Source organism: Haliotis rubra, unplaced genomic scaffold (assembly GCF_003918875.1).
Source record: "Haliotis rubra isolate DU_JTF1 unplaced genomic scaffold, ASM391887v1 Scf825, whole genome shotgun sequence".
Lineage (NCBI taxonomy): Eukaryota > Metazoa > Mollusca > Gastropoda > Lepetellida > Haliotidae > Haliotis > Haliotis rubra.
Genome location: NW_025767552.1, coordinates 213,187 through 357,365, shown reverse-complemented (window position 1 = coordinate 357,365; position 144,179 = coordinate 213,187). Strand labels below are relative to the sequence as shown.

Genomic DNA, 144,179 nt, shown 5'->3' with positions numbered 1-144,179 from the left:
ATATGAACGGAAGATGTGTCTGTTGTGTGGTAAGGAAGGAAAGAAAAATGATGAGGAAAATTTCCTGGATTGCGTCAGCAGTGGCTGCGAAGCCGTGTACTGCATCAACTGCTTCGACGACCTCCAGAACATGTGCACGGCATGCATGAACCCCGTGGACTACGGCGACCTCAGTGACGTCAGCGAGGAGATGGATTCAAGTGAGGATGAGGAAGAAATTGAAAGAAAGAAGAAGGATGCACTTGAAAGGAAAGAAAGACAAGCACAAAGGAGGGAAGAAAGACGCGCTAGTCGAATGTTATTAAGTTTCAAAGAAACACTGAAGGTATCGTCCACTGTGGATATCAGCGAGTCAACGGACAGCTCCAGCTCCAGTTCAGATGGCAGCTACACTTCTAGTTCTGACGATGAGGACTACCATTACCAATACCAGAAAACAGGATCAGACCTCGAAGAATCTGACTCTGACCAATCAAAACCGTCGACAAGGGGGAGATCACTCAAAGCATGACTATGTCACTACCGATATTTTTCGGTCTGGCGAATATTCAGACTCGGAGACAGATGCTTCACTGTCTGATCCCCTGTTTTCTTCAGACGAGGACGAGTATGGTCGTCGCTGAATATACACTAGTAGTAGTTTTCTAAACTGACTGACTGAGTTTAGTTTTACGCCGCTTTTAGCAATATTCCAGCAATATCACGGCGGGGGACACTAGAAATGGGCTTAACACATTGTGCCCATGTGGGGAATCGAACCCGGGTCTTCGGCGTGACGAGCCAACGCTTTAACCACTAGGCTACCCCACCGCCCCGGTTTTATAAACCGTTGAGCATGAATATTAATGTTGGAAAAGGTAAAACATTAGCAGTACGCCTAGCAAGAACTGAAGATTTTTGTTCTTCAAAAAATGGTTATGCATTTATAAACCTCATATGATTCTTCACTATGGGCTCATCATATATCGTGGCCATTATTGTGATAAGTTCATATTCGAACTTAATTCAATAGTATGTGACTCAAGTGACTATCATATCATACAAAACATTTGCGCAGTTGTGACACTCAAATTATTTAACCTATTACAAAACTGTTGTCAACAATGAGATGATAAAAGAGACAACAAAATCATGTAATGTTCCCCGACTGGACCTAAATTACCCGGTCTACTGAATCTCAAGTTTATTAATCACAGCCATGTGGTTCTTAATCGGAATCTTCTGTGATAAACCAATCATTTGTGTACAGTTGTCAATAATAGCTTGTGTATAGATTATGGCAATTTACAAATGAAATGTTATACGTTGTTTACTGTATCAATTTATTATCGTTTTGGAAGTGACGGACGTCGCTAGGACAATCGCATAATTGTCAATCGATTGCACGGATATTTCTAGTGTCATCATCATTGAAGCAGAGGAAGTGACTGAAGTTCTGTATTTAAAAGTTTAATGGGGGCGGTGGGGTAGCCTAGTGGTTAAAGCGTTCGCTCGTCACGCCGAAGACCCGGGTTCGATTCACCAGATGGGTACAATATGTGAAGCCCGTTTCTGATGTCACCCGTATAGCTGGAATATTGCTAAAAGCGGCGTAAAACTATTCTCACTGATTCACTCACGCATTGCAGACATGACATGAATTTATTTCTGTAAGTAGGCCATCGGCCCATGTACAATCATAGTGAGTGAATGAGAGAGTTGGGTTTTACGCCGCTTTTAGCAATATTCCAGCAATATCACGGCGGGGGACACCAGAAATGGGCTTCACATATTCACCCATGTGGGGAATCGAACCCGGGTCTTCGGCGTGACGAGCGAACGCTTTAACCATTAGGCTACCCCACCGCCCATGTACAATCATAGGATACAAAATATCATTTTAGACAAGGCAATATACAAGGTTACACATTATTTACACACATTTGATCTGATCACGAGGGCATTCTTAATAAACTGCACAGTTTTTAGAAGAATACTGGTATCATTACATTGCATTAATTTTTTAAACTTAATGTTAGTTGGACATTGATCAAAATTTGGTAGATATACACTACGTAACATAACATATGCATCACAGACAAAAAGAAAATGTAATTCATCCTCTGATATATTATTGTTACACATGTTACATATTGTTGAGGCATAACTATCATCTTTTCGTCTTACATTACAAAGAAGGGGTAGGTGATGAAGTCTAAGTAAGCATAAATATCGTCTATAGTCTTTAAAATGTACATTTGAAACATAAAACTCTACATCTAATAAAGATTTAATGGTCTTGTAGTAAGCTTAATGCGATGATTCATTAATTCTACTCAATATGCTTTGCCCCTTTACATCAATAAGCCTCTGTTTGAACATCGATATAAAATGATTAATATTGCCAACATCATGACTAAACCACACAAATCCAAACCCGTTGATGTTTAACAAACTTTTTACATATCATACCAAAGTATATCTACCAGCTGAGTCGAGATTTTTCATCAAAATATAACATTGTTTAGGATACCTGTCTTCAGACATATGAAGTAATATACACCAGTAACGTACACATTTAACATAATAATCAACACTTATACAATATCTACCACAATCTTCTTATATAGCATTGCTAGAAACATGTTTACCTACGCCAAGAACATATTTACAGAAATTTGTATGAAATTTGTTAATTAACTGTCGTTCTTGATAACCCCACACGTCTACACCATAAAGTAAAATTGGCTTCACTTTGGTATCAAAGAGCTTAAAAATAATATTAACTGGAATATTTGGATACATGTAGATTAACTTCTTAATAGAAAATAATGCCTTGTTTGCTTTGGTCGATAGTGTCTCTGTACATTTAGTCCATGACAGACGTGTAGAGAAAAGTATTCCAAGATAGTTGTGGTATGTAGAAGTTTTGTGCTCCTTGAAGAAACCATTTTTCATAGTGATGTAATCTACCTCCGTTTCGAAAAACCAATATTTCTGTTTTATCCATGTTAACTTGTAATCCCCACGTTGTACAGTAGTCGTTTAGAATGTCAACGTTTCTTTGCAGTCCAATAACAGAGTCATCGAAAATACATAAATCGTCAGCATAAAGCAAAAGTAATATTTCTAAAAATTCAGATCTAACAAATATTCCTCAAATTTCCGCGTTTTCTAGCATTACCTGTTACTCTGATATAAACATCGTGAACAAAAAGGGGCTCAAGACACACCCTTGTCTAACTCCGCTAAGACAGTCAAAGTATTCAGAGATTGAGGAGTTTGTTATTCGGACAGCAGACATTATTTTGGAGTACATATTCTTTAGCACATTAAAACTTCGGCCATGAATATCATTCTTTAATAGTGTATACCAGAGAAGTTTTCTATTTATAGAATCAAAGGCAGTACAGAATGGGGATATAATACCCTGATAATCCAGGATGAATTATCAATTAATCCACTTCCATTTAAAATGCGTAACGTTTGTCGCATTGGAATAAATGAAATGAACTAAACGTTTTCTTATTGTATGTTCTTTTTTGCTCAAATACATTTTGCAATAACGTTTGGAATTTATAGCATGCGATATACTCCATACGACCGTTAGAATTATCAGTTGAAGCAGTAGTAAAATATACATTCTCGTTGGACTTAGTATCTTCGGAGAAGCTGTGTGTATGTGTTGGTGGGTGACTTATTATTATCTTCCTATGTCGTCCTTCGTGTTGACTTATTGCTGACTGTGACTCAAACAGTATTCCGCCTGGAAGCAGAAGATGTACGGATGAACAACATCTTTGTTACATTTGGAAGCGACGTTTCGGTGTATGCTCTAACACCGTTATCAAGTAAATCATGTACAGTGAGTGGGTATGGTTTTATGCCGCTTTTAGCAATATTCCAGCAATATCACGGCGGGGGACACCAGAAATGGGTTTCACATACTGTACCCATGTGGGGAATCGAACCCGGGTCTTCGGCGTGACAAACCAACGCATTAACCACTGGGCTACCCCACCGCCCAAATCATATACAGTCGGACTGAGAGGCATTCACAGCTATAAAAAATCATGCATATTTATAAAGCGCTAGAAGGTTAACAGTCATATGACTTATCGGGTACCCATTCACTACTTTGTGAACTAAGACAACTTTGAACAAACTCACTTGCCTAAGGCGAGACCACACGTCTGCTTAGTTGTGGGGCACTACAGAAGTCCTCGAAACTCTCAGGAGTCAAGATGCCGAACACGGTCACCCGACCAAGGACTCTCTGTGACGAGCATTGCTTAACTTCATCAGATTGGTGACCTGAGTTCTATGCACAGGACCACACACCACTACTTAGTTATTTATTCATATTGACCTCATACTGACCTCTTGGTCACGAAAGCCTAACAATATATGTACCTCTACAATAACGGTTAACACTCTGGAAAGTTACTGCCAAGCAGTAACATGTCCTGGAGTTACACTTCGTGATAACTGGAACTCGAGTATCTATATAAAATATATTCTGCCCCGGGAACTATGTTGAAAAACACTGTAAGAAGTACATTAGGAAAGCAAAAACACTGTTATCCCAAAGCATGTACCAAACACGTGCTCAGAAGAAAGAGTGAAAAACAGCAGAGTCGACACGAACTTCCCCAAGCTCCTTTTTAGTCGCGTAAATAGATCAATTTCTGTCAAATTCACAACATTGAAATGTCATGCAAAAATACAAACACGTTTTTTTGCTCCAGAATCACCGACTGAAAATTACTCAAAAAGACAACTTGTAAAAACATGTTTGGCAATTTAATTATATTCAGCATTCAGGTTTGGGGAATATCCTTTACCAAAATTAGTCACAAAAAGGTCTGAGTGAGCACGTCTCCGAACTAAGGGACCAAACACCCATCCCTGGCCACAAATATATTCAATTGGCTACCATTTAATCTATACAAGTACAACTTTTCAGTCAGCGGATCATATAAAACTGGGATTAATGCTTGTGGTTTGTTGGCAATAGAAGATGAATATAATTTTGCACTCTTCCGTCCATTTTACAGGAAAAGCTGATATTCGCTCATCTTTCTCTCTCTCTATCTCTCTCCCTCCCTCCCCCCTCTCTCTGTACCTTTCTCACACACACCCTCTCACTCTCACCTCTCCCTCACACACTCTCACATTCTCTCACACACACACTCTGTCTCTGTCTCTGTCTCTCGCTCTCTCTCTCTCTCTCTCTCTCTCTCTCTCTCTCTCTCTCTCTCTCTCTCTCTCTCTCTCTCTCTCTCTCTATATATATATATATATATATATATATATATATATATTTCACTCTCTCTCTCTGTGTGTGTGTGTGTGTGTGTGTGTGTGTGTGTGTGTGTGCGTGTGCTCAGAGCGTTTGCAGATAGCGAGTACAGTACTGACAGATAATCCACAGCTGTCTATATATACCAACCGCGGACTCGAGAAGTCAGGCTGTTCATTGTTACGTCACAATGTAGAACATTGTACACACGTTGTCCATGGAGTTTCGGGTCACGCTGACATGACATTATGACCTTGTCTCTCCTTCACTGCAGCTGTCATGATAACGTGAAGAATCTGTGACAAGTGTACTCATGTGGACGGATCGTGCAAGTCAGTGCGTGAAACTGTCACGTACAATCATGGAATTGAATTAACCTTGAGAAATTCCATGACCGAATTTGGAAACATATTCTCCTAATCATATTTATAGATTTTACCTTAAATGTAAAAAATAAAATAAAATGGTTGTGGCACAAATGTTTAAACATGGAGAAGGTGCACTCTATAGTTCCTGTGTGTAAAGTCACACCTAGTGAGTGAAGTTAGCAGTACAAATGTTTCACAGAAATTCGGGCTCGAAATTAAAATAACCGATTTTGTTCCTCCTGCCTCTTGGTTAAGCTAGTGTATTGGCCTGAGATGAATGCATAATTTGACATGGATCATCCTCGATAATCTCCAGGGTATACGTTACGATACGTCTCCACTATGCCATGGATACATCTAGCCCCTCGGCCCCATGATTTTCTTACCTCCCTTGGCTGGCCCCGCATTCTCACAATAGCCAATCAGCTAAGCCGCCGTTACAACCGAGCTTGCCAGTGTCAACAAAGATAGTGGTCGCAATGCCACTCAGATTTGGGGAGCAAGCATACAGGCAAATTGACAGGTCTGAAACCTTAAAAAATATATGCAAGAACTCTTGCTACCTCTTTCAGAGTACCTCTGCAACATTTATGCATCTACGGCTCGGCCCCATGAGTTTATTACCTCCCTTGGCTGGCTTTTTATCCAATCAGGTGTCTGGGCTGGGAAGTTGAGCGTACCAATCACAACCCACTTTCGCTTCTTTTATGTAACCTACCAAACTTGGCAACATAATTGTAACGGCGGCTTAGCTGATTGGCTACTGTGAGAATGCGGAGCCAGCCAAGGGAGGTAAATAAAATCATGGGGCCGAGCCATAGATGCATCCAGGGTATAGTGGAGATTTACTGTAACGTATACCCTGGAGATTATCGAGGATGGGCAGGAATATGTGCATTGAACGTTTTTAAACCGGGCGGGGCGGCGGGGTACCTTAATGATTAAAGCGTTCACTCGTCACGCTGAAGACCCGGGTTCCACTCCCCACATGGGTACAATGTGTGAAGCCCATTTCTGGTGTCCCCCGCCGTGATATTGCTGGTATATTGCTAAAAGCGGCGTAAAACCATACTCACTCACTGACTTAAACTTGGCCCCTAACGAACTCGTTTTAACCTCGTGACATTAACCTTTACCCATTAATATTTCCCTGTTAATTCCCTGTGCTTTTAGCAAAGACAATACAGTACTGCTAAAAGAAATCAACGGGACAACATACACGCTTCTGTTGTGAAATAGGTTGCGTTCATCCTCAAAAGTGTCACAAACGCGCACGTTTTATAAAGGGAAGTAACTCTTATGAGCATGTGAATATTTACGCGACAGGTGGTGGTTGTGGTGGAATTGGGTTTAACGTCGTGCTTGAGAATATTTCGCTCATATGACGACGTGCATGCGTGTGTATGTGCGGCTGCTTGTACTAGCCCAGACTTAAGCTGGTTTTATAGTGCTAGCCCACTGAGATACCATGCCGCAGTGAAGCATGAATACCCCACTCAGACACATTATACTGACTCCGAGCCGACCAGTCCTTGATGTACCCATCAATGCCGAGCGCCAGGCAGGGACCAACAAGTACCATATTTTAACGTCTTTTGATATGACGCGGTCGGGGATCGAACCCGCGACCTTCCGCACTCCGGGCGGACGCTCTAACCACTACACCACGGAGGCGGTCTTACGCGACACGCAATAGATGACTATGTGAGGGGGCTGGCCTCGTACTTACATGTGTGTAGTTTGGTTGTATCGTGTTTTAACCATTGTTAACCGAGCGAATTTACATTCTAAGAAATATTTCCACGATGGAATTTGACACTTAGATAGTCTGAAATGCTGACAAGTCACATTTTTCTTATTCCGTTTGAAGAATTTTAACCAAGTGCCGACTGTTCATCTCCAAACGGAACGCAGAGCCAAGTTCAAAGGATCCGCTGCAATCGCTCTAATCCACTTAATCGAGAGTTTTGTGTAGCCTGGGTATTAAAAAGAGAAGAGGCCCTGTTCGATTCCCCACCTTGGTTGGTTGGTTGTTTAACGCCACACCCAGCAATATTCCAGGTGTATGCTGGCGGTCTGTAAATAATCGAATCTGGACCAGACAAGCATGTGATCAACAGCATGAGCATCGATCTACGCAGTTGGGATGCGATGACATGTAACCAACTGAACCTCTGCTTGTTGGAGGTATTTGACGCCTAGTCTTTCCGTGGCTTATGGCTTCCATGGGTTATGCCGTCTTGGCATCAGCTGTGCCATTTTACGGCCTGCAAACTTTCAGGGGCTTCCATGGATGGAACACAAAACGATTACAGGACATGTTTTATAGAGACCCAATCCCAAATGGCGCCTGCATCAGGAGTAATCAAATATCTTATTTTTCCAGTCAAAGGGTGATATCTTTTGTGTTGACGTTGATGAACATATCCACCGATAATGTCCATCAACTTTGAGATGTATTAACGTACGAGACTACAGGCTAGTTTTATTAACCTTTCTCCTCCTTCACTGTATCATAACTAGTGTCCATTCGGCCGGACACTTATTCATTCCACGTGCAATACCATTCCAGTGAATACATCAGCGAAATGTAACGGTAACCAGCTGAATACTCTTCAGTGAACAGTTCCCTAAAATGTAATAGAAGTCTTGGTGGCATATTGCAGATAGATAGCGGTTGTCCATTAAAGAATCAGGTTTGGGTACAAATGCCCGGAAGAGCCAACCGCCTTCATTAAGACAAACGGCTGCATCTCTCATCGCCGTCACTGCTATTACAACATCAGACGCAATCTTTCAACCGATCATACCTGATGAACTGTAGCTTCCTGCTCGCTCTCCCACTCATGTGAACTTGTGAAGAGTTCAGGGCCAGCTTGCACAAAGTGCTCTTAGCTATCTCTAGTCTATATGAGAGTATGGGTGTTGAAGATCACTGAGCGTTAAGATCGCTTTGTGCAAGCGGGTCATCTTACTTATAAACATCAGGGCCCCGTTGCACAAAGCGATCTTACCGCTGAGACCGTCACAGCTGTTAGAATAAGAGAGTTAAGATCATCAACAGTGCTAAGATCTCTTTGTGAACATGGGTCCTGAATACATCACGTCCGTCATCCTTGGTTCAATTCTATTCTCGTACATCTGATGTTGTTTTTTTAATAATGCAACAAGTCTGGATGTCGACATTTACGAAGTTGACTGAGCGGATTTGGAGTGATATCTCTGACACATCACGCAGTGTCAGCTTTACGGAGGAGGCTTCCTCCTTGGTCTAGTGGATACAACGTCAGCCCGGGGAGTGGAAGGTCGTAGGTTCGATCCCAGGTGGGCGTAGACTGTACAAACAAAAACCCATAGGATGACATAAGTAATAGCACATAAGCCCACCAGGGTTACCCAGCCTGTTTGTGTTTTACTTGTTGATTAACGCCGCACTCAGCAATATTCCGTGTGTATGACGGCATTCATAAATCTAGTGATTGACATCATGAGCATCAATTTGTGCAATAGGGTTACAATGACATACATAAACAAAATCAGCGAACCCGAACGCCGGATCCTAGTCGCATCCTACCACAAGCATCGGAAGAACATTTCTAGCCCAGATCTCCACGGGTACTCGTCCGGAATAATATCTTCATATATTGTTATCCTGGGAAAAACTAAACTCAAAAACCGTATAAGAATTCAGACACACTGGTAATGCTCTTATAAAGCAGATGAACAAAGGTGGTAGCACGTTGTTTGTGTTGAACAGTGAATGCATTCGCCAAAAGACTAATCGGCCAGTTAAGCGAACATAAATATTAAGCACCGATCGATATTAGTTTCATTAACGTGCTCCAGTTTATCATAAACGTGCCTCAGATTCAATAAAATAACCAGCAACAGATGTGCAATATCAGGCTGATTCCGGATCGGTTTCTCCTTAATAATCATAAAGGGCATTTAATGTTGAACAAATGAATTATACTCGCACATATTCCACGGGAGTTAACAGTTTAGCGATTTCCAGATTTGTGTATAACGCCGCTTCATATGGTACCGTAATTCCTCTAATAGATGGTGGTTAGATAGAAGGACGTTTGGGTGGACACGCTGGACCGAATATGCTAGCCTGATACCTACTTTACGGGTAATGTCGCGGAGGTTTATACGCCAGTCAAATGTAACACATGTCCCATCCGGGCTTCGAACCCACACCCTCAGAGTCAGGCACCTAATCGCCAGCAAACAGAGTCAGCACACGGATTCGAATCCCAGATGGGACTCAACCAAACAAAAGTACTAGAATCTGTACTTTACTAAGAAAGTGTAATCCCAAATATAACATATGTTACATTTGACAACAAATCTTACCAGAACATGGCATCGATCAGTTGGAATTCTCTCCCTGATGACCTTAAGCTGTCTCCAACCCTTGAAAACTTTAAACGTCACCTCAAAACCTTTCTCTACAAAAAGTTCTATGGACTTCAATAATGCCTTATTCATTGTTAGCGTTATGAGCATACCTGGTGTGTAGTTTGGCGCTATATAAATGGACACATTATTATTATTATTATTATTTCACTTTCTAAATGGCATTGTGTAATCACGCTTTGGACAAATTCAAATATGAACCATAATCTCGCATTTTGAACTTGCTTATGCATCGACATGATTTTGCATATAACTAAACTCAGACACCAATAATAGGCCGTTTTAACCCGTTAGCCACAAAATAATGAACTGTTTATGTCCATCCATGTAACGCAGCTTCCCAAGCAGCAACGTGAATGAAGATGCTTAACGTCATCGATCTATGCGTAAACGTGTACATCTTCGTAATTTTTTTCATACGTACAACGGTACAGTCAGCTGTTGTAACTAACTGTGTCTGGTGACCCAGCGAAGCTGATAGTCTGTTGGTCATCTCACTCACAACCTACAATACTCGAGATTATGGTTCATTATCAATATGTGTAGGTAATTATGGCACACCTGGTGTGAAGTCCACCGGCTGGTGTCAAGCAGTTGCTGCAGGAAGACAGGTGTTTTTTTCATGCGGATTGTCTGAGTAAAACTCAATACAAAGTACTTAAATTGTAATCGCTTGACACAGGGCGGACATATTGCCACAAAAAAACGGTTACAGAGGCCTCCGTTGGAAGTGGCTAAAGTCTACTGCTTCGGTATCTTCACTTGATCGGATTAAAGAATTCGAGCCGGATAGGATTAATTTCTGATCTCTTTGTGTTTTGCTATGAAATTCTCAGGCCACAGAGGCCCAGTCTTCTGGTCGAATGTATAACTGGGCTGATTTTTGGGATGTTGTACCATAATTACCTGACTGATTGTCCGGAATGTGATGTTCAGCGTGGCTGATTGTATGGAGTGGGATGTTGCTATGTGTACCCTGGCTGATTGTATGGAGTGGGATGTTGCCATGTTCAGTCTGGCTGATTGTATGGAGCGGGGTGTTGCTATGTGCACCCTGGCTGATTGTATGGAGCGGGATGTTGCCATGTGCAACCTGGCTTATTGTGTGGAGCGGGACATTGCTATGTGCAGCCTGGCTGATTGTATGGGGTGGGATGTTGCCATGTGCAACCTGGCTTATTGTGTGAAGCTAGATGTTGCCATGAGCAGCCTGGCTGATTGTATGGAGCAGGGTGTTGCCAAGTGCAGCCTGGCTAATTGTATGGGGTTGGATGTTGCTATGTGCAACCTTTCTGATTGTATGGAGCTGGATGTTGCAATGTGCAGCCTTTCTGTTTGTATGGAGTGGGATGTTGTCATGTGCACCTTGGCTTATTGTATGGAGCGTGGTGTTGCCATGAGCAGTCTGGCTGATTGTATGGAGTGGGAAGTTGCTATGTGCAGCCTGGCTGATTGTACGTAGTGGGATGTTATCAAGTGCAACCTGGCTAATTATATTGGGTTGGATGTGTCTACGTGCAACCTTTCTGATTGTATGGAGTTGGATGTTGCAATGTGCAGCCTTTCTGTTTGTATGGAGTGGGATGTTTTCATGTGCACCTTGGCTTATTGTATGGAGTTGGATGTTGCCATGTGCAGCCTGGCTGATTGTATGGAGCGGGATGTTGCCATGTGCAGCCTGGCTGATTGTATGGAGTGGGATGTTGCCATGTGCAGCCTGGCTGATTGTACGTAGTGGGATGTTGCTATGTGCAACCTTTCTGATTGTATGGTGTGGGCTGTTGCTCTGTGCAGTCTGGCTAATTGTATGGAGTTGGATGTTGCTATGTGCAGTCTGGCTAATTGTATGGGCTATGTTGGCTGATTGTACGTAGTTGTTGCTATGTGCAACCTTTCTGATTGTATGGTGTTGGATGTTGCTGTGCAGCCTGGCTGATTGCTGGAGTGTGCAGTCCTGGCTAATTGTATGGGGTTGGATGTTGCTATGTGCAACCTGGCTGATTGTATGGTGTGGGATGTTGCTATGTGCAGTCTGGCTGATTGTATGGGGTTGGATGTTGCTATGTGCAGCCTGGCTGTTTGTATGGAGCAGGATCTTGCTATGAAGGCTGGCTGATTGTAGAGCGGGATGTTGCTATGTGCAACCTTTCTGATTGTGTGCAGTGGGGTGTTGCTATGTTCAGCCTGGCTGATTGTATAGAGTGGGATGTTGCCATGTGAAACCTGGCTGATTGTACGTTTTGGATGTTGCCATGTGCAACCTGGCAAATTACATTGGGTTTGATGTTTCCATGTGCAACCTTTCTGATTGTATGGAGTTGGATGTTACCATGTGCAGCCTGGCTGATTGTACGTAGTGGGATGTTGCTATGTGCAACCTTTCTGATTTTATGGAGTGGGGTGTTGCTATGTGCAGCCTGGCTGATTGTATGGAGCGGGATGTTGCTATGTGCAACCTTTCTGATTTTATGGAGTGGGGTGTTGCTATGTTCAACCTGGCTGATTGTATGGAGCGGGATGTTGCTATGTGCAACCTTTCTGATTGTGTGCAATGGGATGTTGCTATGTGCAGCCTGGCTGATTGAATGGAGTGGGATGCTGCTATGTTCAGCCTGGCTGATTGTATGGAGTGGGATGTTGCCATTTGCAGCCTGGCTTATTGTATAGAGTGGGATGTTGCCATGTAATTGTTCATGATGCCAGCTGCTGGCTCTTTCCAGTGTAGCCATTATATGAAGTATAGTTGGAAGGTATTGCCATTCTGATTTTTGCAAATATTACACACTAGATATCAGATGACTTTTATTAATATACATGTACATAGCTTTCATAGTCGCGATATGGCTGAAATACATTAAAAGTTAATTCACTCACATACCATATATCCTTAATGTTATGAGCGAAATTGTGGCTTGACAGTAAATTCATACATTACACGTAACGCGTCCTAACGACCAGTGCCTGTAGTGTATTCAGCAAAATATGGCGAAAATATAACTAGATTTTGTGAGATGATGTCTACTGCCAACGATCACACCAAAGCACTTCCATACTTTACATTTTGAGTATCGTTTTCGAAGAACCACAGGAATCCTTCAAGTTAACATGAAAACAAGATAAGCATATGAAAAAAAACTACATTAAAATTGAAAAAGATGCCCAGTGAGAATTGGGAATCAGATTTGATCTGCGGAAAATTCTTATTTAGGGCTACTGTTTAAAACAGAAAAGGACATGTCGGAAGGGAAAAGGATATGATTTAGGGACTGTAAGTAAAAATGCTGACGTGAAAAAAGCAACAAGGACAAGACAGCGTCTACTTGATGGCTGCATTGCATGATCTGTTGGAACATATTACGCTAGGATGACAGACCATGGCATAATCATACCCATTTCGTCGAAAGATAAGCAAATGGGGACCTTTTATTAATCAGATCTTAGTCTCCATCCTATGACGTAGATAATAACATCCCATTCTTTCGTAAATTTGTCAGAGTTCTCTGACATTTTCTCATCACTTCACTTTTGTCAGTAAAATATGGCCTCGTATGAGAATTGCCACCAGCAATGTGTTTAATCTATTATTCTTCGTTGTTCTCCTCCTCCTCTTCGTTTGGTGGAGTTTTCTTTCTTTCTTTGTCTCACTCAGCAATATCCGATCTACATGACGTGGATCGGTAAATATCCAGGTCTGGAAGTAGTTTAAGCACTTAAATTGTCGTCTCATTCCTGGGTTTGGAAAAACTATATGCCCAGCTGTTTCTCAGTGCACGTAATGGTATATGTCAGTGAATTGTGCTGAGTTGAGCTTTGAATAGCTTCATGTGGGAGGGACTTCTGTGACAACTGTAGCGGGCAGTTTGATATTCTAGCATGAAATGGTGATTCTAATTTAACGCCGCATTGCAACTAAATAATAACGAATACGAAAGCCTGAAGTGATGTCTTTTCGCTTTTGATGAATGTGTGAGTAAGTATGATTTTATGCCGCTTTTAGCAATATTCCAGCAATATCACGGCGTGGGACACCAGAAATTGGCTTCACACATTGTGCCCATGCGGGAGTCGACCCTGGGTCTTCAGAGTGACGAGTAGACACTTTAACCATCAGGCTACGTCACCACCCGTCTGGATAAATCGTACCAGAGATTGATCTAGTGAACAAGGATACACGCCGTCTTAGATGACACGCTGTCAACCGTCTTTTATGACACGCTGTCAGCCGTCTTATATGACACGCTGTCAACCGTCTTATATGACACGCTGTCAACCGTCTTATATGACACGCTGTCAACCGTCTTATATGACACGCTGTCAACCAACGATCTGTCTCTATCTTGTTGTGTTTGGGAGTTTAGTTTGGGATTATCAGAAGAGTACAAATTCTAATACTTTGAGGAGTTCAGTCCCGCTCTCGACTAGAACCCACACTCTCACAGGACCAATAGCTTTATCACCTAGTGGCCTACACTTGATTACACAATGCCATTTAGAAAGTGGCCAAAATTAATGTTTTATATGTTATATTTGGGATTACACTTTCTTAGTTAAGCACAGATTCTAGTACTTTTGTTAGGTTGAGTCCCATCCGGGATTCAAACCCACCCCCTCAGAGGCAGGCGGTCGCGGTGGCTGAGCGAGTTACGCGGCTGATTGCGTGTGCTGGCGATTAGGTGCCTGACTCTTAGGGTGTGGGTTCGAATCTCGGATGGGACTCAACCCAACAAATGTACTAGAATCTGTAAGAAAGTGTAATCCCAAATATAACATGTATATGTTATAGTTATGGTGGCTGATTAGGGCCTCCGAATTTTAAGGCGAGAAAGCGATGGCCCTAATCAGCCACCGTATATAGTGGCCTACACATAAGATCTGTCTCTGTTTATTATAAAAACGTCAATGTTATTTTCAATACTTTGCAACACTTTGCATGCAGGCTTGTATGGTCTGATGTATTTAAGTCTTCATTGAACCAATCCGGTTTGAACTGTGCTTTGAGCAGCATGGTTGACGTAGGTGGCGACTAACTGGATCGTGTGGTCAGGCTCGCTAACTTGGTTGACGCATGTCATCGTATACCATTTGTGTAGATCGATGCTCATGAGGTCCATCCCTGGATTGTCTCTTCAAGACTCGATTGTTTACAGACCGCCGTCATATAGCTGAAATATTGCTGAGTGCAGTGTTAAACAATAAACAAACAATTCTTAACATAAATTACACAAATTACCCAACCACGGAACACAGGAAAGAGATGATGGACAAATGGAATGAATCAAAATAACATTTTTTCAATTTCCTAATCGACAGAATCACATTTAACAACAGTTCTTTAAATTTTAAAATTTTACAAAATTACACTTACGTTTATTCCAATTACATTCAGTATACATTCATTATTATATCTGAAATTATTCTCAGTTAAACAGAAACCTTACATTTAAAACTTACGATAAAATCACACAAAATATGAGTAGGTTTTATTATTGAAAATTTTAGCATGTTCCAATGAGAAAGGAATATACAATGTGTTTAGTTTTAAGATTAAATTCAAGCAGAATTTACAGTTAAATCGTAAAATACCCACAATGCAACCTCTTCATTGTCGGGGATATGTTGTGGGTAACACACAAAGATGGATGTGTTTAATTGTACTTTGTGTAAAATGAATGTCAGCAATAGCGATGTATTAAAGAAAGACACAAAACTTATAAACTTATGCATTTTGGTAAACTTCCCTTCTATTCTATGTGGGCGGTGGAGTGGCCCAGTGGTTAAAGCGTTCTCCCGGGTTTGATTCCCACATGGGTACAATGTGAAGTCCATTTCTGGTGTCCCCCGCCGTGGTATTGCTGAAATATTGCTAAAAGCGGCGTAAAACTAAACTCACTCACTCACACACACTATTTTACGTCAAGCACAGAGAGAAATTGCAACAACAGCGTTCTAATAAAAACACGTTCTGTTGTTTTTAGGCTTCTATCTGTTTTGAAAGCAATCCTCGACTTGACATTTACTGCTTTATAAATCATAAAATACACTTTACTTATTACATGGTCGTGAAACCCTGATATTGCACAACACTATGTTTTGTCAGGTAAACAGAGCCACAATGAAATGTATTCAGCTGAACTGTCATACAAAACTAATGTACATGAATCACTTCAGTGTTTACTCAGTAGCACGAATGCGGGTTTGTGAGATTTGTTATGCTTGTTTGGGTATACTTTCGCTCATCCCGGAACATTCTGCCTTCAGTTCAGATCTGGTACATGCAGCCTTCAACTCTCTCCAGATACATACTGCCATCAACACGTCTCGGGCACATGCCACCCTTCGCTCATCCCGGAACATTCTGCCTTCAATTCAGATCTGGTACATGCAGCCTTCAACTCTCTCCAGATACATCCTGTCATCAACACGTCTCGGGCACATACCACCCTTCGCTCATTCCGGGTACATACTGCCATCAACACGTCTCGGGCACATACCACCCTTCGCTCATTCCGGGTACATCCTGTCATCAACACGTCTCGGGCACATACCACCTTTCGCTCATTCCGGGTACTGCCATCAACGTCCTGGCATCAACACGTCTCAACACGGCACATGCTACCCTTCGCTCAATCCGGGTATTCATACTTCCATCAACATATCTCGGGTACATGTCACCCTTAGCTCATATTTCTAGGAGCACGTTGCCTTCAGCTCGTACTGAGAACATGCTGCGTTCAGCTCGTTGTTTTCAGAAATGGTGGCCATCTTCGCTGAGAAATAGTATTTTAATGGGGAAAAATTGCAGCGGTTTCATTCTATACTTAATTGTAACGGGATCATGTTTACACCATTGTAACGGGATCATGTTTACACCTAACCCTGTTCGATCCGAAGCTCAAACACCTGTCTAGCTGCACAAGCCAGGAATTGATACTCTCCGTTAATATTTTTCAAAGTTGATTTGGAAATGTATGCTGCTCTGACCTTTTCAAAATATATGATGCAATGATAAGAAATATTAGAGATATGGGATACCTATTATTGTTAAATTGCAGAATCTGTGCAGCTTGCATTCTGTAAAACAAATGGTTTTGTTTGTTTTTTTAAATCAGTTAATTAGTAGCCTGTTATGTAACTGATATATCAGTTCATGCCTAATATGAAAAGTCACGATCAGTCATAAAACGGCCTTTTATTTGCCTTGGTTTCGTTAGGTCATAGGTCAAGTTAGTCATCAACGTTATTTTGGCTGTAGATAATATCTAGATATAATATAGAATCAACAGAAACCTTCGAGCAGCGGATCCTGGCAAGACTGAATGACGTAGCTCAAGATTAACTCCAGTAGACATCTGATATCACCGTAAGCATAAATGTGTGGATACCCAGTTACAATTTACTTCAACATCCACCTTTCTCGTTGTTTAAGACCACACATTTTCTGGCTGTACACCCACTTACTCGTGTTTATTCATATTTGTTTAGTGGTTTAAGGAGTTCTATCAGGGCATCAGTGTATTTTTGCTGCCATCTCCTGCAACTGCGAATCCGTGCAATGACAAACCTTCCCCTACACAAACACAAAAACTCATTTCTTCTGACGTCCCAAACACCCACGTTATGTTTAGTCAGCAGCAATTGATGAGAATCATCCAGAAATACATACCATTCAATACATCAGTATCCATATCTACCTGGTCCTGCCATTTTTGGGACAACCATTTCCGGTGTTGACAACCATGTGTTCAATAACGGATATCCTTCTGACAGAATATGAGATCTTGACATGCCGCATGTATTGGCTAACTTCACAACTGGTAGTTTGTACGCACTTAAGGGAAAATCGAAATGTATATAAGTCTGTATTACATCCGCTGGCAGGGGGCAATATGTAGTTATACGTTTTGTTTGTACTTCGTCTTTGTCGACATCAATGACATATGACATGGATATATATCACATGTAAACTGCACGGAATTGCCACCAGTGTTCGGGAACAGCGAGCGAGTATTGTGTTGCGTTGTTCTAGACAATATCCTGGTCATACAACGAACCATCAAAACTGGGCTTCACTCACTGCACCAAGGACGGGATTTGAACCCGGACCTTCATCGCGACGAGTCAACGATGAAGCTATCAGGCTGCACTAGAACCCATTTCAATTCTTAAGTTCGCGTATTTTCCGGGGGTCAGATACGCCTGCTTATTTTACTGACTTGTCCCAGCAAAACAATTTGCTCAAGCGTGTTTTGTCGACACAATAAATCAACCAGGCATTTTCACGAAAAACAATGTGAAACCAACAAGCAACGAAATTTGCTTAATTTAATTGTTATGCAGTTAAAGTTACATCACAGAACAAAAATGTCATCAGCAATCCATGCTAGTCGTAAAAGGCCACTAATGGGATCGGGGTGGTCAAGCTCGCTGACCTCACATGCCAAAGTATCCTAACTGCGTAGATAGATGCTCATGATGTTGATCATTGGATTGTCTGGGCGATTATTTACAGACCAACATATAGCTGGAATCAACATAACTACTAAACTTTATTCCAATTAGTACAAAGTAATCAAACAGGCGGTACACAATATTCAGTGACAGGGCCATTACATGGTATTACAATATATAGTATGACCAGAAATTATTGAGAATTTTAGGAATATGTTTAATTGGATTTCTAGTATAAACAACCTTGACCAGCTATCAAGTGCTGCCCATGGTGACTTGACAAAAGACTAACTGTTCACCTGTCTTTGAATCTGGAGTTATGTTCTGCTAATATTCACATTTAATACGTGAGTAATGAGTGAAAAAAAAAAATAAAATTAAAATCTTTAAATTCTCAATAATTTCTGGTTGTACTGTGTAAAAGAGCAATGCTAATGGTAATGATAAACTCCAAGCAGAAACAGTGGCCGCGCCTCTGCAACAGGCCAAGGCTTGATAACCAGGTCGGAAATGACCACATTCTCAGACAGTTGGTCTGAGCGTGTCCTTTCATATGTATGAAACACCTTCCAGAAACTTCATTACTAAGCTGAATAATACGAAGCGGATTATTCCGGCTGCTCTATAAACTTCCAGGTTCCTCTTACCTCGAAGTCTAAATATAGCACTTAGCTCACTGCTGTCCTGGGCTGAATCAATGTCGTACAATGATTTAATCTACCACAACAACAAAAAGTTGATTAGTACACAGTTCCTTTATGTGAGACTTTGACCGTATCGATTAACCTTCCGAGTCGTATTTTTTGTAATATCAGCATATTCTGAATTCAATACCACAAGAACAGTGAGATGACCAGATTAGCCAAAGGCAAATTCTATGTCAGATTTCCTACAAGTAATTAGAAACGATGCGGTTTGAATTATACACATACATGCAGCAGTCTCCAGAATACATCTGTGTTAGACAATATCGCCTGGTTTCCTATGTTCTAGCTCCTAAATCTACTTGATTTGGATCTAAAGACGTCAAATACTTTAAACTGAAACTTACGTCTCACCCACACAATAATCGGGTTTGTGAGAAAGATTAAATCCCTCCTGCGCGCGAAAGACAGAGGCACCAGCAGAAAGGGCGGTGGGGTAGCCTAGTGGTTAAAACGTTGGCTCGTCACGCGGAAGACCCGGGTTCGATTCCCCACATGGGCACAATGTGTGAAGCCCATTTCTGGTGTCCCCCGCCGTGGTGTTGCTGGAATATTACTAAAAGCGGCGTAAAACTAAACTCAGTCAGTCAGTTCAAGCCTCAACCCCAGAGGATGTTTATACCAATTGGGGCGGCACATACCGGTTAAACCCTTAGACCCCTCAACACCAGACTCACACACCAAACGTAAGTCAACATACTCGACCTCAAACACGCCATTTTCGAACTCATCAATAAGAACCAAGACCAAATCATTGTCCTGACAACGACACAAGAATCTGTATCGAAACGTCGCATCACCGGATACAGAAGTTGTTAATCCACAAAGTTTGTCCTTACCCACTGAAGTCCTATCCACCACCAACAGCAACCGGCGTCAAAGGAAACTAGAAGAGGCCATAGACATCGGGAGATCCCAACCAGCAATCAATCATCATTACCTTCTGGATGCAGGCTGCGTATGCCGACTTTTAGAACAAACAGGGTTCGCCACTCATTTGTTCCAGCTAGTATTAGATGCATTAACAACAAATTCTGTGAATGACTTGTCTTTTAATTGTCCAAATTCTATTCAATGTTTGTGTACTAAATTGATGTATTTATATCCTGATTATTTCATGATTATCAATTGCAATGTTATGTATGGCTGCTTTATGAATGAAAAATTGGAGAACGTATGATGCAAAACAAATTTCCCTTGGGACAAAAAAGAATTATCTTATCTTATCTTATCTTATCTTAACCGTGACCAGGGAACATATCTGCCAAGCGCTTGGGACTTGTTAATTTAATCATCACTGCTGCCTTCCTTGCCCTTGTGCATATGACTAATTAGGCCTCGATTCATTCCTGGCTTCCGTTAGTGTATTTCCATTTCCTTATCGAAAGCCACCATTGATATCTGATCATTCATGCTTGGATCTGTATTCCCTGATTTTCCACTGGTCCATCCACCTTACCTACCTAGCGCTAATTAACTGTCTACCCGTGTTATCTTATCACTGTTGCTGTTTCATATGTACATATATACCTACCTGTTTCCTAGTCTTTCAACTAAAAATCACTCAGGATCTACCCGCCTTAGCCAAAATGGTAGAGTTCATATGGATCCATATTTGGCAACGAACATGTTGGCCAAGCAGCTAAAGCGGCACTTAAACTCCCAGAAGTTACATCAAAAACCTATCAAAACAAATCACCTGCCCAAAATTCAAATTTTAAACTAAACAATCTACTAAAAAAAATACCCGAAACAAATACTTAATATGAATTTAGGTGGCATATAATCCCACATAACCAACCAGTACTAACATTTTAAAAAAGAAAAAAAGAATCAAAACAAATATCATCCAAACATCCCGTAGAAATGTTTTTACAGTGTTTCAAGGTTTCAAGGCTTCATGAGAAAAGTGGACCTGCCAATAAGAAACAAGACGAGGAGCTTCACAAGCAAGTTCACACGGTCAGAAGCGAGTGTGTGCACCTTGTGCATTGGTGCAGATCAGACACCTTCGCTTTATTGAGGCTACTAAACGTAAATAAAAGTCAAAGGATCATTCAATATCGGACGAAGCATTTGATGGAGTTCCTGCAGTGTTGATGAAGGATTCGGATGACGAAAACATCCCCCCATTTCATCCCAGATTTGTTCAATAGGTGACAAATCACGGGATCTTGCCGGAGAGGGAAACTCATTAACATTGTTCTGATTGAAATACAATTGTACAACTCGACCAACGTGTGGTCTCTTCGCGTGCTCCACTGGAGACGTCGACGTTCATGTTAAGAATTTACCGTCGGGCTGGCGCCTTACACAAATGTGGTAGATATCGTCAAACTGTTCTCGAAGATGCAGCTCTGTTGCCAGGTATAGTAAGGGCTGTAAGGCTGCAAACTGTGTCGGAGGGCGTTGGTTTGAAGCCGTCGGTTTTGACGTGGAGTCGTTACTGTTGGGCGGTCAGTATAACGGGACGATCTATAAAGTAAGTGTTTCTTTGAAAACGTTGCTATAAGTGCCACATTGTGTTTTGTGGACCTTAAATCGTCGACCAACGTCGAGCTGCGAGTTACCAGAAAGAAGTATACCTATAGCTTTCCATCCACCATTTTCTCCTTGCCGTAACAAGTCGAACTTGTTACAGAACCATGAATGGAGGTGTTCAGCACTAAGCCTTCGTAAGACTGTATTGAATGGAAATAAGAAGCGTATGGCTGTCTGGCCTTTTAAAAGTGAACATTGAAGGCCATTTTTTCTTCGAATATGTCATGCTTCTTACAAAGTTCGTAGTCGAACATTTGCTTGGTTGCGTTTCTACGACAATTTTAAGACACTCATTATCTGGTTCAAATCCAAAAAAATTCATTTACACGATTACCAATGAAAAATATTCCATGTCACAATAACTTTTGTTTCTTAGGATATAACTAAGTAAAAGTAGTCTGTAAGTGCCGGCTTAATACTAGCACAGTTTAAGTTTTACATAAAATACTTCACTTGGAATATTTTCAGTTGAAGACCAAATATATAATTGGAACTAAGGGATATCATTCCTTTCGTCCCTCAGGTTGTATGTGCCTATTTTAATGTCACCATCTGAAAAGGAAATCTTTCTCGTTATCAAATCAATATTATTGTCTTCTGTATTAAATATAACTGTAAATAGAGTCAAAATGTAAATGCAACACTAGAGGATACCGGATCTTTATTACAGCCGAACACATTCCAGTGGACGTGACAAGCAAATCATCTGTCAACATTATATCAGACACTGAATTACTGGAAAAATAGCGAAGAAACCAGACGAAATCCTTCAGCATTCACGTTTCGTGTGTCTTCATCTTGTTCTGTTTAACCATTTCAGGATATTTACGGCAGTCTTCGAAATATGGCAAAACATGTTCTTAACCATCGACATTCTTAATTTTTTAAAAAGACATGATTACAAATTCACATAACATTTTTACAATTTACACAATATATGTTGAAATGTGTGGTTATTTTCATTACTCCCATCCATAAAGATCCGGGTTAGACTTGGTGTTTAGTAACGCTAGAGGCGACCAACGGATCTGGTGGTCCGGCTCGCTGACTTGCTTGACACATGTCACATCCCAATTGTGTAGATCGATGTTCATGATATTGATCACTGGATTGTCTGATACAGACCGCCATCATATAGCTGGAATATTGATGTGAAAGAGATCAGCAAGAGTCTTATCTTGCTTACAATGTGAGGACTGGCTAACCTGGCTTGCCTTTGTCGATGGACGTTTTGTGATCAGTCAAACGATCAAACCACAAGTTTTATGCAGGTTGTGTGACTGGCGCTTTCTACCAGGACATTGGCGGGTCCAGGGGCTGGGGGTAGGGTGTGGTTCAGGGGTTCGTCCCCTCCCCCACCCCACCCTTTTTTTGAAAATGACTAAAGACCACACTGAAGTTAATGTTTTCGGGATAGAATATATTCATTGGCGGATCGGGGGTCGGACCCCCCTGAACACACACACACACACACACACACACACACACACACACACACACACACACACACACACACACACACACACACACACACACACACACACACTTTGAAACTTCCTGGATCCGCCTATGCAGGTCATGTTGATCTTGTTGGTGTCCTTCAAGAGTTATTAAGTCTCTATATAACTGATGAGAATAGCAGTATTGGCCCAATCTGACCAAAACCTTTTAAGAGAGACAATCCGATTAGCCCTCTTCCTGATGTCCAATATAACGAAAGGTTACTTGGTGATACAGATGACGTGTGCACCATCTAGCGAAGGTGAATTGGATGATAATCGAGAACTAACTGCCCGCTATCGATGTGACCAGCATGATTAATACGACCTCGTGCTGAGGCGGTAGATTCCGCTAGTTTATTCCGTGCACTTACGACCGCAGGTTTATGTTAAGTCATAGTGTTAGGCTATATAGCCCTTATCAGGGTCTGACAAAGCTTACATTGCATGGTGTTTGTTTGTATGTCGCTCCAAAATCTCAGCTGTGAAGTCAATAAGATCTGTTTGTTCCCCAGAGAGGAATTCAGATAAAACAAATCTAAAGGAAAAATGATGTCTTTACGTTCTCGAGTGGCTATCGCATTGCAGTGTACAATAATGTACCCAAGGATGCTCCTCAAGTAACCTATCTGAGGTCTCTATTTAGTTTATTGGTATGAGATCACAGTGATTGATTTACTCGAACTGTTAATCGAAAACGTAAAGACCTCTGGCACTTGGTGTTTAAGCGAGATGAATTCCTGATATAAACGTTGATATTTCTCCCGGTTGAACATAGGGTATATGCACTTGTTGCATGAGACTGTTCGAGCAAAGCATTACCACTATGTTGAGTTTGGCATTTCTGTGCACATAAATCCAGCTAATTTTCTAATTTTAGACACGTAAAGAAAATAGGAACTGTTAAGAGAACCTATTACCAGTAAAAACTGTCCAAAATTGTGACATGATAGCAAAAATGATAAGAACTCCCTGTATGTCGAATTAACAGTTACGATTATTGCTTATGCTTCGTTATATACGTCACCCATGCGGAAGATATGGACTGAAACTTGAAACGAGTTTCTTGAAACATACTCTGTTAACCCAAAAACGTTCTGTGCTAGAATTTTATTTTCGGTACCATTACTTTTTTATTTGAAATTGTCGGTGTTAACTCGAAGCAGTTTTGTTGTGATAATATGAAACAGTTCTTAGATAATGCCCTGCATTCGTATTTTCATATTGGTGGCTAAAGATATCAGATGTATCGCGGACTGATGGCTGTCGAGGGTCGTTTGGATATATATAGAAAACGGGAAGGAATATATTCCATGATGGACAAGTGAAGGGCGTGACTCAAACATTGACAGCTGACGAAAACACGACGGATTCCGTGACATACATAACTATATCCGGGCGCTTTTTACAACGTTGGAGCATCATCACATGTTAAACTGAGAAATGCATCATGATTTAGGCTTGAATTACTTAATATGTTTTCAATATATTGAAAATATTATGATTTCACTTCTATGATCTCAGTCCACAGAGACAGGGCTGTTACAGAAAGATCTTCATCTTCATCCCTTAGGCAGTTTCATATACACTACACCAGCGAACTCATCAAGTTCTTTAAAAACGTCAGATATATCTTGGGGCATCAATATCTCATTGCTATTATAGTCAGAAAAGGAAAAAGCAACCTACACTGAGGACGTAAGAAATGTAGGATCTAAATTACACTAGGTGTTAGGGCAACCGTCGATCATGTATTTACTTCCTGACCTCGTCTGGTTTCAGGACACACGGTACATCCTAGGCAAGTGCATCCTTGGCACATCCATGATAGCCTGTCAGTTGTACAGCAGTATATAGTGTTGTCATAGCGACTAACTCAGGACAGCCATCGTCCAAGTATTTCACTGACTTGTCAGCCAACCTGTACCACTGTCACTTTCATTAATTCCTGTATATGACATTTATAGCCGTAATTGGTCATCCTTCTTGGCCGTCTCAGCCATCTCATCAACTGGTCCAAGGAAATGATATTGTTTCTTTACCTGTCCTTTGTTAACTCTCCGTATATGATTTTATATATATATTATACACACACACACATGTGTGTTAGAGTATAATATATTTATATATATATATATATATATATATGTGTGTGTGTGTGTGTGTATATATTATATATATATATATATATGTGTGTGTATATATATATAATATATATATATATATATATATATACATATATATATATATATAATTGTTGTCGTGTGTATATATATACTTATATATTGTGTAGGGACGACCAGTCCGGTATACCGACTGTCTGTGTAGGGACGACCGCCACTTTTAGCAATATTCCAGCACTACCACTGCGAGGCACACCAGAAATGAGCTTCACCCATTGTACCCACGTGGGGAATCGAAACAGGGTCTTCTACGTGACGAGCAAACGCTTTAACCACAAGGTACCCTACCTACCCTCGCCATGAAGAAACAGGTTGAAGGAGGAGGACGTTGATGTCGGAATAGTAATGTATCCCGGGCTGTTTTGTGAGTTATCTGTCTCTTCAAACACAGAAGTCCATCAGTGGGTCCACAACACTTTATTCAATTTGACAAGGACATGGTATTATGGTAATGGCTAGGTGGAATTTTGGGAGGCGATGGTCCGCCAACCTGCCTAGCCGCTGTCCGAGGGTCAAGTCTCCACTAAGGGACCGTTCATAATTTATTGGGGGGGGGGAGGAGAATGATTTTTATGGAGAAGCATGTACAATGTTGATATGACCCCCCCTAACATTTATGAACAAAATGAGTGACCCCCTGCGTGTCATGTGCAAAATCAATTACCCCCCTCCTCTTACCATAATTTCTAAGCATAATTTTATGTACAAATTTGCTGATCCCCTTGTATGTGTGTACAAAATTGCTGACCCCCTAGCTCCCCAGAACAAAATGGGTGTCCCCCTCCTTAAATTCATCATCACACCCCCACCCCCAAGCCATAAATTATGAACGGTCCCTTACACAACTTTGGCCCACGATACATGGCTTACATGAATGTGTAATACCTACATAGCAAAGACCACTGCGTCCTTCATAGGTGCGTGTAAATATGTTGACATGACCACGTGCGATATGTTAGCCATGAGCATTTCATGTGATAGTTTGTTGACAAATGGGTTTCCAGAAATAACTTGGACGTGTTATCTACTTTTAGACGAATAGGCGAACAATATCCATATAATGTATGTCATTTTTTAAAGATTCAGTTAGAACACATCTTCAAGAACCATGCTTGTCCTGTGACTCACAGGGCGGAATGGGCAGACAAGGTTGATGCCTCTTTACATATTCTAGTTGTATAGTCAGTGATCATGATGTCAATCACTGGTTTGTCAAAACTATTTTAGTTACAGACCGCTGTCATAAAGCTGGTATATTGTTTAATTGTTGTTTTGTTAAACATAGCCTACATTATGGAGACATTAACTACACAAACAGTATGATGTATTTTGTCATGTTGGCGTGTAACTGTATATTTATCAGTCTGTACTTTGGCATCAATCCAACTCATCTTCAGAAACTTCAAAAACTGCAGAACTCAGCAGCTTGCATCTCCTGCCTCAAGTACATATCATATCAAACCTTCACTGATGTCTCTACACTGGTTGCCTGTAAAATTCCGGATTGGATTCAAAATTCTATGTATCACTTTCAAAGCTTTACATGGACAAACACCTGAATATCTCTCCAGTATTCTGTGTCAGTACATCCGATCCCAGAATCACCAGCTACTTGTCATGCCTAAGTCCGACTCTCATCCTATGGGAAAAAAACATTCCAACACGCAGCCGCCAGTCTCTGGAACACTTGCCCACTCAGATCAAGAATGCTGAATCTTTGGACACATTTAAATCTTCTCTAAAATCCCACTTTTTCCGTCTTGCCTATTTATTATTAGACTTTCTATTTATTTATTTATTTATTTATTTATTTATTTATTTATTTATTTATTTATTTATTTATTTATTTATTTATTTATTTATTTATTTATTTATTTATTTATTTATTTATTTATTTATTTATTTATTTATTTATTATTTATCACGTTGGATGAGCTGACTGAATGCATAATTTGTTTCAGGAACAGCTGTGTTATTGTTTCAGGACTTAATCTTCCCATACTACTGCCTGCCTGTTATTGTACCACAAACAACACTGTATAGATTGTATCTATTGTTGACATGATGTCTTTTGTTGTTTACAAACTCCTATTTATTTCATTTTGCGGGATGCTGAGGGCATTTTCGGGAGGAGCAAATCGATGTTTCATGGCACACATATCGATCTCCCGAGGAGTGATCATATTGAATGCACACGTTTGTCATTTCGGCGATTGATTCGACTCATTCTTTCCGGAATTTATAGACAAACAGTTCCAATATATCACCTCAGTTGGCAGTTGCTGTATGGATATTGATATGATATATGCCTGTATTAATATGATATATGTCTATATTGATATGATATGTGCCTATATTAACATGATATATGACTAGTTAATGAATTCAGGCATTGAACATGATAACACTAAAGAGTGTAAAGTTTCATTGAAGCATGAGCATATATATCATGACTAGTTGATACAAGACCTACAACACAGATCTCCCACCCCACAGTGTTATTATGACTAATGCCTTTGTTTTGTTTTGGGTTTTTTATTTGTTTTTTATTGTTGTTTTGTTGTTGTTTTGGGGGTGGGGGTGGGGGATTGGTGGTTTAGGGGTTGGGTTTTTTTTGTTATACTTTTCTTTCTTTTCTTTTTTTTTGTCCGGGTTTTGTTTTTTGTTGGGGTTTTTCATGTTTGTTTGGTTTGTTTCTTCGGGGAAGATGAGGATTGAGCAGAGGGTGTGTGGATATTGCTAATTTCTAATTTCCACATTTGTAATGTTTTACACCCCAGTCGTGGTAAAAATACACTCGGTCTAAATACAGACCCTTTACAATAATCAGGTTACGGGTATTAATATATCACCTTAACCTTGATATGTCTCCATGCAGTCTTACACACTCTATGTAACATTTATAGCCAACCACTAGAGCTGTATGAACTAACAGCTCAAGATGGTCTCTTCCAGATATCTAGTTTAACGCCAAGTAATTAGATTGACAGAAGATGTCTGTGGGTGTACATGGACGCGGTATGACGTCGGAGAATAAGATCATTGTTTATGTCAAAAATTAGCTATGGAATAATTTAAGTATACAGAAAGTGCGTTAGGTATTAATGAGCTTATTGATGAGGAAATCTTACGGAAAAGATACGAGATAATATTTTACATGACAAAGGAGACATTGTGCCATGCATTAGAGCATTGCGTTTCTGTGGACTTTACTCAACTAAAACTAATTGTAAAAAATCTAAAACGCGAGAAGAACTTTAATGTGTATACGTAAGAAAATAATGCAATGTAGACTTTATATACGATGGTCCTTGACCTTTACTAAAGTAAAGTCTTCTGCCTGTCTGTTTGTTTGATCACACCAATTGTGGTATGAGGAAAAACAGTGGCCACCCTCAGACTAACGGCCTCTATTGATCTGCCCAGCACGGTTGCAAAGGCCTGGTTCTGAGACGGTAGCGCTATTTATTCAACGCCCGTAGGCTCGAGTTAAGTAATTTCATAAGGCTGTTAACATTTAAAGCCCTTATCTCGTCCGGACAAAGCTTACATTGCATGGTGTTTGTTTGAACGGAGTAGGGGACCTCAGTTGTTAAATTATTAAGATTTATACCACGTCGAGTTGGAATGTCAGATCAAACATTTGTGCCAAAGAAGCCTTCACAGTGTCCCAAGAGGCTGTCGAGATGTAGTGTACCATACAAGGGCTTTCTTTTAAGATATGCATCAAAGGTCGAGACTTAGTTCATGTGTGTAAAACTATCTGAAGTAGCAAATGTTATTGTTAGGAAACACCAACGTGATGAGTGAGTGAGTTTAGTTTTACGCTGCACTCAGCAATATTTCAGCTATATGGCGGCGGTCTGTAAATAATCGAGTCTGGATCAGACAATCCAGTGATCAACAGCATGAGCATCGATCTATGCAACTGGGAACCGATGACATGTGTCAACCAAGTCAGCGAGCCTGACCACCCGATCCCGATAATCGCCTCTTACGAGAAGCATGTGTTACTGAAGATCAATATTCTAAGCCGGATCTTCACGGGTCTCCAACGAATATTTAGTCCAAAGTCTAAATCAGTCTGACATGAAGTGTTATATAATGAAAACGTCATGATTAAAATCACATTTTTCTCCCAAGTTGTTGAATATAGCATATCTGTTGTCTCAGAATGTATGGAGCAATGCCTTAACAACGTATATACATACATTGTGGTAATAGAGTCTGTTTCTTCCAGATCCTACTATGGATTTTTCCTTTCTAACCAGCTGACAATCTGATTTGAGACTCATAATAACTCTTCAAAGAATAAAAAATAGCCACCCCACTGCTTAAATTGATGATCAATATGTTTCAATATGATGTGGTAAACTCCCTCTCTCTACAAGGAACTATCTAGTATCCCTGTGTGTATTTGTTACCAATGCAGAACACCAGGATTAAGGCTGTACGGTGAACAAAATATTCCGTGAGAAAATTGGATTAATTTTTCATTGTCTTCCTTGTTGAGCTACATGCTGTGTGAGTTGGTGTGTGTATTACTCGTGTGCGTTTTGGCTAAAATAATGCCTTGCTTACTTTATCCCCTCATTACGCATGATGTGCTACTGGTCGCGATCGGGAAGGAATTACATCGAGATAAGATCGGAATCAGTTCGCCCTCAGGTCGCGGTCGGAATACCTCTCGTGGTCAGATAGCAGTTCAGAGTTTTTAATTTTTGTGATGTAGTGTAGATTGTGAAGGGTATATTCCCTTCTAGGGAACAGGGTGGGTGTGTGGAGGACGTGATTCAAACATTCTACAGCCGACGGCGCACGCAGGATTCCGTGATTTACATAACTGTATCCGGCCGCTCTTTAAACGTTAGAGCATCATCAACTTTCGATACAGTGAAAGATATTTACCAGAGTCCGAACATGGTTGTCGTTTCACTCATATCACAGCACGACAGAGCCTGTAGAGAGATAGGTGCCATAACACTTCAAACAGGGATCCGACCAACTCCTACGGGCACGATTAGTGACGCTGCACAACCAGCTGGTAAACCTAACGGTCTTTTAGGATGAACTAATCCTTAATGGAATTCATCTTCCCTCAAAGTACTAAATGCTCGATGAATTTTCGGTTTTCAGAATGTACAGATATTATACTATCCCAAAAAAGAAACTCATAGGTCTATTTTCAAGAATTCAATCTGCTAACTTGAAAGACAGATAACACATGTAATTCTGGATCAGTTACAGCCACTGTATAAAAGATCAAATGTCTGTTAAGATCTATAGCTTATAAAAAGTCCAATAAGTGAAGGCGCCCGTCCAGAGTCGGGCGTTGTCTTCTTCTGTGGCCACTATGAGTCCCGTCAATGCTCTGCACCGTCTCGGCATGGAATGGATAAGTCTTTGAATTCGACCTTGTGGAATTATAGTCTATTCCTCTTGCAATGCCTGCGACGTCTGGGGCGCCGGTTGACCTTCACGTACGCATCGGCCGAGGTCCTCCCACAAATGTTCGATGGGGTTGAAAATTTAGATCAATATCACATATGCGTTTCTTTTGGGGAGAGTATATTTGCAGAAACAACAGAACGTGAACAATTTTATTAAGGGATTTAATAATATTAATAATTTAATAATATAGTTATTTTTTCTGCTCAGATACAGATTCAGGGTTCACTCCAGGCATGTCTCTGATATTTATTACTGTACAAGCAGCTTATTAGTCAGTATCTTGTAATTCAATACTGTTTAAACCAAGTACTCCAGCCACATTCCTATATAGGGGCTTGTGATAGTAAACATATGTAATATCCACGTTTTCGATTGCAATTTAGTGCTCTGCATACAAACTATATTGACCCTACAATTGTACATATTGCGAGGAAGATGCTCGAATCCCAAATGCCGAGGCCATGTTCCAATGCTGACCTTGACCTTTCCCTTAACGTGAGATACGTTTCACGTATAAATGTCAGGTGAGGAAACAGCTCCCTAGCATCTACCAGCAACCAGACTACAATCTTGAACGCTCAGCGAATGTGTACCACGTGTTATCCATAGGGACTAACTCTCGTGAAAGGTTATTAGAGAATGAGTGACACTATATGTTGTTGTTTTTTATTGTTTATTCTTTCCAATCTTGTTTGACAGAGAATCAATATGTTAACCCACGTTGTCGCCGTCAGCGCTGTACACACCACGTGTCGTTTACAGGCTTGAATTACGAGACCGTCATGATTGTCATGTCAAGACATATAGTTTTACAGGCACAGCCAGCAGTGTCACTCTACAATGTGTCAGTCTTCATCACATTCTAAATGGAAAAACATGTATTTTGAGCAAAAGTACATATTCTCGCCCATGGGAGAGATTTTTCAATATCGCTCTAAATGAGCCGAACTAAGTCAAAATGAGTTAAATTTTGTGCCATGATACTTATAAACATACTTTTATTCATTTACAACCTCCAAAACATGGCAAAACATGTATTTTGAGCAAATGTAAATAATTATATTTGGCCAAATGTTTTTCGCCCATAGGCGCGATTTTTTAATATCGCTCTAAATGAGCCGAATTAAGTCAAAATGAGTTGAATTTTGTGCCATGATACGTATAAACATACATTCATTCATTTACAACTTCCAAAACATGAATTCTGAGCGAAACTAAACATTCTCGCCCATGGGCCACTGTTCGAGCGAGAGAGTTTAAATTCTGAGTTTTCGAAAAATATGTTTTCATCGTTATCATATATTCATGACATCTGCAAGTTTAGTTTTGTCAAATCCATTGTCAGAACGTGGCCACAGTGCTGAGTTTCTGCACTTTTGGGTGTCCAGAATTAAATTGTGTCGTATCTTTAGCTGCCTGTCGCCGCGAGGGGCGGTGGGGTAGCCTAATGGTTAAAGCGTCGGCTCGTCACGCTGACGATCCGGGTTCGAATCCCCACATATGTGAAGCCCATTTATGGTGTCCCCCGCCGTGATATTGCTGGAATATTGCTAAAAGCGGCGTAAAACCCAACTCACTCACTCACTCACTGTCGCCGCGAATAGCTGCTAAATTGCCGATGCGGCGTTAACCAATATTCACTCATTCTTTAGCTGCCAACCTTAAGGTCAATATCTTTTCTTCAATGAGTATATTTATACTTCAACAACATTCACGAAATTCGCTGACGAAGTGTATACCAGCAGTTATTTTATTTTCGGAATGTCTTGTCGAGTCAGCCCTTCATTACTTTCGCGGAGGCGTTTGTGTCGTATTCCTTATCTTCTTAAATGCATCATATTTCATTCTTTTTTTAACCTGTTGCCTTGAGGCCTAGAATGTGGTAACCTTTACCAATAATTTTATTGTAAGCAAGAACCGTATGTAGTATATGACGCCCTTTGTAATCTGTAAAACTATGGGTTTACATCGACAGTGACATCTCATTGCTGAATGTTTAAATGAACAATATTGTGAACTTAGATGAAAACTGGATATAGGTAGGCCTGACTCAGCTGAAACCTGTTCATCAATTTCCTCGACCCTGGTCCAGGGTCCTCCTCCAGTCTGCCAACAATGAATTGATTAAACTATCATTTCCCATTAACCATCTCTTATCAACACTGTACATTTTGTACCGCCTCACGTTCTAACCGCCTTGTTGACCCGTGAAGATCCGGGTTAGAATTTATCTTCAGTAACCCATGCTTGTCGTAAGAGGGCGACTGGCGGAATCAGGTGGTCAGGCTCGCTGACTTGGTTCATACATGTCATTGTACCCCAATTGCGTAGATCGAGGCTCATGATGTTGATCACTGGATTGTCTGGTCCAGACTCGATTACTTACAGATTGCCGCCATATAGCTGGAATATTGCTGAATGCGGCGTTAAACCACAAACAAACAAACAATCTCTAGCAAGATACTAAGAACGCCTCACATACCCAAGTCCCCCTCCTCCCTTCCCCCACAAATCATCACCGCCCGCAGTCAATGGCCTGTGTTTGAACTCTTTGGCTATAAATGTCAAGAATGCATTCAGATAAAGACCTACATACATATGTATCTACGTCTTTGATTCAGTAAACAGTAGTGGTGGTCCGATTAATTGAAATAATCGAAGATTGGTCGCAGTGGCCAAACGACCAAGCAATCGATCACATTTTCTCATAATCGAACACAAACGATTTTGGAACCGCTGTAATAGAGTTTGAAATACTTGATGATGGAACATATCTAGGACGTTGTCAGGGCCTGAAAACGTGTTTATTTCTAAGAAAACTCACTTCACTTTCTGAAAAGTCATGACTGAATATTTTTTTAAGAATCTGGGAAGTTAATGTTACACAGGGACTGAATCATTTTACACTGGATGTGAAATCTGCAAATGTAATTTGCGCAGTTTCTAAAAACAACAACAGAGAACCAAATGTTTTTTTCTTTATACTTATCTGCAACTACAACCTGAATAAGAAAATCTAAAAAATGACGCTAACCAATTTGTTTTCGATGATTGGTCGTTGGTATTGAACCAATCATCAATTGTGAGATTTCAACCAATTCCCAACACTAGTAAACAGTTATGACCACTATTGACCACTGACATTATCAGTAGATGGAAAAGAGAAACTATAGCCTATTACTTAGATCCTCTGGTCAGACAAATGAAGATGAATCTATCTCGTTGTAAGTGGTTTAATGTCATCTGGAAGCAGAGGACGCTTTTATATCCATTCACCTTTAATGGATGCTTGAATCGACGTTTTACTTCATCAACATAGTTTTTCATGGGACAGACTTACATTTAACTTGTCATATTCTAAAGTATATATTTTCGAAAACATTTACAATGGAGCCGAGATCAATCCTAAATTTCAAATTATGTCAATTTATTCTAGACTTGAGTAGGACTCCTATATCATACATTCTCTATTGTCTGGGAGTCAGAGTGAGTTAGTTTAGTTTTACGCCGCACTCAGCAATATTCCAGTTATATGGCTGCGGTCAGTAAATAATCGAGTCTGGACCAGACAATCCAGTGATCAACAGCATGAGCATCGATCTACACAATTGGGATACAATGACATGTGTCAACCAAGTCAGCGAGCCTGACCACCCGATCCTGCCAGTTGCCTCTTACGACAAGCATGGGTTACTGATTATCAATTCTATATCCTTCACGGGTTCTGGGAAACAGAGATTTGAGGCATCAGTATGTGCTGTGCAGAGTTCGGTCCCCTTGACTTGCCCAAAAAACTGTTGTCAGAATCGCCTTGTATATGTTTTATGGTATGTCAAGCTCGGACCAATGCTTCGTGTTTGACCATTTAAGAAGTGTAAAACCTGAATCACGTCGGGTTATCTTCACACTTTAACGTATCACAGGGTGATATAAGGAAAAATCTCAAAATGGTATACGTACCCCACTTACTAAAAACGTACATATTTTCGAATTGCAAAAAATACAAAACCTATTAAATCATAAAATTAAGAGTATTGTGTTTGAAGGCTATGAAATGTCATAAGAGACGAGATCCTTGTCAACGGACAAATTCTAATTTTTGATATGATTTGTACGAAAACTCATCTCTATAGAGTGACGAAATTATTAAATTGAATATGATAGTTTATCAACAAAGACGAATTATCAGAAAAAACTCTGAGCTGATTCTAAAACACCATAGAAAACAAACAGTTACACGACACATATTTATTTTTTTAAAATGGACCATCACACGTTAAGGTGAAAATACATACTTTAATCATAAATTATCTATGTTTTCAATAAGTTGAGAATGTCGAGACGTCACTTCTGTCATGAAATACCAGTCCACGTAGTCTGTCGTACAGACCCTGAAGCAAATATATCCAAGAAAGCCCACACAAGTCTAGAAAATGTGGCAAGTCTAGATTTCCTCAGCTTCTGAAAATGAAGAAAGTCTCAGGGCTCCTTTTCATTATATTTTATATTTTTTTACTATGAACTTTTTTCAGTAAAATATGTTCATTTCAGAGACTAGTTGTTAGTCTACAGTCCACGGAAAAAGTGCTGATTCAGAAGATGATCAGAGGTATCATAAATATTTTTCTATCGCAGAGATTATTGTACGATATTATCGATGACCCAATTTTCATAGCGATAATCATTAATAGTTTTTCCTATCGAAAATGTTTCGATTATCGATCATTTTAGCGAGCCCTACTTCAAACAGAATCTACAACCGTCTAGTCTGGAGGGTTGACGTGAGATTCCCCAAACAAAATGAGTCACAACGTGAAGGCAGGTGCACCCTTGGCGTATCCCTGAGCCACTGTCTGATGCACGCCAGTAAATAATGGCAAGAACTGGCTCAATGTGTGTCGCTATGAAGAAACCCGTTGATGGAAGAGGACAATTTAATCATGACTTACGTCTTAGTGTATTGCCAACATAGAACAGAGCACTGCGTTGTTCTTTTCAGCGCGGAAAATCTGATTGTTGCACAATGCATTCGCCAAGAAGAAACTCGTTTGTGGAAGAAGACAATTTTGTCATGGCTTGCGTCACAGTACATCGCCAACATGGCGCAGAGTATTGCGTTGCTCTTTCCGAGATGAAGGTCTGTTTGTTTTATGCAGAACCATATTTCTGTTCCATGTCCATACCGAATAAGCATAATGACCTTTGACACAAGAATGTTCAACATATTAGTCAAGTGCTGTTCGTGTGTGTGAGGTATCTTGACATGCGAAGCCATGTCTCTATAGACGTCAGTTTCATTACAGCCCCTAATGCATCGTCAGAGTGGGTGGTGGGGTAGCCTAGTGGTTAAAGCGACGGCTCGTCACACATTAAGACCCCGGTTCGAGTCCCCACATGAGTACAAATAGCCTTGCTCCAAGGCTGTACTGAATGCTGACCCCATGGATGTGTATTAAGTCTGTCCCTCGAAGAGGCAAGCCCATACGCGGACAGTACAGTCTGTTGTTTATTATTTTTAGAAATTATCATTTAAACTATTAATTTTTAGCTTAGAGACTTGTGCGAGTCTAGGGTACAAAGTGTGAAGCCCATTTCTGGTGTCCCCACCGTGAAATTGCTGGAATATTGCTTAAAGCGGCATAAAACTTAACTCACCCGCCAACATTGTCAGAGATTAAAACTAATGCTCGCTCGTGCGTGTCATGTTTATTTAATAGAGCAATAACATGTTTATATTAATTTATGTGTAACAGGCGAATCTGAATATCGCTAGTGTGGCAGAATAGTAACATGTACGTATAACGCTGACTCATGTTAAACAGCGTGCGTATACTGAAAGCAGGGAGTTTTATTAAGTGTCACTTTTTTCAACTCTTGCAGATACATCACTGTGTGTAGAATAGCCTATAGTGATGCTAGTCACAGACCAACAAGCATTGATATTTATTTATTTATTTATTTATTTATTTATTTATTTATTTATTTATTTATTTATTTATTTATTTATTTATTTATTTATTTATTTATTTATTTATTTATTTATTTATTTATTTATTTATTTATTTATATAGCGCCAATATCCAGATCACCTGCTCAAAAGGCGCTTTGTTTTTCCCTCGATCATTGGATGTCAGTCTTAAACAGCACAATGTATTATCAATCTCAACTCCCTGGGGATCATACAACTCGATTGTCTGATATGATGACAGAATTGTCCAATATCAATCGAAATCTGTTATGGTTGGCAGTCAAGGATCGGGTGGTCTGGTTCGATATATGTATGATGCGTGTTATCATACCCCAGTTGCGTAGATCGATGCTCATGATTTCAATCACTGGATTTCGGTTCGGTGACTAACATGATGCATATTATCATATCCCATTTGTGTAAATTGTTGCTCATGATGTCAATCACTCGATTGTCTGATCCAGACTGGATTATTTTCACACCATATAGCAGTGTATGAAATAAGCCAAAAAATACCATCCAGACGAAATGGATTTAACCAGACCAGACACCAAGATATTGTGAATTTACTCAGATATATGGAATATTTAAACTGGCTAGCTGTAAATTAAGACCGTCCGTCAGAAATCTAGCCCGTCTCGGGCGGTCGGACGGGCCTTATTTCATACACTGCATATAGCAGGAACATTGCTACTGTGGTATAATAACATGCAGTATAACCCACGTGTCGTACATTAAATGCGAAAACAACACATTATATGGCATTCTATCCCGTTATATGTACTTTTATTGCGTTAGATAAACTGACTCAAAGCATACTTTGTTTCAGTTACAGTGTGTTATTGTTTAAGCCCCAATCTTCCCGTGGCGCCGTGTTATTGTCCGACAAATGATGCTGAAGTGAGGCACCAGTGTCCGTCCGTCTTCCTACTGTCAAGTTGATGCTAAATCACTCCATTTCCTTTTACACTTAACACTAGGGTCTATTGTTTGTTGATATATTTTGTTATTCAGAAACTAACTGTTATTTTTATTATCTGTGCAAGTACAAATGTGCCTGATGTTGAGGCTCTTTTCGGGAGGAGTAAATCACTGTATGGGCACATTCGCGCACATATCGATCTCCTGATTGGTCGCGTGTGGCCTTTGTGTAGAGAGTGAGCAGTTTGAGAGTGTTTGTCACTTCTGTTGCTGAACTGATAACGACTATTAAATAAATTCATATATTGTAAAATAAATAAACTATAACAGTGGTAGGTATCAGTGATAAAAGACGACAGGGGAGGATACAGCTTTTTGAGAAACGGGGTGCACACTTTTGAGAAAGAGGGGTTCGCACTACATTTTCACCCGTTTTCACGAGAGTTTCAATGGTCATTTAATAAACTTTCAGGACAGGGGATGGGGGTAAAGGGGCGCACCTCTGCACACATACCCTCTGGATCCGCGTATGAGGTATGAGACTTACAACACATGATGTCACATCTGTTTATATTCCATCCCAGAAGAGGCCACAGTCTTGTAGAACTAAAATGGTTACTTACTAGGCAGTGTTGTTGTGAGTGCTGTTTAGAGCTGATACTGTGGTGTGTTGACAGTCATGACATAGAAAAAAGCATTTTAGTTCTATGTGCGAGATATCTAGACCTTTGTTATAGTAAACTTCATGAACATATCGCATACATACTATTGCATCAGAGATCAATTAAAATGGCGAAATCAAAATTTCGTTTGGTGAGCTGGATTGTGTGACATGTTTGGTAGTAGAGCTTCAATTAAGCGTAATACAATTCACATCCTCATTTAGAATTTTTGTTGGCTACATATTACTTTACATTTGCAAATCAGAATTGAAAGGAATTATATTTGGCTTGTTGGCCCCTTTTAAGCAATAAATATAAAAATTCAAAACTCATTGGCCATGTTATTTGGTAAAACTACATATTTTAATATACATGTACATTAAATATACGCTAAGCTTGCATAATTTATGTTTTGTATATTCAGAATACTATGAACGTAATCAACAACATTTCAAGGTAAAACAAGAAAACAAAATTTACATTTTTTGCCTACATGAAGTATGCACGAAGTTATATGATATATATTTCAGATTTATTAACTAACTGCTTTCTTCTCTACAAAATCTCTACTCTCCTAAGTCAGGTGAAGTATCATTATCTGTTGTTTCAGTTCAGTGCACTTTCCGGGTTATCCTATTACCTAAAGAGGGGTGATGAGGAGTTGTTGTTTTAACAATTTGTGGTAGAATTGGGATTTGGAAGTTTTGGGATGTGGCAGTTTTGGGATATAACCACATGCATGTGAGGGGAAGGGTTGGGTGTAATGGAGTGGGGGGGTCCACTGAGGAAGGGGCTGAGGGGATATAGGAAGTTTAAGGGTTATGGTTTCCTTCTAACTTGACTTATTGATTCTAATTTCACTTTGGTTTTGTTAGTGTGGTTTAGTGTAAGAGTATATTAAGTTTTGCATCTGTTGTGCTGCCAGCTGGCATGCCACCATCATTTCATCATAAAAACGTGACAAGCTGGTTATATATCAATTTCGCAGCATCATGCTATTCCTGACGATATCATATTACAGACAACCACAATTGTATGCTTTCATAGTTGGATATGTTTTAATTTATGGCGAGCATTGTCTACATCTACCAGTGACGAAACGGATGGCTGAAATCGTGTTGGGGATTTATGCACTGTAAATCTAGTCTAAAAATATGTATTTATTTATTTTAATTTATTTATTTATGTATTTATTTATTTCAATAAAGAAACGATAATTAAGTAAAGTAACACAAACATTCAACATTTATTTGTTTAAGAAAAACGTTAATTTAAATTTTTACCCCACCTGTATTATTAGCATAAATGTAAAGACTATTTCAGATTTCTGTTGTTGAACTCTGAAAAAATCTTAAGTTGTTGTTTTGGTACCAAATTCTCTCCTGTAAACTGCCCTTTAAAGTGCATGGGAATGTTAAATCAATTGAAATAAAAATTAGGTACACTATAGGTGAGTTGATATATTGACAACATAATACATTTATCACCTTTCTAAAGATATTAAGGCTAAAAAGCATTTTTCTAGCATTTCCGACAGTACTTTAGTTTTAGTTGCTAGTGGCCCATAGCTCGTGTTGTAATAGCATTACATGTTCTGATTCTGCAGGTGTTGAGTAGAATATTTTAGTATTTCAATGGTTAGTTTTTGGATTCGAATTTTGTGATAGCTTACTCATGTTTTACTGTACTTTGTGACAACTGTTTATCATAATTAAGTTCCCTATAAGGCTCAGATAGCGCCGTCGTGACGATAAACTTTACCCCACTCGCTCACGACATATTGATTATTTTTGTCCTTCATCATGTTCCATTCAGTTATCGTATCAGTAGTATCAGAATGGTAACCCTTGCTGAAACAGTTTTGAAATAAACCCTACTTAAATTATTCATTTTGATAAGGACTTGTGAATTATCACCCACTTTAAATAACGGCATATGCGGTATTACGGGGCGCTTGGGTAAAGCGTTCCCTCGTACGCTGAAAATCTGGGTTCGATTCCCCACGTGGGTAAAATGTGTGAAGCCTATTTTTGTGTACCCCGCAGTTATATTGATTGAATATTGAACTCACTCACTCTCTCACTCACTCACCAACAGACGCTCGACACCACACTAAAGCTTGAACGTTAAAAATGCTTGCCTTAAGTGTTATAGTTTTCTGAAGCGTAAATATAAACTGAAATTATTTAGATGTGAAAAAATCCTCTTTCACGGTGGTTGCGCCAAACTGTGTCAATGGCATGCATAATTTTATGCAAATCAGATACTTTGTCCTTTACTAAAGAGTAAACAAAAGTATCGATTTAGTCATGCAATATTGGGATTAATCAAACAAGTCCATTAACCCCAAAAGCATAATTTACGATAATCGATATGGCCAGATATAATCAAAATATCACAAGATGTGCGACATAAAGAAGCGCTACAATTTCGACGATGAATGGAATCTGTCCACATCCCTTCAGTGCGCATGTCGGTCAAAGCGCAACTGGGTCGGTGGCTTCAAGCAGGGAGAGAGTTAGGACGATGTTTACCGGAGACGGCGGATGATATTAACTTTGACAGTAAGTTAAAAACCTTTCTTAAGTCACTTAACATCTACTTTTGTCATTTGTTTTTGCTAGGAACGAGCCGTTTCTGTGTAAATCACTTCGCAAGAAATGACACAGGCAGTTGTGTTGATAGCGTGTTGGTTCATTGTTCACTCAGCTGATCACACGGCTCTGTTTGTAGATAACTTGGAATCTGCGTGAAATATGCCTCTATGATTTACTTTACCCTCCCCCTTTCACGTTTCCATTCGATCATGTTAACAACCCTCTGCTTGTTTGCGTAAGTACGCTCTATCCCGTTGTTGTACAGGCAGCGAAGCATGACCGCGACCGTCCCTGACCTGGGAGATACTCAACAAGCACATCGAGGTTATGGAAGCTGTTTTACGCTTGTTGGCCTATATTCTACCTCAAATAATGCTGTGCATATGACAAACACGTTTTATGACTAAGTGAGGAATGATATATAAGCTCAAATGGCTCAGAAAGACTCACTATAGCTCACACCAGCTGTTTAATCGTATTACGAGTTGGCCTACATTTCTGGGCGACCCAGCTCGCCGTCAGCAGTTGATCAGCTGTTCAAAACCGAATGCGTTTCATCAGCCTTATGCATCGACTGACTCACTGACTGTTGTCAGAAATAAATGTAGCATTGTGTAGATTCAGTCTGTCAATATAACGTACATTGATGCTTGAAATGATCGGACGCTATGGTTTGTGATCGGGTCACGTTCAGCCTCTGAGCCCTAATAAAGCCCTGCATTTCAGTGTACATTGTATAAGGTCCGTGTTTCGCTGTGTATGCGCATATGACATAGCGTTCAGCGTGTCTGGCTTGTCAGTTTCTTGTTCATTTCGTGTACATTTCATGTACACTTCTGCCTCGGACCTCCGACCCACACGTCCGACCTGTCACTATGTTGTCAGTGCCGTTTACATTTCAATCTATCACTTGTGTATCAAGAAGTTTAATTCAAAATCCAAAACATTCAGGAATATCGGTTTTATTTGAACTGGGAAGTTATTTTGTCATGAAAACCGTTGTGTGAAGAAATGGTCGATTCTGCACTTTGCTTCAACCAACGGCAATAATGATTAATGCGATGCCTTTTTAAAATGTTCTCAGTCTAATATCACGACTAAAGCACCACCAACGATCGTTTGTGATGCTATTTCCCCGAGAGCTGCAAGATTGCAGTGATTACAATTAACAGCTGTAATGGAGACCCCATCAAACCCAACCAATCGTTTTACAAAATATGAAAAAGTAATGCACAATTATTGCTGTAAGATGTTATTATATCACGGAAAGCATTATTTAATTTTATGTTATCACTTCCTGGGTGTTGTTAAGCTGTTAGTGCTTTGTGTTGCAGCATGCGTGTAATGCTTCTTATCATGTCAATTGTCACAAGCATCTGTAGAGGATGCACATCTGATATGTTACATAATGTATATATGGCGTGTTTGAAAATGTAGGTGTCTCACGAGTGACCATATAAATTGTTTTCTTTTTATTAAATGGTATCTGGTCACAGATCGATCACGATGAAACAGTGATTCGTTCATTCGGTGGTTCGTTCCACCTACGCGCGCACACACACACACGCACGTACATACAAATTTATTTTTGGCCTTTATCTATAGCAACACCAGATGTGACCTCTTAGTGGCTAGAAGCAAACTACCGCTTAGTCTCTGAATAACAAATCCATTTAAATTGAAAAGAGATTCAGCTTAAGTGATTCTTGAACCTTAGGAAATCTAGACTTGCTTTATTTAGGACTTTAGCACTGCAGAGAGGACAAGGCAGTAGGGAAATTAATGTGGTTCAGGGACTATGAGACAGACTACGACTAGAAGTAACAAAGCATTTTGCTCAGTGTTGCAGCTAGAAGTATGTTTATAATGTAAAATAACTATATATTAAATCTGTTCGTTACTCAACAAACCTGTAGATGTATATTTGGTATCAATTTGTATCGACAGTCCTAAATGAAGCAAGTCTAGATTTCCACCAGGTTCTGAATCTCTGGTCTGCCTTGGGCTCCTTTTCAATTTAAATGGGTTTATTTGTTACAATCAACATTATATATTCAGAGACTAAGCGCTAGTCTACAACACTCAGAGCAAGGAGGGCTATTGATTAATTAGATATAGTAGCAGTAATCTGTCTCAGTTCGCATTGTTTCCACTTCTGTCCAGCCCTTTCTGCAACGTCAAAGCTCTAAATGAAGCAAGTCTAGATTTGCTCAGGTCCAGTGTGTGTTTATAATTTGAATCTTCCTTCTCACTGGGGCTTCTTTTCAATTTAATTTTTTTTCTTTTTTTTTCATTCAATCAAAAGTATATATATTCAGAGACTAAGCGTTAGTCTATAGGAGAAGCAACATCCGCCAGTATACAAACAATACAAGTAGTTTCCTCTTCAGACCTTTTTCACAAGGTAACACAATCGTGATGTCATTTCTTTGTTTAGTGACGACTAAATAATACATTTGCAAGTGCGCATTGTAAGTGGTTTAAAGAATACCGCGTGGATTACCCTCTTTCTGAATATATTAGCTCCAATGATGCTTTTGACATCAAACTGTGATGCATTAATACAAAAGTCGAAGTCCTGAATAGATATATGATATGATGTGATATGTGATATGATGTGATATGTGGTATGATATGATACGATACGATACGATACGATACGATACGATATGATGTTAAAGGCTTCTATTTATATACAAAAACTGTTTATGTCAAGAAAAGCGTGACTAAAATGTTACTCTTAATTTCGTAACATGGGCCTACATTACGGAATAAAGTCTGCCTGTAATCATATTAAAGGCATATGTTTCAATGAATATTCAAGCATATATACGTATACATATAAGCATATGTATTATATATTTATGTTAAATGTCGTAATACATTATGATATCAGTCACTGGATTGTTTGGTCCAGACTCATTTGTTTATATGTCATATACATGTAGCCGAAATATTGCGGAGTATCAGGTCAAACAAGATACAAACAAACCAGCCTAAGGGTGCTTCTCATCTCCTTGTCATAACAGTTGTGGCAAGCTTGTCGCTGAAACCCTGACTGTCGGAGTAAATTTCCAGGATACCGTTATCTATCTGGGGTAGTGCGGTGTGTATCATTGTTACGATGTATTACGTGACGTTCATCACCGGATACGTTTAATAATGGGGCAAGCAATAAATGTTTGTAAAATCCATACAAATACAACTGTCCCTCAAAGATGCAACTGAAAAAGAGCCCTTGTCACGATACTGATTGTTTTTCTTAGTTATTGCACTGATGGATTCAATTATGAATGTCATACGAGCTCTGTCATACCATTGTGGACATGAATAATTCAATAGACATCTGGTGATGTATTTTGTGTAGTTTGTCTAACAGTCCCTTAACCATATTCTTTTATCTTCTGCCCAGCCCTTCCTGCAATGCCAAAGACCTAAATGAAGCAAGTCTAGATTTCTTCAGGTTCAGCGATCTCCTATCTCACTGGGGCTCCTTTTCAGTTCATAAGGAATCGTTGGTTTCTATCAAATTTATATACATTCCGAGACTTAAGCGTTAGTCTATAGTTTGTGTACCGTTTGGTGAAAACAATAGTAATTATGTAGTGACACACTGCGTCATCCACTGTAACCTGAAGGACACGAAAATATTTTAGCAGTAAATACTTCCTCACATGGTATTGTCAGGGATTATTTGTGATCCGCTTCCTTTATATTTACTACCTATTTTGAATTTTACACATTCTCTGATTATTCATGTTTCGTGACTGTTTATATTCTTCGTAAACGAATGCGTGTACACCCCATTAACAAAAATGAAGTTATAATGTCCTTATGCACTGTTCTTATATGTTATCTCAAATGTTGTCCTTATACGCTGTCCTTACACACGGTCGTCATACGCTGTCCTTATACGCTGTCCCTATAGGCTGTCCTTATAGGCTGCCCATATATGTTGTCCTTATACGCTGTCCTTATACGCTGTCCTTATAGGATGCCCATATATGCTGTCCTTATACGCTGTCCTTATAGGCTGTCCTCATATAGGCTGCCCATATATGCTGTCCTTATACGCTGTCCCTATAGGCTGTCCTCATAGGTTGCCCATATATGCTGTCCTTATACGCTGTCCCTATAGGCTGTCCTCATAGGTTGTCCTTATAGGATGCCCATAAATGTTGTCCTTATACGCTGTCCTTATACACTGTCCTCATATAGGCTGCCCATATATGCTGTCCTTATACGCTGTCCTTATAGGATGCCCATATATGCTGTCCTTATACGCTGTCCTTATAGGCTGTCCTCATATAGGCTGCCCATATATGCTGTCCTTATACGCTGTCCCTATAGGCTGTCCTCATAGGTTGCCCATATATGCTGTCCTTATAGGCTGTCCTTATAGTATGCCCATATATGCTGTCCTTATACGCTGTCCTTATAGGATGCCCATATATGCTGTCCTTATACGCTGTCCTTATACACTGTCCTTATAGGATGCCCATATATGCTGTCCTTATACACTGTCCTTATAGGATGCCCATAAATGTTGTCCTTATACGCTGTCCTTATAAACTGTCCTCATATAGGATGCCCATATATGCTGTCCTTATACACTGTCCCTATAGGCTGTCCTCATAGGTTGCCCATATATGCTGTCCTTATACGCTGTCTTTATAGGATGCCCATATATGCTGTCCTTATACGTTGTCCTTATAGGATGCCCATATATGCTGTCCTTATACACTGTCCTCATAGGCTGCCCATATATGCTGTCCTTATACATTGTCCTTATAGGATGCCCATAAATGTTGTCCTTATACACTGTCCTTATACACTGTCCTCATATAGGATGCCCATATATGCTGTCCTTATACGCTGTCCTTATAGGATGCCCATATATGCTGTCCTTATACGCTGTCCTTATAGGCTGTCCTCATAAAGGCTGCCCATATATGCTGTCCTTATACGCTGTCCCTATAGGCTGTCCTCATAGGTTGCCCATATATGCTGTCCTTATAGGCTGTCCTTATAGTATGCCCATATATGCTGTCCTTATACGCTGTCCTTATAGGATGCCCATATATGCTGTCCTTATACACTGTCCCTATAGGCTGTCCTCATAGGTTGCCCATATATGCTGTCCTTATACGCTGTCTTTATAGGATGCCCATATATGCTGTCCTTATACGTTGTCCTTATAGGATGCCCATATATGCTGTCCTTATACACTGTCCTTATAGGATGTCCATATATGCTGTCCTTATACATTGTCCTTATAGGATGCCCATAAATGTTGTCCTTATACACTGTCCTTATACACTGTCCTCATATAGGATGCCCATATATGCTGTCCTTATACGCTGTCCTTATAGGATGCCCATATATGCTGTCCTTATATGCTGTCCTTATAGGCTGTCCTCATAAAGGCTGCCCATATATGCTGTCCTTATACGCTGTCCCTATAGGCTGTCCTCATAGGTTGCCCATATATGCTGTCCTTATAGGCTGTCCTTATAGTATGCCCATATATGCTGTCCTTATACGCTGTCCTTATAGGATGCCCATATATGCTGTCCTTATACGCTGTCCTTATACACTGTCCTTATAGGATGCCCATATATGCTGTCCTTATACACTGTCCTTATAGGATGCCCATAAATGTTGTCCTTATACGCTGTCCTTATACACTGTCCTCATATAGGCTGCCCATATATGCTGTCCTTATACGCTGTCCTTATAGGATGCCCATATATGCTGTCCTTATACGCTGTCCTTATACACTGTCCTTATAGGATGCCCATATATGCTGTCCTTATACACTGTCCTTATAGGATGCCCATATGTGCTGTCCTAATACGCTGTCCTTATACATTGTCCTCATAGGCTGCCCATATATGCTGTCCCCATATGGTGTCCTCATACGATGTGTGTAGCCTATGTGTAAGGATGTTGTGCATATGGTGGGTGTTCAAAGCTGATGTTTATAGATGTGAGTATAGTTTATATGTTTAGATGTGTAGTGGTGTGTGTAGTTGAAGTATGTATCGTATGTCTATAAATGATGTACGTGTGTAGTGGTGTGTGTAGTTGAAGTATGGATCTTGTGTGTATAAATTATGTATGTGTGTAGTTGAAGTATGTATCTTGTGTATAAATGATGAGTGTGTTGCTGAAGTATGTATCGTATGTGTATAAATGGTGTACGTGTGTAGCTGGTGTGTGTAGCTGAAGTATGTATCGTATGTGTATAAATGATGTTCGTGTGTAGCTGGTGTGTGTAGCTGAAGTATGTATCTTGTGTGTATAAATGATGTATGTGTGTAGTTGAAGTATGTATCGTATGTGTATAATGATGTATGTGTGTAGTTGAAGTATGTATCGTATGTGTATAAATGATGTACGTGTGTAGCTGGTGTGTGCAGTTAAAGTATGTATCGTATGTGTATAATGATGTACGTGTGTAGTTGAAGTATGTATCGTATGTGTATAAATGATGTACGTGTGTAGCTGGTGTGTGTAGCTGAAGTATGTATCTTATGTGTATAAATGATGTATGTGTGTAGTTGAAGTATGTATCGTATGTGTATAATGATGTATGTGTGTAGTTGAAGTATGTATCGTATGTGTATAAATGATGTACGTGTGTAGCTGGTGTGTGCAGTTAAAGTATGTATCGTATGTGTATAATGATGTACGTGTGTAGTTGAGTTGAAGTATGTATCGTATCTGTATAAATGATGTACGTGTGTAGCTGGTGTGTGTAGCTGAAGTATGTATCGTATATGTATAAATGATGTATGTGTGTAGTGGTGTGTGTAGTTGAAGTATGCATCGTATGTGTATAAATGATGTATGTGTGTAGTGGTGTGTGTAGTTGAAGTATGTATCGTGTGTGTATAAATGATGTACGTGTGTAGCTGTGTGTGTAGTTAAAGTATGTATCGTGTGTGTATAAATGATGTGCGTGTGTAGTTGAAGTATGTATCGTATGTGTATAAATGATGTACGTGTGTAGTGGTGTGTGTAGTTGAAGTATGTATCGTATGTGTATAAATGATGTACGTGTGTAGCTGGTGTGTGCAGTTAAAGTATGTATCGTATGTGTATAATGATGTACGTGTGTAGTTGAAGTATGTATCGTATCTGTATAAATGATGAGTGTGTATGTTAAGTATAGCTGTGATGTGTAGCTGATAGTGAACTATGCACGACAGAAAGAGCGGTAACCTTCTCCTCAGTGATCACACACCCAAGCACGACTCAATGGTTGATCTTACCAGTGATACGTTATCGTAGGTCACTGACCAGACCAAAGGTTTCCTACTTAGCTCAATAACTAAACTGCTGTTATGCATTTGTATAGTTCGAAGTACGGCAATCAGAGTCGGATCGTTCGTTGAGGAACGCCTGCAATATATGTACAATAGTCCCAGAACGTATGTCTTTCCCTTTACTGTGAATATTGTGTTAACTTTCAACGACGAGTCGAGTGGTGGACATGGATACGTGCAGTAAAGAAAGGAAGTAAGAATTTCAAATTCATATTTTTGTTTAGTTTAGGTTGTTATTGATGTCGGAGAGAGTGAATGTAGGTTACTTCCCTTTGAACAGTATTACACTTTTATTACGGTGTGTCTGTTTAATGTGGGGAGAAAGCCCGTAGTTAGAAAGGTCTTAGACGTTCACCACCTCGGTGAAACCCACCCGGGTAAGGTGCTAACAAACCTTCAAACATAATTGGGATTCGAACCTCAAATCATAGGTTTCTGGCGTTTCCAAGGGACGTAGTCCTGTGAATCTCTGGTCTGCCTAGGGTTCCTTTTCAATATAAATGGGCTTGTTTGTTACTATCAAAATTATATATATTCAGAGACTAAGCCTTAGTCTATCCTGTACAGAGAATTGCGCCTTATGCTTATTATTTCGGTAAGTGTATTTTCAGTTATACCTGCCCTCTATAAATCATGATTTATTATGTGAGACGAGGTGACATAACGTTTAACATCGCCTGGAAAATCATTATAGTTACACAGAGATTTGTATATGTGTGTTATGATATTTTGTTACATCAGCTTATAAAGTTGAAGACTGCTTTGCCATCAACTTCACTTCGTATTGGTCACACAGACATCCTACCATCAGAGAATGCCAGGAATCTTGGTGTCATCCTCGATTCCAACATGTCCATGGATGCACACATCACCTCCATCAGTAGAGCCTGCTACTACAACATCCATAACATCAGCAAAGTCCGCCACTACCTTGATACTGACACCTGTAAACTTTTGATGCACGGTCTTGTCACTTCCAAACTCGACTACTGTAATTCACTATATGCCAACCTCTCTACTAAATCACTCCAGAAACTACAAAGAATTTCCAAATTCTGCTGCCAGATGTATCACCCACACTCATCGTCATGATCATATCACCCCATTACTACAGTCTCTACACTTGCTCCCCATCTATGCAAGAATTACGGCTTCAAAATCCTCATTCTGACTCATGACTACCTCTACAACGATAACTTTCCCGACTATCTCAAACATCTCGTCCCGTGTATGAATGTACCTCAGCGAAGTCTCCGACCCTCCTCTGACTCTCTCCTCACCCAACACAGATCTCCAAACCAACTGTCTGACCGAGCCTTCTTCTTTGCCAGCCCTAAACTTTGGAACTCTCTTCCAAAGGAAATCAGGAACACTTCATCGAAAGAAACTTTTAAATCTCTGCTAAAGACCCATCTATTCACTGCTGCCTTTCTGTCAAGTTATATGAACTATTTCCCTCCCTAATATTGTCACAGCGCCACTGAGCATCTCTATAGTGGATATTTGGCGCTTTATAAATACATTATTATTATTTATTATTATTTATTATTTATTATTATATAACGCGGGCGAGAATCGAACCACGGACCTTCCGTTCTCCGGCACATCCTCTGTCCCCTGGACCTCGAGTCATAAGGCTATGGATAGGCTTAATTGTTAATATATGGTTTCAAGTTTTCAGATCCGAGTTTTCATAGATTGTTATACATGTTAAAGAATTCCAATGTTCTTTCCGAACAGCAAAACTCACAAAATATAGGCTCTAAGGTTGAGGTGGGATAGCGAAATAGTTACAGCGATGGCCCGTCACACCAAAGGTCCGGATTGATTCAACTCAATACTCAACTACAGTAATGAACTGTAAAAAAGGACATTTTAGGCAAATATATTGTTAAAATACATGTGTTACTTTGACTTTTTAATTCACTACACCGATAATAAGACAGGTTAATCCACTGACTGTCAAGGACCCGTGAAGATCCGTGTTTGCAAACCATGCTTGTCGTAAGACACGACAAACGGGTGGTCAGACTTGCTGATTTGCTTGACACTTGTCCTACTATAGCAGTTTATCACTGGATTGTCTGGTCCAGACTCGATTATTCACATACCGCCTTCATATAGCTAGAACATTGCTAGGTGCGACGTTAAACAACAAACAAACTGATTTTCAAAAACAATAAATGGGTTGTAAATTTCATCCCTCATTTATCAAGTTCAGATATATAAGAGGTTTAATAGCGTTTCAGTCTTTATTAGCATATGAACTTTGTCTCCCCTTTCCGTAATCTATCTCAGCCTGGCGATTCCCACAGTGGCTGTGTCAGCGAGATAATTATCTCCACTCTGGAGTTTACCCTCATTGCCGACACACCGACATATGACATAACCACTGACCACAGATTAGAGGTCAGGATCTTGAACTGCGAACAGTAGCTGATTGTGTTATCTCCGTGAGATTTAACATGCTCATTCCGGTGATGATATATCGTTCCCCTGCCCAGATCGAGTATAGAATAAAGTCACTGCTTCTACACTTGATGTGTTGTAAGCGCATCAGCGTCACTCATTATGGTAGACTTGCACAAGTCTCTTATGCAGTGATTATTATTTTAAATAAAAACTTCTAAACCATATAAATCGTCTGAGCAAGTTGACCATATTAAAGATTTGCGTCCTCGCTTGTCTGGGCAAAGTCACTGTAAAGATCCAACTGAAATACAGATGTGGACCTATCGTTTAGTACAGCCTTGGAGCCAGGCTACATCATTAGTTACATGGCCGCCAGATGTCACTTGTGTTATTGTGAAGCCCATATTCAAGGGTGTCCTCCCATTACGCAGACAGCCAGTTCGCAGACACCTTTAAACAACAACATTTACGGTTCAGTGAACAGATTATCTACTACCTGTTACCTACACATTATAATGGAATAGTCCAAATAAAAACACAGGAACAAACTGAAGCTATATTATTTATTTTGAAAGATGGACGAAAAGACAGTAATTTGAATTTTTATTGCTGCAATATGAAAACAGTATATTTTCATAAACATTTCGGTTTAACCTTCTAGTCTAACGGGAGTCGGCATCATCATATTGAAAACATTAGCTTAGCTGTTAGAAATTGCGACACTGTTGTATCATATAAATCAAATAAAGACAAATGTGAACCTAAATATTATTCATATGGAATAAAGAAGTTATATGTTTTGCACACAATATTAAGATATATGACGAGTGCACTTAATTACGATTTATTTAGAATAAATATTTAAAATATGACGCATCATGTGAATGTGGCCATGGGTGTGAGAATGTTTTTCATTACTTCCTTGAATGTCTATTGTATACTACTCAAAGACACAAACTGTTACAATCTTTAGAAAGTATTGTTAAAATTAGAACACTGATTGGTATTAATCGTATCTTACATGGCAATGCAGGTGTATCATTTACTGCAAATCAGAATGTTTTCAAATATGTACATATCTATATCTCTCCAACAAAACGTTTTCTCAGTTAACTTCTGTTGTACATATGCTATTATTGGGAGGGGTCTTTTCTATCAATAAACACAATCAAACCTCTCAGTGACAAAGCTGTTTTATATTCGATAGTAATTGATAGTAAAATCAATTTTGAGAAGAGAAATCATTTATCATTTAATCACAACAAAGTTCTATTTACCCACAATCAAACTTCTCAGTAACGAACCTGTTTCAGGCTCACCCTGCTCTACTCACTGGACAGTGGACTGTTCCATTATACCCATAGGTGTTACCCTAAATAACCTTCTAGTTCAGTGTCTGTCAATTGGGTGTCTGTCAAATGGTTGTCTGTCAATTGGGAGATAACCATATTCAAGTACTCTGTGCGTTCGACAAATATCTCCTTGTGCTGTGTTATGTAAGTCTTGCAGGAACATCTTAGTCCCGCAGTAAAGCGTAGCTGTAATTCTCTCTGGAACATCTTACCCCCGCAGTAAAGCGTAGCTGTAATTCTCTCTGGAACGTCTTACCCCCGCAGTAAAGCGTAGCTGTAATTCTCTCTGGGACATCTTACCCCCGCAGTAAAGCGTAGCTGTAATTCTCTCTGGAACATCTTACCCCCGCAGTAAAGCGTAGCTGTAATTCTCTCTGGAACATCTTACCCCCGCAGTAAAGCGTAGCTGTAATTCTCTCTGGAACATCTTACCCCCGCAGTAAAGCGTAGCTGTAATTCTCTCTGGAACATCTTACCCCCGCAGTAAAGCGTAGCTGTAATTCTCTCTGGAACATCTTACCCCCGCAGTAAAGCGTAGCTGTAATTCTCTCTGGAACATCTTACCCCCGCAGTAAAGCGTAGCTGTAATTCTCTCTGGAACATCTTACCCCCGCAGTAAAGCGTAGCTGTAATTCTCTCTGGAACATCTTACCCCCGCAGTAAAGCGTAGCTGTAATTCTCTCTGGAACATCTTAGTCCCACAGTAAAGCGTGGTTGTAAGTCTCGCTGGAACATTTTAGTCCCGCAGTACAGCACGGTAGTTAGCCTCACAGGAACATCATAGTCCCGCATTAAAGCACCTTAGTAAACTTCGCAGGAATATCTATTCCCGCAGTAAAGCTTGGCTGTAATTCTAGCTGGAACATCTTAGTCCCACAGTAAAGCGCAGTTGTAAGTCTTACAGGAACATCTTAGTCCCGCAGTAAAGCGTGGTTGTAAGTCTCGCTGGAACATTTTAATCCCGCAGTAGAGCACAGTATTAAGTCTCACAGGAACACCTTAGTGCCGCAGGAAAGCACAGTTTTAAGTCTCACAGGAACATCTTAGTCCCGCAGTAAAGCACGGTTGTAAGTCTCGCAGGAACATCTTAGTCCCGCATTAAAGCACGATAGTAAGCCCCGCAGGAACATCATAGTCCCACAGTAAAGCACCTTAGTAACCTTCGCAGGAACATCATAGTCCCGCAGTCAAGCACCTTAGTAAACTTCGCAGGAAACATCATAGTCCCACAGTAAAGCACCTTAGTAACCTTCGCTGGAACATCATAGTCCCACAGTAAAGCACCTTAGTAACCCTCGCTGGAACATCATAGTCCCACAGTAAAGCACCTAAGTAAAATTGGCAGGAACATCATAGTCCCACAGTAAAGCACCTTAGTAAACTTCGCAGGAACATCATAGTCCCGCAGTCAAGCACCTTAGTAAACTTCGCTGGAAAATCATAGTCCCACAGTAAAGCACCTTAGTAACCTTCGCTGGAACATCATAGTCCCACAGTAAAGCACCTTAGTAACCTTCGCAGGAACATCATAGTCCCACAGTCAAGCACCTTATTAAACTTCGCAGGAACATCATAGTCCCACAGTAAAGCACCTTAGTAACCTTCGCTGGAACATCATAGTCCCACAGTAAAGCACCTTAGTAACCCTCGCTGGAACATCATAGTCCCACAGTAAAGCACCTTAGTAAAATTGGCAGGAACATCATAGTCCCACAGTAAAGCACCTTATTAAGCCTCGCAGGAACATCATAGTCCTGCAGTAAAGCACCTTAGTAAACTTCGCAGGAACATCATAGTCCCACAGTAAAGCACCTTAGTAAACTTCGCTGGAACACCATAGTCCTGCAGTAAAGCACCTTAGTAACCTTCGCAGGAACATCATAGACCCGCAGTAAAGCACCTTAGTAAACTTCGCAGGAACATCATAGTCCCACAGTAAAGCACGTTATTAAGCACTGCAGGAACATCATAGTCCCGCAGTAAAGCACCTTAGTAAACTTCGCAGGACCATCATAGTCCCACAGTAAAGCACCTTAGTAAACTTTGCAGGAACATCATAGTCCTTCAGTAAAGCACCTTAGTAACCCTCGCAGGAACATCATAGTCCTGCAGTAAAGCACCTTAGTTAACTTCGCAGGAACATCATAGCCCTGCAGTAAAGCACAGTAGTAAGCCTCGCATCCTGTTAGCAGAACACGATTGCTATTGCAGGATAAGATTGTAGTCGACTTGTTGTTGGTATTTTCTGTTTGCCGAATACATTCATAGACAATTTATTGATGATTACACGTCAAACTTCGCCCAGCTTCTCGTGCTCATGTCTGTTCTACAGCTTCGTCTTTTCCGAAGTTTACGGTAAATGAATGCTGTTTACAAACGAATCCTTAAAACGACCAAAGTCATTAAACGATACGCCGTCTGATATTTTTTTAGGCAACGGAGCATTCTATGTCGACAAAAAATATATGACATTGTTGATTATATAAGGGCGAAATGAACACTTTTTTGTCGCACACGCGCACACGCATGCAAACACACACACAACTCTCTAATGACTGTAAACTTCCGAACCAACACTTGACCACCACGAGGGGAGATACCACACAGTATCCATGTCATGACAAGCTCTACACCAGCTATACTGGACTGGATATTCTGGTCTATGTAGGTCAATCCACTATACCATCATTACAGCTGGTGGATACCTCCGTCTACGTCAGACAGCCTACTTCTACTACAGGCCGTATAACCCAGATGGTATTGTAAGACAATCTCCAAATTCCTTTTCTTGCATAACACCGTTGGCATCGGGAGATGCGTGCCAAGACAAGTTTGTGTTTGCCGTGTGGAATTATCTTCCATGAGATCTTCTATCAAAGAACTTTACTTTGTAATGAACGTTGTGATGTTAACCAACAAGGAACAAAACCACTATACTAGAGACTTGTACTTTTACTCTGAGTGTTAAGATAAGCAGTACCTAAGGGGAAGAGGTAGTCTGTCTCACAGTCCCTGAACCACATTATGTTCCCCACTGCCAAGACCTCTCTGCAGTGCTAAAGCCTAGATTTCCTCAGGCTCAGGAATCTCTGGTCTCCTTTTCAATTTAAATGGGCTTGTTTGTTACTATCAAAATTCTATATATTCAGAGACTAAGCATTAGTCTAGGGAAGAGGGTGCGGTTGAGATGTGTGATGTCGTTCTTGGTACTGGAGTTTGATGAAAACGCAGGAATTATCTGTCGAGTTGTAATCTATTCCCTGTATAAAAGAAGCATATACCACGCCAGTGTTAAATCGATTACGAAGCAAAATGTGGTTTATATCAGAAATAATCTCGACATAACTATCAGTTCGTATCGGAATACATTGCGGCATGATTTGTCCTACGGCGTTTTGTAAACAAATGTACATGTCGTGGTGATGGCGATGAAGCGTTGACAGTTCCATCAATAACTGGAATATGGAACTTCGATTTTTATCTGCAGGATCATGAAGTGGAGTTTGATGTTGGACTTGTGTGAATGCATTCCTTTAAAGGGGGTGTGAACATTACCTATTGCTCTCTCAAACGTAAACACATTTCCCGGTGAAATATGTTTCGCCTCAAAGTTTCCGGGGAAGTACAGATTCTCTCTCTCTCTCTCTCTCTCTCTCTCTCTCTCTCTCTCTCTCTCTCTCTCTCTCTCTCTCTCTCTCTCTCTCTCTCTCTCTCTCTCTCTCTCTCTCTCTCTCTCTCTCTCTCTCTCTCTCTCTCTCTCTCTCTCTATATCCGACACATATATATATATATATATATAGTATATCTGGTGATTCCTGGGTTCTTTATGTCCCCGGATCGGTAGGGTAGCCCAGTGGTTAAAGCGTTCGCTCGTCACGCCAAAGGCCCGGGTTCGCGCACACACACACGCACTCACCTTCTCCTACACACACTCCTTCGCACGAGCACACTGACACTGACACTTGCACACACGCCCACAGACACGTGCATACATTTGGCTAAAAAACGCCTTCATCCTCATTCCACCTCAACCCAAACTCCATACAGTGCAGATCCATATTCACACATTCGTGCTTTGGCAATACTATATATTTATCTCTCTCACCGTTGTTTTGTACAACACACTTGAATGATTTGAAATTGTATTGGTTCTCTACGCCGTGTGTCCCTCCCGGATCTGTTAAATGTCGGAGAAGGAGATCATCAAAGCAGTCACTGGGATTGATTTCCAACGTACATGTCGTTCCTTAAAGCTGTTTCAATTTCTCTGTCACACACACTGCATACAGTTTGTTTCTCTCGACATTCAAATTTCTCTTAAGCTTGAAATTGAATTAATTTGTCAGAACGTTCTTTGTACAGTGACATAACCCATCAATCGAGACTTCAGTGAAACATCGATTCAGCTGAGCTGTACAAGAAACGCAGCTGTCTTAAAGTACGTTGTGTCCGCCAAGAAGTATTACATGAAAGCCAATCTATCTATCGCATGTGGTCCCTATAGGCTAATATGGAGAGCCGTGTCTACCAGCTGCTCACTATCAGCTAACCATCGGTCGTTGACCTATGACGTCACCTTGGTCTGTGGAGCAGATGTGTGAGATAGGTCTGTTGATTGATCCTTCTGAGTACTGTGCAGTACTACTACTGGTGGGTGAATCCAGGGCTTGATTCTGATAAATGTATGGACCTCAAGTAACACAGTGACGTGACCCCTCAACCTCCCCATACCAACAGTGGTGGGACGGTGGGGTAGCCTAGTGGTTTAAGCGTTCGCTCGTCACGCGGGTTCGATTCCCCACATGGGTAAAATATGTGAAGCCCATTTCAGGTCTCCCCCGCCATGATATTGCTGGAATATTGCTAGAAGCGGCGTAAAACTAAACTCACTCACTCACCAACAGTGGTATTCCATTCCTAGCGGGTGTACAGTAGTTTAGATTTAGTTACGTCCCTTCCCTGCCGAAATTCAAAGCTCAACACAGCGCCAAATCGTTGGCTCTGCCAACCACACACAGCAGGACCACATACAGGACTGTTCGAGAACACCTCCGTTCCTTTCTTTAGCTGGTTCAACTTTGGTAATTGGATTCCGTGGCCCAATCAGGATCCGCTGATCGTGAGTTCGAATCCAAGATTCATAAGTTACTGCCCTTAGAATGTCGCCACCAACCCATGTTTGCAGAGTTTGGAGTAAAAAGTGGATTGTCTAAGGCGTCCCAGGTGCCGCAATCCACTCTACAGAATTGCGTTTCTTGGGCATGCCGGAATTCATGGGTTCGAATCCCGTTCCGACCTGATTATGTTTTCATTCTTGTCAGCACGACATCCGTGGTCTTTTGTTTCACAGCCGTTTTAGATCTGCATCACTGAAGGCTTTTCTACCACACTGAGCTGACATAGGCGTCGTCAAGAAGACATTTGTGAAGTTTATGAATGTAATAAATTAAATAATATAGGCCACTGTCTCAGGTTACCCTTCAAAAGTACACAAAAACAAAGTATGATTTAACGAGGACACATATATATATATATGCCAGGGAGGGTTGCAACGACATCAGGTTGACAGATGACCCGTCGCGCCACCATGAATATATTCATATGAACATTATGCTAAACGCCGAGACCCCTACAGAGTGTTGTGAGTGACATTTAGAAGAGTGTTTCTGTATGTGGGTATACATTCTGACTACCGTTGCCTACTGACCCGATGCCAGTGGAACAAAACAACTGACGTTCGTACAAAACACATTACGTACGACGTATCTCTCAGTCTTCTCCCATATCCAGACGTTGTGGTGGCAGTATCAAATTATCAGCGGTTTATCTCTACACGTTGCCCATACCAAAAGCCCAGGATGTTCCCTTGTGATGGTGATGATTTAGGCTGGATTACCAGCTTCCCAAGCTGGTTCGTGCTTAGATGAAACTCCGACAAATCTCACATACTATGAAGACGTTTCGTTGCCAACCCGTACAATCTGTAAGATTGAGCATTTCTCAGATTTTTGAAAGACAGACAAGATCCCTGCTAAAAGGAGTCAGTTTCTATCTTGCGAGTAAGTCCTTTTAAAACCTTGATAAGACCATGGCTATTATTTCTCAAGTGGTACAATTTCAGGAAAAGGGCACGTCCTTCTGGAACCAAGTGCGTTGTTGCAGAAATAATGGTCACCAAAATATAAAAAAAACACCAGCAAATTGCCAGCTGCCAGTTAATCGCGAGCCGGTTTAGGTGATGAAAAGAAATCGTGGCCTGATGAGTTATTTTTATTCATGCTAGGATGTAGAATAACTATCATTTCAACTTTTTCCAGAGAGTAATTTCACCGTTTTGAGACTACTCGACATTTGGAATGTTCTCCTTGGGGTAAGAGACAGGTAAACACTTGAATGAACCCTCGCAACCCAAACGAATGCGCCCTTATTTACGTCAGGAATTCACAGAGTGTGTGAGCGACATTTTAAGCCGTTATCACGAACATTTAGAACATTATTTCCGTTGGAGAGTCGTTTGAGTGCGTGTTTGTGTCTCTCTCTCTGGGGGTGTTTTTAATCGCCGAGCGCATCAATTATCAAGCTGTATAATGACGGTACGAAAATAATCTAGTCTCGACCAGACAAGCTCGTGACTGGTATTACGAGAACATCCACGTCATCGGGATACCATGACGTCATCAGTCAAGGCACTGAGTGTGACCCCTCTATCATAAAGCAGCATGTTTACATATGGCGGTGTGTGGTCCTGTGCTCGGAGCTCACGTCACAAATCAAGCGAAGTTTCTGGAACTTCAGTTCTGCCCCACAATGAAGCACATGTGACACATGGTCTCACCTTAGGCAAGTGATGAGCTTGTTCAAAATTGCATCTGTTCACCCAGCAGAAAATGGGTACCCGGTGACACGTCGCGACTAATAACTTCATGAGCCTAGCAGGCAGCTTGGGTTATCAGGGAAGTTGTATGATCCCCAGGGAGCCGAGATTGATAATAAGATGTGCCGTTGAGATTGACATCCAATGATCGAGGGGGAAAAATACCAGCGCCTTGAGCATGCACTAGTGCGTGGATATGTGCGCTACATAAATATCCAATAATAACAAATAATAATAATGTTAATTATTATTATTATTTTGTGCGCTTTGAGCAGGATATCTAGCCTGGAAAATGCTTATTATGAATATTTTCATTATTCTCATTATTTGTTTTAATTTTTTTTTTATTTTTTTTTTTTCGTACAAAGTCAATGTACAGTGAAAAGTCCACTATTTCCAGACATTTCCTGGAATTTTTATGTTAATTATTCATATTATGTTTACGTAAAAACATCGGGAAAAACATCGGGACCTATTGTTACCTGCAGTCCCCAAGAGTTATCTTTTACGTGGCTTCGTGCAATGTAATATATGCGGAGAAAACATTCGCCAACGACTGTCATATGTTTTTATTGGATATTTATTACATGTTGTTTCTACGGCGCTGTGTACGTCAGTTAGAGGCACAACCACTATCCAGACAATGCTTTGATTAAGGATGTCACACGACCCAAGGTGTCCTGTAAACAGAAGATAAACACCAGCATCCTTTACGTAGTGTTACATTACAGGTTTTCATTATAAGCAAGTTTACACGTCTTCTCTTATTAATAATATCCTGGCGTTGAACCAATACAGTTCACCATGGGGATTAAAACATCGACCAATCTCTGGGTAATCGTTCATAATCCGACATTGCTCTTTTGTTCTGGTGAATCCCGTGGCTTGGTAAACACGAACAGGTCATGTAAGCCGCATCAGACACGCACGTGCGATCCACATGTAATCCACGTGGACAGCCAAGTACGTAGGTCACAAAGGGCGTAATAATTATCTAACACCACTGAGAGAACTTTTCAATTTTGACATATAATTTTTCCGACTTTTCATCATGTTCTATTTTAGAGAACCCAATATGCAGTCCACGTTATAAGCACGTCTGATAATCATGTGTTCCAAATCCTTAAAGGGGGTCTGTCTGGGCAAGTTGCCAAGCCCAGGACGTAAATTGTGGATCATTCAAAGCTAAGTGTTGGTAACTTCCAACTCCAAACGAATTGTATATACTGTTATCCTAAGACTACCCGTCATGGTTTTATCTGGTCTTTTGTGTAGACAGAATTACTGCACATCCATGAAATACCTACTAGTATATCCTTGGAGCGAGGCATGTGTAAATCAAATAAAAACTTACATATTACGGAAACAATACAAACAAAATATTCGAAAATACCTTCAGTCACTAACTCAAGCGTTGTGTATATTATAAACAACAACCATATTCATATTTCGTATCAGTAAATTTTGGGTTGATGCCAAAAGGTTAGTGAGTGTGTTTAGTTCCTCGCCGCACTCAGCAATATTCCAGTTATATGGCGGCGATCTGTAAATAATCGAGTCTGGACCAGAGAACCCAGTGATCAACAGCATGAGCATCGATCTATGCAATTGGGAACCGATGACATGTGTCAACCAAGTCAGCGAGCCTGACCACCCGATCCTGTTAGTCGCCTCTTACGACAAGCACAAAAAGATGATGTGGCCCCTTGTTACTGATAATTGAGGGTAACATATCTTGTTGTTACAAAGTACCGGCTCTTACACCCATGGCTATTACTTCCATCATTTCCATCGTGTTGTTGTTGCTGTTGTCTTGTTGTTGTTCTATTCTTGTCCGCGACCCCAGTCATGCAAGGGTCTCGTGCCCACCAGCCGTCAGTGCGGTGCTATTTATAGACGGTAGCGAGGGGGTCGCTGGTCTCGGATAACAGCCTGCGGATTGTTTGTGTTTGTTTTGCTCAAGACAAACAATTGTGAAATAGACTTGGCAAGTGGACCCCACCTATCAAATGAAGATCAGTCTGAAAGATAATATATATCACTCTAAAAAGTTACGGGCCTCCCGATTCCCTAGGATTAATATAGCTGATCCAAGAAAATTCTTGTTTATTGCATTGGATATCAAGCTTGAGAGAGTACGATCAAAGAATGCGAGGAGTGTGTGTGTGTGTGTGTGTGTGTGTGTGTGTGTGTGTGTGCGTGCGTGCGTGCGTGCGTGCGTGTGTGTGCGTGCGTGCTTGTTGAGCAATGGATAACAAGTAGCACACAAATAACTGAACGATGCTTGATGTAATGCAAGAATTGACAAGCTGACTGAATAATAAGTTAAAATACTCAGACAAGATATAATGCCTTGATCTCTGTTGATCAAAGGTTTGTGTCGACGGATTTCTGTTCTTTCTTGGATTTATGTTTCTGAAGTCCCAGTGTGTTAGAAAGGAATTTGATGGCTGCGGAATGTTTTCCAGTGATCTGGTATGGCCTTATTCTTTTTTTCATTTTTGGCTTTTGAAATTGTATGTTATTTTCCTGAACGGGAGATTTAATCATTGTACGAGTCATCAGAATGACAATTCATCATACTCCTCTGTAGCTTGTCAGAAGGGGTATTACAGCCATTAGCGTGATAGATGGTTGTAAGAGAGGGGTGCCAGTGAAGCTAGTATGGGTGCCCGCTGACAATGTAGGTCAGGATGAATCGGATGGTTGGTAGGTTGTTGTTTAACGCCGCACTCAGCAATATTCCAGCTATATGGCAGCGGTCTGTCAACAATCGAGTGAGTTTGATTGGTTGGGGTGGGGAGAATTTAACTGAATGTTAGTGCTGGGAATTGGAACTCTTCAAGACTGGCATTTAGATCCAGAAATAATGTTATCTTATTTAATAATACAAATATATGTATAAAACAAATCAAGAACGATCCTTAATTGCAGACCCAGAGTTGAGACAAGCTAGACTTGACATGTAGTTCTAGACATGAGTAGGATGTCCATGCAATTTATTCGCTGGGTTCTGGGATACAGACTCGTAGGCTACTTACAGACGGGGGCGGTGGGGTAGCGTAGTGGTTAAAGCGTTCGTTCGTCACGCCGAAGACCCGGGTTCGATTCCCCACATGGGTACAATATGTGAAGCCCATTTCTGGTGTCCCCCGCCGTGATATAGCTGGAATATTGCTAAAAGCGGCGTAAAACTAAACTCACTCACTCACTCACTTACAGACGTGGTGGTAGCTGGATACAGAACACCTGAAGAAAATATCAATGAATTTTGTTTTCTTTTGTAATCACCAACAACTAAAATGTCAATCAAACTTAAGGTTAATCTGTGAGGATATGGACATTTCTTTAATAGTATTACGATGACATCAGATTGTCCTTAACCTTTATTCGGTTATTTTGTGGAGATTTGTTATGTTCGGTAACCTTGAGAAACTTGGGTTTAAAATGGCGTTGTTTCCTCTCTGAAATGAAAATCTCACAGAGCAGGATTTCAGACGGATTAGCCAAGTTGTTGTGAGGGGATCAGATGTGATAAGGATATTGTTTCCAACGTTTTTGGAATATTTAATGATTTTCTACAGGAGCTGATTGTCGAATTTATCGAGTCGGCGCCATGCAATCTCGTTGTTGTAGGATAAGGGCGAGAATTAAGCCCATTGCCACATGGTTTGATAACGGTTTAAGTCTCCTGAGGTAATATTTTCAGAACATGCTTGTTGGCACTTAATGCATAAATCAAATATTATCGTAACTTAGCATCAAGGACTCTTCAGATGAAATTGAAATCCTCAACTGTTGCCAAACTACCCAGTTCCTAGCTGAGGTTTGATGGTTCAGGCGAACACAGAACAGACGGATCTCGTCGTAGTTTTATGGCATTATATGTTTTCATTATTTGTTTCCTGGAATCTCATCAATACTGAAAGCGGGGACGCTAAATTGCCAGGCAAAAGACAGTATACACCCATGATTGGTGGTAGCTGGACATGAAACAAGCGAGAAATGGTTATATGTTATATACGGGCTGTCATGGTGATTTCGACCTTGTGTTTACAGTCTCCCGGCGACTGTTTCCAGCCTTTATATGACGTTTTAATGTTTTGGTCAAATTTGAATTTTAAGTGGGTTCGTTCTTTTGTTCGGAATTTTGATAGGAAATCATAAATATTTCTACATAGCTTCGTGGCACCATGTCGTAAATTCTGCTTTTTAAGCTTAGCAGTTTTTTAACGTTGGTTTTGGTTTCTGTATAGAATCAAGGTCATACTTGTTTAAAGTATGTGTAAGATATATCTTTATCTTACTCTCACTGTGGGATATAATGACGTTTTTTATGCTGGAGCTCATAAAACATCCATAGTTGCGTTTGCATTTCAAAGAGAAATATCGAATATTCGGGGCCGTTGGGAACTCGGGTAAACGATTTTCAGTCCAGACATGTCGTTGTCAGTATGAATGATACAGCACGTGTGGTATATGTGAAATAATTCCAGTGGGGAATTTTCAGTGGATGTCAAAAGGTTCGTTTGTTGTTTAACGCCGCACTCAGCAATATTCCTGCTATGTGGCGGCTGTCTGTAAATAATCAAGTCTGGAACAGACAAACCCGTTATAAACAACATGAGCCTTGATACGCAACTGTTGAAATGGACGTATTAAGCAAAGCCGTCCAAAAGCTTAATATGTGAGTAAGTATTGTTTAAGGCCGCCTCAGCACTTTTTCAGCTATTGCGTAGATCTGAAAACTTAGACCAAAACTATAACAATCAATGGAATTTGTGCCGCTTTGATTATATTTTATATGATTTCTAGGGAATGGTGTTCATAAAGTAATATTACGTCAGTGGTGGTGGTGGAATTGGGTTTAACGTCGTGCTTGAGAATATTTCGCTCATATGACGACGTGCATGCGTGTGTATGTGTATGTGCGGCTGCTTGTACTAGCCCAGACTTAAGCTGGTTTTATAGTGCTAGCCCACTGAGATACCATGCCGCAGTGAAGCATGAATACCCCACTCAGACAAATTATACTGACTCCGAGCCGACCAGTCCTTTTTGTACCCATTAATGCCGAGCGCCAGGCAGGGACCAACAAGTACCATATTTTAACGTCGTTTGGTATGACGCGGTCGGGGATCGACCCGCGACCTTCCGCTCTCCGGGCGGACGCTCTAACCACTACACCACGGAGGCGGTCATTTCGTCAGTAATAGGGTATTGGTTGGTTTGTTGGTTTGCTGTTTAACGCCGCACTCAGCAATATTCCAGCTATATGACGGCTGTCTGTAAATAATCGAGTCTGGACCAGACAATCCAGTGATCAACAGCCTGAGCATCGGTCTACACAATTGGGATACGAAGACATGTATCAACCAAGTCAGCGTGCCTGACCACCCGATCCCTTTAGTCACCTCTTACGACAAGCATGGGTTACTGAAGATCAGTATAGCCCGGATCTTCACAGGTTCGGTAATTAGGGACAAAGGTCAGGAAAGTATTATAACTCGCGTCTGAGGTCAAGGTAACTACGCTGTATGGTCAGGCATGACAGAAACACATAATTAATAGAAATACGTGCTTATGCTTAGGCCAGCGTTCTCCCTGTATAACAATGTAAATCTACCGTCATGCAGCAGCCTGCTCTAACGATCACCAATTTAGTCTCATATACTTTGAAATGAAAGTCGATATTCATTTATAGGACTAGGGGAGCTCCATTGAGACCTGGCCCAGTATCATTCTCATGTTTGTCGTGGGACAGAGGTCAGGTGACTTAGCTGTGACTTGGTCGCAGTCGCACTTGCCTGGCCTACATTCAGAAACATGTCGGCTAAACAAGTTTTAGACAATGTGGGTCGGGGCATAAAACAACATTCGTTCACTAACTATTTTGCTATAGTTTGCATACTTCTTGTGCGGGCTTGTGACAGCTGTTTTTTAATAACTTTTCTTCGATTCATTGAAGACACTGTCAGCAACTGAGGGCACTGATGTCCCAGACGTCTAAGGCGCCGCGATTAGCCGCGCAGAGTTGCGTCCCTTAGGCGGTCTAGGAGTCTATGTTCGTGGGTCCCATACCCGTCCTTGCGTGCTTTGCCATTACGAAACTGTCTTTGGCATGCATCACATCGGGCTTTCTTCACAAGTTAAGCCAACACACCGGGATATAACTTGAATACTATTGAAAGCTGTTTTAAACCCACCGAGTCACCCAATTTCAGCCGCTAAAGTTAAGGCTCATTATGTATGTCGTGTTGAGGGCCTGTATCTACTTCATTCTCGGTAGTTAAAGCGTTACACTGATGCCCCGGATCCGATTTCCACATGAATAAACTGTGTGAAGCCCATTGTCACTGCGGTATGACTGGTACATTGCTCCAAGGGGCGTAAAACCATTATCACAAGGCCACTCACTTATACAAGGACGCTTGGGTCACCCTTAAATAGCGTTGAGCGCTGATACCTTCGTAACTCGCTTCGATAAAATACGACACTGGTGGTACGACGTTTGCCCGGGGATACGGGTCGTGGCGTTTTAATTTTGATACGGATTACCAGTTTCCGTCTGAATGTTCTGTGTTCACAGTATTCACCCTGGTACTGCCGAAACAATGCTGAGAGTCAACTCACTCACTCACTCACTCACTCTACCCGTTAAGATCCGGGTTAGATCTGGTCCCTAGCAACCCATGCTGACGAGATCGGGTGTTCAGGCTCGCTCACCTGGTTGACACATGTCGACGTATCCCAATTGCGTAGATTGATGGCCATCCTGTTGATCACTGGATTGTCTGGTCCAGACTCGGTTATTTACTGACTGCTGCCATATAGCTGGAATATTGCTGAGTGCAAAACAACACTCACTCACTCACTCACCGACTGGCTCTCACAGGTCCAATATCACAGTTTTTGATTAAATGGCTTGGATTAAATTTCCGATCGATTTCAATTTAGATTACATGTCGCTGAGATTTCAGGTTTCTTGCTAAGATAAGCCGCAATAAAAAACAAAGCGCTGTAAGTTAACGTGTAATTCGGTATCTGGTTGACTCTCCAGCTTTTACAAGAATTACACGGTACACGGTAGTCACATAGTCTTCAATTCTGCATGAATCATTCTCACAAAAAGACAACAATATGACAGCGAAAACGTCTTTTTCATTTTCTACCTTATCATACATCCTTTGAATTGAAACGCGGTATGGAAGCCTCCGGGAATTGGCAACTGATGCCCACCTACTCTGCGTCTTGCTGTTGCCTTTCGTCTTTAAAATGGACAGGGAAAAGACTGGGTTTTGTAGAAAACGAGGTGATTAATGTTTTTTGTCGGCTCCCGCTTTTAGGATTAACCGGCTATCATTTCGGCAAGCAGCGAGAACTATTGGCCAAGTCGTATGAAGAAAAATAGTCTCTCGTAAGCCTTGACATTTGCATCCAAGAACGTAAGGTACCTTTGAAGGTTTTTGTGTACAGTCGGACGCTGGCCGACTTGGAGCATGTGCCATCGCTTGTATAACACTTGGTGTAGGCCTAGTTAGAACAGCACTGTAACCAATCACATTATACAGTATTCATGATGGTGGTTTTGACTGTGTTTTTGCCTATAACTAAAGGAAAGTATGCAGTGAAGCATAATACGTCAATACGATTTATAAATAGATGAAAACCCCAGACTATTTGCACGGCCTAAGGTATCCTATCCTGCCTGCAATTCCTGAATCGGAGTCGGCTGTCACGTGATCACGGTTGCGTCCTTGACATAGCGAAGTCTGGACACAAACTGTACAGAGTTACCTCCCTTAGACTAGCAAGGGAGTAAGTGAGTGTTGAGTTTAACACCGCTTTGGAAAGTATTCTAGTTATGTAACGGTGTTAATGTTAATGTCGGAGAGAAGGATTATGTGAAGCAGGTCTTAGACGTTCAAAATTCATCCCTGGTTTGCCTGTTCCCGTGGTTTATCTGAAACACGTCTGCGTTGCTGCTTTCGTAACTACTCGCCTCTTACCGTGACTACGCCATCCGGCTTGCCGGAATGACACGAGTAGTTACGAATGGTGTTGCTGCGGACTGTGACGATATTGACGAGACAAGGACGATAACACGGACAACGATCTACACTGAACGTCATCAGGATCGTTGTCACCAAGTTAAGTTTTAACGGAAACCAGATGCTCATTTGCATCAGTCCACATGACAGCCACGAGTCTCATCAGCCATGGAATTTGAAAGGGGTGACGTCTGCTTGCTTCGGGCGTGAATGGTATATCTGCCATATTGTTGACGACTCTTCAAGGTTATGCTCCCAGATAACATAGTTGAGACATCCCATATATCACAGCCATGTTTGAGGCCTTCTCACTCAGAACGTGTTATGTCCGTATGTATATTTGTTGTAAAAACCCTGACCCTGAAGCTCCAAGGCGCCATCTGACCCGCGGTGAGACGATAAACGTCTATGCCTTTGTGCTATTAGCCTCTCAATCAGACCGTGAAACGAAAACACCCGAAAATCGTTGAAACCATTCAAGCAATTCAGTATGTCAGCCGTTGTTGAACATATTCGCTGGGCTTATTTCTACCATATATGCAGAGACAATTGTACTAAACAAATGTTAAGTATTAAATTCCGGCACTACATGCTGCTCTGCTGTGACGCCATGATGGTTGTTTAGCATCGCACAATGTACCGTCCTTGCGTAGCATTAAAGACTGATCATGGTTCCCGGTTAGATTCCAACTGAGACGTGGTGCAAAATGGGGGTTTTGTTACCTTATTCAAACAAATGGTCAAGTCGTCAAAGGGACAATTCGTTCTTCACAGTTGCGCCCCTTAGGTGTTCCAGAAGCCTGTGATCATATGTTTTTGGTTTATGAGCACCATGCTGTGTTCAGGGGGGGCTGGGGTAGCGCAGTGGTTAAAGTGTTTGCCCACCACGCCGAAGGATCGGGTTCGATCCCCACATGGATACAATGTGTGAAGCCCATGTCTGGTGTCCTCCGCCGTTATATTGCAGGAATTTTGCTAAAAGCTGTGTAAAACCCAACTCACTCACTCATTCACCAAGGCGAAAGGACATCACTTCAGGCTTCCGTACTCGTTATTATTTAGTTGCAATGCTGTTCGGAGCAGCGTTAAATCAGGTTCACCAGTTCATGCTAGAATGTCATAGTGCCCGCAACAGTTGTCACAGAAGAAACAGTAGCTATAGTCCCTCCCACATGAAGCTATTCAAAGCTCAACTCAGCACAACTCACTGACATATACCATTAAGTGCACTGAGAAACAGCTGGGCATATAGTTTTTCCAAACCCTGGTATAAGACGACAAAGCGCTTAAGAATATCAATACTTTAGTCCAACACCTAAACCAACGGACCCGTGAAGATCCGGGTTAGAATTGATCTTCAGTAACCCATGCTTGTCGTAAGAGGCGGCTAACGGGATAGGGTGGTCAGGCTCGCTGACTTGGTTGACACATGTCATCGGTTCCCAGTTAGCAGATCGATGCTCATGCTGTTGATCACTGGATTGTCTGGTCCAGACTCGATTATTTACAGACCGCCGCCATATAGCTGGAATATTGCTCACTCACTCTGAATCACTCACTCTAAGAACTGTTGACATCAATACAACCCGAACAAAGACGCTCCAGTGAGTGAGTGAGTGAGTAATCTTTACGCCGCTTTTAGCAATATTTTAGCATTATCACGGCGGGGGACACCAGAAATGGGCTTCACATATTGTACCCATGTGGGAAATCGAACCCGGATCCTCGGCGCGACGAGCAAACACTTTAACCACTAGGTTACCCTAGAAAGGAAGAAAGAAAATCTCTGGGGCTCCTATTTTATTGTATTATTATGATTTATAAACCAACTTTTCTGTGAAATATGTTCATTTCAGAGACTAGATGTTATTCTACCCGTATGAGGCGTTAAACAACATTAGCTTACTCAGACGAGGCTAAAGTATTCAAGTGTCTATAATCCATTTATCTGATCATTGACCGAAATAATTGAAATTGACACGGCTGTTCCAAAGTTCCCATAAAGTCCAGGAGAATGATACTGGGGTCGCGTATTCACGTTCTCCCGACTCCTAACTGCCTGTCACAGACTCGAGAATGGTAAAGGTTTAAACTAGTACCTTTACCAAAGTATGTGCTTCGTCGCCTGAGGCATTAGTCACGGAGAACACAAATATGCCACGTAATTTGAGAAGCGCCCACGGAAATAGAAGTAGGTTGTAGTAAGCCTTCTACTTAACTGCCATCTTAACCGACAGGAACATTTTGCTTCAGAGCTTGATGTAATTATTGAAGCCCCCTGAATTGATTTATTGAATGACCATTTCCAAGGTCGTCTGTGGTTGACAATATGGCGCCCCTTCTCGTCTTGTCTGCATGCTAAAGAATCCATATTTATTGGAAATAGTCAGTCACGTGGACTATCGTTCATCACAGTTCCACAGTTGGTAATCGTTGGTTGCTGTATCACCCTAGTCTGTCTCACAGTCCCTGAACTACATTATTTTCCCAAATGCCTATCCCTCTCTGCAATGCTAAAGCCCTAAATGAAGCAAGTCTAGATTTCCTCAGGTTCAGAATCCCCCAACTCACTGGGGCTCCTTTTCAATTTAAAAGCGTTAGTCAACCCCCAAACCCCAAGCCCTTAAAACATGACACCTTTTCACAGGCAGACGGTAAGCTGGTTTCTTAGCATGGTGTCATTGTAGTCTAATATATTCCCATGTGGCGGTTTATGGTGGACCAAATTAGGGATACACTACACCTACCCCGTAGTATCGTCAGTGGAATATGTCGTGTGGGAACTTGCCCAGATTAACAAGTTGTCCCCTCAACAGAGAATATTCCGGTCCCTGTTTGGAGTATTCTCTTTCCTCTATTTGATTTTGCAAAGCAAAAAAAAATGGTGTTCGAAGAAATTGTTTCACACATGGCTTGAGCTACTTTCTCTTTAAAGAACATTCGTACACCTATTCCAATTTCAAAACAAGGCTTTCTTTAGCGTGCTACTTTAGCGTCAGGTAGGTTTTCCCCACATAATCCCAAAGTGGTACTTAAGCGGTACCCCTGGTGTTCAGCGCACACAGTAACTCCAACGTATTTTGGTCACGTGTTACTTAAGGCCTTCCAACCTTTGAACATCGGTCGATGTTTACCTTGAAGAGAACGTTTATCGTGTAGTCAGTTGCATACAACGTCTATAAGGAAACATATATCTATACAGTTAATAATAACCTTTACACGCTGTTAAGAAAACATGAAGCCATTGTAATGTAACGTTATCTGCGAATTTGTATAGATGTCGCTTTGTCCTAATCGAGGTGTCAGCCTAAACGCTTGTAATGACTCATTCGGGCTGGAATGCCCCTGACACAGTTAACACTTAGACAATGCTATATATATGTCTTAATGGGATATGGTACTTGCTCCCTGGTATGTCGCCATCTGACGACAGATTTCCCCATTTTAGCTCACCTTTACTATGCCCGGTGGTCCTGAGGCAGCCTCAAACGTTACAGACAATGTCTTGATTTAGCTCGCTGTAACAGCTGGCCATGGCAGTTCATAAAGTGTTTGTAAATAGGTGGAAAAGAATCTTTAAATATGAAATTGTTTGCACGCTTTATTGTTGCAAGGTGGGTTTTTTTCTACAAATATTATTCGGCACGTAGTATTCATTATAAGTATATCTTGTTTTGCATATGTAGCTTCATTGACACATGTCATTGTATCGCAGTTGCGTAGACCGATGCTCATGCTGTTGATCACTGGATTGTCTGGTCCAGTCTCGATTATATACAGACCGCCGCCAAATATCTGGAATATTGCTGAGCATGGCGTTAAATAGCCAACCAACCGAACCAAATCCCGAAACAAACTAAAAGGTTCTAAAATCTCTTCTTTACCGAGAAATTGTAATTCCAAATATAACAAGTTTCATGAAGGATGCTCACCTCCCCTGATGGGTATAGTACGGTATGAAAAAGTCTTATATAGTCCTCAAGGATTTATCTATTGACACTGACCCTGACCTCAACACGCGTGGTATTACTGCCCTTAATATAGGTCAGGATATCTCGACTTGAGTGCTGGTAGTCATATAACGTCAACGCTCCACTGGATCTATAGTTAGTTGTAACGTGCGCTCAACAGTGGAGTGCAACGCTCTTGGCGTAACAGCCAACTAGAGTAGGTATCACATGAGTAAAGTGAATGCAATAGGCTGTTACCTTTCCCCCGCAAACCAATCGTTAGTTAACCCATAATAAGTGAGTATGGTTTTACGCCGCTTTTAGCAATATTCCAGCAATATGACTGCGGGGACACCTGAACTGGGCTTCACACATTGTACCCATGCGGGGAGCCGAACCCGGGCCTTCGGCGTGACGATCGAACGCTTTAGCCACTAGACTAGGGAGTACCGCCCTAAACCATAATGGTTGTAGGCGATCATATTGACGTTTATACAATTCAGTGTGATTTGCTCGTTCAAGACTCGAACACCTGCACATGGTAATCTAACAATGACGTTTATGAATACAATTTAACTCGGGAAAGATTTAAATGTTCTGAAAAGTCAATTTATCAGTAACAGGCGCTTTAATAGCACACAAACAACTCTTTAACATACCGCAAAACATGTATTCGACCGATGTATTTAAGTATGATGTGAATCTGAGTGGGCCATGTTGCCTTGACTTACTGTCAGGATAACGTGACCTCTGCTAGAATGGCGTTGTTGTTTATTTGGTACACTGAATCTGCTGGCTTTTTTACAACGCAATGAAGGAAACATGTCATATCACGCAGCGCAGACAAAATCCGGGTCACGTATCATATGACGATGTCTCTTTTGCGATTCATGATTACCAAGAGGCTAAAATTATAGTTGTGTGTGAGTTTCTTTTATTAATAATACACCTTTTACATTCGGGGGCGGTGGGGTAGCCCAGTGGTTAAAGCGTTTGCTCGTCACGCCGAAGACCCGGGTTCGATTCCTCACATGGGTACAATGTGTGAAACCTATTTCTCGTGTCACCCGCCGTGACATTGCTGGGATATTGCTAAATGCGGCGTAAAACTAAACTCACTCACTCGTTTAGATTCAAGGTTTAGTAGGGTGGGTGGGGGTTGGTATGCGGATGTCGGTGAACGGGGTCGATTGTCCGCAGGATAAACTAACGCTTTGTCTCTGAAAATATATAAATTTGATGGAGCAAAGAACATCATTCTTTCTTAAACGGAGACCCAGTTGGCGTAAGATTCCAAATCTGAAGACCGCCTCCGTGGTGTAGTGGTTAGAGCGTCCGCCCGGAGAGCGGAAGGTCGCGGGTTCGATCCCCGACCGCGTCATACCAAAAGACGTTAAAATATGGTACTTGTTGGTCCCTGCCTGGCGCTCGGCATTAATGGGTACAACAAGGACTGGTCGGCTCGGAGTCAGTATAATGTGTCTGAGTGGGGTATTCATGCTTCACTGCGGCATGGTATCTCAGTGGGCTAGCACTAGATACCAGCTTAAGTCTGGGCTAGTACAAGCAGCCGCATATACACATACACACGCATGCACGTCGTCATATGAGCGAAATATTCTCAAGCACGACGTTAAACCCAATTTCACCTCACCTCACCTCAAAACCCGAACGAAAATCTACAACTTGCTTCACTAAGAGCTTTAGCATTACTGTAAGGACTGGCTGGAACAGAGATATATATGGTTCAGAGACAGACTAGAACTGGCAACGAGTGAAGCCAATTTCTGGTTTTCCTTGCGTGATGTTGTTGAAATATTTCAAGTGGCCTTTTCGACTGATTCATCTATACAGATTATGGAAACTTTTAGTTTTATTGGCGTCATAGCGTGAAAGATTCTTGACGCAACGAAAGTCAGAAATTTGCCTTTGTAAGAGGCAGTGAGCGGCGGTGCGGACTTTCGCTTCTCTTCGAATGTCACATTATAAGTGAGTGAGTTTGGTTTGAGGAATATTCCAGTAATATCACGGCGGGGGATGCCAGAATACCCAACAAACAAGGATTGACTGCTACGGCTAGATTATTTTCTGTGTTTTCCATCTCCGACCCTCCCTGTATGTTCATTCCGACATGAATGTGTAAAATGTTTTCCGATGTCATTTTTCCCGCCGCTGTGGAAATTTATGACCTTGTTCGCAGAAAGAAATACTCCTTGTCTTGCACATTCTTTCAAAACACGGGTCAGCTTGATCTTTCTGTATATATATTTGTTTAAAACTTGTTCCGAAGCAAAGTGACTCAGTCAACATAATGCTTTAATTAAAAGACCAATACAACGTTTTTTCGAACTTGATTTCATAAAAAGAGCTCCGCAATTAGTGAAAAACGTCTTTTATTCTATGTTGCCGTTTGATGTGAGAAACACGTTGTCATGGTTCAGAGCCCAAGCAGCAGAAACTGCTGGTGTATATTCCATGACGTCATTGTGGTATATCAACAAAGACTGGAGTGCTAAGGGTCTGTGACCTTGAGAAACCTGAAGGTCGTACAGCGACCAAGCATCTCATCAGTCAACCCTAGTGATGTGCGGTCGTTAAATAATGTATTAAAAACCTGAGAGTGTAGGCGAGATATTATTTATCTGAATCTGGTAGCCAGTGTGCTAATAATTCATTTACGCAAGAAACCCGTTGGTGTGGTGTCGAACAACTTGTGATGAGTGAGTATAGTTTTACGCCGCTTTTAGCAATATTCCAACAATATCAGACGAGGGACTCCAGAAATCGGCTACACGCATTGTAATCATATTGTGTATCGTATATGTAGTTTGACGTGTAGTTTGTGTCGTGCGAATTAGATGCTTCGGGTTTAAAAATGCCGATGTCACGAGCACCCAGGTTTGTAAAGAAAATCCTCATCATCCCCGAAAGTTGTGTTGTGTGTTTTAGATTGCATACATGAAACGGAATTATATACCATTCCAAAATGTAGGTGATATTCCATTTTACCACCATACCACTAGCCAATGCCAATGCATATGAGAAAAGTAATATATATCCAAACAGATGAAACATTTCCAAAGGAATAGAATAAATTGTCACATTTTACCTTAATTCCTCTTCATCGTCTGTTTCCTCCTTGACTTCATCATCTGCATTTTATCAATCTTGTAAATCCAATATCCCCTACTTTTTTTGGATGGTATCACCGGGTCAAATATAAGACCAGTACACTGATACATTATGATTAACATTCACCGTTTTAGACAAAACAATGTTTAACGCCGCACTCAGCTATGTTCTTATCTGTATGGCGGCGGTCTGTAAATGATTGAGTCGGAACCTGGCAATCCAGTGATTGACATCATGAGCATCGATATACGGAACTGGGATACTATGGCATGAACCAAATCAGCGAGTCAGACAACCCTGTCGCGTTAGACGCCTTTATGAAACAGAATGGTGAGTGTGTTTAGTTTTACGCCGCACTCAGCAATCGGTCAGTAAATAATCGAGTCTGGACCAGACAATCCAGTGATCATCAGCATGAGCATCGATCGACGCAATTGGGAACCGATGACATGTGTCAACCAAGTCAACGAGCCTGACCACCCGATCCCGTTAGTCGCCTCTTTCGAAAGTATGGGTTACTGAAGGTTCATTCTAACCCGGACCTTCACGGGTAGAAACAGAATGGGTTGGTAAAACCAATCTTCACCGATCCAGCGATACACTGGATCTGCTGAGACATATATAAGATAGGAAGACAGAAACAGTTTACATTGACTGACTAGACGGCCATTAGGTTATCGTTGTCAGTTCAGACATGTTTGTCCGCCTGGTCGGGCAGGTTTCAAAGCTCAGTCGCTGTTCGGCCGCCATTATTAAATTAATCCATCATTGTTGAGGCTTGAAGTTGACCGGTGAGTCAGAAAAGGCTGCTTTGGTTTTCACTGGATCTTGTTCAGATGTCGTTTTCAATTCCGTTTTCACTCTGCTCTGTGTCCTCGACAGCGCCGACCCTCATCCCCAATCGGCCGCGACAGTTTCTTTCGGATGGAACAATATCCACGCGTTATTAGCTTCTCACGCAGGGTTGTCCACCCCCACAGATCTGACCTTTATCTCTTCAGTTGTGGTGGCTATTTGTTCTACGTGTTAGGCTAAATAATATATGTAAGACTAACGCTTAGTATCTGAATGTATATAATTTTGATAGAAACATAAAAGTCCTTTGAATTGAAAAGGAGCCCGAGTGAAATTGGAGATCCCTGAACCTGAGAAAACTTAGAGTTGCTTCGTTGGCAGGGCTAGGCGGAAATGAAAATACTGAGGTTCGGTGCTCATGCAGGAAGTTCAAGCATATGCAGTTTTAAAAATGTCAAGATCGTCATCTATGATGAATACATCTACCTTTTCGCAATTCCTCTCGTGTTTCCACATTTCCAAACACAATGTCATGACCGACAATATGTTTATCAGGTGGCTTATCTTAGCATTGTGCCAGTCGGACTCAAACCGGAGTTGACAAGGCTACGAAGCTATGGTTTATCGTATATATTTTAAGGTTTTCTAAAACGTGAACTTGATAATCAGGTGATCAACAAAAATCCGTTGACAACCGAAAAAACTTCCACAATCAATGATTTATTGTAATGTTCCTCTCGGATTTGCATTGATATATTTCACATCGAACGGCACTCAAGAAACCATGAATTTAGAGCGTTTGCATAAACCACCCCTGTTTCTCTTATACCGATTATGGTAACGTTATTCCTTTGGAAGCATCCCTGGAGATTGAGGTTTCTCCTCACACCCAGACTTCCGTAATTGCAGCGTTGGCAATATGTTGGCTTAAAGATCATTTCGATCACAATTATGTAGTTACCTATCAAGTGTCAACTAAAGGAAACGAGTATGGGTTGATAGAAGAGTTGCTGCAGCGCCACATGCATCAAGATAAACCGCTGGTTCTGTGAATACACGCAACTGTCCATTTAGTCATTATGCCGCCAGCCCATCCGGTGTTAAGTGTTAGATATGAGTAAAGAGGATAATATTATACATTGTATATCATATTCCTGACTTGATAAACGCTCCCATCTTGTGTAATACCCAAGGAAGAAATATCTCTACAAATCAGGATGTAGATAAATCACGATGCCAAGATGTTTAAGGTCTTCATATTTGACTTGATTTTGGCGTTCGGCCGGATGTGACTATTTATTGTCCCCTTCAGTATGATTAAACGGTCGTGTTAACTGCAAGGGAGTCGGTGGGGTAGCCTAGTGGTTAAAACGCTGGCTCGTCACGCCGAAGACCCGGGTTCGATTCCCCACATGGGCACACAGTGTGAAGCCCATTTCTGGTGTCCCCCGCCGTGATATTGCTGGAATATTGCTAAAAGCGGCGTAAAACTAAACTCACTCAGTCAGTCAGTCAGTTAACTGCAAGTGAAGCCACGATACATTAACACAAAATATCGATCATGCATTTCGCTGTTATATTCTGTGATTTTACTGTTCCAATGAAGGACATCATGACACCACTTTGTTGGTTTAATATAAGAGATGATATGAGGCGATCTACTGATAGAATCTGAACTTCAAAGTTTTTGTGTGAGTTAAAAGTCGATTTTAAAGAACTTTAACATTTCTTTCAATGTAAAGTAAAGGTATGCCAATTTGTCTTTGAAAGATAATTAAATAAATTCCAATATTTACTTTTCAAATGAACCTTTCCTTATCTGCTGTTCATATCAAGAGATCTAGACTTGGTTTGGTTTGATCTAAATTTGATAAGGCTTTAAATAAAAAATTGTTCAAATAAATACATTCAACAGTCATGACAAAGGCTAGACTGTTTTCTGTAATCAACAACGTTTTTATGCCTTTTATCGCTGTCCATCCTTCAACTTGTCCTTGCGTCCTTTAGGAGTGAGTGAGTATTGTTTTACGCCGCTCCACCACACTGGGGACACCGGAAATGGGCTTCACACATTTTACCTATGCGGGGGAATCGAACCCGGGTTTTCAGCGTGACGAGCGAACGCTTTAACCACTGGGCTACTCCATTGTTACCGTAATTTGAGATGAAGGTGTGATTAACATTGCGTAGGGCAGTACTTCAATTACATCACGTCGGGGCTGTTGATGTGGGAGGAAGACCCAAAGTGATGCCGGTCTCAGACCTTTACCTCGTTAATAAAACCCTGTGATCGAGTGTGACAAAGCTGGAAGAACACTGGCGGGATTCGAACCTACCATCTCACTGTGTGGTCCGCCGCCTTGGGGAAGCAACTGTGCTCAGCAAGTCAAAGTCACCATTGCGCCCACCCACTTCCTAATATTAGGGCAAAAAATATACAGAGGTTGATTCAGCATAGATAATGTATAGAATCTCAGAATTCGGAATTCTCGGGATTCTCGGAAAAGAATCAAGATGTCCGAGCTGGCAGAGCTCGGGTTTTCGATTACTGAAATATCGTTATCAGTCGTTTCATAATTTCTGAAGTTATCTGAATTTCCTATTTTGGTTAAACCTTCCGAGTTTATTGACAAAATAAACAAACACATAAACCTGCTTTATATATTATGGCCGATCCACAACATCGATAGGTCAGTGTTTGTCAATCATGAAGACTTTAGTGCGCCGTATGTTTATTAAGGCGCTTATCATTTGAATGAGGCCAATCTGCACCATCACGCACTCCGCATGGTGCTTGTGCCGGAAACAGGTGACATCCTGCCTAATCAGCTATTTTCTCGGTCACATGGAAGTATTCTTTATTGCCATGGAAACCAGTGGTAGGAGGTTGCTATCTGGATAATATGCGGTCAAGGTAATTTATATGGTGCAAAACCGTTCACTGGCTACGCATCTGTACATTTCGTATGTATGTTCCTGTACGTGAATTTTTAAACCGATTTCTCTGTTGGGGCCACTATCGCCCTGTAGGCTCAGATTTGCGTCCCTTTGTCATTTCAGGATCTGCTGCGTGGTTTTTAGCTTGACATTCGTCACGATTATACTTCTTACAAATTCAGTACAAATACGTTGGGAAGGCACTTCATGCAGTCCTGACATGTAACATTTCCAAAACACATTTTGTATCGTTTGAGGTTATTTTTCTTCCTCCTGGAGAGGCGATGGTGTAGCCTAGTGGTTAAAGCGTCCGCCCGTCACGCTGAAGACCCGGGTTCGATTCCCCACATGGATTCTTTATTTGGAGCCCATTTCAGGTGTCCCCCGCCGTGATATTGCTGGAATATTGCTAAAAGGGGCGTAAGACCACATTCACTCACTCACTCACTCTTCCTGCTAGTACAAACCGGCATTTAGGTACATAGATGCATTGGCTGTATCGATCCAAGTGTCTTATGTTTCTCTTGCTGAGATATATCTAAGCAGGTTTGATCAACGTGGTAAAACTTTAAAATGTGCATCACCCATCGCTTTCCTCCCTGAAGGTGTGATGTAGCTACAGCAACTGTCGTTAAACAGAATTGCTTGAAGAGCTGTGGCTTGGAACAACGTACATGTCTCAGTCAAAGAGGAACTATTCTCAATAGAATATTTCAGACTTCCCTCCAAGCCAAGAAGGTATTTCTGTGCCTGCTTGATCTGAGCCTGCTTGAACTGACCCGTTGATGCACACTCTAGTTGGACAGGGGGCGGTGGGATAGCCTAATGGTTAAAGCGTTGGCTCGTCACGCCGAAGACCCGGGTTCGAATCCCCACATGGGCACAATGTGTGAAGCCCATTTCTGGTGTCCCCCGCCGTGATGTTGCTGGAATATTGCTAAAAGCGACGTAAAACCAAACTCAGTCAGTCAGTCTAGTTGGACAGCCAGTATATCCGAACACGTCTCTGTTGAGGAGGACCATATTGACGCAATGAGAACAATAAGTGGGTCCCTCCATACCAACCGATCATAGTCCAAAGACAGTTGTTTTAGTTATAGAGTTGTTTTTCTTGAGGGATAAACTGTTTTAACCCACTTAAAACACTATTACTAAAACGTAATAGCCGCATTCGTCCACTGAGCCAGTATCTACTATTTACACAGGTGTTGCTGGCTCGGTGATACGATCTATATACTGCATGAGTAATCAGGTATGTATTAAAACTTTACACAATGGCGACTGCTTTTTTGTGGTCTTGTGCATTGTGCCCAGGTCACAAGCAGTCGAAGTTATACAACGTCGGTAGTGGAGTCTTTGCATGGCTGACCACGTTTGGCAGCCTAACTGGAACTTCTGTCCTGCCCCACAACGAAGCACTCGTGACACATGTGGTCTCGCCTTAGGCAAGTGTGTTTGTTCAAAATTGCCTCTGTTCATGGGTACCCGGTGGGATAGGTCTTATGACCCATTAACCTTCTTGCGCCTCACAGGCAGCTTGGGTTATCTTGGGTAATAATGTAATAATGTCCATGTTGACTCAGCATGAAGACCTGGGTTCGACTACCCAAATGGGATATTCCTAAAACGGGCATAATGGCATACTGACGCACTATATGTTGCATCTACATTAATAAGCCTTCTGGATGATGAATAGTGGTTGATAGCATCAACACCTATCCAACCACACAGGTCAAACTGGACAACCATCCATCCACTTTTCTGGTGACCTATTTAGATCCGTAGTTTCTGCCCTTTATGGATGGGTATTAATTAATAATACTTGACCATGGCATTGTTATATCATGAACCACGGTATGTACTAAAAGTTAGTTAGTGGAATTGATCTGAATAAGGATTTGGGGTAATACAAAACTTTGGATTGATATAACTAAAGCGAAATACGTTACTGTTTATAAAGCAATAAACTGCCTGCATGTAGAGAAACTGTAAAAAGGACAATAAAATGGCATATATGTGTCAACCCCTATCATCTTTAACAGCTGAAGTGAACATCTGATATATGTATCTAACACTTGTCCATATACTATTGTACATTCCCTAATAGATCTCTATATGATATGCATACCTGACACGTAAGTACGTCAGAGTAACATATACTCTGTATGTTGGATAACAGAATTCCATTTTTTATATTAACAAATATGATCTGTTTCTTAAAATGCTGGAGGTAAATTATATGTCTTCGGGATTTACGAGGTATATAATAAAACCATGCCGGGCGTTCTGGAAAACAATGTCGTGCAGTCATAATCTGTCTACTTGACGGGGCGGTTGGGTAGCCTAGTGGTTAAAGCGTTGGCTCGTCACAACCCCGGTTCGATTCCCAACATGGATACAATGTGTGAAGCCCATTTCTGGTGTCCCCCGCGACTATATTGCTGGAATATTGATAAAACCATACTCACTCAACCACTCACTCACTCTACTTGACTGACAGCAAACATTCACATATAATTTTATATAATTCCTTTGTCTACGCCATTAACGAACGACATGTCACGGGAGTGTGATGGATTGTCGCCTCTAATGGTCCTGGAAGTGATTTCTGAATCCAACTGAAAGGACCGCCGTCTCCGCTGTAGGTGTGTATCGTGTAATGTAGCCAATCAACACCCACGCATCATTATACCAGTGACATCGTATCCAAAAACAAGCACGTTATATCCTTTCCTTGTCTAAAACGGTTTGTAACGAATGTCGGTGCTTCAAACGCCAGGAAGCTGTTTTTCAGACGAAGAACTTCTCCCAGACTAAAGATCACGGAATGTGAACACTGAACCTTTTCTTCCAACAGTTATCATCATGGATCACACATTAATATCTGCATGGTTTCTCTTTGCAAATAAAGAAGAATTGTCACTGAACCAGAGAGCGTCGTATATTATAAACTGCAGCAGTCCAGAGGGTTGGCCGAAGCGTCTGGCGCGAAATCACTATAATGTCACATCATAAAAAATAAATATCAATTATAATAACCGGAGGAACGCATGGTGAAAATGATATCCCCGATTGGTTACTCTCTCGCAAAAAACACACTTTATTTTGAAGCCAAATTTTTATTATTTTAAATACGAATTCGGCGTCCTCTCAAGAAGACATGCCGTGATGTGTCGTGTGTCATGACCAAAGTATTGGTACGTGGTCAAGGTGACCTTCTTTTGTCCATTTCATGTACGACTTGAATGTAGGTTTTGTTTTCTTCAGGTCTTGTAGTGTGACATGATGACTACATAATTCTGACTCTCCGATCTTGGCCACGCTAAAGACCTAGAGCTACGATAACACATACCTTCAATCATCAGAAAGCTCATTTGGTGACGAGGCCCTTAACTAACCCTAAGCCCTTAAGGTATATCGGGGTTCATGTCGATGAAGTTACATAGTGATATTCCCACGTAGTCCTTGAACCTAGTGCCTAATGACCAGTACTGACCTGACCCGCCCACGTGTTCCTTATAGTAAGCATTCAGCTGCTACCTGTGTCGTACATGTTCTTTTGTGAAGTTCACGTATATGTACTTTTGTTACTCAAGGAAAATCGATAGACGAAGCTACGAGTATGTCCCCCAAGCTGAAATGACTGTTGAGGAATGCTTTCAAGTTTGTATTTCATTTTTAATCATCAATTAATGATTAACTTTTTTGTTGGAAAGTATTTCACGAGTCTGGGATTTGGTCTTTGTGTAGATATATATTATTTTACACTTAATTTAACTGAAGCGCCGTGTAAAAGGAAAGTGTACATCCATGGATGAAAATGAAAAAAACGTGAAATTTTCCTAGCTGAAGCATATGATCCAGCATAAGAGAGTTTTGAACCGAAAGTGTTTAGTGTTTCAGCGATTGCTACTAACGTCATGATAATGGCTGCCATTATGTTGGACCCGTGGAGATCCGGGTTAGAATTGTTCTTCAGCAACCCATGCTTGTCGTAAGAGGCGACTGGCGGGATTGGATGGTCAGGCTCGCTGACTTGGTTGACACGTGTCATTGTATCCCAATTGCATTTGTCGATACTCATGATGTCAATCACCAGAATATCTGGTCCAAACTTGATTATTTACAGACCGCTGTCATATAGCTGGAATATTGCTGAGTTCGGCGTCAAACAATAAACAAACAAGTATGTTTGTTGCCATGATATAATGTTTAAGAGGACACGTTCTTCTGCTGTGCAGGGGCGGTGGGGTAACCTAATGGTTAAAGCGTCGGCTCGTCACGCTGACGACCCGGGTTCGAATCCCCACATGGGCACAATGTGTGAAGCCCATTTATGGTGTCCCCCGCCGTGATATTAATGGAATATTGCTAAAAGCGGCGTAAAACCCAACTCACTCACTCACGCACTCACTCTTCTGCTGTGCAGTCAGTATTAAATACCACTGTATTGTACATGCATATCGATGATAAGGTCGTGATGGAAATGGACGATTCTGTACTGAAAAGACGTTGTGTCAAATCCCAGAGGGCATTGGCTACTGCCAAGAGACCATTCGTAGAAACCTGATAAAAATATGTCTGGAAGTGCGGCATGTAATCGTCAACAGAAATATCTGCTTATATATCACATCTTCACTGTGACATATCCTTGTCTTGTGAACATGTCGTTCTCATGGGTATTTACATAACAGAATCACATTGAGGATCCAATCCAAGGCCTTCATGTTGCTATTTACGTCAATTAATGCTCATTTTAGGGAAATAAATACCAACGCCAAATAATGCTGAAGACAGCATTAGATTATCTGAACTCCATTAACTACTTCAGGGATACAAATCAATGAAAACTGTGAACATGGTTGATGTTGACAAGTTTCTTTCGCGCTGTATATTGACACGCGTTGGGGATTCAAAATGTTGTCCGAAGCCGTAAAAGACATGTAAGAAGATTGCTTTCGAGAATATGTCAAGTTGTCGGACGCTACTACAAGTCTTCCCTCATCGGGTTTCGTAAAACTAGAAACAGAATATCCACGTAGTTAAACAAAGAGTCTGGGAATGTCTGACTTGCTCGGCGATTGTCATCGATCGGACGACAGCATGCAACAAGCGGCATGACTTCTAGCTCGCTCTTCTCGACATGTACTGGTAAAACTTTAGCCACAGAAAAGTTCCGGATCTGGGGTCTCTAAACTGCCACAGTTTGCTCTGCTGGGTCCTTTGAATTACTTTTAAGGAGAAATATATATGCGTTGTGTCTGCTTCGTTTCTGGGGAATACAGTCGACAGTATTGGAATTGGCATTCTGACTTTTACTGAGTTTCACTCGGACTTTTGTTGTTGTTGTTGTTGTTGTTGTTGTTGTTGTTTTTGTTTTGTTTTGTTTGTTTTTTGGGGAGATGGGTTGAAAAGAGATTCGTACATAAACATTTAAACTGTCAATGAACTTACATTTGAATTAAATGGTGTGCGGTGTCTGTGACAACGGTGAACATGATGGCTTGCATTTGTGGAAGTAGGAAATGTTTGTTGAATCCGTCAAATTTCAACCACAATTGTTACAGTGACAATGTCCTGTAATTTAACAAAGTTAATATTAAACACAAGTTTTCACAATGGTGACTGCTATTGAAATATCTCTCTAACACGAACCTCGCCAGGGAGATTGTTGTCCCCTTCAACAAGACCAATGACATCCGATCCAATTCAATATTTGATCAATATGTATTCTTAAAATACAAGAGGATAAATAATCGATTTCTTCCAGTCGTGTGTCAATAGATTGTGAGGATGCTGGTTGTCATGCCTTCTTGAAGATTTCCTATTGGTCCTCTGTGATGATCACATCAGTAGTTTCAAGGCTGACTGTCACCTTTGACCAGTTTTCATTGGCTTGGAAGGAACTGTTCTGTAATCCAGCCGTGCATATCATTAGTGATGTTGAATATATAAGAAGAAGGGTAGCCCACCTTTTACTCAGACTCCTCTGCAGGATGAGTTACAGGCATAATGGCGCGATGTTTGCCATGCTGTTCCATCGGCCTTGTCAGATAGGTTCAAGCAGCTGCTGCCGTGAGTATATATTTCAAACAGGATTATTTTCGATTCATCTGCGATAAGGTTTAGGATGAATCTGGTGTCCCTTTCATAGAAGCAAATACATCACGCTGACACGTGTCGTGATGGTATAGTTGAACACATGTTACTGATGACATTTTTTATTGTAAGTGGCCATGTTGTTTTTAAAAAAAGGTCAAGGTCATGGCGGTTTATGTGGTTAAACACCAGGTTGTCTTTTATCGCCGAACCCGGCAATTTTCCACCTTAATTTTAACGGTCTGTAAATAATCGAGTCAAGAACAAATGATCCAGTGATTGACATCATGAGCATCGAGCTAAACAATTTGGCTAGGATGACTTACATTAATGAAATCAGCGTACCTGACCACCTGATCCCCTTAGTAGCCAATAGACCAGTGATTGCCATCATGAGCATCGAGCTAAACAATTTGGCTAGGATGACTTACATTAATGAAATCAGCGTGCCTGACCACCTTAGTCGCCACTTGGCTGAATCCTAGCCTGGGTACAGCGTTTCAGTGATATCCTACTGTCAGCTTAATATGGGAGGTCAATCCGACCCAAGTTCATAATGATGGCGATTCTCGGAATACAACATAATCCAGGGATTAGCCTAGCTACTCGATCACCGTTGTCGAAGCTGCTATTGTTAGTAGTGTAGTAGTTGTCGCAGTCGTCAAGGTTTTCAAAAATGACTTTATTCTGTAAAGCGGCCACCTGCCTGCAGTGACAACAGCTGCTTCATATATCGGACTGACTGCAACGACAAGCTAACAATGTCTCCTATTAACATAGATTGGCTTACTTAGGTAGTGTTACTTGCGCATTTTAGCAACTTGAACTATTTACCAAATGGTAGTAGTAGTAGTAGTAGTAGTAGTAGTAGTTGTTGTTGTTGTTGTTGTTGTTGTTGTTGTTGTTGTTGTTGTTGTTGTTGTTGTTGTTGTTGTTGTTGTTGTTGTTGTTGTTGTTGTTGTTGTTGTTGTTGTTGTCGTCGTCGTCGTCGTCGTCGTCGTCGTTGCTACTGCTGCTGTTGCTGTTGTAGTAGTGGCCACTGTTGTCTGACTCATAACATCTGCACAGTAGCAGTGCATACCACACAGTATATTCTCATCGTTTTGTCTATTATAAATGGTGCCATTATGTCTTTGTTTCGAAAAAATGTGTACGTCACGACCGCCGCTGTGTTTCTAGCATCAACATTTATGGACTGTGAAAAGAACTCGACAGTATATTGTTTTAAAAAGAAACTTGGAATAAATTAGCTTTAGTAGTGTAGTCACGTGCACATGCGACATACTGCTGAGAAGCTATAACAAGGTACATGTATAGTCCGTTTAGCTCAAAATCGGACCGATGAATTGCAATCTAACTCGAAAACTGCTAAACATATAGTACTCAATGAAACATTAATCATAATCATATCATCAGACCAACTCTGTGATTTGTTTTCGGGATTTATGTCCTAAAAATAAAAAAAATAAAAAAGGTTGTTTAACAAACTATCAATAAAATCTTGACACAGTTCACTATTTGTTACGAAGGAGGGGTGCAAAGAGAGGAACAGCCAGGTGTGCAAGAAAGGATGGAGACGGTACAGCACAGGTTAATGAATGAATGACTTTGTCGGTACTTGTGCACGTGCTTCGCGTACACCTGGCTGTTCCTCCCTTTGCAGTCCTCCCTCGTAACAAATAATGAACTGTGTCAAAAGTTTAATGATAGTTTGTTAAACAACGTTTTTATTTTTAGGTCATAAATTCTGCCAAAAACAATCACAGAGTTGGTCTGATGTTATGATTATGATAAGTGTTTCATTGAGTATTCTATGTTTAGTTGTTTTTGAGTTAGATTGCAATTCATCGGTCCGATTTTGAGCCAAACGGACTATATATAGTCTTTAAGGGCATAAGCGTGTAAAGGTCGATACTGTTTGCTATGAAGGGTTGCGTCCCCTACATGCGCCAGAATCTCCTTATCATTGGTTCCTGATAAGATTTGCCTGCATTACGATAACTGAATGCTTCATCACTATAATGGATTGACGTAGAAGACATCAATCCTTTCAAGCGAATCTGTTGATGAAAAAACACGCGGCGTAAAACCTCGCTCGCTCACTCACTCACTCGAAGAACTAATCAAAGCTGACCTGATGATTGTACCGCGCCGTTATCGTTATCACTGTCATAAGTCCAGATGTCCACGATAAGACCGAGGATGGACCCCACGTAATTCACTTTGCACAGGACGAGTAATAATAGATCTTGTGTTCAGTCCAAGACTGATTCCGTGTCAACTCTCTTTATTCCATTACTGAAGAGGCTACAGGCCTATAGTACAAAGTATGACAACAATAATGGTATACAATCACAATGTTTGCAAACGTTGTTTTCTATGTTCAATAGCATGGTGGATATACATACCAAGTTTGCAAATATAAGTTGTATTATTAGAGTTCATTAGCAAATTAAATTTAAACATGGATGGATATGAATAGTAATATTGTGGTAGATATGTTGTCCTTAAATCAGCATAGTAGGGACATACCAGCAAAAAGTGGAACTCATCTTCAATTACATTTAGTTCACAAAATTTGCACAATCTGTTTTCTCTTTGAATATTATAATAACTGCCCTTCTCGATCATAAGATCATGTGAAGGGCATCTAAATCTGGATAATGAAACGTGGAATTTTCTAAGATTAATATCGTGGAGGTACGTCGCTTTTTGCAATATTCCAGCAATATCACGCCGGTGGATACCAGAAATGTGCTTCACATGTTGTACGCATCTGTGGAATCGAACCCGGATCTTCGAGCGAACTCTTTGACCACTAGGCTATCCCACAGCCCCTGCTGCATATCATGTACTTCTGTTTGTGTATTGTGTGTGTAGAGCGCTATTGATTTTGTGTGAACCTGACAATAGGTTGTCATAAGCTCTACAGCCATTAACAATAGTAGTGTCATAGGGTGAATGCGCAGATATAATTTCTTTAATTTGATACAGTAACTTTTTTAATCAATATTTAGGAATAGTCTTCATATTAATCTCTGAAGGAATACAATGGGAGAAAATCATAGAAATTTGTCTTTTAAACCACTACAGAATTGGATAGGATACGTTTTGTTGCCCACTGAAAGACCAATTAGCCATACAACAGTTCTACTATAGTGCGGGGCGACGGGGTAGCCTAGTGGTTAAAGCGGTTGCACGTCACGCTTTAAGACCCGGGTTCGATTCCCCACATGGGTATAATGTGTGAAGCCCATTTCTTGTGTCCGCTCCGTGATATTGCATGAATATTGCTAAAAGCGGCCTAAAACCATACTCACTCACTCACTCGGTTCGACATATGGTTGTGAAGCTCATTTCTGGTGTTCCCCGCGGTAATACAGCTGGAATATTCCTAAAAGCGGCCTAAAACTAAACTCACTCACTATTATAGACCATTGTAATGTACACGTATGTTTCTGTGTTTCAGAGTTCTTGAGCATCCTGTGAAGTCATCAGAGTGAAATGTAAGCACAACAACCGACATCTGCAACCTACCTTGAGATACTGATGGATCAGATGATGACGGAGGAACCGGACGAGATGCTGGCCGAGGACCCTCTGATGGCCCTCAGCCAGGACGTGCTCGTGGTCCTCATACTGATGGGAATAACAGCTCTCGTCGGACTGATCGGTAACCTGATCTTTGTACGGGCGCTATGCATGTACCGGAACCTTCGCGTGGACGTCTTCGTCATCATGGGTGGGTTAGCGGTAGCGGACATGCTTCATCTGGTTATTGCCGTGCCTTCTCATATGATGGATATTCTGCGCGTCGTCGGCGTCATGTCAACCCCGTGGTGTAAATGCAGCCGCTACCTCATGAACGGCACTGCCTACATAGCATCTTACCATGTTGTTGTCATGACCGTTCTCAGAGGGATCCTGCTGACCAACAGGGGTCACTCCTCGCCGACTGGACGTCATGCCTTGTATTGCAGTATTGTGGTGTGGGTGGTGGGAGCCCTAGCGACGGTTCCAGTCATCCAAGTGTGGGAACATGACATTGACGCTTGTCTGTACACGACGGACGCCGACATCGACAAGGAGATCTGGCTGACGAGTTCCTTCTCCTGCTTTGTCCCAATTACTATGATGTTGTTGATATACGCTACGACGTACTACATTGGGAAGCGCTACTTCGCAGATAGTTATTCTCGACATGAAAAACAGATGTCCAGACTGGTTTCAGCAGTGGTCCTGAGTTTCATCATCTGTGAACTCCCCCACCACGTCACCACCCTCGTGTACAACAGTGCGTACGACCACCCTGATCAGGACTATATTAAAAACCTTTCGGTTATCAATGACTACCTGTTGTGTCTGCTTCTAGTGGATAAAGCTATCCGGCCAGTGCTGTACTCTAAGCTGTCGACGGACCTTGGTGACTGTTTTGACGAGGTCATCAACTGCACCTACTGCCACAGATACTACTCCGACGGCCCACGACGACAGAAATCGGACAAGTCTGCAGCCTCTACCGCCCCCCTCACCACAGAACAGCCAGCAGACGTATCCTGTGAAGAAGTCGTATAAGATGGCGTTAAGGAGTCGAGTTGTTGCTGTCACGTCATCGACACGTCCAAACTCTGGCTACGATGTTAAAAGTGGTACGTTCAACTTCGGATATAACGAATCCGAATTTCACGAACTAGTGGTTATCCGAGAAGGAAAACAACGCCATTATCGATCTTGGCCATTACTAAATGAACTGGAGGGTTCACGGATTCTAATGTCTAGAGTTGATTGGTCATCTGCTTGTATTTTTCTCGACTTGGCAGCTTTTGACATGCGCAGTTATTGACCTGCGCAGCTTTTGACACGCGCAGCTATTGACATTGGCAGCTGTTGTTGGATGCCAGCGCCGACCTATCCGGGACCCAGTATCAGTCTTCTAAATGCGGCGATTGCTTATGATAGTCCTGTATGGACTCCAGATCCTTACAACCAAATGGACGAATACATTAACTATGATCCAAGCCTACACGTGTTTTATTAAGCTTTAGTGAGTGTGCCAGTTTTACCTGCTATACGGCAAACGTTGTGTGAACTGAAACCCGGTTGAGATTCCTGAGCAGAAAGCTTCTGTACAGAACTATGAAAGTCTAGCTCTCGTGTCATGACTTTGTGCTCTGTGTTCGTATGTGTGCATGTTCGTGAATTACTACAGAACTTCCAGTTTATATATCCTGTAAAAGTGCCAGTGAATCATGTGTCTGGCGCCTTTATATCTGTTCTGCAACAGTGACGTCATAGTGACGCCATTTGCCTGTGACGTCAATGTGTATTCTACAGGGATGTTATTTCACAGGTGCTGTATTGTCTTAAAGAGGGTATGTTTTCTCTCAGATGCGTTTCCGCAGTGACATTATCACAGACAGTATTGCATAATTATATTATATATTATTATGATGTTGGTTATTATTTCAATGTGTTCGCCTTTAAGCTTTGGAGACTATATGTCTTCAACATTTACCTCAAGTGATTATGTTAAAATATTTCAGTGTCATAGATAAATCGTTTTTGTTAGTATAGGCTGTGTCCACGTGTCCACAACTGCATTCAGATAGGTCCTCTTGGAAAAACTTTGAATCTATAGTTCCTTGAGTCATTATGCAACAATAAGATATCATAATGTGCCTTTTATCGGAATTAGAAAATTCATATCAGGGAAAAGTCGTTTGAGGATATCATGATATCCACATATTATGATCATTAAGGATCGTATCAGATTACCCTTGAGTAAACTACTGATTTGTCAATACTGTTATACAACAACTATCAACAATGGACAGTATTTCACTTGCCAATTGCCTCATATCACATTGTTGGTGGATGTCAATTAATTAACGTCTATTGTGTCACACTTTTGCTGAACCCAAAGAATATGATAATATATTACTCACCATTTGATAAGGACATTTTGATCTTTACTTTATAAACAAAAATAATTTTCATAAAGTGTCAAGTGTATATTTCAATAGAATGACATATGTGATGATCCCTACCAAATGTCGGGTAGTATATGGTCGTACCTTACACTGACTGCTTCTTATATCCTTACAAGTTTGGTAGAACACTGGTTCCAGTGTTTGGTCTCCTCGCCAAGTCCGGGTTCGATTCTCAGGCATCAGTGTGTGAAATCTTACCCTGGGTGTATTCAGTAAAGGTTAGCAATTGTTTCGTCTGTGTAGACAGTGTTTTCAATGTTCAGGGCATGGTATGTATCAGAGAATTTGATCAGGATGAGATTCGTTCAGATTTTTCTCTGAATCGGTGACATCAGCGGTTTGTTGTATGCCATACTTCTTTAACACGTCTCATTAGGCCACACGTGTCGATTTATCATTTTTGTGATATCCACGTTTTCACCACCCGAAATAACACATTTTTATATGTGTTTTGCCACCCCCAATAACACGTGTTGTCACCTGTTTGCCACCCCCAAGAACACATGTTCTCACCTGCGTTTTGCCACCCCAAATAACCTATTTTCACTTGAGTTTTGCCACCCCAAGTAACCTTGATACCTCTTTGTGATTTTTTAACATCCTCTGGGTATTTTCGTTTTATATACTAATACACTATGAGCGTACCGAAGTCTAAAATTGTTTATTAAAAACCTTACCCATGACATGAAGGACTCGTTTAAATTTGTAACTTTTTTAAGATTTCCAAATTGAATTAGTTGTTCATGGCGTGGCAAACAGAATGAACCAAATGAACATAGTGTTGAGGTTTTCATGAAAGAAAAATCGTATTCAATGAAAAATATGCTTACATGTGTTCAGGCATAATATTGACACATTGGATTGGTTGACTTTAAAAATTCCAGCAACATGATTGGCTGAGTACATCGGCTGTGGCACGCCACCGTGTGCTGTAACCTTAAGTTACATAATGTTCTGTAACGTACCACCATATGTATGTCAATGGTCATTTTTGTTGTACTACATTTTAAATATTGGAACCTTGTGTCGTAGCCACCTCATTGCAATCGTCAATATTAGCGGATTTCTGGTTTATTAACGGGATACTATTTGTCCCGAAAGGAGGTTTGCGTTGTACTCAACTGTAACCAAACCAAACAGGAAACAGATCCAATGCAATATCATCATCAGTTTGTTCACTCAAAACAAAACTTCCAATAATACGCTAACGAATCATCATTAAAGGCCGACTGTAGAATAGTCGGGGGAGGGCAGATAGATTCTTTCCAAAATGGAGGAGACATACTGTATGACATGTGGTCCGATTTTCTTGGCCGTTCAGAGAAGCAATTCGTTCATTGGTTCGGCGCCATGAATGAACTTTTCTGCAGGTGACCTTTCCTACCTCTACCACCCACACACCCCAACACCCACACACCAACACACCCCAACACCCACCATACCCTCATGACTGGTCCCTCATTTGCCAAAATCACGGAATGGGTATTCGCTATTCATCTTTGACCTTGAAGTATTCATCTGTTAACTTTTCAGCTTGTTCAATGTTTGTGATACGGGGAACGTAATTCCTACACTCTGTTAAATATATTATTTTCTTGTTGTGAAAAACCCTTTGTTTGAATACTAGAGAGGCATAATTTGTCTTATTAGGATAAGATTGAACTGTACACCAAAGCATGCTGATAGAACAATATGCAATAGTTCGATTAGACCCATTTTTCCTTTCATCGTCAGCATTTGGATATATTCCAAAACCATGTATACATTGCATTGTTTACCTATTCGAAGAAAATGCAATGCTAGTAATCCTGAAAAAGCAACTGTTGCCGTTGTGGCATATAGGGTGCTTCGGTACGCCATTGCCCGATGCTGATCAGTTAACTTTGAATTTTTGAAACTATTAATTTGATGTGTGCATAATATCCTTGGGTTCTTATATACACATATTTGGTGATTGCTCTGTTATTTCCAGGAGCTAACGGGTAGATTTTGTGAGAAGACACAAAATATGCCTCTCTGCATCCTCATTTATCAAGGTACATAGTCATAGTGCTGAATACCCCTGATAAAGGAGGATGATGTCACAGGTACATATTATACATGTATGTTGTTCATTTTGTTTTTTGCTGAAAGATTTATATGTGCTTTAAATTGTACATAGAATATGACTTGGAAAAATGGCAGTAAATTTCAAGAGATGATGCCGAGGCATTCAGGAAGATTTTAATGGAATGACGGTATTGTGTCTTGCTCAACACTGTCCAGCTGTGGAAATATCGCTCATTAAAACATTTTTTAAATTAATTTTGTGTGTTTTTATGTGAGACATGACCTTCAGAATGATATTACAGATGTCATATTGTGACTTGAAAGTAACAAAAGTTGGATTACGCTGACATTCAGCAGAAGGTTGTTCTAATACCATTATAATTCCGTTGTTCTCATACCATTATAATTCCGTTGTTCTCATACCATCATAATTCCGTTGTTCTCATACCATTATAATTCCGTTGTTCTCATACCATTATAATTCCGTTGTTCTCATACCATTATAATTCCGTTGATCTCATACCATTATAATTCCGTTGTTCTCATACCATTATAATTCCGTTGTTCTCATACCATTATAATTCCGTTGTTCACCATTATAATTCCGTTGTTCTCATACCATCATAATTCCGTTGTTCTCATACCATTATAATTCCGTTGTTCTCATACCATTATAATTCCGTTGTTCTCATACCATCATAATTCCGTTGTTCTCATACCATTATAATTCCGTTGTTCTGTAGACTGTTTAACTGCAGTTATTAATACTATCTAGTGGGGAGGATTATGGGTTCGTTGGTGAATATTGTTTAAGGTACAGTGGCCATTATTTTAACTACCGCACGTCAAACCTTTAAGAGCGGAGAGGTAGCTAAGCAGTGAAAACCTTCGGTCGTCAAGCCGAAAACAGGGGTTTGATTCCCTACATGGGTACAATATGTGAAGCCCATTTCTGGTGTCCCCCGCCTTGATATTGCTGGAATATTGCTAAAAGCGGCGTATAGCCCGTCACTCACTCACTCACTCACACACTCACTCAAACTTAAAATATTGTTCAATGAGCTAGTGGTTCATACGTTCAACGCTTGGATGGCACTCAACCTTACTGTAAACTAAACCTTACTTGTAACTCGACACCTTCGATACTCATTGGGTACTCGAACATATTCCCCCACATATCTGATAATTGTGAGATTTTTAAACTATTCATATTAGGGAACATAAGCCACAAAGCCATAATCATATGACATGTTTGCTCAAAGCTGATGGTGCGAATTTGACAATATCATGTGTTTATCACTCACTATCAAATTGTACTAACAACAGGTGTCCGCGGAAGGCAGTATAAAGGATCTCTCACTTACAGTCAGTGTAAAGTCAATGTAAAGCAGAACGTACGAAAACTAAATTGTATTTTTGCATGTGAACTGAATAGACAGGTTTAATGTATTTTCCTTAAAAAAATATTCTGGTTTGCATGAAAATGAAAAGGTACCACTGAAAATCTCGAAAAACGAATTTCTCCAGTCAGATTTGTTGTCGAGAGGGATGAAATTGCATGTGTTGAAAAAATGTTTTTGTCTCGAAGGACATGTCTACCATTCTCGCCAATTTCCCGTGTATTCATGTGACTATAGTGCGTCCGTTGTCGGCTGCCATTGAGAGGCAGTTTGGTAGAATAGTAGCTCAAGCGTTCGCTTATCACGCCGAAGTCCCGGGTTCAATTCCCCTGAAGGGTACAATGTGTGAAGCATAATTCTTCTGTCCCTCGCTGTGATATTACTGGAATATTGCTAAAAGCGGCGTAAAACCCGACTCACCGTTATGGTACCAGAAACATACCTTGGGTACCCACCCCACCCCACCCTAAGCAGTCTCTTAGACTATCAGTGTACTGTTAGATAACTGTAGAGGGGTTTCTGGTAACCCATGCAATTTCCCTTTTAAGGATATGCTAAAATATGGAGCAAATTTTCAGAATATAGTTGCAGTTGATAATCCTTTTTGAAAGATGTATTAAAAGAATGGAATTTATATTGTAGCAAAAATACTATAGATGCAGAGAAAATTAATGAAATCTTATCCCAACCTTTATAGCTGAATAACAATTTCAAAACCTCAAATCACATCATTAGTCACTGGGCTAAAAGTGGAATCTTGACAATCAAAGATCTTTGTTATGAACATGGGTTTATATCCTTTAATCAATTGAAGCTTAAATTTGATATAAAAGGTACTCACTTAGATCTTGGATATGTTATATATATTTTACCTGAACCTTGGGAAAAGACTTTAAAGGAATATAGATATATAAACATTAATTACCTCGCTATAAATTCTCTCCAAAAGGATTTCATATCCCCAAGAAAATGTTCAAGATTATTCTATGATAAATTGTTATCTCAAAATGTTAAACCTCACATATGCCAAAAATGGGAAACATTATTTGATTCTATTGATTTTGATTGGCTTTTGATTTTTGATATTTGTATCCAAACACTTAATTTGACAAAACCTTTGATCTAGTTTGGCTTTATAGGTAAGAACCCATTACTGAATCACATAATCTTATCTGCTAAGAGGTATATTTATACTTGCTCTTTGAAAAAACAATTCCAAAATTTGATTATTAGTTAAGGATATTGAAAGTCATATTTACCACTGAAACATTCATCTCCAGAAGAAATAATAATGTTGAAAGCTTTTTAGTCAAATGGTTTCCTCTCATCCCTGAATTTAACCCTGAATGACTATTTAACCAAAACATATAACTGATATTGATATTCAGTGTACTTAATGTATCTCTATTGAGCCCACTAGCTGCTATGTACACATATTCCTCTATATGCTTGTAATAGTATATAAAGATTACTTCAAAGTTCAAATTCTTTATGTAAGAAGAAAGAGTAGATCAAAGATAGTTACACTTAAGCTAAGAAGTTTTCAAAACGTGTAATACGTCGAATAACGTCGAAGAGGGGACTTCAACATTCTTGATGCATGAAGAAAGACGAATTCCTTCAAAACTTACTTGCAATACGTAAAGAAAGAGAAAACTTGCAATACGTAAAGAACTTGCAAAGACGAAAGACGATTATAATGCATAATGAAAGTTATACTTGCAATACGAAATGAAAGAGGACTTCAAAACTTGCAATACGTAAAGAAAAGAGAACTTGCAATACGCAAAGAACGAATTCGAAAACTTATAATGCATAATGAAAGTGTACTTGCAATACGAAAAGAAAGAGGACTTCAAAACTTGCAATACGTAAAGAAAGAGAACTTGCAATACGCAAAGAAAGACGAATTCGAAACTTATAATGCATAATGAAAGTGTACTTGCAATACGAAAAGAAAGAGGACTTCAAAACTTGCAATACGTAAAGAAAGAGAACTTGCAATACGCAAAGAAAGACGAATTCGAAACTTATAATGCATAATGAAAGTGTACTTGCAATACGAAAAGAAAGAGGACTTGCAATACGTAAAGAAGAGAACTTGCAATACGTAAAGGAAGAGGACTTCACAACTGATGTCACTTAAAGAAATTTAAAATGTACCATGGAACCGGTTTCACTACCAGAGGCTACTGATTTCCCTTTCAAATCCTCGACAACTATTAGCTGGCTGTGTTATCTTGTGGTTACCATTTATACCATAATTAAAATGTAACTGTTTTGGTACCCATCGTAACTCTGACTACTCTACAGATTTGATATGGGAATATGTAATATGCGCAAACCCCGACACCACGCTCACGTTTCAGGCAACTTTGAAACTAGCGGTTGGGTAGCCTACTGGTTAAAGCGTTCTCTCCTCAGTCTAAAAGGGTTCGTTCCTCACTCTGATTCGTTGAAAACTGAACAGTGTGCTGGGTCAGTTTCTGATGACCCCTGATCTGATATTGTAACACCTCGCCCACTCACTCACTCACTAACTCCACATGTATGAGACCTAAGTCGACTTTGGGGCGTTCCGCGACGAAACGTGCGTGCGCGTATGTGCGTGCTCCTGCTTGTAGTAGTTCGCACTAGTAAACCCGATTTAAAAGTGCTAGCCCACTGAGATAGCATGCCGGACTTAAACATGGAGCCAACCAGTTCTTTAGTTATTGCCGAGTTCCAGGCAGGGAAACAAAAAGTACCATATTTTAAAGTTAATCGAATGACGCGGCAGAGGTCCAACGAATAATCTTCCACCGTCTCATAAAACAGAAAGACATAACTGACATACAGTTCAAAGATGCGTTAATCACAAGTACTGCTGCCCGTTTTAACAATCATATAAATTGGTTGTGATGACCCTTTCAGATCCGAAAAGAGTCAGTATGATCACGATGAAAGTCCAGCTGTCCAGTGTGCAATGTATATCTACGGGAATAAGACACGCTGGAAGTGTTTCTCGCCAGCTTGCCGGCTTCAGGTACAAACGGGGTTTTTTAAGCTGCTTCAGTATAAATATAGCTGCTCCAGCCTCCTACACCAGACCTGAGGCCTTCGACGGGGAGAGCCCGGGAACATGGAGAGAAGAGCTGGCAGCACTCTGTATGTTAAGTATATATAGTAACTCTAGTATCTGCTGTAGTAATCTCAGGTTACAGGTCTATCTGTGAGAGATGTTTGTTATTCTTCTTGCGAAGGACATAGACTAGACACCAGCAGCTGAACGTATGCAACTACATGGCGTCCGGCGTCCGGCTTTCCGTCTGCCATCAGTGTCCGGATGAGAGAGTTGGATTTAATGCCCCCTTTTAAGGAAATACAGCAATGTAACGAAACCCGTGAAGGTCCGGGTTAGAAAGAGCCTTCAGTAACACATGCTTGTTGTAAGAGGCGACTAACGGGATCGGGTGGTGCGGCGTAAAAAGTAAATTCACTCACTCAGTAATGTAACGGCATATCAGTTTCATAATGGTGAACAAATGTTATTGAGTGACGCAGCTTGCAGACGTTAAACGTCATAGTGAACCCTGTGAATATGTAAAAATACATTTACAAAATGGTTTGTATTTTTAGCGAAGAAACGCTGTTGTTAAAAAACGCCAAGGACCATCAAAATGACTATTTCATCTGGCGCAACATGTTGTCTCTCTTCGTATCCTACTTTTATTATTGTCATGCAGAGACCTCCAGATCTATTTCCGACATAATCGAAATTATGTTTTGCTATAAACATACTTCTATAAAATTTGCATTATCTGTTTTGCTATAAACATACTTCTATAAAATTTACATTATCTGTTTTGCTATAAACATACTTCTATAAAATTTGCATTATCTGTTTTGCTATAAACATACTTCTATAAAATTTGCATTATCTGTTTTGCTATAAACATACTTCTATAAAATTTGCATTATCTGTTTTGCTATAAACATACTTCTATAAAATTTGCATTATTTGTTTTGCTATAAGCATACTTCTATAAAATTTGCAACAGGGACATATACTTTACATATATACATTTCCATTTCCGTCTGAGTGACTAATGTCACTGATTTAGGTCTGTAACTGACACATTAAACTGCCATTTCCATGTTTTCCAGAATGAAAAAGAATAGGGAAAAAATCACGGTAGCAATTTAGATGAGACACCGAGACGGTTGGAGTAGCGCCCATTCCTGTCATGTTAACTCAACGTGTACAACAGCATGTGTTGCTAATTTTGGAATTTTCTGGGGCTTTGATTAGAACACGTAATGCTCCACTTTGACATTAACTTGTTGGAGGAATTCGTCGGATACACGACTACATGTACATGTTTCCTGGGCCTGTAAGTCGCGCGCTACTTCCGGTACCAAGCTGCTTCCCGACTCCCTTTGCGCGCCAATTTGCGATATGCGAGACAGGACCCAGCTTACTTCCGGTACCAGATTTCCGGTGGAACCAGTTCTGGTTCCAACTTGCGCGACCGCCAAATATGACTTTACTAGACCTGGTACAACCATGTTTGTTGACAGTCGTAATAGTTGGCTAATTTGGGGATAGTTAGATCGGAATTTGTTATTCCTGCAAGGATTATCGGTTCCTTACTGTTAACTGACATCCCTGAGGCCATTCGAAAAGGTATGAGACGTTGTTTGTCACCGGAAGTACTAAGGTCTCACGAACCTAAAGTCCTACTTATGGACCCTATTAAAGATGAAAGCAAACATGTTGACCCCCTACACCACATTTTGATCAGTAACTATTCTCTTTGTGGTGTATTGCTATTCAGCGGATCAAAGAATATTTATATTTTTTGTGACAGTGGATATACTTTGAAAATCTGCATCCTTTTTTTAGTAAGAAAGAAAACAGAAATGTCTTTGTAAACCCTACCCCCTTGATTTGCTTTGAGAAGGTATAGCCAAATCTCCTTGACAATGCGCTTTCTCTATTTTCAGTGAGAATCAAACAGAATGTTTTTGTCAGTGTAGGAAAAACATGGACTCTCTGCGGGTGACAGCTCAACTATGGATATTTTTAGATTTGGAGGTTAAGCTCTAATGTAAATCTGTCTATTCTAATCACTATTGGTCGTTCTCTGATGAAGTCAGACAACGTTTTTATTTCAGCACTTAACATGACTCGTATCCAAAGGTAATTACAGAGGCAAAACACAAACCAGTACGAGAGAGATTAGCAATACAACGACCGGGATCACTGGAGATGGACTTCGCTCCGTGAAACCATGTTGGGAATAGGGCACACAGGCCTATCACAGGCCCTCGTATCTTTGCGAGGATTAAAGATTTTTAAAATATTGTTTTTGAGATGACCCCCGACTCGAAATGCTTCACAGTACAATACATCATAACGTATTGTACTGTGGAGCATTTCGAGTCGGGGGTCATCTCAAATTTTTAAATATCCTTTAAAAATCTTTAATTCTCGCAAAGACACGAGGGCCTGTGATAGGACCCGGGTCTTCGACGTGACGAGCGAACAACGTTTTGACCACGAGGTTACGTCCCTCATCCCCTCTCCGCTCTCCAATCCAGTTTAGATTGTCAGTCCCACGTCACACAAGCCGATATCAACGAGCTAATGGCTCAGCTATTTGTGTCCACACGAGTTTTAGTATGCGTTGATGAAGGTTTCTGTATCCGATGGATCCTTCAACGCACTGTCTTGTCACATGTTGTATGACGTCTGTATTATGTTATCTAGTTTCTGATTGGCTACACACTGATCTCGTAAATGTTGAATCAGTGAAAAAAGGAAACCTTTATTTTGCAACACAAATGGTTGGTTAATCACCTTGGAACTATCAATTTCGAGATAGAAAGTACATTTCCGATACCATTCCTATACTGGATACACACACGAACGGAAGGCGACAACCTAGAGAATCGACGGATGTATGGGGCATTTGTAGTGGACGTAAAGCTCTGTGAGGCCACACTACAACAAAGAATGATGATGAATAAGGGTAATGTGTCATGGACAGGCGTGTGCCTCGCAAGGCTGCCGTTTCTGTTCTAGTACTGCCAGTACCAAAAGCGTGCTTGTTGGTTTCGAGGAAGCAATACTCAGACGGCTTGTATCGCTACATGCCAGCGATAAAAACAGCGACCTGTTAATGATCGAGTCCATACTTGATCATCGGAAATGTGGAAAAAGTCTGTTAAATATATATATACACCTGGAAATGTTGTTACAAGTTTGTATGTTTCGGCTACCATCAGTGGTGTGCATGCACAGGTCCTTGGTAAAGCTGAATGTCTTGGCCACAAGAATGTATTTGGCTCAGAATGATCATGTTACAATTGTCTAGCTGGAGAGACGATCAGACAACATGTATGTGGTGAGAATATAAAACGTGTAGTTGTAAACCTGGGAACGAGCTTGTATAACTGCCCGTACCCTTCGTCCATCGGGGACGGTGGGGTAGCCTAGTGGTCAAAAGCGTTCGCTCGTCACGCCGAAGACCCGGGTTCGATTCCCTACATGGGTACAATGTGTGAAGCCCATTTCTGGTGTACCCCGTCGTGATATTGCTGGAATATTGCTAAAAGCGGCGTAAAACTAAACTTCCTCACTCACTCACTCCGTCAATCGTCGTATCCGTTGCAGAGGAAACTGTCGCCATATTTGGTGTAAAGCTGCTTCCAATTCACGCAGATGTGCAGCAGGTGGTACACGTGCTTGTTGTAACCGTGGTCCAATATAACCCCAATCTGCTCCTGTGGGTTCAGGTCTGGACTCACGGTGGGTGGGTCACTCTATTGGTCTGAATGAAAGCTGTCACTGTGCGAGGAAGACGATGTGGCCTAGGGTTGTCATCCACACTTGATCCAACTGGATCCTGCATGTCCTGGATACTGACCAACGCCAGGTTTATAGTCCTGAGAGACACATCCACATACCATGACGAAACCTCCACGAAAGGCAACAGTTGGTTTGAATGCGTTTCTGCCTCCGAACTCTTAAACGTCCACCATTAAAAAAATCGGTTTTCATCAGACAAGTGTTTTCTTTGGGGGGGAACATGAAGTTAGAAACGGGTTCGGGATTGGGTATTGGGGAATCGAATCCCGAATCTGATTTTTTTGTTCAGAGTGGGGATTCGAATCCCGAATATGAAAAAAATATTCAGATTCGGGATTCAGATCCCGAAACCCGAATGTTAAAGGGCCTATGATCCAGAGCGATTAATGTTTCTCGCCAACAGTCTAATCACGAAACCAACCTGCAGGCTGTTCGGTACCTGCTCACTCGACCTATTACTTAGGTAAATTCGTATCCTCAAAACAGTGTCAGCCTATAGGTTTTTGTCATGCAATAAAAACTGCATGCAATACAGCGATTACTACTCCCTTTCTGTAACCCGTGTTTGGTGGTAAACCTGCACATGTTATTTGTCATCATTCATTCGATGGTCAGTTAATGAATTTATAGCAGGTATAATTGGTGGTAACACCACTCAGATTACCCGACAAAGGTTCCCATTTGGCATTTCTTGTGTCTGGAGTAAATACTCAACATTATAAATTAAGGTCTGATGTGACAAATGTATTACATCTTATGTAATATGCGCATGGAAGTGCAGCAAGAGGGATTATCAGCTGAGTTACAAAAACAAACCTCGATCAAAGGATTAACCGATAACTACAAGTGCTTAGATGTATCAAATAATACAGTACTGATAAATATTTATATATCCAGTTGAATGAATTGGTCTCAAAATTCTGGACTGGTTATTGTTCTAAGCTGCGCAATAGGACGGAACCGAGTCAGCAGGAAACGAGACAGTTGCGTAATCAATGTTTTGACTTGATTCGTCTTTCTTCGATCGTCATCAAGGGTTGACGCCTGCAGGCAGGGAAGAGCTTCAGACCGGTTCACTATCTCGGAAGGTGCACGGCAACGTCGAGGATATATATATAAGTTTGACAGATGAAGGTGCAAAGTGTATACCGAATACCAAATGACGAATGCCGAGTGCCGAATCTGCAAAGAAAAAACCCGAATATGAAGAAAAACAAATACGATTCGGGATTCGAGTCCCCAATGTGAACAAAAAATTCAGATTCGGGATTCGAATATCCAATCCCCAATCCGTTTCTAACTTCATGCTGCTTTTCTTTGCCAAGTGTTCAGATTCCAGTGTTCCCGTGGTAAACACCAAGCCAAGCATGCCTGTTTAATGATCGCTCAGTAGAGGACGTTTCATGACCCTTCTAGAGTTGTAACCGACTCTCCTCAGGCAATTCCGGACTGTTTTTGTAGAGACCCGATGAAATGGTACCAAGTGGTGCTTCAGAACCGAGCTTGACATCATTTGAGCCTTGTGCATAGAGCTCAGGTCACAAATCAGTTGAAGTTAAGCATGGTTGAGCGCGGAGAGTCCTAGGATGGGTGACCTTGTTTGGCAGCTTGACTCCTGAGAGTTTCTAAGATTTCGAACTTGCCCCAGAACGAAGCACATGCGATACATGTGGTCTCACCTAAGGCAAGTGAGTTTGTTCAAAATTGCCTCTGTTCACCCAGCAGAAAATGGGTATCAAGTGTGATAAAGTCATGTGACTATTAATCTTGCAGCACCTCACAGGCAGCTTGGGCTTTCCGGGATAATAAACATAAGATTTGAGCAACAGCAACGGATGGAAAATAGCGCATAACTAATGCACTTATTATTTCATTATTATTGATACTGTCTTTACGTCACCCTGAGTCGTCCAGACACTGGGCAATCATTCACCACCTCATTGGTTTCCCTCAATATTCCGACCAAACGGCAGAAAACTGTGTAGTGGACATTCAATTCCCGAACAACTGCTATAAAGAACATACTGGGGTTGGGGTTACACATACCAATTTGTCATCTGATAATTTTCTTCGTACTATAGTGACAGAAAGATGTCGAAAATTGTAACCAGTGGAGATTAAAACTGATATGTGGCACGTGCACAAATTGCACATGTAAAAATACGTGTGTTTGCTTCTGGTCATGCGCTACAGGGTGTTTGGGGGAGACACTTATACACACGTGCATCAATTTCTTCAATGAACGTTATTATCATACGTATCAGCATACACAAGATATATTCAAGCATCCGTCTACAAGGAAAATCCTGGATTGGTAAGTTATTCCGAGCTGGCTGATGCCACTCAATCAGCCAAACCACAGGATCGAAAGTGTTACGACAAAGAGATTCAGGGATATTCCATGATATAGTGATTACAGAGGTGTAGAGAGGTAATGAGGGAATACTCCCCAGGGAGTTGGGTTGGTTAAAAAAAAAGAATGCCAGAAAAAAGACATTCGTTGATCAAGGGAACTCTCAAGCGCCTTGAGCGTGCACTAGTTGCGTGGATATGCGCGCTATATAAATATCCTATAATAATAGTAATAATAATAATAATACCTTTTGCTGCTCAGGACCAGTCACTTCCCACTCGTAATCGCCTAAATGTGATTCTTAAAGAGAATATTAACATTAAATGTCGACTTTGCAATGAATTTACAGAGACTGTCCAACACCTTGTCAGTGGATGCCCTTCCTTGGCACAAACAGCATATCTTAAACGACATGATGGCATGGCTCGTTGCTTTTACTACCGTCTCCGACATGCCTGTGGCTTTGACTCCGAGGTCCATCCATGGTACGACCCTGAACATGTCCAGGGCGTCATGGAAAATGATGCTTTCAAACTTCTGTGGAATAGGCCCATATACAGCCTCAGAAGAATTCCAGCTAACACACCTGATCTTGTCCTTTTTGATAGAGCCAATGAATTTATTTATATCATTGAATTTTCTGTCCCTTTTGACACCAATGTGATTGGCAAGATTAAGGAAAAGCATGATAAATATGCGGACCTCGCCTTTGAAATGTCTCGCTTGCATCCCAAGTACACTGTCGTCAGGCTCCCCATTGTTCTCGGTGCCCTTGGTTTGGTACCTCCTGATCTCTTGGCGCAGATCAGGAGAGTGCCCGGGTTCTCCACCGGGAGTACAGCCCTTCTGACACTCTGGGTAATGCAGAAGGCTGCAGTGTTGGGGAGCCTTCATATTCTCCGGAAAGTTCTTGGTGGGTTTCCTGGGAGAAGTCCCATTCGCTGTCTGGGCTGCGTGTAGAGGGGGCAAGGGCCCTGAGCTGATGATGAGCCTTACCAGCCTGACTGTGCCAGGATCACCCGAACCCTCTCTGCTGCATACAATTTTTAATCTGTAAAACATAATAATAATAATTTTGTGTGAGATGGCATTACTAGTTGACTGTGTATTTTGCAAGCAGCCAAGGAACGCGAAAGTGGCGTCAAGTTAAGACGTGATTTGGTCAATAATGAGTACTACGCCAACGACTGGTCAAACATACATAGTTCGGATCAGTCTCCTTACATGGTTCGGATCAGTCTCCTTACATGGTTCGGATCAATCTCCTTACATAGTTCGGATCAATCTTCCTATGTCAGTTCGTGGCAGTCTTGCTCAATCCTGTCGCAACACGGATAACTTAACGGCAACGTTTGACGTCGGCGTCCACATCTCCCGGTCATGTCCCAGATGTTCCATTGGTGGATGGCTATTGCATTCTGATAATAGCTTGCTGCTAGAGGTAATCAGTTACGATACATACACAGTGAGAACGACCAATATCGTGCCTAGACACACATCCTTGACCAACAGTTTGCCGGACTAGCGGTGCAACTATTAACGTCTCGGTAGTACTGTCCAGTGAGCCCTCGATGGACAATCTGTAGTGCCGCTCCGTCGGCCATTGTGATGTCAGAATATGACCATTGCGTTCTGTACATAGTTTTGTGCTGAAGGTAATCAATTACGGCATATAAACGGTGAGAACGATCAATATCGTGCCTGAAGACAAATCTTGGACCATCTTGGCAACTAATGACGTCAGTACTATCGCGGTAGTATTGTCCTGTGACCCCACGATGGGCACTACAGACTGTATGTAGCGACGCTCTGACAGTTATTGTGATTCCGACCCTTATCAGCGAACAGGCCCTCCACAAAACTGTCATGTTGCCTTGCGATGACGTTGGCATGACGTTCGTTAGAAAGACTCACCATAATAGAGTGTATCTTAAAACATTACATTACATGAGTCCGCTTTTCCTTTGATACACGCACCTATGGCGTCTGAGCAGAATAGTGCTGTAACGATGCATCGAACTATCGATGGATTGCAATTGTTGAGTTTCCGATAGCAATTAATCAATGATAGAAACGAAAAACTATCGATGCATCGATAGTATGCGTGACTATCGATAGTTTAGTAATTGACTTCCGTTGATGAATGCGCAGCGCAAAATACAGGAAGTACTAGAGAGTTATCCGCCCCTGTTACCTCTTAAACAAACATGGAGGCAAACACGGCATGCGACTCGGAGTTTGAAATTGTGAATAACAATAAGTTTATGTTTTAACTGTTTACTTGATCTGGGTTCAAGTTTCTTGTTAGTTATTAAAAGAGACTGAAACTACTTCAACTTGTTTCTATTTCGTATAAACTATATCTTCATTTGGGAAATGATACAATAGACTATCGCTTTCGTAATAGTATGTTGCAATAGACTATCGCTATCGCGATAGTTGTTTCCCCCTCAATACTCACCACTAGAGCAGAATGTGTCGTTTTGTTAGCGGTGATACATTGTAACAACACATGGCCATCGACTGTACATCGATTTGTAATCGTCTGGCCAGTGACCTGAACCCGGGAAGCCTTATGTTTATGCAAATAAATAACGATTTGATTGGCTTCTGTGCTCCATTTCCTGTGTTTTCATTAATCGATCCCGGAGTGTTGCCGTTGACATAGGGGACCTTGTGCGGGTCATTAGCATTATGTGTCTGCAGAAACCTGTTCAAAAGTCACAGAATGGGATCACACATCTGATCACACATACTGCATTAAAGCAACAGTTAGAGATTGTCACTGTGGATAATGAACATCGACACTACTAATAGGTTAGAGCGATTTGACGACCTGCGTGCACGGAGAAATCGCTGGTCTGTGAGTGAGTAAGTGAGTATGGTTTTACGCAGCTTATAGCAATATTCCATCAATATCACGGCTCGGACACCAGAAATGGGCTTCACACATTGTACCCATGTAGGGAATCGAACCCGGGTCTTCGGCCTGACGAGCGAATGCTTAAACCACTTGGCTACCCCACCGCCCCCTGGTCGGGGAATAAAGTTTGGTTCTGAAACCCTTCTGTCTCTAACAGTCAATTTCTAAAACTGGTCTACCATCTGCAGACCGATGATAACAGTAATATTTTCTAACATTTTAAGGAGTATATGCGGGGTCGTAAGACTATGGGAACGTGTCAAGCTGGAGCTCCCACGACCTTAAAACTGATAAACTCAACGTGTTGTCATGGAGGTTCCCAAAGGGTTCTGTCAGCTAAATACAGCTGAATCAACACCAATAAACATAGTGGGGTCCACAAATAAAGTCAGGGGTAAGAGTGATCGCGTTTTCATTTCCACCACATTTCCGCAATATTCCAGCAATATCACGACGGGAGACAGCTGAAAGCGGCTCCACTCATTGAGCCTATGTAGGGAACTGAACGCGAACGCTTTAACCTCTAGGCTACCTACGAATCGAGTGTGATATGAAATTCGTTGAACCTATTCAATCTCAGCATATACTCACTCACCCAGAAGAGGAAATTACCAACAGGTACGATACGTTAAGTGAGTGAGTTGCGTTTTACGCCGCTTTTAGCACTTTTCCAGAAATATCACGGCGGGGGACACCAGAAATGGGCTTCACACACTGTACCCATGTGGGGAATCGAACCCAGGCCTTCGGCATGACGAGCCAACGCACGATACGTTAAGGCTAATGTCGGTACCTTTGAGATAAATGTTAAATCGGTAGACCAAAAATTCCTATCTTAAGAAGGTAGTTCATTCATTAGCCAGTCTCGTGATGACTTGAAAAGTGGTAAGAGAAAATCGAACAGGATATGATTTCAATCTAAAGCAAACTTGAAAGCCTTGATGGTCTGAAATGAGAAAATCTGAGCTTGTGAGAGTCAGTGGTTGCTAAGAAATGTCGATCAATGCGTGACGACTTGATATTTACTCTGTAATTCCGTCTACTGCCGCAAAAATAGGCCTCTGGTCAATATGAAATAGAAGAAGTACTCCAAGATTTCATCTCCAGAGAAATGATCATCGACTGCAGTGGCATTCAGTATAAAAGAATCCACGGAATAGGTGGCAAACGATACTCTACAAATGTTCAATATGTTGACAGATCATGGATTATAACTGCCGAATTTCATATTACTAAAGAGAGATGTAGTGAAAGCGCGTGTGAAACAGTTGCCAGGTAAACCCTGTAGCGTCGTGGTGTAATTTCAAGATGGAGTGATGGGCAGTGGGACAAGCTAGTGGTTTAAGCTTTCGCTCGTCACACAAAAGATCCGAGTTCGATTCCCCACATGGGTACAATGTGTGAAGCCTCTTCTCTGGTGTCCTCCACCGTGATATTGCTGGAATGTTGCTAAGAACGGCATAAAACCATACTCACTTATTCAAGACAAGTTGACCCAGTACATGTCCGAAGCTGTCCGAAAGTAGTATCTACATCAGCCCTGTGCAGGCCCCCAGTACCACCCTCTGTCAACTAGGTGAGTGCACCTGCCACACGGCCCGAGGGAGACACTATGGACAAGAGCAGGTGCCCCTTGTGACATTCCATTATGATGAGGTCGGAGACCCTTTTGTAAGCTGTAGAATCATTTGTGACAAGATTGTCACAACTATAACACGTGCGCGACCATGAGTGTTCATAGTTCGAGCAGTCACACTGAACTAAGTGACTTAACCTGAACAGCTCACGCCACTTTTAGGAATATTCACACAATGGAAGGAAGGAGTTTCACACGATGTACCCACAGTATGTCATTCCAGCAATATCACGGTGGGGGACACCACAGAAGGGCCTTCACACAATGTACCCACAGTATGTCATTCCAGCAATATCACGGTGGGGACACCACAGAAGGGCCTTCACACAATGTACCCACAGTATGTCATTCCAGCAATATCACGGCAGGGGACACCAGAGAAGGGCCTTCACACAATGTACCCATAGTATGTCATTCCAGCAATATCACGGCAGGGGACACCACAGAAGGGCCTTCACACAATGTACCCATAGTATGTCATTCCAGCAATATCACGGCAGGGGACACCACAGAAGGGCCTTCACACAATGTACCCACAGTATGTCATTCCAGCAATATCACGGCAGGGGACACCACAGAAGGGCCTTCACACAATGTACCCACAGTATGTCATTCCAGCAATATCACGGCAGGGGACACCACAGAAGGGCCTTCACACAATGTACCCACAGTATGTCATTCCAGCAATATCACGGCAGGGGACACCACAAGGGGGCCTATGTACCCATTCATTCAGCAATATCACGGCAGGGGACACCACAGAAGGGCCTTCACACAATGTACCCACAGTATGTCATTCCAGCAATATCACGGTGGGGGACACCACAGAAGGAGCCTTCACACAATGGGCCTTCACACAATGTACCCACAGTATGTCATTCCAGCAATATCACGGGGGACACCACAGGGGACACCACAGAAGGGCCTTCACACAATGTACCCACAGTATGTCATTCCAGCAATATCACGGCAGGGGACACCACAGAAGGGCCTTCACACAATGTACCCACAGTATGTCATTCCAGCAATATCACGGCAGGGGACACCACAGAAGGGCCTTCACACAATGTACCCACAGTATGTCATTCCAGCAATATCACGGTGGGGGACACCACAGAAGGGCCTTCACACAATGTACCCACAGTATGTCATTCCAGCAATATCACGGCAGGGGACACCACAGAAGGGCCTTCACACAATGTACCCATAGTATGTCATTCCAGCAATATCACGGCAGGGGACACCACAGAAGGGCCTTCACACAATGTACCCACAGTATGTCATTCCAGCAATATCACGGTGGGGACACCACAGAAGGGCCTTCACACAATGTACCCACAGTATGTCATTCCAGCAATATCACGGCAGGGGACACCACAGAAGGGCCTTCACACAATGTACCCATAGTATGTCATTCCAGCAATATCACGGCAGGGGGACACCACAGAAGGGCCTTCACACAATGTACCCACAGTATGTCATTCCAGCAATATCACGGTGGGGGACACCACAGAAGGGCCTTCACACAATGTACCCACAGTATGTCATTCCAGCAATATCACGGTGGGGGACACCACAGAAGGGCCTTCACACAATGTACCCACAGTATGTCATTCCAGCAATATCACGGTGGGGGACACCACAGAAGGGCCTTCACACAATGTACCCACAGTATGTCATTCCAGCAATATCACGGCAGGGGACACCACAGAAGGGCCTTCACACAATGTACCCACAGTATGTCATTCCAGCAATATCACGGTGGGGGACACCACAGAAGGGCCTTCACACAATGTACCCACAGTATGTCATTCCAGCAATATCACGGCAGGGGACACCACAAGGGCCTTCACACAATGTACCCATAGTATGTCATTCCAGCAATATCACGGCAGGGGACACTTCACACCACAGAAGGGCCTTCACACAATGTACCCACAGTATATCACGGCAGGGGACAACCACAGAAGGGCCTTCACACAATGTACCCACAGTATGTCATTCATTCCAGTACAATATCACCACAGAAGGGCCTTCACACGGGTGGGGGACACCACAGAAGGGCCTTCACACAATGTACCCACAGTATGTCATTCCAGCAATATCACGGTGGGGGACACCACAGAAGGGCCTTCACACAATGTACCCATCAGTATGTACCCATAGTCATTCCAGCAATATCACGGTGGGGGACACCACAGAAGGGCCTTCACAATGTACCCACAGTATGTCATTCCAGCAATATCACGGTGGGGGACACCACAGAAGGGCCTTCACACAATGTACCCATAGTATGTCATTCCAGCAATATCACGGTGGGGACACCACAGAAGGGCCTTCACACAATGTACCCATAGTATGTCATTCCAGCAATATCACGGTGGGGGACACCACAGAAGGGCCTTCACACAATGTACCCACAGTATGTCATTCCAGCAATATCACGGCGGGGACACCACAGAAGGGCCTTCACTTCACACAATGTACACAATGTACCCATAGTATGTCATTCCAGCAATATCACGGTGGGGGACACCACAGAAGGGCCTTCACACAATGTACCCATAGTATGTCATTCCAGCAACATCACGGTGGGGGACACCAGAGAAGGGCCTTCACACAATGTACCCATAGTATGTCATTCCAGCAATATCCCGGAGGAGGAAACCAGAGAACCATGTGTGGAATCGAACCCAGGAATCCGGCGTGACGAGCGAACGCTTTAACCATTAGGCCACAAAACAAATAGGTACTGTGTTATACTACGATAAAACATTGTTTTCTCGATAGACTCATGATAATACCGACACCCGTATATATTTACATACAGTGTGATTCGTACTGAGAAACAATTTTTCAGTGTGTTTCTCCACACTTATTCCAAAGGTAATAATGATTATTATACAAATAGTGAGACACTTTTCTTTATCTGTCATTTCAGATCCTGAATATAGCCAAAGCAAGTGCAGAATATATAGCATGTTCAGACTACTGTAGTTTCTGAAAACGACGAAAGTCTCTTGACTCCTTTGTACATTAGTTTATAAAGATAAGAACTACGTTTTATATACAGTCGAACCCCAATGTCTCGAACTCGGTTGAGACGAATTCTCTCTTGTGTTGAACTCATCTCTCGGTCCTTGCCGATTTCCTTATATATACTCTCCCAAAAAAGAAACGCATCGTGAAAATAGCAATTTCATGTAGCAATGAATTAAAACGTGATTCATTTTACAAAAGGTTTTGCTCTGTTTATGAGTCGTATGGTGTTTATGTTTTGAAACATCACAACAAACGCACCATCCGTAAAATACCCGTATTTAACTGCATGATTTTCAATTTCGGCCTGTAGTGTCACAGAATACACAATTCACATGCAATGCATGTGAAAGTTGGGGATCAGATAGTCTCAATGATGGGTATAAAAGGTTGATCGCTGTCTGTCGATTATTCACTGTATTTGGAATATTGTTGACGAACGCAAATTACCACGTCTAAGTGAAGCCAACCGTCATATCGCCATTGGTTTGCTTGAAGCTGGCCAGTCTCAACGTGCAGTTGCCCGACGCATGAATGTTCACCAAAGCACCATTTCACGGCTCTGGGAGAGATATTGCCGGCAGAATGCGGTAGCAGATGCCCCTCGTAGTGGGCGACCTCGCGCGACCACTGCGGCGCAGGACCGCTACATCCGGGCACATCACCTGCGTCATCGAACAGCTATGGCGACCAGTACCGCTCGACAAATACCCGGATTGAGGAGGCTTTCTGCACAGACCAGGTTGAGAGAGGCTGGTTTACGTGCCAGAAGACCTTATTTTGGCCCTGTGCTTCGACAACAACATCGTCGACATCGAGTTCAATGGTGCACCAATTGGCGTAGAATCTGGTTCAGTGATGAATCACGATTTCTATTGGAACGACGCGATTGAAGAATGCGGGTGTATAGACGTCGACGTGAACGTTTCGCCGACGCTTATGTTATGATGTGGGGGAGAGATCACCTGCCGTAGGAGAAGTGATTTGGTGATGATCCAGGGCAACCTGACAGCTCAACTGTACTGTGACGAAATCCTACGCCCACACCTCCTTCCAATCATTGATCGCCAGAGGGAGTTGTTTCAACAGGACAATGCCAGGCCCAACACAGCACGTCACACTAGAGACTTCCTCCAGAACCACAACATCAATGTGCTCCCATGGCCCTCAAGATCACCGGACTTAAACCCGATCGAACATCTGTGGGATGCCCTGGACAGACGGGTGCGACGCCGTAACCCTCAGCCCCAGACACTTCAGCAACTCGCACAGGCACTACAGACGGAGTGGGCTGCGATTGGGCAACACGAGATTCTGAGACTTATTCGTTCGATGCCGAGGCGATGCCGTGCAGTTCTGGATGCCCACGGTGGTCACACGAGGTATTGACTTCAGCGCCACCACACGTCTCCATGTGACACTCAAACTGACTTTCCTCGAGTTGGTGCCAAAGACGGATAAGTCTGCATTCCCGTGTGCAATTTCGCTATATTTCATTGACTCATAAAGCCTACAAGATGTTTCAAAATAAACATAAAGTTGAAATTCCTATATGCGTTTCTTTTTTGGGAGAGTATATATCATTATTTTTATCCTAATGTTATGAACTAGATGTGTCGAATTCCCGGTTGTGTCGAAGTCATTTTAGGATCCCGATAAGCCCTAATAGTACAAATTTACCTCTTGTCTCGAACTGTGATTTCTATGCTCACGGATGTGTCGAACACTCGGCTAAGTCGAATTTTCCCCTTGGTCCCGGCGAGTTCGACACAACGGTGTTTGGCTGTAAAGTATCCTCATTTCAGAGACTAGATGTTAGCCGGTGCACTTGACGCCGCCTACAAGCTGTACAGAAAGTATTAATGTTAATTACTGACAACCAAACTACAGTTATACTCATATACTTCCACACGTTAATGGCAAACCTGAATTCTCTGATGGAAAATGATTATTCGATCTATATGCGTGTGTACTTCGTAATCCATCGTCTCCAGTACCCCGAGTTTACCGAGTTTATTGGGAGATAAGCTAAGTAATCAAGAAACTAACACGGTCCCATGCGTTTTGTACATAGATAACTACAAGCTTTATATGCAACATACAGATAAATCGTTAGAGACTTCTGGTGGCCTGGTCGTACCCATCAAGGACAAACGGTCTCATTATAAATTGATATCAATTTCTGGACCTTTCGGTGAGTATATTTTCTTAGTTATTTATTCTGTGGATCTGTTTAATGTTGACCAGGACATTTATGATTGGTATTATTTTTGTCTAACCCGTAGGATCAAAACTACAGGAGTTGGTTGGAATAGAATAGTCTATACTATATGGTCTGTGACTGGGATTCTAAGATTTTAATGTTCGAACGAGCGATCATCCTGTTCATTGCTCAACTGATAAATTAATAATAGAAGAATTGTTGCAAGAAAGTGTTGAAATGAACAGTGCAACTGGGTATCCTTAAACTACACTAATTAAGTGAGTGGGTGAGTTAAGTTTTGCTCAGTTTGTAGCAATATTCCAGCAAAATCACGGCGGGGGACACCAGAAATGGGCTTCACACTTTGTACCTATGTGGGGATTCGAATGATGGGTCTACGGCGTGACTAGCGAACGCCTTAACCACTAGGCTACCCCACCGCCCCAAACGAATCCACAAAAGAAAGAATTATCAGGAGAAAAGATCAAGTATATTCACACGAGTGTACGCTTTCTGAAATACCCAAAACTGTTATTCAATAGTCTATTTATATGGAAAGGGAAAAGTGGTATAGCCGAAGGTCTTGATAGTGAGTGAGTTTGGTTTTACGCCGCTTTTAGCAATATTCCAGCAATATCATGGCGGGGACACCAGAAATGAGCTTCACACATTGAGCCCATGTGGGGAATCGAACCCGGATCTTCGGCGTGACGAGCGAACGCTTTAATCATCGGGCTACCCCACCGCCCCAGGTCTTGATAGCACCACGTGTTGAGATAAGAGTTAGATATATTATGTCATTATCTTTCACTTGTGTATCCCTAAGTCTTTGTTTAGGGATTTGGAATTGTGGATTTTTCTCCATAATATTCTGATTTATTCATGTATTCCCTAGGTATCGATTCGGAATTAAGTGATGAAGGTCCACATTTCTTTAACACAAACACATGCCTGTTTGCGATGAACAAATGTACTTAATCTCGTTATGGCAGTCAGGTGTAAGTGTCTCGGGAAGTATGGCAACTAGTGCGCTGATATGTGCCATCGATTCGGCGAGTTTTTCCTGCGTGTCGTTTGTGTGTACGATGATCAAGGAACGGTTGGTGAGGCTAGCTAACTTGGTTGATGCATGCTGTCGTATGTGTACATCGATGTTCACGTTGTCAGTCACTGGATTGTCTGGTCCGGACTCGATAATTTACAGACCGCCGTCATATACCTGGAATATTGCTTAGTGTAGCTTAAACAACAAACAAACAATATTAGTACACTGGAGATCTTTGTTAACGGGCATAGTTAAAAGGGCCTTCCTTGAGATGCCCACTCACAAAGCCGTAGTACAATCTGTCTGAAGCTGCTCCCGAACATTATGAACTAGTGTCATGAAATGAAAACTCAAATGTCTATAAATAAAAGATATTAACTCCAGCTCAATAAGGTTAAGAGACTTCTCAACCATAAATAATTTCTTTGTGTTGGATATAGTTTCAATAGTTCTAAAACATTCTAAGCGCAAGGCGCACTTTAGTTTATAGATTTCTAAAAGGCATTTGACAATGTACGAAGAATAAACCTTCGTCAGAAGCTGGCAGCATATAATAAAGACAGAATATTTTTATTCAGTTTAATTAAACATAAATATAATTATTCCAAGCCGTTTTCAAACATTGCTCTCCAATTTCTACTTCTACTACGTCAGTACAACAAGGGTAATTATCAACATTGTTGTTCTCCATTTACTTGTACGGTTCAAGATATTTCTTCTTGACAAAGGTTGTCATTAACTTTGTATGTTATGTCAACATGGTGACGTGGCATTGCTTATCTGCAGAGAGTCATCATGGCAGTGAGTCAAGAAAATGTCCATTGTAACTGGCCTAATGTATATAAACTTAAGAGGCTTGTGAGTTCGGACAACACACATCCTAACGAAGCATGTCTCGCAATATTTTACAATTATAAACAGTATAAAGAGTGAGTTTTTAGCTTTTAGCAACATTACAGCAACATCACGGCGGGGGACACCAGAAATGGGTTTCACACATTGTATCCATGCGGGGAATCGAACCCGGGTCTTCAGCGTGACAAGCGAACGCTTCAACCACTAGGCTACCCCACCGCCGCAACGGTACTTGGAGGAAGCACTGATAGGTTTAATAGTTATTGCAGTCATGCTATTCATTATCCCCTATATGTGAAACTATGTACTCTTGTACCGCCGTTTGGTGGGGTTTGGAGAATGAAATGATTGATTGATTGACAATTGATGTCTTGAACCGGAACTCCAACAGTTGTAAACCAATTGAAATAAATGATCTTGCCGTTGTTACCGCCATTACACATGTCACTGTCTCCTTCATTATCATTGCAGTGACAGTGTCAATGTCACAGCCAATGTCGTTGTTTCAGTCATTGCCCCTGTCAGTGTCATTGTCCCTATCATTAGGGACCGACTTTTTGATAATCTGGAAGTTGGATAGGCGGAGCTGGGATAATTGTTGAGAAATATGTTGGGTTTTGGACTTTTTATTGAAAAATTATCTCCCCTCGGAATACAGGTCGGTCCCGATGTTTCTAGGTTTGTTTGCGCTGTGTCCGTGTTCGTGTGTTTCATCACGGTGGTAAATGTCTGACCTACATCGCTTTGGGCTTTCCGCCCATCTTGAGTTGACACACCGTGATATACCTGGAACACTGTTCAAAGCAACTCACTTTCTGGCAACCGCCTCCGTGGTGTAGTGGTTAGAGCGTCCGCCTGGTTCGATCCCCGGGAGCGTTACACCAAAATACGTTAAAATTTGGTACTTGGGTCCCTGCCTGGGGTTAACCATTAATGGGTACAACAAGGACTGGTCGGCTCGGAGTCAGTATAATGTGTCTGAGTGGGGTATTCATGCTTCACTGCGGCATGGTATCTCTTAAGCACTATAAAATCAGTTTAAGTTTGGGCTAGTACAAGCAACCACACATACACACGCATGCACGTCGTCATTTGAGCGATATATTCTTAAATACGACGTTAAACCCAACCCCAGTTCACCTCACTTTCTGACTCTTGCATTGTATGTGTCATTAACATGCCGAGCAGTTGTCTTGCCATGTCTATCTCAATGTTAACTTAATGGTCCATGTCGGTGTTGTCTTACCATGTCTATCTCAATGTTAACTTAATGGTCCATGTCGGTGTGTTGCATTGTATGTGTCATTAACATGCCGTTGTCTTGCCATGTCTATCTCAATGTTAACTTAATGGTCCATGTCGGTGGGTTGCATTGTATGTGTCATTAACATGCTGTTGTCTTACCATGTCTATCTCAATGTTAACTTAATGGTCCATGTCGGTGTGTTGCATTGTATGTGTCATTAACATGATGTTGTCTTACCATGTCTATCTCAATGTTAACTTAATGGTCCATGTCGGTGTGTTGCATTGTATGTGTCATTAACATGCCGTTTTCTTACCATGTCTATCTCAATGTTAACTTAATGGTCCATGTCGGTGTGTTGCATTGTATGTGTCATTAACATGTCATTGCCTTGCCATGTCTATCTCAATGTTAACTTAATGGTCCATGTCGGTGTGTTGTATGTGTCATTAACATGATGTTGTCTTACCATGTCTATCTCAATGTTAACTTAATGGTCTGTCATTAACATGCTGTTGTCTTACCATGTCTATCTCAATGTTAACTTAATGGTCCATGTCGGTGGGTTGCATTGTATGTGTCATTAACATGCTGTTGTCTGGCCATGTCTATCTCAATGTTAACTTAATGGTCCATGTCGGTGTGTTGCATTGTATGTGTCATTAACATGCCGTTGTCTTACCATGTCTATCTCAATGTTAACTTAATGGTCCATGTCGGTGTGTTGCATTGTATGTGTCATTAACATGCCGTTGTCTTACCATGTCTATCTCAATGTTAACTTAATGGTCCATGTCGGTGTGTTGCATTGTATGTGTCATTAACATGCTGTTGTCTGGCCATGTCTATCTCAATGTTAACTTAATGGTCCATGTCGGTGTGTTACATTGTATGTGTCATTAACATGCTGTTGTCTTACCATGTCTATCTCAATGTTAACTTAATGGTCCATGTCGGTGTGTTGCATTGTATGTGTCATTAACATGCCGTTGTCTTACCATGTCTATCTCAATGTTAACTTAATGGTCCATGTCGGTGTGTTGCATTGTATGTGTCATTAACATGCTGTTGTCTTACCATGTCTATCTCAATGTTAACTTAATGGTCCATGTCGGTGTGTTGCATTGTCTGTCATTGTCCATGTTGTAGACTTGTATTGTCAATGACGTTATCGTTATCTATGTCATTATAAGCATCTCAGACCTACATCACTTGGCTCCAACATTCGACTGACACAGATTGATATATATAACTGGAGTTCTGCTCAAAGCAGTGTAAAATCCACCCAGTTATTGTCTCGCATTGTCTATATCACTGATCACGTTAATGTTCTCGTTATCGTCATCATTATCATTATCATGCCATTGTTTCGCCATTGTTTTCCATTATGTCTCCCAGTGTCAACGTCATTAGCTACAACACGGTCTTTCATTGTCCATATGAATGTCGCTGTCTTGTAGTTGTCTGTTTCGTCGTCTCTCTAACTATCATTGTCCCTGTCATTGCCCACGGCTCAGTTCTGTCCTTCGGGGCGGTGGGGTAGCCTAGTGGTTAAAGCGTTCGCTCGTCACACTGAAGACCCGGGTTCGATTCCACACTTGGGTACAATGTTTGAAGCCCATTTCTGGTGTCCCCAGCCGTGATATTGCAGGCGGCGTAAAATACAACTCACTCACTCACTCTGTCCTTCGACGAGGCTTTATGGACCTTACTACCTGTTCGGACAGCTGACTCAGCAGGTAAGTGACATTTATAGTGACGAGCCATATATCTACGAGCCAAGAGAGCAGGCCTATATTACGGTACCTAGAACACACAGTGCACTCAACACTATTCCAGTTATATGACAGCGTCATGTAAATATCCGGTCTGAATGTCTGATATCAAAATAATATGTCCATATAATGATGCTTCAGATTCCATTCATCCAGTGAGAGCTCACGGTACTTCATAATTATTATTCCGGACTTTGGATCAGTGTGCCCGAGTTTCATCATCGGGTCCGGGAAGTATGCAATCTGCGCCGTCGTATGAGGTGAGATGAGATGAGGTGAAATTGGGTTTTACGTCGTGCTCGAGAATATTTCGCTCATATGACGACGTGCATGCGTGTGTATGTGTATGTGTGGCTGCTTGTACTATCCCAGACTTAAGCTGGTTTTATAGTGCTTGCCCACTGAGATACCATGCCGCAGTGAAGCATGAATACCCCACTCAGACACATACTGACTCCGAGCCGACCAGTCCTTGTTGTACCCATTAATGCCGAGCGCCAGGCAGGGACCAATAAGTACCATATTTTAACGTCTTTTGGTATGACGCGGTTGGGGATCAAACCCGCGACCTTCCGCTCTCCGGGCGGACGCTCTAACCACTACACCACGGAGGCCAGGCTTAAGCTGGTTTTATAGTGCTAGCCAATGAGATACCATGCCGCAGTGAAGCATGAATACCCCACTCAGACACATTATACTGACTCCGAGCCGACCAATCCTTGTTGTACCCATTAATGCCGAGCACCAGGCAGGGACCAACAAGTACCATATTTTAACGTCTTTTCTAACCACTACACCACGGAGGCGGTCGCCGGCGTATGAGACATAGAAGGTTACTAGTCACATTACCATCTCTACCGGGTACCCATTAACTTCTGGATGAAAGGAGATATATTCGCCAGATTTGTGACTGGAGTGAGTGAGTGAGTATGGTTTTACGCCGCTTTTAGCAATGTTCCAGCTATATCAGGCGGGGGAGATTGGTGACTGATAATATTGGTCCACGGGCAACACCTGTTTGCTTCTCATTACCACCTCAGGCTGCTTGGGACCAATTCTAACCCACGAGCAACTAAATCTCTGACGGAGCAACGGGACAAAAACTGTCATTTTAAACTGTTAAAAAATTCTTTCATTAACTATTTATATGAAACATTAGGTAAATAGACATAAATAGTTCCTCTTGATAATTCGAAATGCTGTGTACTATCCTCGGAGTTTTTAATCCGTGATTTGTGATCTTGCACTTTACAAACTTTAATATTTAAAACATAATAATTCTGCATATTTGTTGAAAATGCATTGTGGGGCACCTTTCATCGATGTTATTTCACATAAATTTCATCCCTACTGCACGGTGTATGTAATTACTGTATCCCATCTTCGTTTTCTTATTTCCAGAGCAGTGATAATTATAGTTACGTGAACAATAGCTAAGGAACGCGGACGGTAGCGCACTGTGGTAAATAGTTAGGTACACATGTACTCAGTCGGTAAGTACACCATGAGAGTCGCGTGATCAACAACTGCATCACTTCCTGAATCCATTGATTGACGGGTTAGGATGTATATAGGTCACCAGCTGGTACATAAGATCCTGCATTCTTCGCTGCAGAGTCATATGTTTGTCAAGTATTCGTTCAACTTCTTGACGGTTTACAAAATGCAGTGCGTACATATACCGGTATATTGTTTTAAAAAAGATCAAGTTCAACTTTTGGCTGGTGTGTGAGTACGGTTTTAAGCAATATTTCGACAATATCTGGGATCTGGGGGTCGGGGGGTGTAACACCAGAAATAGGTCGACACGTCGCAACCATGTGCTGAATCGAACCGGGTCTTAAGCCTTACGCGTGAACGCAGGTAACCTGCAGCCAGTGACACGCACGCACGCACGCACGCACACACAGTGACACATATGATACATAAAAATTGATTGTTGCTGAAATGATGACAGATTTTATCAAAGGTTTATACATTTATATGAATATATACTTATTTCATTTTGCGTGCGTGCGTGCGTGCGCGTGTGTACAGATAGTTGATGCCTAAAGCTTCATCTTCCGTCATTTATGCCAACACTGCCCTCGTTACAATCAGAACCACCTTCTGACAACCAATCAGCTCACACTTCTATGTATTGGTTTTACTCTCCTATTAAGAAAGACATTCGCCAGACAACTGACTGACTGAGTTTAGTTTTACGCCGCTTTTAGCAATATTCCAGCAATATCACGGCGGGGGACACCAGAAATGGGCTTAACACATTGTGCCCATGTGGGGAATCGAACCCGGGCCTTCGGCGTGACGAGCCAACGCTTTAACCACTAGGCTACCCCACCGCCCCTTCGCCAGACAAAGTAGCACATTGTTACATACATACATGCTGGATACAGTAATTAACAGAGGTGACAAGAGCATCCACTCTCCCGACAACAGTGTTCTCCGCCAGATAGGTATATGTAGGTACACAGTTCTTGGATGGATCCCAACCATGACCGGAAGGTCCAGTGAACGCTTTCTTCCAAGTGCTGACCATGCTTTTCCAGTAGGGCCAAGTATCTTTAGTCCATCTGTCTCCAACTTAAAACCATGAATTACAAAATAACTGACACTCGGGACTAGCCTAGTAAATGCCAATACGCTTCACGGCAATTGTGTTCCTCGGGACTTCACAGGAACATAATTGTCATGTACCGTATTGACATTTAATGCCGAGTTATTTTGCCATTCATCGTTCTCATTTCGAGTCAAATGAACTAAATGTCAGGATTTGCATTTAATCTATGCAGTATGCAGTTTCCGTTATAGCTCTCCAAGGGAGATAATTCTGTTTGTTTTCTCACGTGCTTCGATTCGACATGCTTCGTACCCTGATTTCGACACTCAAGCGTATAAACGGTATGTTATTATTCACAAAGCTATTAAATTATTCATCAATCAATCGTTTTTCAGTACTATGGCCAAATGGCCTAGAGTACAGTTATCTGAGAGTATAATTATATATACTAGTATTGAATTATCATATTATACATGTCCAGTAATATAAGCTATATATTCCATGTGCTAGATATTTCGTTTTCTAACTGTTAAAGTGTATTTGTCATGTTAGAAGTGTAGAACTCGCAGACGAATGTAACATTGACTGCTACTACTAAATTTAACTTTTTTTAATTCAATTTTGTTTTGAAGTTAATCTACTAGAATATAACACTATGGACTCGACTGTAATCTACAGGAATAAATAGATGTATATAAAGATTTTGAAATGTCGTTTATGAATTGAAGTTTGAAACCAAGAAAACATCAACGTTATCGTTAATGTTGCTCATCACAACATACGTAATCCCATAGTTACCTCCCTTGGTGAGGTGGACGTCATTATTGTAGTTGTAGCTTGATAATGGTGTAGACATCTTCTTCGATATATGCAGTAAACAAGAACTCTTTAATCTTCTGGTATGATGACGAAACGTCGCTATATGCTTTTTGTTCAGATAAAGCGTTAATCTACGCAACTCTTTATTGGTGGCATTTAGAACGTCGTGGTATTTCGCTCATATGACGAGGAACGACGTTTGTGCGGCTGCTTGTATAGCCCACTTGGTTTGTTTGCCCACTGAGATACCACCGCAGTGAAGCATGAATACCCCACCCAGACCTAACTGACTCGAGCCGACCAATTGTTGTACATATAATGCCTCGCCAGGCAGGACCAACAAGTGACCATATTTTAACATCTTTTGGTATGACGCGGTCGGGGATCGAACCCGCGACATTCCGCACTCCGGGCGGACGCTCTAACCACTACACCACGGAGGCGGTCTCGCATCTATTGAAATAATTATGTGTCCTTTGCTTGATAACGGTATTAGCATCTACACCGAAACGGCGCATCTATTGCATAAAGAAGTTTTCTATCCACAATCGTCCCTCTTTAATAAACCAGCAGCTGTTATCCATAAGAAGTGTCTGTTTACTCAGCAACTCCTAGAAACAGTTTAATAGTGGAGAGATGACATACATACTAAGGCCTACAGACGAAACGAAACCAAGAAAGCCACCGGCAGAGTTGATAACCCTTTCAACAAAATACTTTTATGAGGCAGTGTGTATTCATTGTGCAACAAAGTTTCAATTGTTGAACATTGTACCAGTAGATTCAGTAAGGAGCAGTGCTGTACTATAATTAGATTTGTACTAGATTTGGAAAGATAGTCAGGAAGGAATAATCTCCTCTTGAGAAGAATGTAGGTTTTTCCAGCATCTTGTTCTTGTTCATAAAAGCCACCAGAGTGAGTGAGTTTTGCGCTGGTTTTAGCAATATTCCAGCAATATCACGGCGGGGAACACGAGGAATGGGCTTAACACATTGTATCCATGTAGGGAATCGAACTCGCGTGTGCGGTGTGACGAGCGAATGCTTTAACCACTATGCTACCCCACCGCCCCATAAGCCACAAGAGGACCAATACTGTATGTGATGATCATAACCTGAACAGCCCTACCTGTTGTCCATAGCCACTGCTCCTGTAGTATATTACCTTTGAATTCTGTACTCCAGGCTATTTGTGTACATATAGTGACACCTTTGCTGACCTGTGAACTTTAGTTAATTTTAGAATACAGTTGTTATTTGAAGCACATTTCTTTGTCTTGTGTTGGTTTCACGCCTAGTTCTTTGATGGACTGTTAACGGTTAACTTTTTAGTTTCAACCTTTTCTCAATCTGCTCTATATTTCTGAGCGGCGTGGCAATCTCCAACCGGCGGTAGATCAAAAACTAAACAAAAGATGAGTTTCAGCGAGATAGTAAAATTCTTAATCTGGGTCCACAACGATTTGATTCAGTTTACTATTTTAACAGGCCTCTGAACCAGTCTCCATTACATATTCTGCTCATGGCATAAAGCCAGGAATACGTTGTTCTGTGAAGCCATCTAACTGATTCTGACAGTTTTCATCTAATATTTGTATATTTCTGGGGCTCAGGTGCCCAGTTCGTATGGCTGCAACCGCTGACGTCGTTTATCACCTGAAGACGTCATGGGCAGGGTTGCCCGGGGGTAATATCGGTTTGTTTGTTTGAACATATTTTATTCAGTGTTGAAATGTATTGGGCACAAGTTATGTAACTTATTACCGCCCACTCCCATCAGAAACATGAACAATAATGAACAATAATGATTGGACGTAATGGATGGACATAATAATATTGAGGCATATTATTGATTAATTGAAGCGCTTACTTCGTACAATGTATTTATGCACATGTCTAAAGATATTTTCATTGATAGTATTTGGCAGAGCAGGGTTGCCGTAAAGAATGGTGTCAATGTCTAACCTTTTGATAGTTCAAAGTCTTTCTTCAGATCAAAACGGCAACTGACAAATTTTGGACATTTTAAGAAGTAATGGTTAGCATCTACACCGGAGCACCACAATTGCAAGCTCTACTCTCTGATAGATTAACACGAAACAGATCTGCTTGTAATGAACTACACGAATGTCTTAACTTCGTGTGTAGTATATTTGTCTTTCTTTCACCAAATAGAAAATATTTTGGAACCTTGTCATTATTTCCAGATAACTTTGATTTCAACGATGACAATGAATTTGTACATTTTGTTGTAGAGGAGAGAGCATTTCATAAACTTGCAGAATCATAAATAAATGACATTTGGAGAATTGAGGTGCGAAATTTAGGAACAGCCAAATCTGATTTGTTACGCAAGTTGTATCCGGAAATGGTTTCAGTAAAAGGTGGAAGTAAATCTATCAGGTAATCAGGAGCTTGCATGTTAACAATTTTGTAGAATGTACAGAGTTTCCTTTGTGTTCGTCTAACTTTCAATGGTAACCAACCAGTTTCACTGTATAAACTATATCTTGAAGCGAATTTAGGCAATCCGGTTACAATTCTTGCTGCTTCAAGTTGTAACATTTCAAGTTTATCACAAATATAGCTAGGGCAATTATCCCAGACCTCAGATGCATATTCTAAAATAGGCCTTATATACATGTACATTTCGTACATACTAGAAAGGATATATCTAGGTAATACGTACTTTAGCGTCCGTAATGAGGAAACAATTTTTGCGGCCTTTTCTATTACAGCAGATACATGATGAGACCATTTTGCATTATCTGAAAAGATGACACCGAGGTGTTTATGTTGATGTACGCGTTCCAAATGTTCATTATTGAAAATCAAGTCAGGAACTTGTGGACAATTTCCATTCTTAGAAAGCATGAATCTGGTCTTGTTCGGGTTAAACTTAACTAACCATTTGTCAGCCCATTCATTCAATTTTGCTAAATCATAGTTAAGAGTAGCTTCTAAGGTTTTTACATCTTTTCCTGCAACACTAATTGAAGTGTCGTCGACAAACAGTCTTGTGACATTTGTTAGAGTTTAGGTAAATCATTGATGTACACAAGGAACAAAAATGGACCAAGGACAGATCCTTGACGAACTCCTGCAGTAATATTTAATTCTTTTGATAAAGTACCATTGATGGAAACACTCTGTCGTCTATCAGATAAATAGTTTGTTAACCAACTAAGTAAATGCCCACGAACACCATAATTTTCTAATTTTATGCCACACCCTGTCAAAGGCCTTTGAAATGTCACAAAAAATCATGCAATAAAGGTGATGAGTATCTAGAGCTGAACATATATTGTGATAGATTTCAATGAGTTGACATGTGGTAGAGTGGTTTGTAGTAAAACCTGATTGAAATTTACTTAAAATGCTATGTTTATTGAAATGGTTATGTAAATGCTTTAACATTATTTTTTCCAAAAATTTCCCGAGGATAGATAATAAACTTATGGGTCTGTAATATGTAGGGAGGGATTTATCTCCTTTTTTGAAAATAGGGATAATATTGCCTGTTTTCCAAGCTGAAGGAAAAACACACTGACTCAGAGAAATATTATACAGTAAACAAAGAGGTTCAGCTATTGATGTACAAATTCGTTTTAACATTCTCATATTAATACCATCAGGTCCACTAGCTTTGTTTGCTGGTAAAGCCTTAATCATATCCGATACTTCCTTTTCAGTAACACTAACGCTTGTAATGCTGTTAGGACAGCGATGGCTAAAAGGTGGCAAAGTCTTGCCCTCATCATTGATATTGGAAACAGATACAAAATATTTATTCAACGTTTGGGCTTGGTCAATGTCTGTAAATGCTGAAGGTATTCCGGAATCATCAGTTACGAGAGGGGGAATGGGTCCTGATGAAGTAGAACCTTTCAACAAATAATTAAAAACCTTCCAATAATCTGTTGATTGAGTAGAGTGAGAAGATAAAAAACTACCTAAATTCGAATAAAAATTTTCCTTGGCTAAATTTTTAAGATTGATTACTTTATTCCTCTGCTTTTTTAATTTAGATACATCAGTAGTATTCAGTGTTCGAAATGCCCTCTTCCTTAAACGGTCTCTTTTTCTAATTTCTCTCCGAAATATCGGTCAAACTCAAACTGAAATAACAAAATCGACTTGGGTGAAAAACGGTCACAGTGATTGTCGCTATCAGCACGATCGGCCGTTTCCGCTGAAAACAGATCGTCTTTGCTGTTGATCCTGAAGCTAATTCGTTTCCAACACGCTCACTCGAGTCTTTGGAGGTCTGGCGAGGTGAGCTGATTGTGTAATGTACACTCGGGGAACAGTCACAACAATGAGATCTTCAAGGTCATTTTCAAGAAAACATCTGCCTTGATTTGCTTTTATAAGATTGGCGGTTGGAATGATGTATATATATGCCATAAAATTGAAAGTGTATGGGTGATTCGAACGTGCGTACACTGACCATCGGTGTATCGGGTGGTCAGGCTCTCGGAGTTAGTTGTCATCGTATCCCAGTTACGCAGATCGTTGTTCTTGATATAAATCATTAGATTGGCTGGTTCAGATACTATTAGACATATAGCTTGAATATTGATGAGTGCGACGTTAAACAAACAAAAGATTCGTAGGAGACAAGTTTAAAATTAAACCGGGGCCAAACCTCTAACTGTCAAATCATTTAGGTTAAAATTTCACAATTCTGTTTAAATTAAATAACATTTCTTTTTTATTAGTTTCAGATCTCGGATATATTGGTAACAGTTAAAAGCATAAACATCTCGTGAACATGATTTTTAGGAGTATCGTGTGTGGCCATAGTGACTGAAGCGCTTGTAAAATTCGTTCAGTTTATTTGGCAATTCTTAATAGAAGGGACGTAACTCTTCATTGCCTTGGTCAACACTGTTACATGGCCTCTGAAAAGGGTGTGAGAGAGCAAACTTTGACACACTGAGGATAGGCATCACACGTTTAAAATTATGGGGAATCGAACAAGGGTATTCGGCCTGACGAGCGAACCCTTTAACCAGCAGGCTACACATTTAAGAGACACGAATAAGGAAAGATTGGGATGCTTCATATTTTACATTTATTCAAAGGCCCTTGTGTCGAACGAACGGTTCTCTCGAAGTATAAGCTTGAGTCTGCTTATTCTTTACTTAATCATTATTTTGCGGTTGTGTCGAGTCCCGGATAACCCATGACCATGGTTCAAATTCCGTCTCGCCTCTGTTATGTCTCAAGGTTTGTCGAGGCGGCTGGGTAGCCTAGTGGTTAAAGCGTTCGCTTGTCACACTGAAGGCCCGGGTTCAGCATTGCAGAAGGTGAGGTGAGGTGAAATTGGGTTTTACGTCGTGCTTGAGAATATTTCGCTCATATGACGACGTGCAAGCGTGTGTATGTGTGTATGTGCGGCTGCTTGTACTAGCCCAGACTTAAGCTGGTTTTATAGTGCTAGCCCACTGAGATACCATGCCGCAGTGAAGCATGAATACCCAACTCAGACACATTATACTGACTCCGAGCCGACCAGTCCTTGTTGTACCCAACAGGGAGGGACAACAAGTACCATATTTTAACGTCTTTTGGTATGACGCGGTCGGGGATCGAACCCGCGACCTTCCGCTCTCCGGGCGGACGCTCTAACCACTACACCACGGAGGCGGTCCATTGCAGAAGAGAAAATAATGTGGTTCGGGGACTGTGAGACAGACTGGAATACTGTACAAAGCGGCTTTAAACCCAAGTCATATACTGACTGTTTCTGTTTTCAACTTCAATACGTGAATGTGGTACCCTGGAACATTGTCGCGATGTCACCCATAGATATAAAAACAAGCAAAAAAGTGTCAAAATGAACCAAAGCGCGAAAATGTCCCTTCTAGGATTCCATATGTGACCCCTTAAAAGTGATGTACTTCAACCATGGAAATGTAAAGACAGACATTTTGTACTTTTGTTTGCTGACCCAGAACGCCCCTACGTAACACAATATCCCATTCATTACGCCGAGAATAACAGATGGTAACGTCATTGTAATGTAGATTAATGATCTGCTAACAAAGGGAATTGACTTGGTCTTTCTATAGTGACGCCATAACCATACCTTTGATATATATACGCCACGGTAATGAGGTGTAGCAGTTTGGTGTCTTTAGATAATGAAATCCCATATAACTGAGGATGGAATTGGGCCGGAGGGTAAATATTACTGTGCATGGCTGTTTAACATCTGATTCAACAGATTTCCTCTGAAGACAATATTGACTTGAATAGAAATCCATCTGTCCATGACACAGATAATTGTATATCCCTGACCGACAAATCGAATACATTATTGATCTCTGTACTTTCAATTTGATTACATCGTGATGGATATTAACGCTATGTTCGTCGCCATGTTCGTCGACGTTGTCGTTCCTCCAAACCATATACACCATAGACAGTGTCGGTGGGTGGATCGCTGACACTTGATGCTGTTTGTCACGTGATTAGGTAATGAGTTTTGCTAAATTGTGGACTGGCTTACAGAGTCGAGTTCTGGCTTACAGAGTCGAGTTCCCTCGTCATAAACGGCCATGGGAATTGGAATCGAGGTGGCCACCATAAAATGTAAATTGACGTCATTGATCGATGTTGTTGCTCGGATTTGGGACTCGGGGATTTAACGTTGATAATCCAGGTTCGGAGGATCCAGATTTTGAAAAGGGGTTTCACACAACATTGGAAGGACATGGTGCATCACCATCTTTGGATCAGCCAGTGGTAATAGATGTTCTAGCGTTACAATTTTGAGCAGTGTGGTAATTTCAAAATTGTAACCGTTGGTTTTCATTCATGTACAACGGATATATGTTGGTATGGATTGTCCCAAGTAGTAATCTTCGTGAACGCGAGTGAGTGAGTGAGAATGGTTTTACGCAACTTTTAGCAATATTACAGCAATATCACGGCGGGGGACACCAGAAATAGCCATCACACATTATACCCATGTGATCTGCCCTAATTGCATACGATGCCAAACATGAATTGACTTCGTGGTGAACGGTTTAACCTCAAAGCTAACACCCCCACCGCCATGACAGGGGACACCAGAAACGGGCTTCACACATTGTGCACATGTGGGGAATGGAACCCGGGTCTTTGGCGTGACGAGCCACACTTTATATGTTTTTATTACAAGTCAGTGGGTTATAGTCGCGTAACTACGATTAAAAAACTAGCTCGAGAAAAAGCTTTCCTTCTGATTGTAATTATATACCATAAAAAAGTAAGCGAGCATTGAAAAAGAAATCCAATTTAATAGAACCATAATAAGAGAGTAGAATGATCCACCGTCATTAGGAGCAGTAATGAGTCACCGCGGCCATAACCATCAGTTATGTTCACAGTTAGCGATTAAGCCTCATCAACCTGATGTAACACCACCCCGCCAAATCCAGGAAATCCCACGTTAAACGGCACTTTGATGCCATAGCTATTAACAGGTAAATCCGATACCGCACTCTGCGGGTTTTCTGCTTGACAATACAGACACAATATAAACTCTCCGATCGTAAGTGGTTGTTCAGGACTGTACATCATTTTCATGTCACATCGTCGATAGTTCCTACCGAGGGTTAATCTCACCATTATGAGTCTAGCTAGCGTTACTTGTTCTTTGGGAGCGGGCTGGCGATAGGTTCATGTTGCAGCATGACCAGCCCCTCCCAAAAGTGTTAGGAATGCTTTTGGTTCCTTAAGTCGAGCTTCAGGGAATCTGCTTAGAAAGCAGAAGTCAATGGATTTTGAGTCAACAGATGCTCCTCCTCCTCCACCTCCTCCCTCAAATGGCATCTCTCTGCATCATCAAATGAGCTGGATAGACCGCCGAGGCCACTAGAAAGGCGTTTGTCACAAGGTAATATTCTGACTTCAGAAGAGGAGAGCTGAATAGCCACAAGGGATATCCTCCCATTTGGAAATGTTAAAACCTGAACTGAATGGGTACCTCCCAGGACAGACTATTTTTTTACAGCGTGGAAATATAGGTATTGAAAAACCAGAGGGGTTGAGACTTTATAAGAAGAAAAGTAAGAAGAAGAATGGGTCTGTTCTCAGTACTAACCAAGAGAGAGACCCCAGGGACCTTTTTATGTCAGAACAAATCAAAGTGAAGGAGCGTCAGATTGAGATGGAAAAACACAAACAGCTTGAGATGGAAAAGGAGATGTTGAGACTTAAAGCTCTGGAACAGGAGGAGCGCTTCCAACGTCTCCAGACAGCTCACTTCCAACAGCAGCTGCAGATTTTGCAGCAGAACATATCAAGTGGAGAATCCACCATCAGTGCTCCCCCACTGCCACCAGCTGAATATACAGGCCAGTCACAGCTTTACCCTCATGTGATGAATCAGGGTCAACCTGCTGTCACACAGATGCTCGACACACCTTTTAGTAATAGAGCCAATGTGCCAACTATGCCCAACCTTACCTCAATCGATATTAACTACCTCAGCAATCTGATGCCTCCAACATCTTCTCAACAATGGGCACACTTGTTAAATTCAGTTAGTCATTCTGCACAACCAAGGCCAAGCAGGTCCTTGTACAGTGGTCCCAAACTTTCGTCCGAGTATCGACAAATAAAGAGCATGCATGTCACAACTAATGGTCCAGACCTAACAAAGATTTTCCAAGGAAGGAGTCTTGATGATAAGCAAATGTCTACTCAGAAGCATAACATGATGGACTTTCTTGGTCCCAAAGGACTATCACAGAGCTTCTGTAGTCTTGACCGACAGCATGATCCTAGTGAGATAAACAATCTGCTACAGGAGTACCAGCAGTCAGCAAGCCTGCATGCACCATCGATGCCATCTCTGTCTGAGAAGGCAACGCAAAGATCAAACCCAATGTACTACTCCAGTGATGAGGAAGATCTGTCCAGTGGGTTATCCCCAGCTCGTACAAGTCGGGACTATGTTGTCAGGGTTCATGTAAAGGACTTTCGAGACATCCCACAGGTTCATCAACACGATGCTTACCAGAAAGGTGGCAGTGTTGGAGGGTCTGTGTACACTGCATACCATGTTCCAGGACTACCAACACACTTACACAGGTGAGATTGTTTACACTGTCAAACTTTGTCCAGTTTGCCTAGTTTCATAGTGCAGATGCTGTTGTTTTGGAGAGAAATTGCAATGGTTCTCTGGTTAAATATCACAAAAGTGTATTATGTAGCAGACTGGCACAATGTCCGTGAGTAATGATTTAAATGTTAATACAAATCCACAAGATTTCAAATAAGCAAATCTGCAAACCTGGGTTTGGGATGGTACTGATCTTCATCAACCCTTGCTTCACTGAGTACCTGATCCATATAAGTGTATACCAATTGTATAGATTGATGCTCATGATATCAATCACCTGATTGTCTGGTCCACACTAGATCGTTAACAGACTGCCATCAGATAGCACGAAAATTGCATATTGTGGTGCTAAACAGCAAACAAATCAAACCAAATGAAATGAGGACAACACCTTGAAGATCAAGACCCATTGTGTAACTGGTCATTTGGATACTGAGACATTCTTTGAATATATGAATATTTTTCTCACATTGTAACCATAGTTTTCTATTCTTTTGTTTCAGGGTATTTTAAGTAAAGGTCAAAATTTGATCAAATGTGTGGCTTTATTGTCTGTGGAATACTCAGTTGACCAAACCTTGCAATGATTTTTGTTTAAGACTTCCACGAGAGGAGGATAGTTCAAGTGGAGCAGATCGCTAGTCTGACTTGTCATCTTGGATGTGTAGAAACAGATCTCCTTTTGGATGTGTAGAAGCAGATCGCTAGTCTGACTTGTCATCTTGGCTGTGTAGAAGCAGATGTCATCTTGGCACTGTAGAAGCAGATGTCATCTTGGCTCTGTAGAAACTAATATTTACTGTCGGGCAGTTGGTGCAGTGCTTACCTTCATCATTATGGTGATCATTTTGTTGAGGGGAACATAATGTCATGTGGAACGCCCTCCTGGTATTCAGACTTCCACCCCACCGGAGTGAGGACATAGTGCATGATTGACTAGATGATTTACAAATCAGGCTTACTTTTCATGATTAGCTTCATCCGTACAAGCTTGGTGGAATCTTAAACCCTACGCATCACAGGACAACATGAAGTCAGTGGTGCTTGCCAAGACTTTGACGGAATTTAGTATGAACCAAGCAAAATGTGTATGAGAATGTGTATAGACACTTTCAGAATGTATACAGACAATATGTTGCATGTCTACAGACACTTTCAGAATGTATACAGACAATATGTTGCATGTCTACAGATACTTTCGGAATGTATACAGACAATATGTTGCATGTCTACAGACACTTTCAGAATGTATACAGACAATATGTTGCGTGTCTACAAACTGTTTGGGAATGTATACAGACAATATGTTGCATGTCTACAAACTGTTTTAGAATGTATACAGACATTCAGTTTGTAATTAGAAATGCTTGTCATGTACTGAGGTTTCTTTGAATATGGATGAAATAATTCTCGAACTTTCAGAAAGGTCACAGTTGACCTCTACTGGTTGGCTTGCCACAAGTATGATCAACACTGGCTTGCCATTAGTATGATCTACACTGGCTTGCCACTAGTATGATCTACACTGGCTTGCCACTAGTATGATCTACACTGGCTTGCCACTAGTATGATCAACACTGGCTTGCCATTAGTATGATCAACACTGGCTTGCCACTAGTATGATCAACACTGGCTTGCCACTAGTATGATCTACACTGGCTTGCCACTAGTATGATCAACACTGGCTTGCCACTAGTATGATCTACACTGGCTTGCCACTAGTATGATCTACACTGGCTTGCTACTAGTATGATCAACACTGGCTTGCCACCAGAACGATCAACATTATTTGCCATGATATGCTAAACAAGGATGCCACTTGTATGATGAGCAAGATGTCTCACTGGTTTGGGCTGTACAGGAAAACGTGTGAAATGTCTGTCTGCCATCTGAAGGCATCCTTCATGTAATGTGTATTTAAAACAGTAGATTGTATTCCGGACAGGGGAAAAATGGAAGTAAAAAGGCTGGTCTTTAACAACAGCCAGACATCTACTGTTTCTGTCTAATATACAAGAAACATAGGAGTTGGAAGAGTTTCTGATTTCTGACAAATGAAATGGTTTTACTACTAACATAATGTGTGTATGGTGGAAGTGGACATTTGTTGTTATTACACTGAAGGACCAATGTGCAATATGAAGAGATGAGATTTACCTCCTTTTTAATTAAGTGCATGAAAATATTTTGTGATGACAGATTCCACAATTATAATTGTAATCATATTTTATAGCTGTGTATGTTTGTCCTTCTCCTGACTGTGGTCTTGCACAAAACGTTTGTGACCCACACCTAAACATTGTGTGTTGTCCAATCACCTTCAAGTATGTAACATGTTTATAAGTAAGGGGCAACCTTTCAATGCCAATAGTTGAGATTCTTTTCTGACTTTGATACATTTTTTCCGATTTGGTGAAAACCCTCAGGCGTGGTTAGTAAAATATACATGTTTGCTTTACTTTGTCAAGGGTTACAATGAACATGTATTGGTGAGTTATAGCTAGTTTGTTTCACTGGAAATATTGAGCTTATATTATAAACAACGATATTTTCAAAGAAAAGAAAATCTTTCATTTAATCAATACAGCATAAGGTTATTTTCAACACACATTTACCCCTACACATCTCCACCATGGTGATTCTGAAGTGCCACTAGTACCTATTGAGATATGTCCTCCGAGATGCCATCTTACAGTTACTGACTCTACGTCCTACAAGCTGAGGGTAGTCAATCTATTGTCATCTTTTATAATTGATAAACTCTCAATGTGTACTTTTAGAAAAACATTGAAAGATGTGATATTTATTTAACATTTTAATTTTCAACCAACGTAACCATTGAGGCTACCCCAGTAATGGAGGTCAATGACTGGTAGTCTAAATCGCATACTCTGTGTATCTCTGTGACAAGTGTAAACTGTCAGGCTTCCCATGACACAAAGCCTATGAAAACACAATGTAGAAAGTGTTTACATGTAATGTGTTATATTTGGGATTGCACTTCCTTAGCAAAGTACAAAATCTTAAATACATTACAATTTTATCCATTTTTGTTATTAATTTTCCTATTTTGTTTCTAATTTTAAAGTGCAGTTATACTGTAAGAGGTGGACTTTTCCAACTGGAGTTGATATAAAACTGTATTTAACGGAAACCTTTTCACACCCTCTAGTGGTTGTATTTTCATTGCCCTAAGAACAGATTTAGCTTACTGTGTCTGGTTTAATAAGCCCTGTTGGGTTAGTGCCAATGGTGCAATAATTACAGCAAGTATGGTCACTACACACCTTGTTGAAAATGCCAACCATTCTTACCCAAACTATATGTACAAACATCTGAATTGACAATAAGCCTTGGACTGATGTCCAGCTGTTTTCGAAAGGCCTTATTCCTGTTCAGTTTGTTGCACTGACATGTATTCCATATACCCTGGGTATTACTGCTTGTTGTAAATATATGCTTCAGTCATTTCAAGTGTCATTTACACAAACATAATTAAACCACAATTATCACTTATTCATGACATATAATATACATTGCTGATTATGAAAAGACAAATAACCAAATTATAAGAGTACAATCACAAATCAAAAGTGCAATATTTTGTACTTGGGTTTACTCCCTCAAAACACCGGGATACCTAACCCAGTCAGAGTGGGTGGGCGTGCACTTAAGTGTAACGAAGTCTTTCATTGGCTGGTTCATTTGCCGATACACTCTTTGCGTGTGTATAGAGAAGTTGGGTTTTGTAAATACATGCATATTTTTCAGTTGAATTTGCATTTTTGATCATTTGTTACTTAAAGTCCATTCCGAAAGGTATCAGAAAGTTGTGTTTTACATTGCATGTGACCTTTAAGTTTGTAAGTGCCTAAACTTTATGATTTCTTTTTGAGAGAATATTTTTTTTAGAATTGTAAAGTGCTTCTTTTACTTAGGCCAGTACCACAGAAGCTGATATATCAGTATATGTATACTTAACAACAGGTTATGGATACTGTTGATGTGTTAGGACTTGAGAATGTGTGCCATGTCATGTTTAGATGTGATGTAGTATAGTCTACCACAAACAGGGTGGTGTGTATTAGTGCTAGAATCACAGTATCAGGGGGGTATATCCTACAGGACCTAACCCAGAAACAATAATCTGAAGAAGCATTCGTATTCTCTGTTTATAGCCAACAGCTATACATACATGGGATCATATTCTATTTGTGTATATCCAGCAGCTATGATTGTACTTACTAAATATATTCTCTATTGATATATCACCTTCTTGTGTGTCTATTTTCCATGTATATAACCCTCCTTAAAGATATATCACCTTCATCACTGATTATATCATACAACATCTATTGTCCATGTATATAACCCTCCTTATAGACCCTCCTTATAGATATATCATCTTCATCACTGATTATATCATACAACATCTATAGCTCATGTATATAACCCTCCTTAATGATATATCATCTTCATCACTGATTATATCATACAACATCTATTGCCCATGTGTATAACCCGCCTTAATGATATATCATCTTCATCACTGATTATGTCTTACATAAATGATCACACTGTGTGTTTTTGTGTGTCTATAGCCCATGTATATAACCTTCCTTATTGATATATTATCTTCATCTAATGTTTTCCGTATATCAACAGATATATATTCTTGTGAGAACAGATCTTATGAATACTATGTATGTTACATACTAGTTTTAGATTCTATTTATTACAGGATTCAGTTCAACACAACTGATCATATGATACTTGTAAACAAATAGGGCTTGTGTGAAATACATAGAGAATACTACACTCTGTCTCATTACATACAGATTATACGAAACGAGTGTCCTTCCTATGGTATCTGACCGAGCGAAGCGAGGTCAGATAACTATAGGAAGGTCATGAAGTTTCGTATAGTCGTAATAATGAACAGAATGTATTATTTTATTTATTACCACGTCTTACATGCATTAAATTGACCAAATGGCGTATTTTTGTTATTTTTTGGTTTCAAACCGAAACCGGTTTCATAAAGAGGTTGCGAGTTTGTACTGTAGTCATCGGTTATCAATCGAATCGTTAGAATCTCAGGTCAAGTCGTTACGACACAGGTCAACGCGATACGACACTCGTGTGACGTACGGGATTAGTATGCAACTACCCATACGTTGACCACGTGGGCAATAAATGGTCTTATTATATAGGGTAGTATTTTTCCTGTACCACGATTGGTCAAAGACCGTCACATGATTGACTACAAAACACGATATTGACTTGAGTTTTCTGATAAATTACGATATTGACTTGAGTTACTAAAATGAACAAAGGAATCCCGTACAAAGGGGCTTCCCCGCTTTTCAGCCAATCAGATCACTCGGATAGATGGCCCAGTGTGTGCATTAAAAGTTTATGTTAAAACCCGTTTCTCTTTCATTATATAATAAAACAATTATAGACTCTTTGTAGAGGTCGATATCGGTTTTATTGACCTGAAAAGACAATATCGACCTCAAAGCTCGGTCGATATTGTTTTACTCAGGTCAATAAAACGACGATATCGACTATAATAATCTATAATTGTATAATATTAAACAGGTGTGATATATAGACAGATTTTACATGAGTGGTACATGGTCATGTTTCATGTATGATATATGGTAACATTTTGCACATATGATATATGGTCATGTTTTGCATGCGTGATATGCCATGTGTTACATATACATGGTCATGTGTTACATATATGTGGTCATGTGTTACATATATGTGGTCATGTGTTACATAATTATATGTGGTCATGTGTTACATAATTATATCTGGTCATGTGTTACATATATCTGGTCATGTGTTACATATATATGGTCATGTGTTACATATATGGTCATGTGTTACATATATGTGGTCATGTGTTACATATATGTGGACATGTGTTATAATTATATATGGTCATGTGTTACATATATGTGGTCATGTGTTCCATATATATGGTCATGTGTTACATATTACATATATGTGGTCATGTGTTACATATATGTGGCCATGTGTTACATATATGTGGTCATGTGTTACATATATGTGGTCATGTGTTACATAATTATATCTGGTCATGTGTTACATATATCTGGTCATGTGTTACATATATATGGTCATGTGTTACATATATGTGGTCATGTGTTACATGACGACGGTGGGGTAGCCTAATGGTTAAAGCGTTGGCTCGTTGCCATGTCATGTTTGATGTGATGTAGTATAGTCTACCACAAACAGGGTGGTGTGTATTAGTGCTAGAATCACAGTATCAGGGGGGTATATCCTACAGGACCTAACCCAGAAACAATAGTCTGAAGAAGCATTCATATTCTCTGTTTATAGCCAACAGCTATACATACATGGGATCATATTCTATTTGTGTATATCCAGCAGCTCTGATTGTACTTACTAAATATATTCTCTATTGATATATCACCTTCTTGTGTGTGTCTTTTGTCCATGTATATATCCCTCCTTATAGATATGTAACCTTCATCACTGATTATATCATACAACATCTATTGTCCATGTATATATCCCTCCTTAATGATATATCATCTTCATTACTCATTATATCATACAACATCTATTGTCCATGTATATAACCCTCCTTATACATACCTTATAACCCTCCTTATAAGGTTTAGATTGTTGTACAGGTAAATGGGTGAGACATTAATAGGTATGTTTTCGTCTAAAATACGAACCCCATCTAGGCTTATTAATGGTTTATAACCTTGTCTTATTATGATTCGGCAACGTTTATTCTCGTGTCTTTCAAACCAAATTATTCTCAGGCCGTCTAAAAGTATTCTTGGACTGGACATCTCTGCGAGATATACGTCTATAACTAGCGTGGTGTGTGATTTTATACCATAATTTGAATCTGAAAAAAAATCTTGTTGGTAATCGTAAATGCTGTGAATGAATAAACTTGCATTCAAGCCGACTGGAGCTAACATGTTACCAGTGTGCCCTGGTATTCGTAATACTTGAGCAGTATTTTTCTTTGAAGGGATTAAAGGACGTAAGAAGAATCCGTTGTTTGTAATTTTGAAAACAGAAATCATTTTGATTAAAAAGATGTAAAAGGTGAGGTTAGTGTTATTTTAATTAACCATTCAAGCTCTGAAAAAATCTGCTAGTGGCATTCGTTCGTATACATCGTCTTTATAGTATAGTAGGTACGGGGTGTCTTCCTCACCAGGTAAATTGAACCGCTTTGTGTCTCCTAGATCACCGAGTGTTACATTGGGGTGATGACTTACCATTGTTTATATAACTGTTATGAAAAGTTTCCAATTGTTTTCTGATAATTTCTCAGGCGTTAACTTCAATTCCATAAAATGTATGTTCTCGGATAGAGAAATACTGGCTAGAGATATAGTGTCTTCAACGTTAACGGTGACACCCTGCAGACTGGTGTATGAATCGTCTCCCACCCGCACGTACATAGAGCAAACGCGATACTGGTGTTTTTTAGCCCACTGGAGTTTGATTCCCTTCACCATCTCAATCTCACTCTGCGTTGGTTGACCTAGGTAGACTTGGATGAACAGAGTGGAATTCTCCGGTAGATTTTGCAAGATGTTGAGCACGCCGTCGAATTCAGACACCAACTTCAATACCGCATTTTCTCCCCTTGTTTAACCGATAGCATGTGTGCTGACATAGCCGAGAGGGCTGATGATTACACTGCGTCTCTCTGACGGGACGTAAGCCACGATTAGGGTTCCATTGTTAACGACTTTTTGAGTAAGTGGTCTTTGTTTTGTGTGAATACGTATGGGGAACTTAGTGTGGTGTTGAGAAACCAGTTGATTAGAGATGGTAACATCATCCACTTGTTATCGTTAGTGAGCATTAGATAGTACGGTTTGTTTTGATCAACGTTCGTTCTGCCAAAGTCTTCTAAATCGAACAATTTACCACCGAACGATGGGTATATTCTCCATTCATCCTTGTCGTTGCGAACTAGATCGTATCGAGTGTTGCTGACAGATCTTGATGTATCTAGGTTAACAAGTACTACCAGATCCACCGACGACGGGAACTTCAACTCGTTTGTAAATGCTGTTTACAAGCTTAAAAGCGTATATTTTACCATTTATTCCTGAGTCATCAAACCCCCTAGTATCACCTAGGTCTGATAATCCTACATTAGTACATCTTTTTACTCGCATTCCTGGGCCTTGATTGCTGGCCATTATTGTATATGTAGTGTTACGCTAAGGTATCCTATATTTATATTATTATTTTTTGTATCTAAAATTGATATTTTTAATTCAAAAATATTACCATTTATCAATGTTTTATACTGTTGCGATGAAAACGACTCGGTGCGTCCGTCATTGTATTTTCTGTTTTAACCGGGACAGCCCTCAACAATGTGGAAGGACGTTCACTTTGTACATTACCTGTTGTGCTAAGCTGATCAAGATGAACGCATAGCTCGCGGTATGGAACTAGCTCTGGTAACTTCGTACCAGTAACGGTAATCTTAGGGTTTATTTCTTCTGGTGGCAGCCCTAGTATCTTCGACAACGGTCGACCGAGTCTCATTTTGTTTGGACTGTTCTTAATCAACACCACTGTTCCGTTTGAGTCATTTATTTTGAGTTCAGATCCTAAGGGTTTGAAAACTTCATCATTGAGAGAACACACGCTGTAGTATCCATCTGTTATTTTACGTAGGGATCCACCAAAGAACACCTTATTATTATTGCTGTTGATGTTTGTCCATCGCGGGTAGTAGGTTATATCGCATAGTGCTATTTCGAGTTGACCAGACGTGTTATCAATAGCGTGCATAAGTTGAACAGCCTCACCGCTCGTTACACCCGGAAGCGTAATGTACATATACTGAGACAAAAAAGAAACTTCACATTCTTTCTTCGGGGCACTATAAAAGAACAAGAGATGGTAAGATGGTTAAATTGCTGAGATCTGTGTGATGTACTCGATACACTGACAGTGCCATAATCAGTTCCATTAGGCTACACCGCCGTTCCAAAACATGGGTATACAGAATGTCAAGTCACAAGAATAAAAATGCGAAATTTCTCAGTTCAATATCGTGTATGGCCGGCCCGCGCATTCACCACTGCCAAACACCGTCTCCTCCGGGCGATCAGAAGTGGTGCCAGTTTGTTGTAGACGACCTCACAAGTCATACACAGTACGACGGCTGCATCCCATTGCTCTTGCGACGTCAATAACTTATCTTCCCGCTTGCAACATGCCAACGGCACGTTCACGTTGCACATTTGACAATCGTGGCATTTCAAGTACCGTTAGAACTGTGGTTTAAAAGTGTTTTTTCAATTCTTGAGGCCAATGCAAACACGTGCATATGACGAAAACTTCAATGCGAAGATCACGTGATCGACTGCACGTGCAAAACCTGATTTGGCACTAACGTCATTCGCACGACGAATGGATGGGTTTGAGTGGGTTTTGCTAACGTTTTTCTAGAGTCGAAAGATAGGGATCCCATTTCGGATACATAGATGTATCATCAGAGAAAAATTATTCATTATTTTTCAAATTACCTTTTGTGAAGTTTCTTTTTTGACTCAGTATATTTATTTATATCTATATATTATATAATAATATGTATAAACCCGAAGTACGTTACCCAAAAACGACAACATAAAGGCTTATGACTTCACACACATGAAAATAGTGGTTGACACGGCTGGTTCGTACTTCAAAACCCAGTTCATAGAACGACATATCAGGTACAAAATTATAGGTTTTCGGTCACTAATGTTAAAACGGTTAACGATTGGTTTCACAACCCTATGCAGTTCTGGCAGAATCAATTCAATTTTGCCGTGTGGTGCGCTACAACTGGATGTGGTTTGACATTGACAGACACTAGGCGTAATGAGCTAAGTAAATCCGTTTTCACTTTTCACGTGTATTACCAGGTAAGGCGTATCCTCAAAGAAATCAGCGCCCCGGTCCCACAGGACAAGGCATGGGATGCAGTAAACAATCCGTACGATCGATGTGCGTATGAACGGATTTGTAATGAATTCGAACTAGACCCAAAGACGGATTGGCGTTTGACGGGCCCTAACCATGGGTTGGGTATCCCTATCGTTTACAACATGCCCCTCGTGGAAGCCAGCAAAAAGCTAAAAGAATGGGGAGGTAAAATATATGCGAATGCTTACGTCACGAGTAACGAGTCGAGAGATGATCTCATGTCTTTCGACGACAGCAATGATTACCGAGTATGGAGGTTAGAGCAGGGTCCGGATGACTGGAAAATATTTATGCTGGACACGACGAAGGGTTTTACTCGTGCTGGTGTTATAAGATTGAACGATTCGATTCGAACGTACGTGTGGGCTATTCTAGGGTCTCAATCACAGACGCGTTCTAATATTATAGGTAAGGGAACGGCTTACGATTCTCAAAACCAGTCACCGCATCACCAGTAGATTTACCTAGTGCAATAAAACGGTATCAGGATACGTTGCAATACACCAGGTCAAAAGTCGACTACGTGTTCGGTGTTGGATTGTACATGGCTCCGAGTGATATGCGTCTGAGAATCAATAAAATAACAGGCTATAACAATGAAATAACCATTGCAAAAACCGACCAAAAATTGGGTGTTAACGCCGACGTCAACGTCTCCCATGTACCACCACCCACGCATACTGGTGAAACGGGTATAGTGACATCACCCCCAGAGTCTAGGGTTCAGTCCACACCACCACAACCCCAACCACCACACGTGCAGGTGTCTAATCAGCAGCACATCGACCGTAAAACAGCGCTGGTGGTTGTTGGGATCGCGGTTGGCTTGGGTTTCATCTGGTTAAAAATTCCTTAGCGGCCACGTACACCAACCCGGCAACGGCGACGATGAACGCCCACAGGTTTTGACTGAGCCACGTGACTGTTTTCGAGAGAGTGCTAAGCAACCACGAGACGATGCTACCCAGGATACCTGGCAGGGCTTCGGCGGCTTTACCGGCGAGTTTAGCCAGAGCTTCCCCTAGTGATTTCAGATGTTTTTTTATCCAGTCTCTGACGTTCCTCCACCACCCGTCAGCGATACGACCAGGGTCGATATGATGAAGCCCAATGCCGTCATAACGCTGGCAATGGTGATGCCTTGCTCTCGGAACAATATTCGGATCCTTTTAGCCAACGTGGTATCCTCGTTCAGTACTCGATCGATGGTTTCCCGCACGCGGCTGATCTGAGATCGAAGCTGTTCTCGATTCGAGGAAGCGGATTCCAATCGGGTCTGTCTCTCATCTTGTAAATTACGTAGTCGTTCTGTGATACGACGCTTCATATCATCGTCTTCAGTTTCGGTGAGTTTGTTTTTTTCACTTGCGATGTGCTCGTCGAGTTCGTTCAGTTTACCCATGTTGTTCACGAGTTCTCCACGTACATGTTTCAAGGCTTCATCTAAGTCGTACAGTTCCCTCATTGGAAATTTAAAACCAGGCAATGGTTTGTCCCAGTACGTGCCCAACAGTTTTTCGATGCTGTCTGACGCTTCTGTAGCACGCTGTGTCATGTCACCACCACTACTGAGTTCAGACCTGGTAGCTTGCAGATCTTGAACTACCTTCGGAGGAATCTTAGGTTTTGCACCACCATAATTCTGCATGTTTAGTTTAAATTCGGTACCATGGCGACTGGCTAGCGTTGACAAGGCAAGTGGTTTTCTAGTGCGCGTGTTCATGACATCAACCTCCGGGTTATCCTTAAGGCGTAGAATGCCCTTATCATCTATGGTAAACTTCGAATACTCTTTGTACTGAGGCTCGACGTAGTTTCTATAGTTTTTTAATCCATCGTAATAATCGTCTACTGTTGTTTTCAGTAGTTGGCTGCTCAATGATGAGTTAGTAAACGAAGTGTCTTCATCGTAATCAACATCAGCAGAGGCCATAGCTCCAAAATCATCCATCGGAATATCGTCCATATTTTTTAAATTATATTATATTAATATAAATATATAACAATGTCATAGGGTAGAAAACTAAATCCTTTTCGAAGATTAAGAGAACCACTAGGCGTCAAAGCCGTGCGTCAGTCGGTGACTATTACAAACAACCCCAGCAAGATAGACCAGAACCAAGTACTGTTGGTTAGATTCCCCAACTTGGGGGAGAACGACGTCATAGTACCAGGTACGGTACGATTGGCATTTAACATCACGTTGAAATCAGACAACGACAAACGTGAGCTAGTGAATAATGTGGGCCGTGCTATAGTCAAGAGGACCTCCATAAAAGTTAGTGGTAACTAGGTGCTTAGCATAGACGACAGGGATGTATATTACTGTTACACAGACCTATGGAAAAGTGAGGGAGAACGCGCCAACGACGTGTACCAGGGAATCAGTAAATCGACTAGGTTACGTATCGTGTACGCCTTCACACAAGACGAGACAGCCAAACTATCGAATAGTGAAAAAGCCATCGCCGAAGCGTATGGAAACAGGTTCTGTATCCCGCTAGACTTTGAGTTGCTAACGGGGCACGTACCATTTTACCAAGCCGCATTAGGTGACAGGTTGGAATATGAACTCACGTTTAATGATTACAGCAAAGTCGTGTATACGCCGAACGGTGAAGAGGGTAGCTACGAGATCGATAACATCTCGTTGGAGTTCGACATGGTGACTAGTCCTGATCTCGCCTGGCAAATTAGAAATCAGTACTCTGGGAATATGACAATCCTGTACGTCACAAGAGCGACACGGTATGGAATATCAACATGAACTTGCCGGAGCGATCGATGAAAGGTATATTAATCATACCCGTGGAGGAATACGATCCATTCGAAAGAGACAGCGAGAAATTTTTCAACCCAGGGATCACCAAAGTGGAAGTGACCATAGAGGGAGTGCCTAATCAGCTCTTTAGCCATGGAATGAAAGCATATCAGCAGTGGGATGAAATAATGAAGCTACCGGCTATCAAACGAAAGGTCTCAATGCAGGTCAACAACGTAGTCAATGACCTGGATCTATCCTCCGTGCATATCGGGGATTACCTAACCACAAAGTACGCGTTATGGTTGGACATGTTGCACGAGATCGACAGATGACGACACTCTCACACGGTAGTGGTCGTCGCATCGACAACGGAAGCGAGGGTATAACCATTCAAATAATGAAGAAAGACGCTCAACCAACTGGTAAATTAAAATTATATTTATATGTAGTTCTGGACGCGCAACTTGTGTAATATAGAGAATGGGGGTTTGTGCAAATGGCAATATTTCGATTTGCCATCTATTAATTTACAAACACGAGATCCGCACTGCGCCATAATATGTGGGCAGACGGGTTGTGATGTAAACAGACAGTTTTTTAGATAGGGTTGCGTAGAGAGTGTATGTGGGCTTGTGGTAATTTGTACTGATTTGTTGAAGGGGTACTATAAAGACGTATTTGACAATATCATTATCTTATGTCCTACTATTAATATGAACAAGACTTACACGGATAGATATTGGGTGATGACGGATCCCGATGCATATAAAATTGATCCGGGAACACACCTGCAGGACTATTTGAAAGTTTATCACAACAAATTTAAAGGGAATCCGACGCTATTCATCCTGTATGACTGCAGCGCTAATAGAGAGATACCAAAAAAGAGAGATATGCTGTCCTACATAGCGTTTTCAGGTCGACACGCAGAACATAGCGTCTGGGTGCTGACACACAAATTTAACTCTGTGTTAAAGGATTTACGTGAACAGACGCGATGGGTAGCTCTATTTCACTGCAAGGACAGGGATTCGTTTGAGGAATGCTTGAGAGAGAACGATGTGATTAGTAAACTAGACCGGGAACGGGTTAAGAAACAGCTCGCCAAAACTAAACATGCCAAGCTCGTGTTGAAAACCGACCAACCAGTGGATTACCAAGTAATAGTTTAGTAAATTTTAGTAATGTTTTAGTAATTTTAGTAAGTTTTAGTATAAATGTCGGTTTTTGAAGTTATAGTAGTGTGTAACCTAACCTTTATCTCTCTGTATTTAGTGTGGGTTGGTTATTATTCTTTTTAAATTAAAACTAGATTACTGTATTATAAAATGGATTGTGATGAAATACTAGAACAGATGTTAGTTTCAGATGAACAAAAGGACGACAAGCATCGAGACAGACTGGTAACATTAGTTGTGGGTGGTAAGGCAAAACAATATTTAGGACACAGCACCAAAAACCGGATAGTAAACCATTGAAATAAACGTAAATACAGTAGGAAATACATGCCATGACCGGATTTACGCATGTTTTCAGATATT

General features: G+C 41.1%; 2 protein-coding genes and 1 long non-coding RNA gene across 4 annotated transcripts in view; all 3 read left to right on the top strand.

The window, feature by feature from the left end:
- Window positions 1-644, top strand: part of LOC124262178 (DC-STAMP domain-containing protein 2-like) — a 3,713-nt gene extending 3,069 nt beyond the window's left edge. Inside the window, exon 2 of the mRNA XM_046696631.1 lies at window positions 1-644. This exon is cut by the window's left edge and continues 753 nt beyond it. Coding sequence (XP_046552587.1) covers window positions 1-511 — 511 coding nt within the window. The 3' untranslated portion in view covers window positions 512-644.
- A 40,275-nt stretch (window positions 645-40,919) lies between these two features.
- On the top strand, window positions 40,920-92,272 carry LOC124262168 (allatostatin-A receptor-like). 2 transcript variants are annotated; one of them, XM_046696624.1, is made up of 3 exons: window positions 40,931-41,012; window positions 78,980-78,983; window positions 87,450-92,272. In XM_046696624.1, exon 3 carries the CDS (start codon window positions 87,528-87,530, stop codon window positions 88,551-88,553), a length of 1,026 nt encoding a protein of 341 aa, XP_046552580.1. In that variant the 5' UTR covers window positions 40,931-41,012; window positions 78,980-78,983; window positions 87,450-87,527; the 3' UTR covers window positions 88,554-92,272. The 2 variants fall into 2 exon arrangements, with proteins under 2 accessions (XP_046552581.1, XP_046552580.1); XM_046696625.1 differs by lacking the exon at window positions 78,980-78,983 and having other exon boundaries at window positions 40,920-41,012; window positions 87,448-92,272.
- LOC124262169 lies at window positions 73,730-98,416 on the top strand. The gene is made up of 3 exons (XR_006894512.1): window positions 73,730-73,814; window positions 80,924-80,932; window positions 98,404-98,416. It is a non-coding gene; the product is annotated as an uncharacterized LOC124262169 (long non-coding RNA).
- Window positions 98,417-144,179: the final 45,763 nt, after the last annotated feature.

Excerpts from the sequence above, each read along its gene's own strand:
- LOC124262168 (XM_046696625.1), top strand. The coding sequence starts at position 87,528 with ATGGATCAGATGATGACGGAGGAACCGGACGAGATGCTGGCCGAGGAC.